The 106,635-nt window shown below is 31.1% G+C and overlaps 1 protein-coding gene across 1 annotated transcript; it reads right to left on the bottom strand.

Moving 5' to 3' along the window:
• Positions 1-30,306: 30,306 nt before the first annotated feature.
• Positions 30,307-87,401, bottom strand: LOC119610337 (galactokinase-like). The gene is made up of 8 exons (XM_037965500.1): positions 87,175-87,401; positions 83,490-83,833; positions 83,116-83,264; positions 74,888-75,106; positions 74,502-74,627; positions 63,988-64,175; positions 45,148-45,266; positions 30,307-30,838 (listed from the first exon to the last, which is right to left on the bottom strand). The coding sequence occupies exons 2-8, from the start codon at positions 83,661-83,663 to the stop codon at positions 30,542-30,544; spliced, it is 1,272 nt and encodes a 423-aa protein (XP_037821428.1). The 5' UTR covers positions 83,664-83,833; positions 87,175-87,401; the 3' UTR covers positions 30,307-30,541.
• Positions 87,402-106,635: the final 19,234 nt, after the last annotated feature.

Raw genomic sequence — 106,635 nt, 5'->3', positions numbered from 1 at the left:
AATAGAATATTTTATGCTTTAACTTCCATAACCGAAATATATTGTTAGAAATCTAACACTTTAACTAATTCATCTTACAACACAAGTTAAAGTACATAAAAAGTCATACATATAATTTACTTGCAAAATAAAAATAAAAAATACAATATGACAAAGTTAATAATGATGATGATATCATTTTGCTTATAATCTTCATCATTAGCAAGTAGTAGCAGAAGCAATGGCAACAACTAAACAGTATCATCATTATCATCGCCATCATACTCCGGCTACATCAAAGCGAAATAAAATGATTTTATTACAGAATACATAAAACAACAACAACATCGTCACCGACGACACAAATAAATGTTTAGATATGCGTCGAGATATATTTAGATGCAAGATAAATATGTAAATATGTTAATAAGTAAAGTAAGTAATAGATGAATAATTTATTTATTATTTAAGGATATTAAAACAGATTTTTATCTAACGTATGTATATTAACCATACAATATTTATTTGTTTTATACATTATTTTATTCATTAGTTAATCCAATACAGTTTGTTTATGTAATATATATATTTAAACAAAAACAAGATATAATCATATTAAGTTGTAAAATAGAAAATGTCTTTTTGTGATGTGATTTAAATGATTTTGATAAAATTAATTGAATGATTTATTACAATCACTTGCGGGATTATGCATTTAACTGCTTGATATTTTAAAATGCTGAACTATAGTCAAGACTATATGACACTCTATAGTATAGATAAAAGTCAGTCTATAACCAATCCTAATGTATATTCTATAGTCCGTACTATAGTATAATCTATAGTGCAGACTATGGTTTAACTCTAAAGCCCAAAATTTTACTCCAAAATTTGGCCTGTTATATGGTCCAGACTATAGAATATTTTTGGTTCATGCTATTCTATAGGCTATTCTTTGGTTCAGACTATTCTATAGTCTATTCAATAGTCCAGACTGTAGTCCAGACTATAGTTCAGACTACAATCTTGGCTATAGTTCAAACTATAATCCAGACTATAGTTCAGACTATAATCCAGCCTATAGTCCAGACTATAGTCCAGACTATAGTCCAGACTATAGTCCAGACTACAGTCCAGACTATAGTCCAGACTACAGTCCAGACTATAGTCCAGACTACAGTCCAGACTATAGTACAGACTATAGTCCAGACTCTAGTCCAGACTACAGTCCAGACTTTAGTCCAGACTACAGTCCTGGCTATAGTCCAGACTATAGTCCAGACTACAGTTCAGACTATAGTCCAGACTACAGTCCTGGCTATAGTCCAGACTATAGTCCAGACTACAGTTCAGACTATAGTCAAGTCTTTAGTCTGTTCTATACTCCAGTCTATCTTCTATAGTCCAGATATTCTATTCTTAAGTTTATTCTATAGATCAGACTACAGTCCATTCTGTTGTCTAGACTGTAGTTTTTTCAATAGTCCAGACTATAGTCTGTTCTATAGTCTAGACTGTAGTCTACAGTCCAGACTATAGTCCAAACTACAGTCCAGACTACAGTCCAGACTATAGTCAAACCTATAGTCTGTTCTATACTCAAGTCTATTGTCTATTCTATAGTCCAGACTTAAGTCTATTCTATAGATCAGACTACAGTCCATTCTGTTGTCTAGACTGTAGTTTATTCTATAGTCCAGACTATAGTTTGTTCTATAGTCCAGACTATAGTCTGTTCTATAGTCCAGATTATAGTATGTTCTATAGTTCAGACTATAGTCTGTTCTATAGTCCAGACTATAGTATGTTCTATAGTCCAGACCATATTCTGTTCTATAGCTCAGACTACAGTCTGTTGTATAGCCCAGACTATAGAGTGTTCTAAGGTCCATACTATAATCTATTCTATTGTCCAAACTATAGTCCGGGCAATGGTATTTTCTATAGCCCAGGCTATACTTTATTCTATAGTCGATTTTACAGGCCAGACTATAGTATATTCTAAAGTTCAGAATATAGTCTATTCAATGTTCATAGACTATAATTCTAAACTTTTCTTTAGACTACTGTCTATTCTATAGTCCGGATTATGATCTATTCTATATTCCAAACTATAGTCCAAACTATAGTCTATACAATAGTTTGTACTATAGTCCATATAATTGTCTATACAATAGTCCATACTATAGTCTATTCTATTCTCCAGTCTATAGACTATTCTTTGGTCCGGATTATGGTATATTCTATAGTCCAATCTATACTTTATTCTATAGTCCAGATGTTAGTTTATCCTTTAGTCTAGATAATAGACAATTCCTAAGTCCATTCTATGGTCCGTGGACTATAGTCTGTACTATAGAATTCTATAGACCAGACTATAATCTATTCAATTAATAATCCAAACTGTAATCATTCTATAGTCCAGACTATATTATATTCTATAGTGCAGACTGTAGTCCATTCTGTAGGCCAGTATGGAGTAGACACTAGACTTTGGACTGCAATGTCTAGTGTCTACTCCATATTCTATTCCATACAGTCTACAGTTTATTCTTTGGTATACCCTGTAGTCTAGACTATCTATGTACAAACTATGTATATAAATAGTATATTCTGTAGTTTTGGGTATATCCTGTTTTTGACAGTCTTTGGACCTACAGTGTTGCAAGAAAATGAACAATTATTTGTTTATAAACAAACTGCAAGAAAAAAATATTCAAAATTCATTTTGTTTTACTGTAGTACTATGAATAATTTTGTCTGGCTCCTTGTGCTTTTCGCAGGCAGGAGACATTTTATGTTGCATACACACATACTTACTGCTTTACACTGTTGCAAGCACTGATAGCTGGCATTTGTTTCTCTTTGTATTATTTATTTATTTAACCGTTAAAGGTACTTGAAGTAATTTGCCAACAAAATGTTTACATACTTATATAACACATTTTCTTCCTCAAATAAGCTTTTTCTCTTTTATGCGTTTCTTGTCCTTTTGTAAACTCAAACTGGCTGCTTTTTAGTAAAATCTAAAGAGTAAAAAGGATAGATTTGTTTGTTATTGTCCTGTTTACTGTGCATTTCCTAGATTTAATATAAAATAAAGTAAACAGGAATAAATTCTTTTGTTATAAGTTGTATGTAGTAAGTTGAAGCTATTTAGCTGAGAGTGTAGATACATAGTTGCATCGTATGATTTGCCATTAGAAACATAATCTAGGACAGACAAAATGACTTTTTTTGACTATTAACATTTTTGCAAAAAAAATAACACCTTAATGTTTTTCACGGCATATAAACTTTAAGTGTATGTTTGTGTATATTGGCGCTTCCTTTATTATTCTTTACATTTGCATGAAATACTATTATGACACAAATTTTTCGTAGTTTTCATTTTCTAATTTTATGTTCTATTCTGTGTTTTCTTTCTTCATTTCATAGTCTGAAGGAATTTATGGCTTATCATTATTATTATTATTTTGGATTAAAGCCAACGTTAAAGCAAAATAGGAAGTAGAAAATCCATTTGGCGTTTATTTTTTAAGACTGCCATAGAAAAAACTTGCCCAAATGGGAATTTGCTATATTAAACTGTAAACTTATACAAACACTCACACACACACACTCAAACATACATGCAACTTTTCTGATATCCTAGAAAAATTAAAAATGAAATAGATTTAAAATGTTAAAACTTTGCACAAACTTGCCATTAAAAATTATTTTTTATTGCAACAAAATAGAGTTTTTATTTTTATTACATATATATTTTTCTTTTTTTCGCTAGAATTTATAATAGAAAATGAAATTAAAAATTATGCAATACCACCACACTATCACTAACACTACTACTGCCATTGCTACTGCAAGCGAATGAATTAAATATTTATACAAAGTGAAAAAGTTATGCCAGAGGCGCTAAACAAAATTATATAAAAAAATGTATTAAATAAAAGAACAATTTTGTTCGTACAATAAAGTAGTTGATCTTATTTTTAGCCTTTAAGTTAAGATAATTAGATGTTAAATGTTTTAGTAACTTCCTTCTTTTGCATAAAATTAAGGTATTATTGAGAAAAGTGTTAGAGTAGTGAAGAAATATATTAAAATTATTAGTAAGAGTATATTCTGCAATATTGTATGATCTAGATTATAGTCTAGACTATATACCAAACTAGTATAGATTATAAAATGAGCTATATTTTAGACCATGGAATAGATCATAGATCTGTGCATTGAACTAGACTGTCGTCTGGAATATAAAAGAGACTATAGTCTGGATTACAGAAGAGACTATATATAGTCTGAATTATAGAATATTCTATAGTCTGGACCTTAGAAAATACTATAAATAGTCCGAAATATAGAATAGACTATGTAGAACAGAATGTAGTTTCAGTCCATAGCACGAACTACAGAGCTGAATATAATTTGGACTATACAATAGATAATAGTCTGGACTTTAGAATAGACTTTAGTCTGAACTAAAGAATAGACTATAGGCTAGAGTCTGGACAATAGAAAAGAATAAAGTCTGGACTATAGAATATACTATAGTCAAAACTATAGAATATACTATAGTCAAAACTATAGAATATACTATGGTCTAACTATAGAATAGACTATAGTCTGGACTTATAATATACTATAATCTGGACTATAACTATAATTTGCACTATAAAATAGACAATAAAATGGACTATAGAATAGCCTTTAGTCTGAACTACGGCATAGTTTATCGTCTGAATTATAAACTAGACTGGAGTCCGAACAATAGAATAAAATAGAGTCTGGAAAATAGAATAGACCACAGTCTGGACTATAGAATATACTATAGTCTAGACTATAGAATAGACTATAGTCTGGTCTATAGAATAGACTATAGTCTGGTCTATAGAATAGACTATAGCCTGGTCTATAGTATAGACTATAGTCTGGTCTATAGAATAGGCTATAGTCTGGTCTATAGAATAGACTATAGTCTGGTCTATAGAATAGGCTATAGTCTGGACTGTAGCATAGACTATAGTATGGACTATAGAATATACTATAGTCTGTAAACCAGAATAGACTAAAGTCTAGACTATAGAATAGACTATGGTCTGACCTATAGAATAGGCTATAGTCTGGACTATAGAATTGACTATAGTCTGGACTATAGAATAGACTGTAGTCTGTACTATAGAAAGATTATAGTCTGGACTACAGCATAGACTATAGTCTGGACTATAGAATCGATTATAGTCTGGACTACAGAATAGACTACAGTTTGGACTATAGAATAGATTGTATTCTGGCCTATAAAATAGCCTGTAGTCTGAACTATAGAACAGACTGTAGTCTTGACTATAGTTTGGACTATAGAATAGACTGTAGTCTGGCCTATAGAATAGACTATAGTCTGGACTATAGAATAGACTATAGTCTGTACTATAGAATAGACTTTAGTCTGGACTATAGAATAGATTATAGTCTAGATTACAGAATAGACTATAGTTTGGACTATAGAATATAATGTATTATTGCCTATAGAATAGACTATAGTCTGGACTATAGAAAAGACTATAGTCTGGACTATAGAAAAGACTATAGTCTGGACTACAGAATAGACTATAGTCTGGACTACAGAATAGACTATAGTTTAGCCTATAGGATAGATTATATGCAGTTTGGGCTATATAACAGAGAGATAGTATTGACTATAACATATACTAGAGGCTGGACTGTAGAATAGTCTATAGTCTGCACTATAGAATAGACTATAGTCTAGATTATAGACTATAGATTAGACTATAGTCTGGACTATAGACTATAGAATAGATTATAGAATAGACTATTGTCTGGACTATATAATAGACTATGGTCTGGACAATAGACTATAGAATATCTATAGTATAGTCTAGGACATCTAATAGACTAGAGTTTAGACTATAGAGTAGACTATATTCTATATTGTGTAAGAGACTATAGTCTATAAGATATACTATAGGTTAGACTGTAGTGTGGACTATAGAATATACCATATTCTGGACTATAGAATAGGCTATTATAGTCTGGACTATTGAATATACTATAGTCTACAGTATAGAATGGAATATAGTCTGGACTATAGACTATAGAATAGACTATGGTCTGGACTATAGACTATAGAATAGACTAGGGTTTAGACTATAGAATAGACTGTGTTCTGGACTATGGACTATAGTCTTGACTAAACTCCATAGTAGACTGGGGCTATTCTACGTTCTAAAGACTGGAGTCTCAATAGATTAGAGTTTAGGTTATATTCTGGACTATAATTCAGACATTAGAATTGAGCATAGCCCGGACTATAGGATAAACCTTAGTTCGGGCCTTTATATAGACTTTAGTATGATCTGCATAATAGAATATAGTCTGAACTATTCCAGAGTCTAGGACGTAGACAATGATCTTAATTTTAGAATAGAGTATAACCTTAACTATAGAATAGACAAAATTATTGATATAGAATAGACTATGGTCTTAAGCCAGAACTATAGAATAGACTATATGCTGCATTATATAATATACTAGAGTCTGGACTACAGAATAGACTATAGAAAAGACTTTTCTATTGTTTTCAAAAGTACAGGAATATATTGACGATTTCGTGCTATAGTATGTATATGTTTACAATCTATATAATCTATGTAACCTAAAGTAAATAAAAATATGCAGACTTTAAACAAAATCTGCTCTCCAAATATGAACAAATATTTTTCTTTAATGAATTTGTAAAACACAAAATTCTTAGTAGTCATTCTCAAGCTTATGATGCTATGAGTAAAATGAAATAATGCACATTTATTTTTATGACTTTTAACTTTGATTTCATTAAACAAAACATCTCTACACACACACTACAGCAGCAATCAGTCCTTTGGCCTTGGTGCTAGTAGTAGTCATCAGCCCTCACAGCATCATCTTTATTGTCGTCAGCGTTATTTGGAGTAAACTCTTAATTGTTTTGATATGTAGATGATGTTGGATACTATTTAAATTTTTTCCTCTTTCTGTCTTCCCTCCTTCATTTTATGTCATTTTTTAATTTCGAAATAATATTTTTTTTTATGTTTTTGCATTTTAAGTATCAAAAATACCACAACCCGATTTTAGGGAAAACTTAAAATGCTAGAAAAAAAATATGTTTATAAACAGAAAAAAAATTAAGTACAACAAACAAAACTTTGTTATAGTTTTAATTAAAGAATTCTGTTGTGTCGTTTTTTATATTGTTTTACTCTAGAAGGGAATTTAACTGACCAACAAGGAATAGTTTTCTAGCCAGTGCTGTGCAATCTTCAAGGTTAAGTCTGATAATTTTGATTGAAATAACCAACAGCTGTAGTTAGATAGATAAAGTAATAAATCAGTTTGGACTTGTTTTCCAAACCCAGCAGCTGTTGTTAATATCATAAACTCTTTGTCATCAGGTGTTTGATGTAACTATGTCTTTTAAAGTAATATCTTAATCTTTTAGGGCCTTTTCTATACCCTCACAGAGTTTTTAAAGTCCACAAAAGAGATGACATGAAAAATAGAAAAAAACATGCCTCTTAATAAGTTTTACTTGTTTTCAATAAAACTTGTGGTCGTATGTGCTGAAAACAACAAATTGTTGACAACCATTTACAAAAAAAAAAAAAAACAAGTAAGAAATTATAGTCGGGCGAGGCCGACCCTACACCTTTGACAAAAATATAATGTGATTTATTTGCCATAATAAAGCATTTAATTTGAATTGTACCTTGCCTCAGATATACACACTTAAGCCGTTTATTGTTGAATAAAATTGTGGACATTTAAGTGAAATTTTGATGGGGGCTTTTCATAGGGGCTAGGGTCATATGAGGACCTATTATTATGGAATTCGTGAGGGTCATCAAATCTTGTATAGAACTTGGTTTTTGCAGCTTTTTTCGAGATATGAGTATATTAAACATAATTATGAACTTAAAAGCCCTATTCGGCGGGTTCAGTTGTATGGGGGCTAGGTGAAATAATGGACCGATGTAAACCATTTTCAACAGGCTTCGTTTACGGTACTATAAACGATCATGTGCCAAATTTCATTGAATTATCTCCAAAATTGCGACCTGTAGTTTGATTACAAGGAATACAAGCCCTATTGGGGGGTTCAGTTGTATGGGGGCTAGGTGAAATAATGGACCGATCTTAACCATTTTCAATAGGCTTCGTCCCTGGGACAATAGAAGACCATGTACCAAATTTCATTGAATTATCTTCAAAATTACGACCTGTAGTTTGATTACAAGGTTTACATGGACGGACGGACACACGGACGGACGGACATAGCTAAATCGACTCGAAAATGATTCTGAGCCGTTTGGTATACTTTAAGGTGGGTATAGGACCAATATTATTGTGCGTTACAAACATCAGCACAAACCCAATATACCCTCCCCACTGAAGTGGTGTAGGGTATAAAAATTAAAAAATCTGAAAATTTTAAGGTCCTTTTTCATTTGTTTTCTACTAAAGTACTTGTTTTATTCAGTGTCTTTTATGTATTTTTCTTCTCTTGAACTTTCAATTAGAATTGTGTTTTATTCAGCTGTTGTCCTTTACAGTTTTCCTACTTTCAAACATAAATATAATAAGGACCACAACCACAGACGACAATGAGTTTATAAAGCAAAAAGTTGTGTTCTCACTGGTAAGGACAATGTCAAAAGGAAAAGAAAAAGGCTGTCGATAGTGAACCAAATTGTAAACTCGGGAAATCCTCTCGGTTGCTTGATAAAAAGTCAAACATGTCTTAACCACAACGCTTGTCGTCAGCAGTTTGAATTGTAGCCAATCTCCAGTTAAAGCACAAAACCTTCTAAACTAAAAAAACAAAAAACAAACCATAAAATTTATTTACAACAACAACAATATGTTGTTACAGTAAAATATTTCTTTTAAAATTTCTTTTATTTTTCTTTAACATTTTCCTTTCTTTTTTGCAAAGTGGTGAGACATATAGACCACAAAAATATAAAAAAAAGAATTAAAACAGCCGCAACAATACAAACCACATATCAAGAATTGGTTAAGATTTGATGTTGTTGATTTCGTAAACAGTAGCCAACAACCGACAACTACCACAACAACAGTAACAACAAAAGAAAACATACATACATCAACAACAGAAGAAACTAAACACTGGTAGTCAATGTAACAATAACTTTTTCTCCACTCCCACTTTTTCAGCAACAAGATGACTTGTTTGCAACAGAAAAGGACAACAAACATTGGAGTTTTTTCTTGTCCTTTTATACACAAGATGATGTTATTTTAAATTATTGCTGTTGTGTTGGACAGTTGCTGGTATGTTGCAATTGTTTACACACCAACATATGTATGTACATTTCTGCTGTTGTAGTTAAATGTGTATAGTGTTTATAGTTTTGTCAACAGTTAATTTTTACTAACTGGACATTAAACATGAAAAAGGATGACATTCGGTTTTTTATTACTATTGTGGTTTTCCGAAAACGATGTTGTGAAGAAAAATCTTGGAATTAGAGAGAGTTCAAGATGTATTGATATTTGAAGTACTTAATAGGAAAGGTAACTAGGAATTTAGCACAAGGGTTTTTCACGAATACTAAAATCGAGACTATGGACAAGTCCATAATATGTACTAACCAATAGACTATAGTTTGAATTATAATCTAATTTATTGTCTGGATTATAGGCTACTCTACGATTTAGTCTGAGATATAGTTGAGTCAATAGTCTGAAAAATACTCTAGTCTATAGTTTAGACTATAATCAAGTTGACAACAGACTATTCTATGGACAACAGATTAGTCTATGGTATGGACTATAGTCTAGTATATAGACCGAAATATAGTCTATCTAGCCAGGGCTACAGTCTAGTATATTGCCTGGACTACAATGAACTCTATAGACTAGATTACAGTCTAGTCTATAGTGTGAATTATTGTATATAATCTAGACTATAGTCTAGTATAAAGTCTGAAGTCTAGTCTGTATTATAGTCTATAGTCTGTACTATAGTTAGTCTATTATCTGCAATATAATCAAGTCTATAGACTAAACTAAAGTCTGGTCTATAGTCTGAACTAAAGTCTTTTCAATAGCCTCGACTAAATTTTAGTCCACATTCCGGATTACAGTCGGGTATACGAACTAAACTACTAAAATCTCTCTTATCTGCAATATAATCAAGTCTATAGACTAGACTAAAGTCTGGTCTATAGTCTAAACTAAAGTCTTTTCAATAGCCTGGACTAAATTTTAGTCCACATTCCGGATTACAGTCGGATCTACGAACTAAACTACTAAAATCTCTTGGACTACAGACTAGACTATAGTCAGGAGGATATTCTAGTCTATAGTCCGATAGTCCTGGATTATAATTTATTATATAGTCTGGACGGTAGTCTATAGTATGGACTATAGTCTAGTATACATATATTCCAGACTGCAGACTAGTCTATGGTCTGAACTATAGTCTTGACTATAGTGTAGTCTAAAGTCAGCACTAAAATCTGTTTTATAGTCAGGACTAAATTCTATTCCGGAACATAGTCGGGTCGACGATATAATCTGAACTAAAGACGAGTGCATAGTATAGTCAAAAGTCAGAGCTATAATCTTAACTATAGTCTAGTCTATAGTCGTAACTATAGTCTAAAGTTTTAACTGTAGTATATAGTCCTGTCTATAGTTTACAGTCTTGACTGTAGCCTATAGTCTTAACAATAGTGTTTAGTCTTGACTATAGTCTATAGTCTTGACTATAGTATATAATCTTGAATATAGGCTTCGCTCTAGTCTATAGTCTAGAGTCTGCACTATATTCTAGTCTATAATCCGAACTATAGTTTAGTCTATGAGTCTGGATTATAGTCTAATCCACCGACTACCACAATATACTAGTTCATAGTCTAGACTTTATTCTGGTTTGTCTTTAGTCTTGACAGTAGTCTATAGTCTTGTCTATAGTTAATAGTCTTGACTATAGTCTTTAGTCTTGACTGTAGTATATAGTCTTGACTATTATGTATAGTCTTGACTCTAGTTTATAGTCTTGACTATAGTCTAGAGTCTGGACTATAGTCTAGTCTATAATCAGAACTATAGTTTAGTCTATTAGTCTGGACTATAGTCCAATCCACCGACTACCCTAAAGTCTACAGTGTGGACCACAATATACTAGTTCATAGTCTAGACTTTAGTCTGGTTTGTCTGCAGAATAATAAACATTTCTATAGATTAGTCTAGACTAGACCTATAGTTTAGACAATACTGCACTCTATAGATTATAGTCTATATTGGGGGCCACAGTCTAAGCTATAGTCAATTATATAGTTGGCACTCTATAGTCTAGACTATAATCAAGCCCATAGTCTAGGCTATCAATTGGATTATAGTCCAGTCTATAGTTTAGATTATAGTCTATTGTCTAGGCTATAATCTGGACAATTGTCTTTTCTTTAGTCTGGTCTATATGCTAACTATAGTGTAGAATAAGATCTTTCAAATTTATGAGCATTAAATATTTACGAGTTTTTTTCTTATTTCATATCCTAAATTATCTTCACCCATCTCCCTTTTATCAATTTTTTCTGCCTCTTACAGATATGAAGAACATTACTTATTAACCATATCTCATTTCTTGACTTTTTCCTATTTATTTGAACATCTATTCAAACAATAGTAAGTAGTTATGTTGGAAAATGTCCATCATTAATATAAATTTAATAAATTAATGTTTATTCTTTTGTTCGCAGTCACCAGGCTGTCAATCATTTTGATGTTGTCCATATGTTTAAATAGAGTTTCATATATAATTTTTTTTTCTTTTTTCAATCCCTGTTCTATCTCTCTCTTACTTGACAATTTATTTATGTTTTACAGTGTATGATTGTCATTTTTCTTGCTGTTTTTTTTTTTTTTTTTTTTTGTTGTTGTTGTGATGAAAACTACTCATACTCCTCAGGGAGATGTGTAAGTACACTGGAAAAAAAAAATAGTTTTGTAGGATTATAGAAAACATATCTTTATTAAGAAAATTTTCTAATCCTTATATTTATAAAATTTATCTAAAATTTTGGGTGGTATTTACTTGATTTTATTTATAAAGATGTCATGCTTTATATGGATGTAATATAATGGATTTTTTTTGAGTGTATAAAATAAACTAAACATGAATTTGTTTGTGTATATCCAACATTAAAAGTGAAGATAGTTTGTAGTAGTGGAGAAACATTACTTACATTCATATATCAAAAAATATTTTTTTAGACCCTGTATTCATAAAGATATTAATCGTTTATTTTAGGTTTATTGCACACATTTTCCATACAAAATTCCTGCAATAAATCATCAACAACTTTATTAAGTACTTATGAATATGAACATATATCTTTAAAGAGGGTTTAGTTTGTATTAACAAAAAATAATTAAATTTATAAATCACTTTCTCAATCGACATAAAGATGTCCGTCCGTCTATATAAATATTCTTCCGAAATGTTGAAACATTCCTCAAAATATCCTCTTCTGAAAATGGCATTTGCATTCTACATCGAAATCGTTAAAAACTTAAAAAGTGGAAATTCCTTAAAAGATCATATTGCAATCCGAAAGTTTCTTCATTTCTTTAGATTCAAAACAATTTGTTTTTTGCATTGCTCATCTCTAATCTAAGTATAAAGTTGATCAGAATTGCTTATCATTTTCTACAGCAGGATATTGTTATAGTACGAAGTAGTAGAACAAGTTTTGTCTGACAAAACTAATCAATATGTCAGATTGTACAATAGGAAGAACAAAAAGTACAAATTACTAACATTCGTTATATTTAAAAGTATCTAGATAAAACATTGAAAAAACAATAATAACTAGGAGGAGAGAAGAATGAAAATTTTTGCGAAAACCAACATGTATGTGTATAAGGAAAGTTCTGCTTTCATTTTAACTTCTTTTACGATCACTCGATTGTAATTGATCAAATGAAAATCTACTTCCAAATTAAATCGACTCAGAAAGCTATTCAGCTCCCTAAATATAACAATGTCTAATATAAGTGTGATCAACTAAGCAATCTCTTTACAATTAGTTTCTTTGGACGTACTTGAATGCAAATGGAAACTGCTGTTAGATTAAAGTTCGTTGAAGAACCGCAACTTAAGCCAACGAAAAGGGATTGCAGCTTAAGATTAGGGACATTTTCTAACGTAACAGCCTTTCAGTGTGGGACACACTACAGCCTAACTCTCTTTGTGAAGTTGTAGAAGCTAAAGGCACTGTCAAACTATCCATGTTGAGTCCCCAACAATTTTGGTCATCATATTGATAAGAAATTCCAAAAAAATAAGTAGAATTATCGCGATACCAAAACCAGAACTGTAAACAGTGCAGAGAGACTTTTACGGGACGATAGACATTCTATTACCAGTTACGAAAACTTTTAATGCTATTTTTCTTCCCAACAGTTATCGCCTTTTTCATTCAGATTTTATAGGTCTTGAAACCATCAAAAAGAATTCTTGTGAAGTAATGATACATAGTGATCAAGCTTTAATGATTTTCTGATTTATGCATATGATTTAAGTGCCACGCCCACCAATTTTTTACCCAAATGTTTACGTGTATATCAAAATAGTTCATGCAAAATATGAGGATTTTAGCTCCAATAGTATGCAGATATACAAAGTTTTGTATTTAATTCATATGGGAGGTACTATGCCCCCCCCCTCTATTACTAGTCCAGTAATTTTTTCGCAAATTTTTCATATAGATCTCAATGCTAATCGTGCATAATTTGAGGATTCTAGCTTTAAAGATTTCCCAGATATACGAATTTTTATGTTTAATTCATATGGGAGGTACCATGCCCACCTCTACGACTGGTCCAGTAACTTTTCCACAAATTGTTCATATAGATTTTAATGCTAACCGTGCGAAATTTTAAGATTATAGCTCTAATGATTTCTCTGATATACGAATTTTTGTAATTAATTAATATTGAAGGTGAAACGCCCCCTATGGCCAGTCCGACCATTTTTGTCTCAAATATACATATTGATACTTTAATGGCTCCGACAACATTTTAGAGTTCTAACTGTTATATTTTCTCAGCTATACAAATTTAGTATTTTCTTTATATCGAAGGTACCATGCCCACAAATATGTTCATATGGATGTCCAAGTTGTTCCTACAAAATGAGAAGATTCTGACCGTTACAGTTTCTGAAATATGTGGCTTTTAATACTTATATTTTCTTGGGCGTGGCACTTCTCTTACTTGAAATTTGGAAATTAAAAGTTGATAACCTATATGTTTTGATATTGGTCTACTAACTTCAATAGCTCAAAATAATTTTTGAATGTTTTTGATTGAATTCTGAGTTTGACAACAGTCTTGATGAGGTAAGTTGTTGGTGTTCAAACTCTATATCTAGTCTTGGCGATCACTGGCCATCAGTCTATTCTTAACGATCACTACTTCTGAACCGCACAAACAATATTTCACACGTTGAATGCAATGGAATGCATTCACCATAAGCTTCGTTGAGCATTCCAAAGCAAAAAGAACCAGTTAAAGAACCAAAAAGTACCAAAAAGTCCCCTATGTTGTCACTTTCTATGGGCTCCTGCATGTTTAATTTCACTTTTCTAGGGCTCCTACATACTTAATTTCACTTTTCCAGATTCCAATATTAAAGACAATTTAAAAAGTACCTCTGGAAGAACGAAAAAGTAGCAAAAAGTTCCCTATGTTGTCACTTACTCCGGGCTGTACATACTTAATTTCACTTTTCTACGTTCCAATATTATAGAAAATTCAAAAAGTATCTTTTGAAGAAAGAAAAAGTACCTAAAGGTCCACTTTTTATAGGTTCTCACTTACTCCAGACTCTACATGCCTAATTTCATGTTAATGGGTTCAATATTATAGAAATTTCAAAGAAGTACCTTTTGAATGAAACCATAAAGTCCCCTTTTATAGGTTCTCACTTACTCCTGATTTTATATGATCAATTACTCCGGACTCTACATTCTTAATTTCACTTTTCTAGGTTCAATATTATAGACATTTCAAAAGTACCTTTTTAAGAACGAAAAAGTACCAGAAAGTCCTCTCTTATAGGCATTACATGCTTAAGTTGATGTTTCTAGGTTCGATGGTACAAAAACTAAAAAAGTACCTTTTGAAGAACGAAAAAGTACCCTTTAATATGTTCTCACTTACTCCGAGCTCTACATGCTTCATGTTTCCAGACAATAAGAACACACAGCTTCATTCGTAATTGCTGGTTCATGCTGTGTTTTGTTTTATAAAGAAACAAACAAACTAAGTTGTGTTGTTGTTAAGTATTTTGTCTAGGCATGTACCAAAAGACTGACATTTTGATAAAATTTTCAGAGGTTGTCTCGGATTTTTATGAATCGACTTTGCTGATTCTTTTCGAAAGTATTTCTGACAAAATTGCGGAAGATATCTGGAGTCTTCAGAAAATTTATTTCAACAATCATAAAGACAGACAGACGGACAGCTTAATAGACTCCGCTATCTACAAGGACTCGGAATTTACCTACTTATATACTTTTTAGGGTCGGACAAACAGAATGACAAACTTATATGTTAATACCCTTCTCACGTAGGTGAAGTTCAAGTAGGAGTTTAATATTCGGCTGTACCGAATCTTGTAAACCCTTCACCATAGTGTGAAAAATCTATTTCAACTAACATACACACGGTCAGACAGATAGACGGACATGGATAAATCGACTCCGCTATCTATAAAAACTCGGAAAATATGTGCATATAAATTTACTTTATAAAGTTTGAAAATAATTTTGTAAAAGTTACCAACGGAATGACAAGCATGCATAATCCTTCTCACAAAGGTGAAGGGTACAAAAATACTCATGTTATCCGTTCTTCTTCTTCTCTTTGTTATCACTGCCAATTTAATTATCAATTTAGTTTTCTTTTCGCAATTATAAAAGTCGGTCGCACAATTGAAACGCTCGTCTTAATAAATAAATTTAATGAAATAAAAGTGTGTTAACCCATATAAATTTAATAAAATAATAATCCTTATAGTGCAATTTCATGAAAAATCAAAAAAAGTTAAAAAGAAATACCAGCAATAAATTCAAAAATTAAAAAAATAAATGTGCATTAAATAAAGCAAATTGTTTGTGGAATTTCTAAAGTTGTTATTGTTTTTAACGGTGTCTAGTTATTTTTATTTACATATGAAGATCACTTGCTTGTTGTTGTTATTTTGTTAAAATTTCTTAGTAAACAAATATGTAATAAAGGAATGAAAAAAAATTATTTCTCAGTGATAAAAGGAGAGTAATAATATGAGAGAGAGAAATGTTTTTTTGTTGTTTTTATTTATGTAAATGTTTTCAACATATATTTTGTTTATTTATTAATAAGTGTTGTCAATATGTAAATCAGTTTTATTTTAAACGGGTAATCGGTACGGTATTAAAATAAACTAATAAAATTTAAATATACATGATACGTCTTAAAGGTGAGTTTTCTTTTTAATTTGTATCCTTATATCAAAATGACTTAAATATAAAATTTACCAAAAAATATAGTAATTTTTTTTTTTTGTATATTAAAAAATAAATAAAGTTCAAATTATGGGACAAAAATATTAAATTCAATATTCTAGTAAAAAACTACTTAAAACGTATTTATTTAATCATCAAATCGCAAATGATCACTATAGACTAGACCATAGACTAGACTATAGACTAGACTATAGACTAGACTATAGACTAGACTATAGACTAGACTACAGACTAGACTATAGACTAGACTATAGACTAGACTATAGACTAGACTATAGACTAGACTATAGACTAGACTATAGACTAGACTATAGACTAGACTATAGACTAGACTATAGACTAGACTATAGACTAGACTATAGACTAGACTATATACTAGACTATAGACTAAACTATAGAATAAACAATAGACTAGACTAGAGACTAGACTATAGACTAGACTAGAGACTAGACTATAGACTAGACTATAGACTAGACTAGATAGACTAGACTATAGACTAGACTATAGACTAGACTATAGACTAGACTATAGACTAGACTATAGACTAGACTATAGACTAGACTATAGACTAGACTATAGACTAGACTATAGACTAGACTATAGACTAGACTATAGACTAGACTATAGACTAGACTATAGACTAGACTATAGACTAGACTATAGACTAGACTATAGACTAGACTATAGACTAGACTATAGACTAGACTATAGACTAGACTATAGACTAGACTATAGACTAGACTATAGACTACTATAGACTAGACTATAGACTAGACTATAGACTAGACTATAGACTAGACTATAGACTAGACTATAGACTTGACTATAGACTAGACTATAGACTAGACTACAGACTAGACTATAGACTAGACTATAGACTAGACTATAGACTAGACTATAGACTAGACTATAGACTAGACTATAGACTAGACTATAGACTAGACTATAGACTAGACTATAGACTAGACTATAGACTAGACTATAGACTTGATAGACTAGACTATAGACTAGACTATAGACTAGACTATAGACTAGACTATAGACTAGACTATATACTAGACTATAGACTAGACTATAGACTAGACTATAGACTAGACTATAGACTAGACTATAGACTAGACTATAGACTAGACTATAGACTAGACTATAGACTAGACTATAGACTAACTATAGACTAGACTATACTAACTATAGACTAACTATAGACTAGACTATAGACTAGACTATAGACTAGACTATAGACTAGACTATAGACTAGACTATAGACTAGACTATAGACTAGACTATAGACTAGACTATAGACTAGACTATAGACTAGACTATAGACTAGACTATAGACTAGATATAGCTAACTATAGACTAGACCTATAGACTAGACTATAGACTAGACTATAGACTAGACTATAGACTAGACTATAGACTAGACTATAGACTAGACTATAGACTATACTAATAGACTAGACTATAGACTGACTATAGACTAGACTATAGACTAGACTATAGACTAGACTATAGAACTAGACTATGACTAACTATAGACTAGACTATAATACCTGACAAGACTAGACTATAGACTGACTATAGACTAGACTATAGACTAGACTATAGACTAGACTTACAGACATAGACTAGACTATAGATAGACTATAGACTAGACTACAGACAGACTATAGACTAGACTAAGACTAGCTATAGACTAGACTATAGACAGACTATAGACTAAGACTATAGACTAGACTATAGACTACTAGACTAGACTAGACTAGACTATAGACTAGACTATAGACTAGACTATAGACTAGACTATAGACTAGACTATAGACTAGACTATAGACTAGACTATAGACTAGACTATAGACTAGACTATAGACTAGACTATAGACTAGACTATAGACTAGACTATAGACTAGACTATAGACTAGACTATAGACTAGACTATAGACTAGACTATAGACTAGACTATAGACTAGACTATAGACTAGACTATAGACTAGACTATAGACTAGACTATAGACTAGACTATAGACTAGACTATAGACTAGACTAGAGACTATAGACCTAGACTATAGACTAGACTATAGACTAGACTATAGACTAGACTATAGAACTAGACTATAGACTAGACTATAGACTAGACTATAGACTAGACATAGACTAGACTATAGACTAGACTATAGACTAGACTATAGACTAGACTATAGACCTAGACTATAGACTAGACTATAGACTAGACTAGACTAGACTAGACTATAGACTAGACTATAGACTAGACTATAGACTAGACTATAGACTAGACTATAGACTAGACTAGACTAGACTATAGACTAGACTATAGACTAGACTATAGACTAGACTATAGACTAGACTATAGACTAGACTATAGACTAGACTATAGACTAGACTATAGACTAGACTATAGACTAGACTATAGACTAGACTATAGACTAGACTATAGACTAGACTATAGACTAGACTATAGACTAGACTATAGACTAGACTATAGACTATAGACTAGACTATAGACTAGACTATAGACTAGACTATAGACTAGACTATAGACTAGGACTAGACTAGACTAGACTATAGACTAGACTATAAACTAGACTATAGACTAGACTATAGACTAGACTATAGACTAGACTATAGACTAGACTATAGACTAGACTATAGACTAGACTATAGACTAGACTATAGACTATACTATAGACGAGACTATAGACTAGACTATAGACTAGACTATAGACTAGACTATAGACTAGACTATAGACTAGACTATAGACTAGACTATAGACTAGACTATAGACTATACTAGACTAGACTATAGACTTGACTATAGACTAGACTATAGACTAGACTACAGACTAGACTATAGACTAGACTATAGACTAGACTATAGACTAGACTATAGACTAGACTATAGACTAGACTATAGACTAGACTATAGACTAGACTATAGACTAGACTATAGACTAGACTATAGACTAGACTATAGACTAGACTATAGACTAGACTATAGACTAGACTATAGACTAGACTATAGACTAGACTATAGACTAGACTATAGACTAGACTATAGACTAGACTATAGACTAGACTATAGACTAGACTATAGACTAGACTATAGACTAGACTATAGACTTGACTATAGACTAGACTATAGACTAGACTATAGACTAGACTATAGACTAGACTATAGACTAGACTATAGACTAGACTATAGACTAGACTATAGACTAGACTATAGACTAGACTATAGACTAGACTATAGACTAGACTATAGACTAGACTATAGACTAGACTAGACTATAGACAGACTATTAGACTAGACTAGACTAGACTATAGAACTAGACTATAGACTAGACTATAGACTAGACTATAGACTAGACTATAGACTAGACTATAGACTAGACTATAGACTAGACTATTAGACTAGACTATAGACTTAGACTATAGACTAGACTATAGACTAGACTAAGACTAGATATAGACTAGACTATAGACTAGACTATAGACTAGACTATAGACTAGACTATAGACTAGACTATAGACTAGACTATAGACTAGACTATAGCACTAGACTATAGACTGACTATAGACTAGATAAGACTAGATTTGACTAGACTATAGACTAGACTAAGACTAGACTATAGACTAGACTATAGACTAGACTATAGACTAGACTAGACTAGACTATAGATAGACTATAGACTAGGACTATAGACTAGACTATAGACTAGACTATAGACTTTCGGACTACTAGACTAGACTATAGACTAGACTATAGACTAGACTATAGACTAGACTATAGACTAGACTATAGACTAGACTATAGACTAGACTATAGACTAGACTATAGACTAGACTATAGAATAGCTAGACTATAGACTACTAGACTATAGACTAGACTATAGACTAGACTATAGACTAGACTATAGACTAGACTATAGACTAGACTATAGACTAGACTATAGACTAGACTATAGACTAGACCATAGACTAGACCATAGACTAGACTATAGACTAGACTATAGACTAGACTACAGACTAGACTATAGACTAGACTATAGACTAGACTATAGACTAGACTATAGACTAGACTATAGACTAGACTATAGACTAGACTATAGACTAGACTAGACTAGACTATAGACTAGACTATAGACTAGACTATAGACTAGACTATAGACTAGACTATAGACTAGACTATAGACTAGACTATAGACTAGACTATAGACTAGACTATAGACTAGACTAGACTAGACTATAGACTAGACTATAGACTAGACTATAGACTAGACTACTATAGACTAGACTATAGACTAGACTATAGACTAGACTATAGACTAGACTATAGACTAGACTATAGACTAGACTATAGACTAGACTATAGACTAGACTATAGACTAGACTATAGACTAGACTATAGACTAGACTATAGACTAGACTATAAGACTAGACTATAGACTAGACTATAGACTAGACTATAGACTAGACTATAGACTAGACTATAGACTAGACTATAGACTAGACTATAGACTAGACTATAGACTAGACTATAGACTAGACTATAGACTAGACTATAGACTAGACTATAGACTAGACTATAGACTAGACTATAGACTAGACTATAGACTAGACTATAGACTAGACTATAGACTAGACTATAGACTAGACTATAGACTAGACTATAGACTAGACTATAGACTAGACTATAGACTAGACTATAGACTAGACTATAGACTAGACTATAGACTAGACTATAGACTAGACTATAGACTAGACTATAGACTAGACTATAGACTAGACTATAGACTAGACTATAGACTAGACTATAGACTAGACTATAGACTAGACTATAGACTAGACTATAGACTAGACTATAGACTAGACTATAGACTAGACTATAGACTAGACTATAGACTAGAAGACTAGATAGACTAGACTATAGGACTAGACTATAGACTAGGACTATAGACTAGACTATAGACTAGACTATAGACTAGACTATAGACTAGACTATAGACTACTATATATATATATAGACCAGACTAAAGGAGCTCAGATAGCTATTTCTTCATTCTTACCAAAAATTTTTTTTTTTAATTTTTTAAAATTTGTTTTTAAAATTCTTTTAATTTTGTTTCAAAATGGGACCTTTTTTGCTAAAAAAAAAGCTTATATAATTTCCTTGAGGGGCTTTATAGTCCCATAATGGGATGCGAGTGGGATATCTATAAAAAAAAAAATTTAACTCAAGAAGTAATTGCAAAGCTCTTAATAGAAATGGTCTAAGCTTTCTTTTGAGTCAAAAAATACAACAAAAAAGTAAATTTTGAAAAAATATGGGAAAATTAAGGGTCAAATATTGAAAAAAAAATTGATTCTTAAGTTACAAAATATTTTTTTTGACAGATATGCCAGTCGCATCCCATTATGGGACTATAAATTCCTTCAAGGAAATTGTGTAAGCTTTTTTTCTAAACAAAAAAGGGCCCATTTGAAAAAAATAAAAAAAATATTTAAAATAAAATATTAAAAAATAAAAAAAAATTGGAAAGAATGACAAAATAGCTATCTGAATTCCTTTAGACAATTTTTACTAGGACCAATAGGTGAAAAGTTACGCGCATTTGAATAATACCCTGTATGACCAAAATGTTTAACTTTGACCCCACCCCCTCTAAGTCCAGCAGTTCTTGACCGATAGAGCTAAAAATTTGTGACTGACCTACTATCCCATTGTGCTAACTAACCTTGGTGCAAATTTCATCCCAATCGGAAGACATCGATTTTTAAAGTTGGGTCACTTGATACGAAATTCCACATATGTGTGTATCTTAATCAGTTAAAAAATCGTTAGTTAAAAAAGCGCAAAATTTCAATTCACACATTCATGTTCTTGATATGGCAAATAAATGCGAAAATAGGCATTTTTGGTACTTCGTCATTTTTTTATTTTAATTAAAATGTAGAGCCTGGAGTGAGTGAGAAACTATGAAAGTGGACGTTTTGGTATGTTTTCGTTTTTTAAACTGTACTTTTTTAATATTATTTTAATATTTAATATTTTTTATAATATTGAACCTAGAAACAGAATTTTTATGGACCAATTTTGCTGATAGCGTTTTTCTCGAAAGTATATCTGATAGAATTTTAAAAGATGCGGATCTCAATGATTTCTGGGGTCTTTTGAAAGTTGATTTCATAGTACACAGTGGTAGGCAGACAGACTGACAGACATGGCTAAATCGGGTCGGAAAATGATATTCATGAATGACAAACTTACATACATGTATGTATGCATATATGCATGTACCCTTCAAACAAAGGTGAAGGGTATAAAAATGGAAATTCCCATATTTGGTTTTGCAGTGTGTTTTAATTCAAATAAACATACATATGTGCACTAGAATAGCCCCAAAATAGAAGTGGCTGATGCTCCGCCAAAAATGAAAATTTAGTTTATTTTGAGATACAGTTTCTTAAAAACGTTTTCCTGACGTCTAATTATATGTTTCAGTTGCATCATTTTCAGTTGCAACATCAGCAACTTAGTTTTTCTTCATACAAACTTGTCCATCCTAATGTACATTAGAGTGTCCCGTGGACCAAAAAAGGCAGTTTCTCCGTACACTCTAATAAACACATACATGACAACACAGTCATATGTTTATATTTCTAAAACGGTAGTTACATTTGAACTTTTTGTTGTTGTTATTTTTACTGCTATTGTTGTCTTTTTATTTTACAGATTTGTATTGTAGTTGTTTTTTGCCAGAGTAGTGTAGTATTTGTACATACTGCTACAACTACTTTTTGGTTGAGTTAATAACTCATCATAATCACAAAATTTATCATCAAAATAGAAGAGAATCTTATGTTTTACAGCTAAATACACAAATACATACATATGTACATGGAAACACAGCATTACAATTGTCCCTTCAAACATTTAGAAGACAAAACTATTGCGCATCACCTCCGACGCCACGTCAGAAACACTTCTGGACGATTGTCAGACGAGGACGCACATTTTACAAAAACAAAATACATTGATTTCGAATTTTCGTCTTCTAGAAATATACTTTTAAGTTACTTCCGGATTATAGTTAGAAGAGTGCATCCATTTTGCTTAAACAAAAACCATGACTGTTGAATTTATTTCATCTGGAAGTATACGTTTTAGTGACTTCTGAATGAGAGTTGGGTGAGAACACACATTTTACAATAACAAAATACATTGTTTCCTAATTTGTATCTTCTTGATTTGTATGTTTATGTCACTTCTGGAAGACAGTTTGAAGAGTGTTCACATTAATGTTGTATTTTATTCATCTGGAAATGTGGATTGTAGTCACTTCTGTACGATTGTCAGACGAGAGCACACATTTTACAAAAACAAAATACATTGATTTCTAGTTTTCCGTCTGGAAGTATACTTTTAGGTTACTTCCGGATGATAGTAAGAAGAGTACAAAAACAAAAAATTATAAATACTCCATTTTTTAGCGTGAACGCGAAAAAATAAAAATAAATAATGCAGAAATTTTGCTAAGTTCAGTGATGTTTTGTGTTTTGTCCAGTCATGTTCAGTTTTAATTATTCATTGTAAAACTTAAATGAGTTATTGAATAATATTGATAATATTTATAGAAAAATAGTGTAATTAATATATTGTGAATCTTAAGTAATAAAAAAAACCTATTTGACAGTGTTATGTTAAAACATTTAAGAAGGTTTTGTTAATTGGTGAAGTTTATTAAATATATTCCAAAAAGTAATTATCTTCAAGGATTATATAAATAAAATTAAAAAGTAAGTTGTCATATTTTACATTAAAATACTATTTTAGGAATAAGTTAACAACTCTAAACGGCTTCCATTTTCATTATTTTTAAACGAAGTCTAATATGTTTAATTAAAAATGATTTTATATTAAATTTCGTCTCTCTATTAATTGGTTTAGGAGTTATAAGCATTTAAAGACTTTTTCAAGTTGTACGTTTCGGCTTTCATTTGATGAATATTGCATTTTTAACCTATTTAGATTTATTTGAGTTAAAACTTAACTTCCAATATTTTTTAAACTATTTGCGCGTTTAGGTCCTGTTTCTAGATTACGTATGATCACTATGAGCTAAAATTTTATTTGTATTTCATTATCGTAACAAAAAAAATGCATTAAAATTTTACTTAAGTATTTAAACGCTAGCTGGAATCATTATATTCAAATTAATACTACTGTTTTATACATAAATTATTTTTCGACTTCACTTGACACGAAATTGCCCATATAAGATATTTAATATTAAAATCAAATATTTTTAAAACCACCTTTTTTAAATACAATTTTATTAATTTTCATATAGCTTTGGATTTAATTATTCTAATTATAGGCCTTTACTAATATTTTTAAGTTTTTGAAAGTGTATAACTCCTTAATTAGAAGAGAGCAAACAAAAAATAGTATTGCAGTATTAGTGTCAAAAGCAATATCCCGTTTAGGGTCGTTAAGGTGTTTCTATCGTTAATGACTGTAAATAGTTTTAAAAATAATCCATGACTTAGTAATTTCAGATCTTTATAGACGGTTTAATTCCAAGTTATTTAAAAAATGTTCATGAAAGGTAATGTTTTTATTGATTCAAAACAATAAATAAATTTTTAATTATTTTATTTTTTTTTTTTAGAAAGCAGTAGCTAATATTGTACCCCCTATTAAAATACTTCTAACCGAATTAAAATATAAAAAAGGGATCTGGTAAGTCTGGTATGTCTTATTTCGGTTCCATTAAAAATGTCGATTATTTGCAGAAAATGTAAAAAATGGATCTGAACGTTTAAATTTCGGTGGGAAATGATCAATAGATCATAAGAGAATCGCATTTTTATTGCTTCCTAAAGTATAACAGGTAATTTCAATAAATACAAAAGTATGTACATATATTCAATATTAATTATAACATTATTTTTGTTTATTTCGTTGAAGGATTAATGCGTTCCAAAATATAACTCTTACAATTTGATGGATTGATCATAAAATTTATGAAGAACTACAAAAATATTTTAGAGTCCAACGTTTTACAATTTTTGGAAGTATACCAGTCAACAGTTGGAATATTAATACAGATTTCCTGAAAATTATCTTATTATAAGGTAATAATTCCAAATTTTTGATACATATGTACATTAGTACTCACTCTGTATGGAAAGCAAAAACGTGTTTTTGTTACCCCTCTCAAAATTTACCTTGCTTTGTTTTATGATAATTCCCAAAATATTTTAAGTCTAGCGATGACCGTTCGTGAGCTGGACCAAATTAAAAAAAAAGGTATTTTGGAATTATTTTTTTTTTTAATTTTTGTTTGTTTTTTTTTTAATTTTGTTTCGGTCTAATGTACATATATTACTTTTTGCGATTAGTTGTTAAATCTGTTATTTTTTCTACTATTTTTATTTCAATTATTTCAATAAAAACTATAAAATTTCATTTTATTTAGATTTATTTTTATAGATTTTATTTTGGTGAGTATACAAATAGAAGAAGAGAAAACTCATCTTCTAGAAGACGGGAATACTCATCTTCTAGAAGAAGAGAATACTCATCTTCTAGATGATGAGAAAACTCATCTTCTAGAAGATAAGATATGAACACTTCTAGATGATACTAAGTAGTCACTTCAAAAAGTGACTTCCTAGTTACATCTAGAAGAGTCTTTGGCAATACCTTACTTCCAAGAGTCATCTAGAAGTTTCTTCTGCGGGTCTTCCAGAAGAATATTCCACGTTACTCTTAGACGTTCCCCAGCTCGGCATCAGTTCTTCCCGACTGGTGACAAGAATTCTTATACTTCCGCAACATCGCTGGCGAGCTTTTAGCACGTTTGGAAGTTTCATACGGGTAACTTCCGCAATAGAAAATGTTTGTAGGGGTATAACAACAAAAACCAACTTAGATGATGAAAAAGAAAGCAGGAGCGTAACATTGACTCTAACAAAAAGGATTTCTGTGTTAATTTCTATATTCGAGTTTAGCTTGAAGTTTCTAGTTATGAAGTTATGTTTGTGATCTCTCTTGTTTTCACAATTCCATCACATGTCTCTGTATTCATAAAACTCTGTTTTTGATTATTTTTGCTGTTATTATTGTTAGCTTTCTGTGATGTACATCTATATATAAAAGAGTAGCGTTACTGACTGACTGATTCATCATCTTACACAATATTAGTAATACAAGAAAAATTTTAAATGCACCTGTATCTACTCTTAAAATAAGCAGATGGGTTTCTGGTACTTTTCTGAAACTCGTACTTTTAAGGGGTAAAAATGTGTAAAAAAGGTGATTTTGGTACCTTTTTTGGCCACTTATAACTTTTGGACTAATTAACATAATAAAATTTTTATAAATATTTTGGATACATCTCCCAAAATTATGAGACACCTGTTTCATACTTTTTTAAAATTCAGTCGTTTTTGGGTGTAAAAGGGAGAAATGGTACTTTTTTTAGCACATTAAGACAACTTTTTCGTTTTATTGAATTATTCCTATTAAATTACGGACTAACTCTGTAATATTTATTGTAATAAAATTTTTGCTATTTCACTGGGAAAAAAAGTACCAAAAAGGGGAAAAACGGGAAATTTAATTTTATTCAAACTCATTGAGCCAATTTCTATAAAATTTGAAAAAGTAGTTCATTTACTCACACAAAATAAGCTGTTGGTATATTATTTTGTAATTCGAGTACTAAGTTCTATATAGGAGTCGAGTAAATTGTTTGGTACTTTTTGAAAGCACTATTTTTCTGGAACAAATGAATGCAGATTTGAATCGTTTGAGTTTTATCTGTGATATATTGATTTAAATACGAAACATTTATTAAACTTAATTCTCGAAAAAGTATATTTCTAAGCGAAAAGGGGAAAAAATTGTATTCTTTATTAGTACTTTCCACTTAGGTAAATTTTATTCCACTTTTGGTACTTATTCTTTCTTCAAATGATACTCTTTTTATGTTCTTAATATGAATTCAAAACACATGATTATTAAACATACACGGTCCTCATTGAATAGGATTCTTTAAGAGAGAACTTTTTAGTACTTTTTATCTCATAAATGGTACTTTTTAATTTTCTAAAATATTCAACCTAGGAACATTAATTTTAACATACATGGTCTTGACTGAATAATATTCTGTAAGTGGGAACTATTTGGTACTTTTCTATTCTTGAAATGGTACCTTTTATATTTTTATAATGGTTAACCGGAACACACGGTAGTTATTAAATGAGAATTTATTGAGAGAGATTTATTTACTTTTTCGTTTTTCCGATGGTACTTTTTTGTTTTTTTTACGATATTGAACATAGATATTGAAAATAAAATTTAAAATGTAGTCACCTTGGTGAATGAGAATCTACTGAAAGGGACTTTTGGTACTTTTTCATTCATTAAAATTATATTTTTTGAATTGTATATATTATTGAACAAGGAAACATACAATTTTTGATTAAATGATAATCTATTAGAGGTATTTTACAGTACTTTTTTTCAAATAGTACTTTCGAAATTTTCTATAATGTGGAAGCTAAATGAATGAGACTAAAAATACAAGCTTCTTACTGAATGCGAATTTAATGACGTGATATTGAACGCATAAAACTGAAACATTAAAAAAATGTTTAATCAATTTTAATTTTTTATAAAAGTAAACAAAATTTTGTATGTATTTAATTTAAATTAGGGTAGCGAAGCACCCAGGATATGCTAGTTCATACATATGTATGTGTGTGTGAATTTATATGTATGAAAGTGTTATAATTTTCCTATGGCTGTTGTTGTTATTGTATTCATTTCTGTTTCCTGTTGATATTAAACACTTTCTCATTTTATTTTTTTGCTATGTTTCTGTTGTAGTTGTTATTATTGCTGCTGCTGTCATTACTCGCTGATGTTGTTTTATTGTTTACATGAAATGTACAATATTTCATAGTTTCTGTCTAAATATTTTTTATTTCTCTCTATTTTTTTTTTCTGTCTCCCACTCTCTATATTTGTGATAAACTGAAGTTTTCAGACTGGAGACAGTTGATTGTGGTGATATATATATTTTTTTTGTGATATTTTTGTTGTTGTTTTTAGAATAACAAATATCCTGGCTCATATGTAGTATTGTTTTGTTTTGTTTATACACAGCTGCAGCTACATACATTTGATTGTTGCTGTCAATTTTATGTTTTGTTAGAATTTTTACTTATTTTTTTTTTTTTTTGGTATTTTATGTGAATTAGTTTCTTTTTCACTTTTTATTTAGCTTTTTTCATGATATTGTCCAGTTTTAATCCTTAATGTAATCAAAGATGATTTTTTAGTTATATTTTTTTTTATTTGTACCATGTATTGTTCATAAATCAGTATATATTTTGGACATTTTATTTTTTAGCTGTATAGTTTTAGTATAACATATATTTTAATCTGCTTAATAAAATATTTGTGTATGTAGGAAAATAATGTTACTTATTGTTTGTGTATTTTATTTACAGCTTATATTAAATCTAACAATAATTTATAGAATTATATGAACATCAATAAACTGGTAAATATGTACCGGATTAAACTGTAAAAATAGCAATCTACTTTTATGGATAGATGTACGTTTTGAAGCTATAATACTGTCTCTAACAAAAAAATTATAAAAAAATATTGCATATGTTTAGGCTTAACAGCAAATATTTATATTACAGAGTTGCTGGACTGAAGATTTTTATATGAAATTGAAGTAATTGATAAAAGTAACTTAAAAATTTATGTTTGGGGACAGTTTGATAGTTTAGTCTCCCTTACAGGGATAATTTTGGAGAAAATTCTCACATAACAACAGGAATTACCGTTCAATGTTCCAAAGCTCAGTTAACTAAACGAAGTTCGTAGAAATTTCTTTAGTTCAAAAAATTTTCCACAAAACTTTGTTGGTAATTTTCTGAAGGATCAACATCTGATTTTTAGACATTTATACATATGTACAAAGTTAATGTTTCTTAGACAAATACAAAACAAATGTTTTAAGAGTGAACAAATATCTTAACAAATTTATAAACATTTTTTCTTTCAAAACAAGTAGGAAAGTATAGTCGGACATGGCCGACTATATGATACCCTACACCATGGGTATATCTTGAAAATGATTTATTTAAGCAATTTATTCATAAAAAACTAAATTTTTTAAAAGAGGCTTAATATGAGAGTTAGGGTCAAATATAGGCCGATCGTATGGTCCAAATTTTATCAAAATATCTTGAAAATTGTGGCCTGTAGCTTGCGCACAAAGTTTAAATGGACAGCCAGCAAACCGGACAGACGGACAGACGGACAGACGGACGGACGGACGTACATGTCTTAATCGACTCAGAAAGTCATTCTGAGTCGATCGGTTTACTTTAAGGTGGGTATAGGACCAATATTTGTATGTGTTACAAACATCAGCACAAATGTATAATACCCTCCCCAATATAGTCGTGTAGGGTATAAAAAGGATCAATCTCCCGTCATGTCAATATTTGCGTATGTGCAATAATTAATTCATACATTAATAAAACAATCATACGCCACTATGTTTTCATATACATAAAACAATTTTTCTTTTATGCGTATGAGGAATTTCCAATTTAATAAAAATATTAATCATACTCACAACACACTACCAACAACAAAGAAAAATAAAAAAAAATACATTTTTTAAATGTTTTATTTTTTTACTTTTCAAATGACAATTTTAAACTAATACACAAATAATTACATTTAGACCATTTACATACTAACTTAAATGCATAGAAATAAATTTACTCTTCAAAAAAAAAAAAAAACATTTTACTTAAACCATTCAATTTTATATATTAATTTTTTCAACCACTTTTAACTGCGTGTGCTGGTTGGTGGTGGCCCATCACAGTTGCTACTTTTATTTACAATTGTATTTTTCTAGCTCCTTGACTTGGTGTGCAAATATAAAATTCAATACCATCAGCAGCAGTTTTATTGAATTTCTTAATGAAATTCTCACGCATTGTGGCAACAACATTATCAACAGCATTGCGTTGCAATAGTGTTACAGTACAGCCACCAAAGCCACCGCCAGTCATACGTGATCCCAAAACACCAGAACAATTAATGGCCGCATCGACAAGAACATCCAGTTCTATGCATGATACTTGAAAATCATCACGTAGTGACACATGTGACTTTGTCATTAGTTCACCCATCTGTGAAGAGAAGAAGAAAAAAAAAAAACATAAAAAGGAATATAAAAAAAAGCAAACCAAACTATTAAATTGCGAATAAGGGAATATGTGCAGTAATATGAAAATAGAGAAATTTTTTTAAAGGTTATTTTTTGCAAATGAACATAAAGACTAGTGACTCCAAGTATTGGTCAAACAATAGAATTGTGGGAGTGAATACAAACAATAACAGGAAGATGATGAAAAATATTTGAGGAAAATAGACAAAAGGCGAAGCGCTTTCGTACTACATTATAGAATAGACTACAGTACCATCTATGGCCCAGACTATAAAAAAGTCTATATTCTAGATTATAAAATAGTCTATAGTCCAGACTATAGAATAGTCTATAGTCCAGACTATAGAATAGTCTATAGTCTAAACCATAGAATCGTATATAGTCTAGACCATTGAATCGTCTATAGTCCAGACTATAGAATAGTTTATAGTCCAGACTATAGAATAGTCTATAGTTTAGACTATAGAATAGTCTATAGTCCGGACTATCGAATAGTCTATAGTCAGAAAATAAAATAGTCTCAAGTCCAGACTGTAGAATAGTATACAGTTCAGACTATAGAACAGTTTATAGTTTAGACTAAAGAATAGTATCTTGTCCAGACTATAGAATAGTCTATAGTCCAGACTATAGAATAGTCTATAGTCCAGACTATAGAATAGTCTATAGTCCAGACTATAGAATAGTCTATAGTCCAGACTATATAGAATAGTCTATAGTCCAGACTATAGAATAGTCTATAGTCCAGACTATATAGAATAGTCTATAGTCCAGACTATAGAATAGTCTATAGTCCAGACTATAGAATAGTCTATAGTCCAGAAGTCCAGACTATAGAATAGTCTATAGTCCAGACTATAGAATAGTTTATAGTACAGACTATCGAATAGTCTATAGTCCGGACTATAGAATAGTCTATAGTCCAGACTATAGAATAGTCTATAGTCCAGACTATAGAATAGTCTATAGTCCAGACTATAGAATAGTCTATAGTCCAGACTATAGAATAGTCTATAGTCCAGACTATAGAATAATCTATAGTCCAGACTATAGAATAATCTATAGTCCAGACTATAGAATAGTCTATAGTTCAGACTATAGAATAGTCTATAGTCCAGACTATAGAATATACTATAATCCAGACCTTAGAATAGTACATACTAGAAAATAGTCTATAGTCCAGTCTATTGTTCAGAATATAGAATAGTCCAGACCTTACAATAGACCATACTCCAGACTATAGTATAGTGTATAGTACAGACTCTAGAATAGTCTATAGTTCAGACTCTAGAATAGTCTATAGTTCAGACTATGGAATTTTCTACTGTCCAGTCTATGGAATTGTTTATAGTCCAGACTATAGAATAGTCTATAGTCCAGACTATAGAATTGTATATAGTGCAGACTATAGAATGGTCTATAATCCACACTATAGAAAAGTCTATAGTCCACACTATAGAATAGTCTATAGTCCAGACTATAGAATAGTCTATAGTCCAGACTATAGAATAGTCTATAGTCCTGACTATAGAAGAGTCTATAATCTATTCTTATGACTGTGAAATAGTCTAAAGTCCATACATTAGAATAGTCTATAGTCCAGGCTATAGAATTTTTAGTCTATAGTCCTGACATTTTTCTGTTTAGAGATAGATCGGATGTCTTTTAAAAATTTTTCTGTTGAGAGACAGAGTAAACTTCTCTTAGATAATCTGTATCTAGAGACAAAACAAACCTCTCCCAAATTTTAGTTTTTTAAAGTCACATCTTAACTAATTGACTTAAATATCCTGAAAAACTTCTTCTTTCAAATTGACAAAACCAACTTTAACTTACAATGAACATGAAAACTTGAGTAAGCACGTCTTGTGCCGTTATTAGCTCACAAAAAACAGTATAAAGAAAAGAATGAAAAGTATGAAAGAAAAATATTCCAACATATTGCTTGATTTAGATCCTAAGAGAGTTCAAATACAATTTCCTGTTAAATTAAATACTTTTTATTTAAAGTACAAAAACAGCAACCAGTGCAAACAGTAATTTTTTTGAATTTTTTCAGTTGTTGGCATCATTTTAATGTTGTACATTTAATAGTTGGAAAAAATTAAAAAAAAAAACAGAAATTTATTAAATTATAAACATTGTGGTTTGCCATTTAAAACGTTTTTTTTTTTTTCTATTTTTTCTAAACTCGGCATGTGGCTTTAATATTAGAAAACATATAAATCTTAACTAGTGCAACACAGTGTGTTAACACACAGTTAATTCTTTAGTATTGGTAACAGAGGAGGGGAAAAATGCGCACACACAAAGGCCAAATATTCCCTAGACTATAGAAAGCCAGTAGCTAACCACAACTAACAAATTATATTATAAAAATACAGAACAAACAATCTGGGAAGTGAGTGCGAGTATATGTATGTATTATAACTTCTATTACTATGCAATAGTTTTTTCTATATTTATTTTTCTTACGTTGGTGTGCGTGCATGTATTTGTTTATTTTTAATTTACTGCATGTAATAATTTTATGGTCTAAATAACATATAAGCTGTAGGAATTGAATGTGTATGTTAGTATGTGTGAATAAAATATTTTTCTTTATAAAAACTGTGATCCAAAGTCTACAACTTTCAATCAGTTAAACTATATTTGCGCTTAATGCCTCAATTATAAAAACAAATCCTTTGATATCTTTTGGCCAAAAATACTATTTTCATTAAAAACCAAAATGTTCTATCTGTTGAAATTTTTTCTCTCTTCAATACACATCCATAAGTATATGTATATAAATAATTCTTCACAAATAACCTTCACATTTGGTATGTTTTTTTTCAAAATAAACTTTTTAATCAATGCAAGTCAATTAAGCACTGAAGAGCATGAGTTTTTCAAACATTATTTTTTCACAACTATGATTTGCTGTAGAAACAACGTTGAAAGCCTCTTTACCTTTGTGCAAAGAGAAAGGGAGAGAGAAAGTTCGGTAGAGTGGTAGGCAGGGATGGAAAATGAGATTTTGTTTCAGTATCAAAAAATATTTCAGAGGGTACTTTTTTGGATCTTAGAGTACTAAAATATTTTTTTTTTGCTGAAAGTTGTTAATTTTTTAAATACACCTTCACATATTTAGACATTTTTAAATAATTAACAACAGAAGTAGAAAAGGTATTATATATACCGTAGGGTGATCGATTATTCGACATTTTCCAAAAACCGGTTTTCGAGTAGTTCGAATAGTTGACATTTGAAAAAAAACCGGTTGATATTTTTCAAATTCAGAGAAAATGGATTTTTATTATACATAAAAACATCTAGTTTAATTTGAAAAAAAATTATGACCCGAACTGATTTTTTAAAATAAACATTATTTCTTTAATGTAAAAAATTGGGAAGAATCCTAGTTTATTCTAAAGTCCCTGTTTAGTTAATTTTCATAGGCATTCCAACACTGCTATAATATTTCAGCGCCAAATTAATTATTGTAATTGGAATATAATCTTAAGATTGATAAAATTTTATCCAACAGTTATTCCAATCAATTTTACAAATAAATTAATTAGGAATTAATTAGGAATATCAAAAAAGTTTAACCAAAGGTGCTTTAGAAAAATATACTCTAGTTTCTTGACTCGAATATTTTAAAATTTAGACAGGTATTATTATTTATTTCAAAATTTAATTGAAGTAATCTTTGAATACAAAGCAAATAAAAGTATTCGAAACCGGCTTTTAAAAAGTTAAAAACCGGGTTATTTGATATTCGAAAAAATCAACATTTAGAAAAAACCGACATTGGTAAATAGTTAAACTGAAAAATTTGATTGATAATAGAATAATAGAATAAAGTGTTATATACTATTGTAAAGCTAATGAAATTACGCGTATGCGTATGATGTACATATTAAGTATGTTAGATAAATATAGCTAACAGAATACCTGGGACAAAATAGAGTTTAAAATATTAAGATAAAATACAAAATATAAAGAATTTCGAAAAACAGAAAAAAACCATTTCGGCAAATTTAGGTGAGGTTTATAATATAATAATTTCAATTAATTACATTATATATTTCTATGTAAAAATATGAAAAACTTAAAATTTTCCCGAAAAATTACGACATTTGTAATCATTTTGGTGTTGTATACAAATTTGTGTATGTCATTGAAATCGTCTCCCAAGGACCTTTCATATGATACTAAATTTGCATATGGTTTATTTGTCAAAAATGTGAAAAAAATAACATAAAAACCCTAAAAAGGACCTTTTTATTCTTTGATCCAGCTCACCAAATATTGACGTCAGGACAAAAATTTTGAGAAATGGTATCTTAGAATGAACTAAATTTTCATTTTCGGTGGGAACATCAGCAATTCCCATTTTGGGGCCACCCTAATATACATATGTGTTATTAAATTAAAATTCGATGTACATAGGTGTTCATTTGTTAAAAAATCAATAGTCATATCAAATTCTACACATGAGACCATACATAAGACCATCCATGACATGAAACAGTAATTTGCTTTAAAGTCCAAATAATTTTCACCAAAAATTTCTCTTATTATCTATGGTTGAATTCTTAATTTAAAAACATATCGTTTTATATTAGATAGAAATTGAGTCCTTCGAGCTTCTATCATTTGGAAATAATTAGTTTTAAAGTCAAATATTTTTTCAAAATTGAAATTTTTTGGTAATTTTTTCATATAATATTAACAATGGAGTTTAATTAGATTAATATTCATATAATGTCAATCAAGATAAAAATTCGAAATGAGCTGCATTGTTATTTGCAAAACATACTTCTAAAAAGTGGCTTTTAAAACTAGATTTCAAAACATTCTTAGAATTTCAAATTTGAACTTTTAAAGATACTTGGACCCCCATTTTCTCATTGTCTGATTATGTTTTATCATAACGATAAATTTACATTTTACATACAAAAATAATTTTAACCGGCAGTATATCCACCTGTTAAACGATAACCGGAGGTTGAGATATTGGCCTGAGAGTATCAAATAAGACTCGGGAGTATCACGGTACTTTTGAACATCAAATAGTATCAAAAAAAGTACCATCGTACCAATTTGCCATCCCTGGTGGTAGGTAAAGAAGTTACTTAGAAATATTTTGAATACGAATTCGTTACAAAGAAATTGCAATGCATTTTTTGTTTTTAACAAATATATTCTAAATTGTATGCATATTTTCATGCACATGAATTTCAGGGGTGTTCAAAAATTAAGGCGGCTGCCGACGTAAAGACCTGTAAGAAAATATTTATAATGTGGGTGGAATACATGCAGCGAATAAACGGACGAACGAACGAACGAACGAACGAAGAACTAACGAACGAACGAACGAACTAACGAAACGAACGAAGAAAACGAACGAACTAACGAACGAACGAACTAACGAACTAACGAACTAACGAACTAACGAACTAACGAACGAACGAAACTAACAACTAAAACGAACGAACGAAACGAACTAACTAACTAACGAACTAACTAACGAACGAACGAACTACGACGAACGAAAAACTAAAACGAACTAACAAACGAACGAACGAACGAACGAACGAACGAACGAACTAATAACTAACGAACGAAACTAACTAACGAACGAACTAACAACGAACGAACTAACGAACGAACTAACTAACGAACGAAGAACTAACGAACGAACTAACGAACGACTAAACGAACGAACGAACGAACGAACGAACGAACGAATAACTAACAAACGAACGAACGAACTAACGAACGAACGAAAACGAACGAACGAACGAACTAACGAACTAACGAACTAACTAACGAACAACAACTAACTAACTAACACTAACGAACGAACGAACTAACGAAACGAACAAACTAACAACGAACTACCGAACAACTAACTAACGAACGAACTAACGAACGAAAAAAAACGAACGAACGAACGAACAACTACGAACGAACAACGAACAACGAAAGAACGAACTAACAACGAACTACGAACTAACTAACTAAAACTAACTAACTAACTAAGACTAACGAACTAGACTAACAACGAACGAACTAACTAACTAAACTAACGAACAACTAACGAACTAACTAACGAACTAACGAAGAACGAAAAAACGAATAACGAAACTAACTAACTAACGAACTAAACGAAACGAACTAACTACTAACTAAATAACTAACTAAACGAACTAAACTAACTAACGAAACTAACTAACTAAAACTAACGAACTCGACTAACTAACTAACTAACTAACGAACTAACTAACTAACGTAACTAACTAAAAACTAACTAACTAACTAACGAACTAACTAACTAATAACTAACTAACTAACTAACTAACTAACTACTAACTAACTAACTAACTACTAACTAACTAACTAACTAACTAACTAACTAACTACTAGGGAGAATCCCATAAGGCCACTTGTATAATAAAATTCTGGTTAGAATTAAAATTCTTAATTAGTTAGCCCAAAAGATATCAGGACGAGAAACCTCCTGAGATGAGCAAGTCTGAGCTTAGTATGTTTGTACCTGAGAATTCAGACAACATAGAGTCTATATAGAGGGCAATGCAAACTCTCTAGCACTGTCTTTTACCACTATCAGTCTTTCGCCGAAATTAGATCCAGATATCTTGGGAATGATATTATTTCCGATATAAAATCCCTCACAAAACTGACTTTCTGAACATGTCTGAGGATTCAGACAAATGTAGAGCCTATAGGGAGGGCAATGAAACTCTAGAGCACTTTCTTTTACACTATCAGTCTTTCGCCCGAAATTAGATCCAAATATCTTGGAAGTGATATTATTCCCGATATAAAATCCCTCACAAAACTGACTTTCTGAACATCGGACGATAATTCATTTGGAGATCACTGTATAAGGTTTTTATTTTACCAATAAACATTTTCCCAAAAAAAAAGTACGGTACACACAACCTGATAAATATGTTATAGAAATGTTTCTGTCTAGAGAGAAGATGCTATCCAAAGACAGGAAAGTGTGTTTTGGACTTCTTCCTCTAGTGACAAAACAATTGTTTTTTACGAAACAGCATTTCGTTCCTAAACTACTTAAAAAACTTCTAATACATTTCTGCATTTCCTTTTCACACCTTGAACACCCCTACTACATTAACAGCTTCATATTGTTGCATCCAAGCACTAAAGCTTCAACAACTAGCAACAACAACCAGAAGAAAAGAACACATATGCAATCATTAGCTTAATTTTTCGGTACTTTGAATCAATGGCTTTCAATATGACTGAATGAATGAATAAATGTTTGAATGAATGAATAACAAATGAAAAAGAAACGAGCCATCTGGAATTTAACTCACAAATTCAACAGAAGGCAAACAAAACAACAACAGCAGCAACAGCATAAAAATCAAAAGCAAAATCTGGAAATAAAAAGCCTTCTATAAAGATAGTTTTTATTTTAAAAGGCCGACTGCCAACAAAAGAATTGCGAACAACGACAGCGAATTGTATGACTTGGAGCCATCATCCTTTTCACTATATATGAAGCTATAGTATATTCCTAAAAGTGTTTGAGAATACATATTTGGTTGGTTGGTGGCACAAAATAAATACCTTTACACAAATTATTCTCACATCATATGTATGCATGAGTGTGTTGGTTGGGGAGGAGATGTTAAGATATATATATGTGTGTGTGTGTATTCAACGTATTTTACACAAAAAGGTATGAGTATTGTAGATAGAGTTTACATATGGAACCTTAAATGCATAAATCAAATTTGCTGATTGCAGTTGAATTTAATGCTGCTGTTGCTCTGCCGCTGCTCTATTGCAAATGAAAAATCTATATATTGCAACCAAAACTAACGACATTTTCCTTCTTTTTTTTGCTCTTATTGTGCGCCCTCTTTCATATGCTATATATTCTGCTGAAATCTATACCCGGGGTATAACCAACTTCCCCACTCGGTATTTTGTTATTTCAGTTTATGGAGCGCACAGTGCTTTCGATTCTAGTTGAAGTGTTGAAAAATTTATGTAATTCTCTACAGCAGTATCTTAACAGTTCAGATTTGTCGAGTTCATTGTAGTCTTTATATCTATTTGGTTTAATATGGCAAATGTTTAAGTGTAAATTTTGCTAATTGTCCCACTGTAACAGATAGTTTTTTATTATATTTACTCAGCATAAATATGATATGTATGCCCTGTTAAATGTCTCCTTTTTTTGTTATTAAATAATCTATGTATATACAGCATACAAATCAAGAAAAAAAAAAACCTGAACAAAGACTTACTCTACAAATATTATCATCACACCACCAACAACGTCACCATCATCATCACCTCTGTCATCATCAACACATGGTAATGGGAATCCAAACACAGTGTGTTCCTACACTATGAACCAAAAAGTTGATTTTCTTTTATGAAAAATATAGAGCTATATGGTAAACTAAATGTTGCATGATCCTTACAGCAACGAGGCAAGCTTTTGTTAGTTGGTTGTGAGCAAGAACATAAAAATATAAAAATTCTGCATAAATTAGTTGAATATACATACATACGTATATTTTGTTTTCTTTTCGACACTTTTTTCCGAGATATTTTGCCCTCGACTGCTTTTACTACAACATTTTTTAAGCTGTTAAACAAATTCAATGATTTGCCTGTAATTTTCGGATTTTTTGCTTTGCATTGGAATATTATACAATTTTTCCTGGGAATGACATTAGGGCACTGTGGGAAGGTATGGTATATTTAGTACCCATACTGTGCCTTTCTATAGAACTGAAACTGAACTGAACTTAAACTGAACTGAACTTAAACTGAACTAGAACTGAACTAGAACTGAACTAGAACTGAACTAGAACTGAACTAGAACTGAACTAGAACTGAACTAGAACTGAACTAGAACTGAACTAGAACTGAACTAGAACTGAACTAGAACTGAACTAGAACTGAACTAGAACTGAACTAGAACTGAACTAGAACTGAACTAGAACTGAACTAGAACTGAACTAGAACTGAACTAGAACTGAACTAGAACTGAACTAGAACTGAACTAGAACTGAACTAGAACTGAACTAGAACTGAACTAGAACTGAACTAGAACTGAACTAGAACTGAACTAGAACTGAACTAGAACTGAACTAGAACTGAACTAGAACTGAACTAGAACTGAACTTGAACTGAACTAGAACTGAACTAGAACTGAACTAGAACTGAACTAGAACTGAACTAGAACTGAACTAGAACTAGAACTGAACTAGAACTGAACAGAACTGAACTAGAACTGAACTAGAACTGAACTAGAACTGAACTAGAACTGAACTAGAACTGAACTAGAACTGAACTAGAACTGAACTAGAACTGAACTAGAACTGAACTAGAACTGAACTAGAACTGAACTAGAACTGAACTAGAACTGAACTAGAACTGAACTAGAACTGAACTAGAACTGAACTAGAACTGAACTAGAACTGAACTAGAACTGAACTAGAACTGAACTAGAACTGAACTAGAACTGAACTAGAACTGAACTAGAACTGAACTAGAACTGAACTAAAACTGAACTAGAACTGAACTAGAACTAAACTAGAACTGAACTAGAACTGAACTAGAACTGAACTTGAACCGAACTAGAACTGAACTAGAACTGAACTAGAAGTGAACTAGAACTGAACAAGAACTGAACTAGAACTGAACTAGAACTAGAACTGAACTAGAACTGAACTAGAACTGAACTAGAACTGAACTAGAACTGAACTAGAACTGAACTAGAACTGAACTAGAACTGAACTGAACTAGAACTGAACTAGAACTGAACTAGAACTGAACTAGAACTGAACTAGAACTGAACTAGAACTGAACTAGAACTGAACTAGAACTGAACTAGAACTGAACTAGAAACTGAACTAGAACTGAACTAGAACTGAACTAGAACTGAACTAGAACTGAACTAGAACTGAACTAGAATGAACTAGAACTGACTAGAACTGATACTAGAACTGACCTAGAATCTGATTACTAGAAACTGAACTAGAACTGAACTAGAACTGAACTAGAACTGAACTAGAACTGAACTAGAACTGAACTAGAACTGAACTAGAACTGACTAGAACTGAACTAGAACTGAACTAGAACTGAACTAGAACTGAACTAGAACTGAACTAGAACTGAACTAGAAACTGAACTAGAACTGAACTAGAACTGAACTAGAACTGAACTAGACTGAACTAGAACTGAACTAGAATGAACTAGAACTGAACTAGAACTGAACTAGAACTGAACTAGAACTGAACTAGAACTGAACTAGAACTGAACTAGATACTGAACTAGAACTGAACTAGAACTGAACTAGAACTAACTAGAACTGAACTAGAACTGAACTAGAACTGAACTAGAACTGAACTAGAACTGAACTAGAACTGAACTAGAACTGAACTAGAACGAACTAGCACTGAAGCAATGAACTAGAACTGAACTAGAATTCCACAGAACAGTAGCTTGCTCTTACCCATAGTGCACTAAATGCCAATAAAACGAACGGAATGTGTATGTGCTGCATATTACCCCCGAATTACCCAAATTATGTTAACTGAAACGCATAGTGCTCATGGTATTATAGAAATATAGCGATCCAACAGCAGAAAAATCGCGAATACAAGAAAATAAAAAATTTACGCTAATGATGGCTGTTCTGTTCTTGATAATAGTTCACTTGATTCGTATTGTTATTGCTGTAAATGTTGCTACTATGTACTTTTCCTATTGTCGTATTGCAGCATATGATAATATTGATGTTCTTGTTATGGCAGCACAGCTACTACGGTCGTTGCATTCTACTAAAAAGTACTGAAAACAAATTTTAACTGAGTGTGTTGCAGTGCTGCATTCCATGTTGGTATAGAAAATAATAACTATCAGCCATAATAATGAAAATAGGATAGAGACACTCAAATATTAACAAACATACATTTATACAATACATACATATATACATAGTAACATTCATACAATATAAATGGACGTAAAATATCATGCCATCATATTTTGGTAACAAATACATACGAATATAGCAGCAGATATTGCTAGTCAGTAGTTGTGTCTACTGATTATAGTAATCTGCCAGCAATTGCATTAATATTTTTTATTGCATTTCTTTTTTTTGGGATTAACATATAAGTATAACGATGATAATGATGCTGATGATGAGGACGTTTTGATGTTGATGATGCCCTCATTATATCTAGAGCGTATAATATAATTACAGGCTAATGATATTTTTTCCATATACACTTTCATACATTTATTTATCTTTTTGCTGAATATATCAAGTGCTGGTACTGGTACTTGCTTATTTGTTGTCGATAAGCATAATGTTAAGCTATAGCGCTTTAGGCGTTTATTTTTTTACATAAATGCAGATGAGTGCATTTAAAATCAAAGAGTAATTGTAAAATGATGGGTTTTTATTAAACATAATGCCTATTAATCTAATTTATAGCTACTTGTACTTATTTCTGAATGATTATGTAAAAGTGTAGGTATTTTTTGGAAAAATGCTTAAAAAAATGAACCAAATGATTTTAAATCAATGAAAATTAACAAGTTAAGATTGGGCTATGTCGAATCTTAAATACTCTCCACCTGGAAGCTACTTTTTAAAAAACGCTAGCTAAATGTTTTTAGATACTCAATACATTATGGAAGCTAAAATTTCGTCAATTATTCATCGATCCGGAAAACATATATAGAATCATATTTACTTCGAATTCTATTCCGACATCTTTATTTCTTAATTAGTATGTGGCCTCCAGGTTAGTGTTGTAGACCCTTCCGATGCACTGGTAAAGAAACGCACAAGAGGGGAAACGGAGGGCGAAGGACGAACGAACGAAACGAACGAAACGAACGAACGAACGAACGAACGAACGAACGAAACGAAACGAACGAACGAACGAACGAACGAACGAAACGAACGAACGAACGAAAACGAACGAAGACGAACGAACGAAAACGAACGAACGAACGAACGAACGAACGAACGAAACGAAAACGAACGAACGAACGAACGAACGAACGAACGAACGAACGAACGAACGAACGAACGAACGAACGAACGAACGAACGAACGAACGAACGAAACGAACGAACGAACGAACGAACGAACGAACGAACGAAACGAACGAACGAACGAACGAACGAAACGAACGAACGAACGAACGAACGAACGAACGAAACGAACGAACGAACGAACGAACGAACGAACGAACGAACGAACGAACGAACGAACGAACGAACGAACGAACGAACGAACGAACGAACGAACGAAAACGAACGAAACGAACGAACGAACGAAACGAACGAACGAACGAACGAACGAACGAACGAACGAACGAACGAACGAAGAACGACGAACGAACGAACGAACGAACGAACGAACGAACGAACGAACGAACGAACGAACGAACGAACGAACGAACGAACGAACGAACGAACGAAACGAACGAACGAACGAACGAACGAACGAACGAAAGAACGAAAACGAACGAACGAACGAACGAACGAACGAACGAACGAACGAACGAACGAACGAACGAACGAACGAACGAACGAACGAAACGAACGAACGAACGAACGAACGAACGAAAACGAACAACGAACGAAACGAACGAAACGAACGAACGAACGAACGAAACGAACGAACGAAACGAACGAACGAACGAACGAACGAACGAACGAACGAACGAAACGAACGAACGAACGAACGAACGAACGAACGAAACGAACGAACGAACGAACGAACGAACGAACGAACGAAGAACGAACGAACGAACGAACGAACGAACGAACGAACGAACGAAAACGAACGAAGAACGAACGAACGAACGAACGAACGAACGAACGAACGAACGAACGAACGAACGAACAACGAACGAACGAACGAACGAACGAACGAACGAAAAGAACGAACGAACGAACGAAGAAACGAACGAACGAACGAACGAACGAACGAACGAAACGAACGAACGAACGAAACGAACGAACGAACGAACGAACGAACGAACGAACGAACGAACGAAACGAACGAAAACGAACGAACGAAACGAACGAACAAAACGAACGAAACGAACGAACGAACGAAACGAACGAAGAACGAACGAACGAACGAACGAACGAAACGAACGAACGAACGAACGAACTAACGAACGAACGAACGAACGAACGAACGAAACGAACGAACGAACGAACGAACGAACGAAGAACGAACGAACGAACAACGAACGAAACAACGAACGAACGAACGAACGAACGTACGAACGAACTAACGAACTAAACTGAACGAACGAACGAACGAACGAACGAACCGAACTAACTAAATAACTAAATATAATAATCTAACGACACTAAAAGAAATAAATAAAAAAAACTAAATAACAAAAACAAACAAACAAAACAAACCAAAAAATAACACAAACATAAATAATAAATAACTAACTACTAACTAAACTACTTACTAACTAACTAAATAACTAACTAACTAACTAAACTAAACTACCTAAAACTAAACTAACTAAACTATACTAACTAACTAACTTAACTAACTAACTAACTAACTAACTAATTAACTAACTAACTAACTAACTAACTAATTAGCTAACTAACTAACTAACTAACTAACTAATTAACTAACTAACTAAATAACTAAGTAATTAGCTAACTAACTAACTAATGCGCATTTCCATGTACCTTTTTAGTAGGGCTTTACTGCAAATATTGCGGACCGAGTTACCTTTTTGCACAGACACTTTCTTTCAAAAATTAGATAATTGATATATTATAAAACCTTTTTGTTTAACAAATACTGAAACATCTTCATAGTTTAAAATCTACTTACTTAAGTATAAAATATCTTACATAATTATGTAACCTAATTTACTAAAATATAAATTAATGCTCAGAACACCCCACCACCATATTACTTTCTTATAAAAACGAATTTTAATTACCATTAAAAGAACCCTAGTAATAGTTATTTGCTTTTAATTAAATGTTGTGTCGAATTCAACCACTGAGGTTATGTTATTTCTTCATCTATTTGAAATAAATCCTCCAAAATAAACCCTCATTTAGAAAAATGAAAATTATAAAAAAAATCCTTATATTTTTATCGCGTTCCAAATTTGTAATGTCATGCACACTTAGTCACTTTGCAAATTAAATATTTACTTATCGTTACTTTTTTCGTTTCATATTTTTTACCTTTTTAAAATCATGGTTTTTCAATGCATCAGCAGCCTCTAGTGTTCGCTTAATTTCCGTAATAACATGACGTGCCCGTTTTACCAAAACCTCCTCACATTTGACATTACGTTGTAAGGCTGTAATTTAATTAAAATAAAATATATAAAAAAATATTAGAAATGCAGAGAAACTGAAACAACAAGTAAATTTAAGTAAATATACATATTTTAGTGTTGGCTGGTTTTTCTTTAATGTCTTTCGAATAAAAAATATACAGCCAGACTTATGAATAAACATATGTATACATATGTATGTACATGACAGTATTGGGCAAAAATAATACTTTCAAAATTAAGAATCCAAAAACCTATATCCTAGACTATATTAGAGACAAGAGGTCAATCACTAGAACAGAACTAGAACAGAACTGGAACAGAACTGGAACAGAACTAGAACAGAACTAGAACAGAACTAGAACAGAACTAGAACAGAACTAGAACAGAACTAGAACAGAACTAGAACAGAACTAGAACAGAACTAGAACAGAACTAGAACAGAACTAGAACAGAACTAGAACAGAACAAGAACAAACTAGAACAGAACTAGAACAGAACTAGAACAGAACTAGAACAGAACTAGAACAGAACTAGAACAGAACTAGAACAGAACTAGAACAGAACTAGAACAGAACTAGAACAGAACTAGAACAGAACTAGAACAGAACTAGAACAGAACTAGAACAGAACTAGAACAGAACTAGAACAGAACTAGAACAGAACTAGAACAGAACTAGAACAGAACTAGAACAGAACTAGAACAGAACTAGAACAGAACTAGAACAGAACTAGAACAGAACTAGAACAGAACTAGAACAGAACTAGAACAGAACTAGAACAGAACTAGAACAGAACTAGAACAGAACTAGAACAGAACTAGAACAGAACTAGAACAGAACAAGAACAAAACTAGAACAGAACTAGAACAGAACAAGAACAGAAACTAGAACAGAACTAGAACAGAACTAGAACAGAACTAGAACAGAACTAGAACAGAACTAGAACAGAACTAGAACAGAACTAGAACAGAACTAGAACAGAACTAGAACAGAACTAGAACAGAACTAGAACAGAACTAGAACAGAACTAGAACAGAACTAGAACAGAACTAGAACAGAACTAGAACAGAACTAGAACAGAACTAGAACAGAACTAGAACAGAACTAGAACAGAACTAGAACAGAACTAGAACAGAACTAGAACAGAACTAGAACAGAACTAGAACAGAACTAGAACAGAACTAGAACAGAACTAGAACAGAACTAGAACAGAACTAGAACAGAACTAGAACAGAACTAGAACAGAACTAGAACAGAACTAGAACAGAACTAGAACAGAACTAGAACAGAACTAGAACAGAACTAGAACAGAACTAGAACAGAACTAGAACAGAACTAGAACAGAATTAGAACAGAACTAGAACAGAACTAGAACAGAACTAGAACAAAACTAGAACAGAACTAGAACAAAACTAGAACAGAACTAGAACAGAACTAGAACAAAACTCGAAAAGAACTAGATCTGAACTAAAACTGGAATGCCCACAACTGATATATGCATATTATTTTCATACTGCATAGTTGTTGTTGTTAGCTAACAGTATGAAGGTTTAGGGGTGATCATGTGTGTATGTGTGTCTGTATTTTTGCGATTCCTTTTTGAAATTTTATTTTTTAATGAGCACCTGTGTGGCAAAAATTTCCTGCTGCCGCCTGCCAAACTAGTGATATGAAATAATTACAGTAGAACTTTTTTTTTCGCTTCTTTTTCTTTAGTAGAAACTGAAATAATAAAGACCTTTTTTCACCTATACATTTTCTACACAGTAGTTACTTATTTGGGTTTTATAGCTTCGAGTTACGCATTAATTATAATTTAGAATAAAAGTGAATAAAATGGCAAAGAAATTGCAAGTTCTAAATGCTAATATTTATGTGAAGGTTTCAATTGATGCACTCGTTAAGAAAATGTTAGTTTGGTGTGTTCTGAAAGCTAAAGCCTAGAATTGTATAGTATTAGTTAATTTAACTGATTTGTTCAGTTGAGTGTAAGTAAGGAGATCGTTAAGAGATTGAGTTTGCACTTATACATAGTAATTTTATTAAAGGATATGATTATTCTAATACCGGAAATATAAACACCCATCATCTATTATGGACTATAAAATAGTAGACTGTTTTCAAACATTTTTGTAATGTTAAAACAACCCTCGTTTGTTAACTAAATTACTAACTAACACGAATGTCTAGTAGTTTTTAATGTATGTAGATATAAATTGTTGCAATGTTAGTTAGTTTATTTTTTGTTATTATTGTTGTAGTGAAGGTGCAAGTATATGAATTAAGTAAACTGAACTCTGTACCCTTTTTTAAACATATTTCTCATATATATGTAGTCGTATGTGTAATTCACACTTAATGATTTCCGTTGAAAACCGTGATGTAAATAATGTGTTGTGAAGAAAAAAATTATTTTAAATTAAACACTTAAAAATGCATAAGAGTATTAAAAACAAATTAAAGTTCTTTTTAAAGCCTACAATTTTGGGTTGTGTAGTAACTTGAATAATAATTTTCATAAATAGAATGAAAGTTTTCATTATTATTTTTTCTAATTTACTTTCACATACACACACACAATCCTTTTAAACTTGTTTCACCTTCAGACCTCCCTTTTTGAAATTATGCTTTTTTTGACTATGTTCTGTATTTCTATACGTTTTCCGGCTGTCACAAACATAAAAACACAACATTTCCGAAAATTGTAAGAATTACCGGAAATTCAAAATATTTTACTCAATAGCTTTTTATATATAGTAGGTCTCTTCCTTCTTTCCTTTACAAGTGCATTAGTATATTCTCTATTTAGATACCAATAACTAACCATTTAGTCAAATAGAAATTCAGTTTTATACCATGGTATTTAGTATTTAAAATCTACAATAATTGTTTTGGCATTAGGCCAATTTGTTATAGAGATAATAAATTAAATATATTTCTGCCTTCGAAACAGGTCTCCAGCAATAGCAATAACAACAGCAACACCAACGCCAATGTCATTTCAATTATAAAGACATTTTCCAAATAAATAAATTGTAAAGAAACGTAAAAAGATTTATAAATAGAAACATTTTCATTGTGAGTTCTGTTTGCTAAACTATAAGCCAGTTAATAAAGCACTTTATCTTTAGAATCTTGGTTGGTCTTTTTTTTTGGATACATAGTACATATAAATAAAAAATATTGCCTTGTATGGGAGGTAGTTGGTTTGAAAGGAGTACTAGTACATGGCTTTCAATTTACTGTCATGTACAAGTGAATATTCTACAATATTCAAGTATTTTTTGCTTCCTTCATACAACTGCTCATGAGTATATTTGTTCAGATCACATCCCTTTATTACATTTTTAAATATATTTTTCATTTTTCTGTTTGTTTTTTGTGTGTTACTGAAAAAATAACTATTTTTCTATAATAATGCAAGGGTACATGAAGAAAATTTCTGACAGGGCCTAAGGTGTAGTCATATAAAAAGGACGTAAATATTAAAGCCCAATATACTATGACTAGACTATGACTAGACTATGACTAGACTATGACTAGACTATGACTAGACTATGACTAGACTATGACTAGACTATGACTAGACTATGACTAGACTATGACTAGACTATGACTAGACTATGACTAGACTATGAACTAGACTATGACTAGACTATGACTAGACTATGACTAGACTATGACTAGACTATGACTAGACTATGACTAGACTATGACTAGACTATGACTAGACTATGACTAGACTATGACTAGACTATGACTAGACTATGACTAGACCATGACTAGACTATGACTAGACTATGACTAGACTATGACTAGACTAGGACTAGACTATGACTAGACTATGAACTTAGACTATGACTTAGACTATGACTTTAGACTAGACTTTAGACTATGACTTTAGACTATGACTTTAGACTATGACTTAGACTATGACTTTAGACTATGACTTTAGACTATGACTTTAGACTATGACTTTAGACTATGACTTTAGACTATGACTTTAGACTATGACTTTAGACTATGACTTTAGACTATGACTTTAGACTATGACTTTAGACTATGACTTTAGACTATGACTTTAGACTATGACTTTAGACTATGACTTTAGACTATGACTTTAGACTATGACTTTAGACTATGACTTTAGACTATGACTTTAGACTATGACTTTAGACTATGACTTTAGACTATGACTTTAGACTATGACTTTAGACTATGACTTTAGACTATGACTTTAGACTATGACTTTAGACTATGACTTTAGACTATGACTTTAGACTATGACTTTAGACTATGACTTTAGACTATGACTTTAGACTATGACTTTAGACTATGACTTTAGACTATGACTTTAGACTATGACTTTAGACTACTGACTTTTAGACTATGACTTTAGACTATGACTTTAGACTATGACTTTAGACTAGACTTTAGACTATGACTTTAGACTACGACTTTAGACTATGACTTTAGACTACGACTTTAGACTATGACTTTAGACTATGACTTTAGACTATGACTTTAGACTATGACTTTAGACTATGACTTTAGACTATGACTTTAGACTATGACCTTAGACTATGACTTTAGACTATGACTTTAGACTATGACTTTAGACTATGTCGTACGTATACATACATACTTTTACAACGGAAGTTATTGAAAAATTATAAACTTTTGGTGTCAATTTGGCACCTACACTATGACTTAAAACTAAAACATTAGACTATGACTTTAATCTAGACTTTAGACTAGACTTTCGACTAGACTTTTGTCTAGAGTTTTGGCTAGACTTTTATCTAGACTTTAAACTGTACTTTAGAATAGCCTTAAGGCTAGAATCAAGACTATCACTTAGACTTAACTAGTTTTGGGGCTGATGGGATACTAACATATTAAAAAGGATGTTTCTTGATCTCAAATTAAATAGTACATTTTAAATTTAACAGCAAAGGGGCCTTAACCCCTCACTGTCTTAACAGCACCATATTTATTCTCCCCTACTAACAGGAATTCCATACAATGTTATTTTTGGCTATATTATTTTTGGCTTTAAATGCATTTCATAGCAAACAAGTGAAAAAAATAGCTAAACGAAAAGAGATCAAGATTTTATTTCTGATAGACTTTTTCATTTAATTTTCTATATTATTTTTATATTTTGTTTTATTTTTATCCAACTTGCAACATATACTCTTGGGGTAACTAACTCCCAAGTATTTTTTTCACTTTTTTCTGCTTCATCTCAGAATAAAAAAATAAAAAAACTTAAAAATATAAAAGAAATTCGATGGCTTTTATTGTGTGTCAACAGACTCTTTAGTGTTTATTGTTACAGTAACTATAGACGCTAGAAAAATTTAGAAATGATTTTCCGTTATGGAGTTTTTTTCATAGTTTTTTTCGATTGCAAGTTTCTATACTTGTTTAAAAATTGTATTTAGTAAAAAATCTTGGTGTGAGTGTGAGTATGTTATTTGGCTTTCTATTAACTTTTTATATTTTATATAAGGAGTACAGAAAAGGTTATAAATAGAGACATAATCCAGAAAGCATTAGTTAAGATTATGGGGTTAACAATAGACTAGACTAGTCGTAACTATAGACAAGACTAGAGACTATAGTTGAGACTATAGGACCCACTATAGTAGAGACTACAGACTATAGTCTACACAAAATACTGAACTATAGTTGTACTATAAATTAGAAATTAGTTCTGACAATAGAATATAGTTTAGAGAATGTACAAGGTTATAGTGCAAACTATAGACTAGACTATAGTCCAGACTATAAACCAGACTATAGTCCAGACTATAGACTAGACTATAGTCCAGACTATAGACTAGCCTATAGTCCAGACTATAGACTAGACTATAGTTCAGACTATAGCTAGACTATAGTCTAGATTATAAACTAGCCTATAGTCCAGACTATAGACTAGACTATAGTCCACACTATAAACTAGACTATAGTCCAGCCTATAGACTAGACTATAGTCCAGACTATAGACTAGACTATAGTCCAGACTATAGACTAGACTATAGACCAGACTATAGACTAGACTATAGTCCAGACTATAGGCTAGACTATAGTCCAGACTATAGACTAGAATATAGTCCAGACTATAGTCTAGACTATAGCCCAGACTATAGACTAGAATATAGTCCAGACTATAGACTAGAATATAGTCCAGACTATAGACTAGACTATAGTCTAGACTATAGACTAGACTATAGTCCAGACTATAAACCAGACTATAGTCCAGACTATAGACTAGACTATAGTCCAGACTATAGACTAGCCTATAGTCCAGACTATAGACTAGACTATAGTTCAGACTATAGCTAGACTATAGTCTAGATTATAAACTAGACTATAGTCCAGCCTATAGACTAGACTATAGTCCAGACTATAGACTAGACTATAGTCCAGACTATAGACTAGACTATAGTCCAGACTATAGACTAGACTATAGTCCAGACTATAGACTAGACTATAGACCAGACTATAGACTAGACTATAGTCCAGACTATAGGCTAGACTATAGTCCAGACTATAGACTAGAATATAGTCCAGACTATAGTCTAGGCTATAGCCCAGACTATAGACTAGAATATAGTCCAGACTATAGACTAGAATATAGTCCAGACTATAGACTAGACTATAGTCTAGACTATAGACTAGACTATAGTCCAGACTATTGACTAGACTATAGTCTAGACTATGGACTAGACTATAGTCCAGACTATTGACTAGACTATAGTCTAGACTATGGACTAGGCTATAGTCCAGCCTATAGACTACACTATAGTCCAGACTATAGACTAGACTATAGTCTAGACTATAGATTAGTCTATAGTCCAGACTATAGACTAGACTATAGTCCAGACTATAGACTAGACTATAGACCAGACTATAGACTAGACTATAGACTAGACTATAGTCCAGACTATAGACTAGACTATAGTCCAGACTATAGAATAGACTATAGTCCAGACTATAGACTAGACTATAGTCCAGACTATAGACTAAACTATAATCCAGACTATAGACTATACTATAGACTAGGCTATAGACTAGACTATAGTCTACTTACACTATAAAATGGACTATAGTACAGACTATAAACTATAGTCTTAGAGTATAGGCTGGACTGTAACTCAGTCTATATCCTATACTATAGTTCCGGCAATAAACTAGGCAATAGCCCACGCTCTGGACTATAGTTCAGACAGTGTGATAGACTGGACTATAGTTTAGACTATAAACTAGATAATAATTCTGACTATAGTCTATAGAGTAGACTACAGGCAAGACTATAATCCAGATTATAGGCTGTAGTGCAGATTATAGACTTAGTCCACACTTTAGACTAGACTATAGTTGAGTCTATGGACTAGACTATAGTTCAGACTATAGACAGCACTATAGTTCAGTCTATAAAATAGAATTATAGACTTATCTACAGTCTTATAGACCATAGTCCAGACAATAGACTATACTATAATTGAGACTATAGCCTGGACTATAGTTCAGACTATGGACTAGACTATAGTTCAAACAATAAACTAGACTATAGTTCATAATATAGACAGCACTATAGTTTAGACTATAAATTAGACTATAGACACAACTAAGGCCCAGACTATTTTAAAAGATTATAGACTATAATCTAAACTATAGTCCAGATTATAGACTTTTCTATAGATCTCCTATAATTTTAGCCTTCACTGTTTGTTTAGATATGAGTTTTTTTCCATTTCCTTCACGATTATTTCTTCTATTCTTCTTGGAACTTTTGTGGCCAGATAATCACTTGATAATGGATTTCATTTTATTTCTTTGCTTCACTGGAATTCCTTACCGTTTTTGCTTACTTATGATATTTTCTAGAGATTTTACAATAGTTTTGTTGGATTTTTTATTTAGTTTGATTAAAAAAAGTTAAGATTTTTTCTTAACTTAGAATTTTCGTAGTAAATCGAAATAAAAAATAGTTGATTTTATGTAATTTATAAAAATTAAAAAAAAAGAAAACGCTAAATAAAAAAAACTGATGTGGAAGAAAAAACTTAAATATTTCAAATTGTTTGCATTCTTAATAATTTAAAAATTTACATGTACAACTTTAGTTTACACTACTTTACACTTCTTTACACGTTCAAGTGTAAATGACAATGATTTTGAGCTCTTATCTAGTAGCCGTTGTTTGGGCAACTTTAGAGTTTAGTTTTTGTTTCGTTCGTTTTCTTATTTTACAACCTCGTCTTGCCACAATATCCGCAGGTGATGAATCTACCGGATACAGTTGCTTTATAGGCAACTTTGAAAACTACTTGCTGCTGGTAGCAGCAACACTTTGTTAGCAGTTGGCTAGAGTCAAAGACTGATTATGCTGCTGGCATTGGCTAAGTAACAGCAGCAAACTATTTTGAATAAAAAGAAAACCTAGGGAAAAACTTACAAAGCAAACAGAGGAAATTTTAGAAGTACATTGAGGAATATTTTCTTCAAAGGTATCTAGTTACATACTTATTTAAGGCGCAAAAAAATAGTTCCATTACTCCTTTTAAGTTTTGCTAAAGTGACAATCAACTAATGACAAAAAAATTGTGAAAGAAGTAAAAAGGAAGTTCAAATTGTTAAAAGTGATTTGAATATAAACTTTGTATGGACACATGGAAGGATGGACCATCATTATTAAGGCAGAGAGAGTTCTTAAATTTACCTACAGTATTATACCAACTTTTTCCAAAAAAAAAATCTATTCTAAGTGTAATGAACTATGAAAAAAATTACTAAAAATACTAAATACTATTACTTTACTTTTACAGACTTCCTACATAATCGACATCATCATTTTCAAAGTTGTCATCATTAAAATCAAGCTTTGTATTTCCCTCAATGAAATTCAAATTATATTTATTTCAAAAAAAAAATAAGCAAAATATATTTTTATAACAAAAAACCAAACAAGAAAAAAATATCTACTTTGTTGGTCTTTGATGCCCCGGATCTATTTTAATGAATGCGATTGCATAGCAAAACAAATTTGTATGAATGAAATGTTTTGTATAAAATATAAATTCTATATTTTTGCAGTATTTTTTTTTTTTCGTTATTTGTATTTGTTTACAAATTCAATTTATTTAAAATAAAATGTAAAAAATAATACGGAAATATAACACAAAACGCACAGTATCAATTTTATTTATATTATAAAAAAAAAAAGTTAAAACAAGTGCTCAGTTGGCGTCAAATGTCCTATAGTCCTGTATATTTTTAGAATTATATATTATTTAAATAGAGTTTTACTCACAAAAAATTTCATTTAATGATGGTGGAAAAAGTTGAAAATTATAATGATAATAATAGAAAAAGTATCTTAATATAAGAGAGTTTTTCTTAGAAAAAGTGTAGAATAAGGATCTTAATATAAGCGAGACTTTTTCTAGAGAAAATATAAGAAAATTTTTCTATAGAAAAAGTAATCTTATATAAGAAAGTTTTTCTATAGAAAAAGTGTCTTAATATAAGAGACTTTTTCTGCACAAAAAGTGTTTTAATATAAGAGACTTTTTCTGCAGAAAACGTGTCTTAATATAAGAGACTTTTTCTATAGGAATAGCGTCTTAATATAAGAGACTTTTTCTTTAGGAAAAGTGTCTTAATATAAGAGACTTTTACTATGGGAAGACTTTTTCTATAGAAAAAGTGTCTTAATATAAGAGACTTTTTCTATTGGAAAAGTGTCTCAATATAAGAGACGTTTTCTATAGAAAAAGTGTCTCAATATAAGAGACGTTTTCTACAGAAAAAGTGTCTTAATATAAGAGAATTTTTCTATGGTAAAAGTGTCTTAATATAAGAGACTTTTTCTATGGTAAAAGTGTCGTAATATAAGAGACTTCTATAGGAAAAGTGTCTTAATAAGATGAACATTTTCTATAGGAGTGCCTTAATAAGAGAGAATTTTTCTATAGGAAAAGTGTCTTAATAAGGAGACTTTCCTATAGGAAAAGTATCTTAAAAAGAGAGATTTTTCTATATGAAAAGTGTCTTAATAAGAGACAATTTTTCTATAGGAAATGTGTCTTAATAAGAAGAAATTTTTCTATAGGAAAAATGTCTTAATAAGAGTGTCTTAATATAACAGTTTTTTCTACAGATAAAGTGTCTTAATATAAGAGACTTTTTCTATTGAAAAAGTGTCTAATATAATAGAAATTTTTCTATATAAAAAGTGCCATAATATAAGAGACTTTTTCTATAGAAAAAGTGTCTTAATATAAGAGATTTTTTATAGAAAAACTAACTGTCTTAATATAAGAGACTTTTTTATAGAAAAAGTGTCTTAATATAAGAGAAGTTTTCTATAGAAAAAGTGTCATAATATAAGAGACTTTTTCTGTAGAAAAAGTGTCTTTATATAAGAGACTTTTTCTGTAGAAAAAGTGTCTTTATATAAGAGACTTTTTCTGTAGAAAAAGTGTCTTTATATAAGAGACTTTTTCTATAGAAAAAGTGTCTTAATATAAGAGACTTTTCTATGGAAAAAGTGTCTTAATATAAGAGACTTTTTCTATAGAAAGAGTGTCTTAATATAAGAGACTTTTTCTATAGAAAAAGTGTCTTAATATAAGAGACTTTTTCTATAGAAAAAGTGTCTTAATATAAGAGTCTTTTTCTATAGAAAAAGTGTCTTAATATAAGAGTCTTTTTCTATAGAAAAAGTGTCTTAATATAAGAGACTTTTTCTATAGAAAAAGTGTCTTAATATAAGAGACTTTTTCTATAGAAAAAGTGTCTTAATATAAGAGACTTTTTCTATAGAAAAAGTGTCTTAATATAAGAGACTTTTTCTATAGAAAAAGTGTTTTAATATAAGAGACTTTTTCTATAGAAAAAGTGTCTTAATATAAGAGACTTTTTCTATAGAAAAAGTGTCTTAATATAAGAGACTTTTTCTATAGAAAAAGTGTCTTAATATAAGAGACTTTTTCTATAGAAAAAGTGTCTTAATATAAGAGACTTTTTCTATAGAAAAAGTGTCTTAATATAAGAGACTTTTTCTATAGAAAAAGTGTCTTAATATAAGAGACTTTTTCTATAGAAAAAGTGTCTTAATATAAGAGACTTTTTCTGTAGAAAAAGTGTCTTAATATAAGAGACTTTTTCTGTAGAAAAAGTGTCTTAATATAAGAGACTTTTTCTGTAGAAAAAGTGTCTTAATATAAGAGACTTTTTCTATAGAAAAAGTGTCTTAATATAAGAGACTTTTTCTATAGAAAAAGTGTCTTAATATAAGAGACTTTTTCTATAGAAAGTGTCTTAATATAAGAGACTTTTTCTATAGTAAAAGTGTCTTAATACAAGAGACTTTTTCTATAGAAAGAGTGTCTTAATATAGGAGACTTTTTCTATAGAAAAAGTGTCTTAATATAAGAGATTTTTTCTATAGAAAAGTGTATAAATATAGGACAGTTTTCTATAGAAAAAGTGTCTTTATTCAATGGGCTTTTTCTATAGGAAAATATATTTAATATAACAGACTTTTTCTATAGAAAAACTGTCTTGTATTAAGACACTTTTTCTATAGAAAAAGTCTCTTATACTAAGACACTTTTTCTATAAAAGACTTTTTCTATAAAAAAAACCGTCTTAATGTAAGAGTCTTTTCTTATGTCTTTATATAGGAATCTTTTTCTATAGAAAATCTGTTTTAATATAAGAGACATTTGCTACAGAAAAGCTGTCTTAATATAAGAGACTTTTGCTATGGAAAAAGGGTGTTAATATAAGATACTTTTTCCATAGAAAAAATTCTTAGTATAAGAGACTTTTTCATAGAAAATTTTTTTCAATATAAGAGACTTTTTTAGTATAAGAGATTTTTTGTATTTATATAAAAAGGAGACAGTTTCTATAGAAAATAATGTAACGATATCTTGATATAAGAGAGTTTTGTATAGATTTTATATTTAAAAAGTGTCTTGTTCAGTACAAAGAGTATGTTTATATAAGAATTTTTTATAGAAAATTTGTTATTGTATGAGAGACTTTTTCTATGGAAAAAACGTTTTTATATAAAAGACTTCTTCTTAAGAAAAGAGTTTATATACAATATGCTTCCTGTATAGAAAATTGTTTTTGTATAAGAGAATTGTTTTAAAGGAAAAGTGTCATTGTTTAAGGATTTTTCTATTTCTAAATTCTTTACAAAATCTGTTTTGTTGTTGGAGAAACTTTCTCTTCGAAAATCCCTTTTTATTATAGACCTTTTCCATAGAACGACTATTTTTGGTTACTAAAGAGATAGTTTTCACTAAATCTTTGAAGTTTCACTAAAAATTTAAATTTAAACTTACAATTCTTCATAAAATGTAAATTTTCAACAAAAATTCACTAACATTACGATATGAAAAAACTTTTTTTAGTTTTTCGAATAGAAAACCATTTGGAAAATTAAATTTTTAATTTATAGTTGAAGTGTTAAAGCTTAGGCTGAGGCGACAGAAAAATATATATATTTTTTTATTATTTAACGAAAACATAAATGTATTTGAAACTCTATAGTAAATCTGTCCATAAAACCATTTCCACTGACTTTAACACGCTTAAAATCATAAATACAACAAAAATATGTTGTCATTAATAATTTTTTGTCATACTATTTGACAATAAAAAATTGTTAAATAAAATTAATAAAAAATGTAAATTTTCTTTTTAAAAGCATTATCATCTTCTTCCTTCTATAGCTACTATTTACATAGACTGTTACTTATACGCCTCAATGACGATAATAAATAATTTCTTTATAAACAGAAAATGTTCATTCATAAACTTCAGACTTGTTATAATCGTTTTGTATTTATTTTTCTGTACTTTTCCTTAACGTGTCATGAAGACTCTTAAAGCAGTAGTTGCTGCGCTGTACTTTATGATGGAAAACATAAATATTTTTCATCGTTTTTATTTTATTTTGAATTTTCACGCTTATATCATTTTAATTTTTAATGATACCTTGAGAATGTTGACTGTTAAACGTCAGATGTTTATGATTCTTTACTTTTTGTGTAACAAGAAAAACAACATCAACAAAAATCGCGTAAACAGCTAAGTCTCTGAAATCTGACTGTCACCCCCAAAATACCTTTAGTCAGTTTTCCAACATCCCTATAAATAAAAACCGTTTTTTAAGAGTTTTTGTATTTTCCTGAAAATGTCCTTAGGCTTGTAAGCTGATTTGTTGTTGATTTACATCCGCAGCATATTAATAATATTACAAAAAAATATTGTACAGTTATAAGAACAAAAATTTTATAATTTTAACTTATTTCCACATAAAAAGTTGTCATACCTTTTTTTTGAATTATTCGTTCATGTTCGTCTTTTCCGCTTTAACGCCTTATTTCAGCCGGAAATTAAATATTGAAGTGTAAAAATGAAGTTGAAGTAAAAAATCATGTTGAGTTTTTTTTTTCTAAAATTATATAAATGACCATTACCGTGTTGTTGCAGCCCCCAAAGGACAAGATTCTTTTGATAAGAGTGAAAGGCAAACCTTTTTACTTTCTTATCAGATCATTTTAACAAGTTTTATAATAACTGCAGGGAAATCTAATTTTTGTGTTTTAATTTAAAAAAATGTCGTCATTGTGTCTCTTATAGTTAAGTAAAATTCAAAAATCTAATTAGTACCTGAATAATTTCTGTTGTGATTAAGAGCAAAATATAGAAAACACAAAATTGAAAAACACTAGACTAGACTATAGACTAGACTATAGACTAGGCTATAGACTAGACTATAGACTAGACTATAGACTAGACTATAGACTAGACTATAGACTAGACTATAGACTAGACTATAGACTAGACTATAGACTAGACTATAGACTAGACTATAGACTACTAGACTATAGACTAGACTATAGACTAGACTATAGACTAGACTATAGACTAGACTATAGACTAGACTATAGACTAGACTATAGACTAGACTATAGACTAGACTATAGACTAGACTATAGACTAGACTATATACTAGACTATAGACTAGACTATAGACTAGACTATAGACCAGACTAGACTATAGACTAGACTATAGACTAGACTATAGACTAGACTATAGACTAGACTATAGACTAGACTATAGACTAGACTATAGACTAGACTATAGACTAGACTATAGACTAGACTATAGACTAGAATATAGACTAGACTATATACTAGACTATAGACTAGACTATAGACTAGACTAGACTATAGACTAGACTAGACTATAGACTAGACTAGACTATAGACTAGACTATAGACTAGACTATAGACTAGACTATATAATAGACTATAGACTAGACTATATACTAGACTATAGAATAGACTATAGAATAGACTATAGACTAGACTATAGACTAGACTATAGACTAGACTATAGAATAGATTATAGACTAGACTATAGACTAGACTATAGAATAGATTATAGACTAGACTATAGAATAGATTATAGACTAGACTATAGACTAGACTATAGACTAGACTATAGACTAGACTATAGACTAGACTATAGACTAGACTATAGACTAGACTATAGACTAGACTATAGACTAGACTATAGACTAGACTATAGACTAGACTATGGACTGGACTATAGAATAGGTTATAGACTAGACTATAGACTAGACTATAGACTAGACTATACACTAGACTATAGACTAGACTATGGACTAGACTATAGAATAGATTATAGAATAGACTATAGACTAGACTATAGACTAGACTATAGACTAGACTATACACTAGACTATAGACTAGACTATAGACTAGACTATGGACTAGACTATAGAATAGATTATAGACTAGACTATAGACTAGACTATAGACTAGACTATAGACTAGACTATAGACTAAACTATAGACTAGACTATAGACTAAACTATAGACTATAGACAAGACTATAGACTAGACTATAAACTAGACTATAGACTAGACTATAGACTAGACTATAGACTAGACTATAGAATAGACTATAGACTAGACTATAGACTAGACTATAGAATAGATTATAAACTAGACTATAGACTAGACTATATACTAGACTATACACTAAACTATAGACTAGACTATAGACTAGACTATAGACTAGACTATAGACTAGACTATAGACTAGACTATAGACTAGACTATGGACTAGACTATAGACTAGACTATAGACTAGACTATACACTAGACTATAGACTAGACTATATACTACACAATAGACTAGACTATACACTAGACTATAGACTAGACTATAGACTAGACTATAGACTAGACTATGGACTAGACTATAGAATAGATTATAGACTAGACTATAGACTAGACTATAGACTAGACTATAGACTAGACTATAGACTAGACTATAGACTAGACTATAGACTAGACTATACACTAGACTATAGACTAGACTATAGAATAGATAATAGACTAGACTATAGACTAGACTATAGACTAGACTATACACTAGACTATAGACTAGACTATAGACTAGACTATAGACTAGACTATAGACTAGACTATAGACTAGACTATAGACTAGACTATAGACTAGACTATAGACTAGACTATATACTAGACTATAGACTAGACTATAGACTAGACTATAGACTAGACTATAGACTAGACTATAGACTAGACTATAGACTAGACTATAGACTAGACTATAGACTAGACTATAGACTAGACTATAAACTAGACTATAGACTAGACTATAAACTAGACTATAGACTAGACTATAGACTAGACTATAGACTAGACTATAGACTAGACTATAGACTAGACTATAGACTAGACTATAGACTAGACTATAGACTAGACTATAGACTAGACTATAGACTAGACTATAGACTAGACTATAGACTAGACTATAGACTAGACTATAGACTAGACTATAGACTAGACTATAGACTAGACTATAGACTAGACTATAGACTAGACTATAGACTAGACTATAGACTAGACTATAGACTAGACTATAGACTAGACTATAGACTAGACTATAGACTAGACTATAGACTAGACTATAGACTAGACTATAGACTAGACTATAGACTAGACTATAGACTAGACTATAGACTAGACTATAGACTAGACTATAGACTAGACTATAGACTAGACTATAGACTAGACTATAGACTAGACTATAGACTAGACTATAGACTAGACTATAGACTAGACTATAGACTAGACTATAGACTAGACTAGACTATAGACTAGACTATAGACTAGACTATAGACTAGACTATAGACTAGACTATAGACTAGACTATAGACTAGACTATAGACTAGACTATAGACTAGACTATAGACTAGACTATAGACTAGACTATAGACTAGACTATAGACTAGACAATAGACTAGACAATAGACTAGACTATAGACTAGACTATAGACTAGACTATAGACTAGACTATAGATAGACTATAGACTAGACTATAGACTAGACTATAGACTAGACTATAGACTAGACTATAGACTAGACTATAGACTAGACTATAGGCTAGACTATAGACTAGACTATAGACTAGACAATAGACTAGACAATAGACTAGACTATAGACTAGACTATAGACTAGACTATAGACTAGACTATAGACTAGACTATAGACTAGACTATAGACTAGACTATAGACTAGACTATAGACTAGACTATAGAATAGACTATGGACTAGACTATAGACTAGACTATAGACTAGACTATAGACTAGACTATAGACTAGACTATAGACTAGACTATAGACTAGACAATAGACTAGACTATAAACTAGACTATAGACTAGACTATAGACTAGACTAGACTATAGACTAGACTAGACTATAGACTAGACTAGACTATAGACTAGACTATAGACTAGACTATAGACTAGACTATAGACTAGACTATAGACTAGACTATAGACTAGACTATAGACTAGACTATAGACTAGACTATAGACTAGACTATAGACTAGACTATAGACTAGACTATAGACTAGACTATAGACTAGACTATAGACTAGACTATAGACTAGACTATAGACTAGACTATAGACTAGACTATAGACTAGACTATAGACTAGACTATAGACTAGACTATAGACTAGACTATAGACTAGACTATAGACTAGACTATAGACTAGACTGTAGACTAGACTATAGACTAGACTATAGACTAGACTATAGACTAGACTATAGTCTAGACTATAGACTAGACTAGACTATAGACTAGACTAGACTAGACTATAGACTAGACTATAGACTAGACTATAGACTAGACTATAGACTAGACTATAGACTAGACTATAGACTAGACTATAGACTAGACTATAGACTAGACTATAGACTAGACTATAGACTAGACTATAGACTAGACTATAGACTAGACTATAGACTAGACTATAGACTAGACTATAGACTAGACTATAGACTAGACTATAGACTAGACTATAGACTAGACTATAGACTAGACTATAGACTAGACTATAGACTAGACTATAGACTAGACTATAGGACTAGACTATAGACTAGACTATAGACTAGACTATAGACTAGACTATAGACTAGACTATAGACTAGACTATAGACTAGACTACAATAGACTGAGACTATAGACTAGACTATAGACTAGACTATAGACTAGACTATAGACTAGGACTATAGACTAGACTATAGACTAGACTATAGACTAGACTATAGACTAGACTATAGACTAGACTATAGACTAGACTATAGACTAGACTATAGACTAGACTATAGACTAGACTATAGACTAGACTATAGACTAGACTATAGACTAGACTATAGACTAGACTATAGACTAGACTATAGACTAGACTATAGACTAGACTATAGACTAGACTATAGACTAGACTATAGACTAGACTATAGACTAGACTATGGACTAGACTATAGACTAGACTATAGACTAGACTATAGACTAGACTATAGACTAGACTATAGACTAGACTATAGACTAGACTATATACTAGATTATAGACTAGAATAAAGACTATACTACAGACAAGACTAGATGCTGGTTTCTAAAACTAATGCATTCTCTCATATACTGATCAAAATTCAATGAAAACTGTTTGACCGTAATGATTAGAATAAAAGTAAACATATGCTCCATTTCTTCTGCGGAAATTTGCAATATAAAATAATGGACAATAGACGAGCTAGAAATATTGCAGTAACAAGTTAAATTGCGATAAAAATCATAGAAATGCAATGTATAGAACATAGTAGTTGCATGTTGAAAACAAAACATGTCAGTTGTAAGGATAATAGAAGTTTTAATGTATACAACATAAGCAACAATGCTAAATTCAGGTTACAGCCAACATTTAGCAACATTTAAGTCAGAGATATAAATAGTCATCATTGTTATCGCAAGATGTTACAGCGAATTCATCCTGCACAAATTAAGGTATGCCCAAGAGATAAAATGAATCCACTTTGGAGTTTGGGATACAAAATATGTTAAGCCTACGTCTGAATGACCCTATTGTATGTTAGACAATGTTTTGTTGCTGCAGTTTCTATTGCTGCCACAGATGTTGTTACGATTATCGACAATGATGTTCTAAAGACAAACAATCACAAAAGACTAGAAATAGAAATCATTTACATGATACGTAGATAGGTAGGTAGAGATACCTACGACCATTCCTCCATAGGTATGCATATTTACACCCGGGCATAATAATAACATAAGCATTAATTACCTGACAAGTTGCCTTCTGTTGCATCTCTATAGCTCTTCAGTCCCATTAACTTGAGTGCCTCCAAGCATTGTTTTCGCCTTGTTGGATATTCACTGTCGGATAACTCATGCCGCACATCTGAATTGCAAATTAAAACCACGAGATCCTTTTCACCGGCAACAAATGGAATTTGGAATGTTTCCAAAGAGCTACAATGACAAAAACAACAGAAAATAAATTTACATACACATTTTTAACTAGAGAGACAAATAATAGACACATACACACATCTTTTCATAAAGATATACATTGCGACACACACACACACAATTTCAGAGTGTACAATTTACACGTATTCATAAACAATAGAATAAAAAGGACAAAGTTTGAAATAAAGGATTCAAAAACAATATTAAAATAGAAAATATTTTTGATACGAATTTGTACGGGTGCTTTTTGGGCAATAACTTCAATACCGTGGTCAAATTCCAGATATAGGGAAATTTTCCACAAATAATTATAAGTAAAAGATCTAGTTCAGTTCTAGTTCAGTTCTAGTTCAGTTCTAGTTCAATTTTAGTTCAATTCTAGTTCAATTCTAGTTCAATTCTAGTTCAATTCTAGTTCAATTCTAGTTCAATTCTAGTTCAATTCTAGTTCAATTATAGTTCAATTCAAGTTCAGTTCTCGTTCAATTCTAGTTCTAGTTCAGTTCTAGTTCAGTTCTAGTTCAGTTCTAGTTCAGTTCTAGTTCAGTTCTAGTTCAGTTCTAGTTCAATTCTAGTTCAATTATAGTTCAATTCTAGTTCAATTCAAGTTCAGTTCTAGTTCAATTCTAGTTCTAGTTCAGTTCTAGTTCAGTTCTAGTTCAGTTCTAGTAGTTCTAGTTCAGCTCTAGTTCAGTTCTAGTTCAGTTCTAGTTCAGTTCTAGTTCAGTTCTAGTTCAGTTCTAGTTCAGTTCTAGTTCAGTTCTAGTTCAGTTCTAGTTCAGTTCTAGTTCAGTTCTAGTTCAGTTCTAGTTCAGTTCTAGTTCAGTTCTAGTTCAGTTCTAGTTCAGTTCTAGTTCAGTTCTAGTTCAGTTCTAGTTCAGTTCTAGTTCAGTTCTAGTTCAGTTCTAGTTCAGTTCTAGTTCAATTATAGTTCAATTCTAGTTCAATTCAAGTTCAGTTCTAGTTCAATTCTAGTTCTAGTTCAGTTCTAGTTCAGTTCTAGTTCAGTTCTAGTTCAGTTCTAGTTCAGTTCTAGTTCAGTTCTAGTTCAGTTCTAGTTCAGTTCTAGTTCAGTTCTAGTTCAGTTCTAGTTCAGTTCTAGTTCAGTTCTAGTTCAGTTCTAGTTCAGTTCTAGTTCAGTTCTAGTTCAGTTCTAGTTCAGTTCTAGTTCAGTTCTAGTTCAGTTCTAGTTCAGTTCTAGTTCAGTTCTAGTTCAGTTCTAGTTCAGTTCTAGTTCAGTTCTAGTTCAGTTCTAGTTCAGTTCTAGTTCAGTTCTAGTTCAGTTCTAGTTCAGTTCTAGTTCAGTTCTAGTTCAGTTCTAGTTCAGTTCTAGTTCAGTTCTAGTTCAGTTCTAGTTCAGTTCTAGTTCAGTTCTAGTTCAGTTCTAGTTCAGTTCTAGTTCAGTTCTAGTTCAGTTCTAGTTCAATTATAGTTCAATTCTAGTTCAATTCAAGTTCAGTTCTAGTTCAATTCTAGTTCTAGTTCAGTTCTAGTTCAGTTCTAGTTCAGTTATAGTTCAGCTCTAGTTCAGTTCTAGTTCAATTCTAGTTCAATTATAGTTCAATTCTAGTTCAATTCAAGTTCAGTTCTAGTTCAATTCTAGTTCTAGTTCAGTTCTAGTTCAGTTCTAGTTCAGCTCTAGTTCAGTTCTAGTTCAGTTCTAGTTCAGTTCTAGTTCAGTTCTAGTTCAGTTCTAGTTCAGTTCTAGTTCAGTTCTAGTTCAGTTCTAGTTCAGTTCTAGTTCAGTTCTAGTTCAGTTCTAGTTCAGTTCTAGTTCAGTTCTAGTTCAGTTCTAGTTCAGTTCTAGTTCAGTTCTAGTTCAGTTCTAGTTCAGTTCTAGTTCAGTTCTAGTTCAGTTCTAGTTCAGTTCTAGTTCAGTTCTAGTTCAGTTCTAGTTCAGTTCTAGTTCAGTTCTAGTTCAGTTCTAGTTCAGTTCTAGTTCAGTTCTAGTTCAGTTCTAGTTCAGTTCTAGTTCAGTTCTAGTTCAGTTCTAGTTCAGTTCTAGTTCAGTTCTAGTTCAGTTCTAGTTCAGTTCTAGTTCAGTTCTAGTTCAGTTCTAGTTCAGTTCTAGTTCAGTTCTAGTTCAGTTCTAGTTCAGTTCTAGTTCAGTTCTAGTTCAGTTCTAGTTCAGTTTTAGTTCAGTTCTAGTTTTTAGAAAATCTCTCAAAAAATATATCCCACTGTCAAATTATACAAGTTTGTATAGACGTTATATTTAAAGGCAAATATGTAAATTGAATATAATGACTAACTAACACAAACATGCACATGCAGGCACACGTGTAGCAATTGTATTTTAAAATTCCTGCAGGGCACAAACATAGTCATTTCATGTAAAAAGGCCAATATGTAATAAATTTTGAAAAATATTCAAACGTATGTATGGCAGACATATTTTCTAAAAATATATTTGTCTTTTTTACTTGCTGCTGCTGTTCCTACTTTCGTATTTACATAGTTTTCTATTAGCCATAGGATATAGCTCGTTTAAACCGGAAATAGAAATTGTAATGCAATTTATAACATGAATAACAACGAGTAGAGAAGAAAAGAAAAAACATACAAATATTCTATACTTTTTACACAATCATTGTACATTAGTTTAAAATATGTTCCATTTTCCAAAAGGGACTACAAATCTACTTTTATAAAACAATAGAATTTTAGTTGTATTGTCTTTTTTGGTAGATTTTAGAGTTTATTCTTTTAGTTTAAACAAAAAAGTATAAATATAAAGCAAGATATGATATTGTATAGCGTTCAAATGCTTGTACTTGGGTTTATACTACTGTACACAGCAAATGTATTTGCTCAAGTTAATATTCTCCAAATACCATAATTTGTTAATACGTATGTTTTAGTTTATTCTTTTGTCTATTTTTTGTATTCTTGTATTCAAAAAGACTTAAACTTCTTTCTATTGTTTAATTTTATTTCACCTGTGATCATCGTTAAAATAATTTGTTCTAGGTTTTTTATTTCTCTTTCAAACTTTGTTAGTTCATCTGCCTATTATTTAATTCTATTTATTTAACAAAATGTTAAGAGAATTGTAAAATGTTTTTATTTTAGCTCTATCGTCGTTCACATTTAACAACTTATGGATTAAATTTCGTGGGTTCCCATAATTGTGCAGTTATATCGTTGACAATTTTAAAATGGTCAATGATAATAATAAGGTAGTTCAGTTCTAGTTCAGTATTGGAATATGAAAGTAGAAAGCAGTAGAATAGAATTTTATAGTTATAATTTATTATTTCGTTAAAAAATTTCAAATTCTGAAGAACAATTATTAAAATACAAATACAAAATCTTTAACCACAATCTTAATTTGCTAAATTATCAAAATTATGTGTACTTTTCAACAACTCACTAGAAAAAAATATAAAACAAATCAAGAAAATCTTTAAATAAATTTATAATTGTCATAACAAATTTAGTTTTTGTAATATTTAGATAAGAAAAAAGCCAAATCATACATTCGAATGAAAACAGAATAATTTAATTTGTAAAATAAATAACAACCCATCTACCGTAAACCTCAGAATAAAAATAATTTTTAAGATAAACACACCTGCATATAAAAAGGAATAAAACTTTAAGACAAATAAAATTTTGTATATTTTTTACACTTGCACTTCATACATAAGTCATATGCATATGAGTATCTTTTTATATTTTTAGTAGATGTCTTTTTCCGTACTTTACCACAGAATGCAATCTACCATAAAATCCATTTTGAATATAATATTACAATCTAATTTGAATTTATGGAAATTCAAACAAAAGAACGTCTATTTTTTTGAATTTTCCTTATTTGAACCTCTTATGTATATTTTCTGGTTACTTTTTTTCTTAAGATATAAAGAAAGATAGGATGCAAGTAACTTACTTCTTTTTTGGTAATAAAGGAGGTGGTGTAAACTTATTTTTTAGGGACATAAAGTATAAAGGTGTAACAGTGGCATAGTGCTATAATGAAAATGTTTCTTAGGAATCTACGATTTTGACTTCTTCGTTTTAAGACTTATTCAAAACTCATAATTTCCTCAGGAATTACGTCCTTTGGGACTGCACTAAACTGAACTAGAACTGAACTAGAAATGAACTAGAACTACTAGAACTGAACTAGAACTGACAGAACTGAACTAGAACTGAACTAGAACTGAACTAGAACTGAACTAGAACTGAACTAGAACTGAACTAGAACTGAACTAGAACTGAACTAGAACTGAACTAGAACTGAACTAGAACTGAACTAGAACTGAACTAGAACTGAACTAGAACTGAACTAGAACTGAACTAGAACTGAACTAGAACTGAACCAGAACTGAACTAGAACTGAACTAGAACTGAACTAGAACTGAACTAAACTGAACTAGAACTGAACTAGAACTGAACTAGAACTGAACTAGAACTGAACTAGAACTGAACTAGAACTGAACTAGAACTGAACTAGAACTGAACTAGAACTGAACTAGAACTGAACTAGAACTGAACTAGAACTGAACTAGAACTGAACTAGAACTGAACTAGAACTGAACTAGAACTGAACTAGAACTGAACTAGAACTGAACTAGAACTGAACTAGAACTGAACTAGAACTGAACTAGAACTGAACTAGAACTGAACTAGAACTGAACTAGAACTGAACTAGAACTGAACTAGAACTGAACTAGAACTGAACTAGAACTGAACTAGAACTGAACTAGAACTGAACTAGAACTGAACTAGAACTGAACTAGAACTGAACTAGAACTGAACTAGAACTGAACTAGAACTGAACTAGAACTGAACTAGAACTGAACTAGAACTGAACTAGAACTGAACTAGAACTGAACTAGAACTGAACTAGAACTGAACTAGAACTGAACTAAAACTGAACTAGAACTGAACTAGAACTGAACTAGAACTGAACTAGAACTGAACTAGAACTGAACTAGAACTGAACTAGAACTGAACTAGAACTGAACTAGAACTGAACTAGAACTGAACTAGAACTGAACTAGAACTGAACTAGAACTGAACTAGAACTGAACTAGAACTGAACTAGAACTGAACTAGAACTGAACTAGAACTGAACTAGAACTGAACTAGAACTGAACTAGAACTGAACTAGAACTGAACTAGAACTGAACTAGAACTGAACTAGAACTGAACTAGAACTGAACTAGAACTGAACTAGAACTGAACTAGAACTGAACTAGAACTGAACTAGAACTGAACTAGAACTGAACTAGAACTGAACTAGAACTGAACTAGAACTGAACTAGAACTGAACTAGAACTGAACTAGAACTGAACTAGAACTGAACTAGAACTGAATAGAAACTAATAGAACTGAACTAGAACTGAACTAGAACTGAACTAGAACTGAACTAGAACTGAACTAGAACTGAACTAGAACTGAACTAGAACTGACTAGAACTGAACTAGAACTGAACTAGAACTGAACTAGAACTGAACTAGAACTGAAACTAGAACTGAACTAGAACTGAACTAGAACTGAACTAGAAACTGAACTAGAACTGAACTAGAACTGAACTAGAACTGAACTAGAACTGAACTAGAACTGAACTAGAACTGAACTAGAACTGAACTAGAACTGAACTAGAACTGAACTAGAACTGAACTAGAACTGAACTAGAACTGAACTAGAACTGAACTAGGACTGAACTAGAACTGAACTAGAACTGAACTAGAACTGAACTAGAACTGAACTAGAATCTGAACTAGAACTGAACTAGAACTGAACTAGAACTGAACTAGAACTGAACTAGAACTGAACTAGAACTGAACTAGAACTGAACTAGAACTGAACTAGAACTGAACTAGAACTGAACTAGAACTGAACTAGAACTGAACTAGAACTGAACTAGAACTGAACTAGAACTGAACTAGAACTGAACTAGAACTGAACTAGAACTGAACTAGAACTGAACTAGAACTGAACTAGAACTGAACTAGAACTGAACTAGAACTGACTAGAACTGAACTAGAACTGAACTAGAACTGAACTAGAACTGAACTAGAACTGAACTAGAACTGAACTAGAACTGAACTAGAACTGAACTAGAACTGAACTAGAACTGAACTAGAACTGAACTAGAACTGAACTAGAACTGAACTAGAACTGAACTAGAACTGAACTAGAACTGAACTAGAACTGAACTAGAACTGAACTAGAACTGAACTAGAACTGAACTAGAACTGACTAGAACTGAACTAGAACTGAACTAGAACTGAACTAGAACTGAACTAGAACTGAACTAGAACTGAACTAGAACTGAACTAGAACTGAACTAGAACTGAACTAGAACTGATGAACTAGAAACTGAACTAGAACTGAACTAGAACTGAACTAGAATAGAACTGAACTAGAACTGAACTAGAACTAGAACTGGACTAGAACTGAACTAGAACTGAACTAGCGGTCAAAACGGAGTCTCTTGATTCTACTTGACAGTTCGCGTGTAGTGAACTACCACGTAAACCAACCAGAACTCAACTAGAACTCAACTAGAACTGAACTAGAACTAAAGTAGTTGTTCCTAGTCTTCACTGTCTCACAGTATTTATTATTATGATACTTTTAAGCTTATGTTATGATATGAGCAACATAAAGTAGTAATAGTCCCAGTCACAGCAAGAAGTTATAAAGATGAAATGTATGATTTTCTTTTCCAAAAAATAAGAAAAAGAACAACAAAGAAATATAAGAACGACAGCAACAGTAACATAACACCAACAGCAGCTTAACTGAGGCATACAGAAAAATGTCAACAATGAAAAAACCCAACAGAATGAAATAAAATATTTTACATATTTTATACACAAATTTGTTGCAGAAAATATAGTCGTAAAAAAACTTTTTTTCAAAATAAAATATCTGCAAAATAATATGCAAAAATATTTATATTTTTTCCAAGAGGGAGTTGGCACATACTTGGAGCACTAAAACAAAAACTTCTTTTTTGGAAAATTTTCTAACGTTGCTATTCTTGCTATCGTGGCGATAGCGTTGTTTGCATTTAATGCAATGAGCAAATGCATTGTTGCTGCTACATTCATTCCACTGTCAACAACAATACATTTATAGTAGTATGCTCGTTCTGTTGTTTGTTTTCTATTGTTTAGCAACTGTCGCGCTAAGAACATTACGATGAGTATTTGTTTTATAAAAAATTTATTTAACAAAAAAAAAAACTGCTAACAAAGGCACATTTTGGTTTTATTCTTTAACAATTTTTACCAAACAACATTTATTGTTATTTGTTTTTGTGTTGACAGTTTGAAGATCTTTGTTTGTATTTTTTTAGCAGTTTTTCTGTTGCTATTTTTATGTGGCAGCAACAGCTTAGTAATAATTTAAAGTTCTTGTTAGCGAATTTTAGACAGAAGAAAACTTTCTTTCGTGGCAGTAATGATAGAGTGTTAAAATATGCAATTGGCTAAAAACTAGATTTACATTTTGTCATGTGTCAAATGTCATTTAGAATAAGTTTTGTCATTATGGCAGATAGATAGAGTTTTGAAGAGGTATAATGTTTATTTTATCAGAATATTTTTAGCTTAATGAAGGTTTTTTACTTAAATAAGAAACTAAAAAATATAATATTCGAAACTTTATTTTTTTAGGAATTTTTTCAAACTCTTCCTTTTAATAGTTTTTTCTAAAAATTTTCAAATTTTTTTTTTTCTATAGAAAATTTTTTAAATTTCAGAAATTTTTCTCTTTTTGTAGAAAATTTTCAGACTATTGATCAGTCTACTGTCGATACTATAGATCAGTCTATAGTCTCGCTTATAGACTGATCTACAGTCTCTACTATAGATTGATCTGTAGTCCCTAATATAGACAGATCTGTAGTCTCTAATATAGACTGATCTTTAGTCTAGACTTTAGACTGATCTATAGTCCCGACTATAGACTAATCTATAGTCTCTACTATATGTATAGTATCGACAATAAACTAATCAAAAGTCTCGACTTTAGACTGATCTATAGTCGCGACTATAGACTGATCCATAGTCGCGACTATAGACTGATCTATAGTCGCGACTATAGACTGATCTATAGTCTCGACTATAGACTGATCTATAATCTCGACTATAGACTAATCTATAGTCTCGACTATAGAGTGATCTATAGTCTCGACTATAGACTGATCTATAGTCTCGACTATAGACTGATCTATAGTCTCGACTATAGACTGATCTATAGTCTCGACTATAGACTGATCTATAGTCTCGACTATAGACTGATCTATAGTCTCGACTATAGACTGATCTATAGTCTCGACTATAGACTGATCTATAGTCTCGATTATAGACTGATCTATAGTCTCGACTATAGACTGATCTATAGTCCCGACTATAGGCTGATCTATAGTCTCGACTATAGACTGGTCTATAGTCTCGACTATAGACTGATCTATAGTCTCGACTATAGACTGATCTATAGTCTCGACTATAGACTGATCTATAGTCTCGACTATAGACTGATCTATAGTCTCGGCTATAGACTGATCTATAGTCTCGACTTTAGACTGATCTATAGGCTCGATTATAACTGATCTATAGGCTCGACTATAACTGATCTATAGTCTCGACTATAGACTGATCTATAGTCTCGACTATAGACTGATCTAAAGTATCGACTATAGACTGATCTATAGTCTCGACTATAGACTGATCTATAGTCTCGACTATAGACTGATCTATAGTCTCGACTATAGACTAATTTATAGTCTCGACTATAGACTAATCTATTGTCTCGACTATAGACTAATCTATAGTCTCGACTATATACTGATCTGTAATCCCTACTATAGACTGATCTATAGTCAAAACTACATTTTTTTTAAAGAAAAATATCGAAACTTTTCTCATTTTTATAGAAAATTATCGAAATTTATATTTTTTCTTATAAAATTTTTGGAAAATTTGTCTCTTCGATAGAAAATTATTGAAAATTTATCTTTTTATAGAAAATTTTCGGAAAATTCGCTTTCTATAAAACAATTTTCGGAAAATTTCTCTTTCTATAAAAAATTTTTCGGAAAATTTCTCTTTCTAAAAAAAATTTTTCGGAAAATTTCTCTTTCTATAGAAAATTTTCCGAAAATTTCTTTTTCCTTTAGAAAATTTTCGGAAATTTTTTTTCCTTTATACCCCATTTACACATACACGAAATCTAGTACTTATGAGATTTCGAGCCAAATCTACTTGATTTTAACTAGATTTCCCATACAAAACAAAATCTACTTCGTAACTAGATTTCGTTAAAATCTACTCAAAATCTAATAGTTGTTAGTGATGCAACTCTGTTTTTTCCTAAATAATACTAAAAAATACGACACTACACAAGAAAAAAGAGGAAAACAAAACAAACAAAAAAAATTAAAATGTCGACAAAATTTTTATAAATTGAAAAACATGAATGAAAAGTTAATCTAAAATAAAAGGTAATGTTGTATTTAGATATCTATTTTTTTATTTTAAATGGAATTTTGATAAATATCCCATTTTTCCTTCTTATTTTTCATATCACACACTTTTTCAAGAAATATTAGAAAAAATGAAATCTTCTTAAATGTCAAGAATAGTAAGTGTAAACGGACTAGATTTGGAAAAAGATTTTGAATGAAATCTACTAGATTTCGTGCATGTGTAAATGGGGTATAAAGGAAAAAAAATTTCCTAAAATTTTCTAAAGGAAAAAGAAATTTTCGGAAAATTTTCTATAGAAAGAGAAATTTTCCGAAAATTTTTTTAATAGAAAGAGAAATTTTCCGAAAAATTTTTTTTAGAAAGAGAAATTTTCCGAAAAATTTTTTTCCTTTAGAAAATTTTCGGAAAAATTTTTTTTCCTTTTGAAAATTTCTCTTTCTAAAAAAAATTTTCGGATATTTTTTCTTTCTGTAAAAAATTTTCTCTTTCTGTAGAAAATTTTCTTTTTCTGTAGAAATTTTCTCTTTCTATAAATTTTAGGAAATTAAATTTTTCTATTGAATATTTTTTAATTTTTTTCTTTTTATAAAAAATGTTTGAAATTTTCTTTAATTTTTAGAAAATTCGTAAATTAAATTTTATTGAAAATTATAATTTTTTAGAAAACTTTAGCAAATAAGTCTTTTTACATAAAATTTTTGTTAATATTCACTTGTTATAGAAAATGTTAAAAAAATTATTTTTTTATATGTATTATTTATTTCTCTTTTCAGAAAGTTCTTTAAACTCCTTAAATATTCATCAAACTACTTAATTCTCAGCCTTGTAACACCAAGGAAACTGTAAAACATTGGTAAGTTATACATCAACTTACCGACAATCTAACATTAAGGCATGATCCTTTTGTCCAGCCACAGAAATCATTTGATCCATGATGCCGCAGGGCATACCAACAAATTTATGCTCAGCTGCCTGGCAAATCAAGGCACGCTTGGCATCACTAGAATAAAACGTAAAAATTGCAAATAATGAACAAGAAATTAAAAATAATAATAAAAAAACATGGAAAACTGGCCATTTTAATAAAAATTACGAGAAAATACTTGTAAAAATATAAAATAAAAAAAAAAGAATTTTCATTTGTGGCTCTTGCTGCTGCTGCTGGAAAAATAAACATTATACTTATTGTAGTATTGTTAAACAATAAGGAGGACAACAAACGGCAGCAGCAGCAACAAGGAAATAATTTACTATACATACCTTTCCACCTTGTGACCGGTAAAATGTTCTAGAAATGTCAATGTGGCCATTTCAATGGCAGCACTGGACGATAAACCAGCCCCAACTGGCACATTACTCACAATGACCGCATTAAAACCAATGAATATATTACCACCATTACCACTGCCAGCCGTAGTAGTAACGCCAACAACGGTTTCCATGAAACTATGAATTACACCTTTTATATAGTTTGACCATCTGGAAAATTAACAGCAACAACAACAAAAGAACAATTATACAAAATTGTTGTACTAAGAGTTGTAAAATATTTATTTTTTTTTTTTTTTTTAATTTTAAACTTAAAATCTACCATTTTACCAAAGATGAACATTTCCCTGGTAAAATGTTAAATAAACTTTATTAAATGCCCACTTTAAAGTGTAAACTAGCAACAACTATAATAACGAGTATAAAAACAACTTTATGTTTGTTTCCCTATCATCCTTTCAGTCATTTAGTGGTACATTTTTTTCGGGGGTTCCAGTGTTAGTGTTTTTTTGTTCAGTTGGTATACAATTTTTTCTTTTTTTAATAACAAAAGTAAGGGAAAAAAAGAAAAGTTTACAGGTAAACTTTGTTCCTCGACACTTTGTTGGATAAATGTTTGTTTCGTTTGTTGGTTAGTTCCTTATAAAACAAAACTTTTGTTTTGTTTGTATTTTTCGGTTGTGTTTGTAGTCCTACAGTGGGGTACAGAATTGTTCATACAAAAATCTGAAGTTAGATCGTTGAATCATGATTACTAGTAACACCACAAAAGTTATCATTGCTCTAGAGAATACTAAAGACACTAAACTAGTGTTTTTTATATAAGAACAGATTCATAATAGATTTTGTAAAACCTTTATAAAATAAATATTTCTAGGAACTATAGTCTAGTCTATAGTCTAGTCTATAGTCTAGTCTATAGTCTAGTCTTTAGTCTAGTCTATAGTCTAGTCTATAGTCTAGTCTATAGTCTAGTCTATAGTCTAGTCTATAGTCTAGTCTTTAGTCTAGTCTATAGTCGAGTCTATAGTCTAGTCTATAGTCTAGTCTATAGTCTAGTCTATAGTCGAGTCTATAGTCTAGTCTATAGTCTAGTCTATAGTCTAGTCTATAGTCTAGTCTATAGTCTAGTCTATAGTCTAGTCTATAGTCTAGTCTATAGTCTAGTCTATAGTCTAGTCTATAGTCTAGTCTATAGTCTAGTCTATAGTCTAGTCTATAGTCTAGTCTATAGTCTAGTCTATAGTCTAGTCTATAGTCTAGTCTAGTCTAGTCTATAGTCTAGTCTATAGTCTAGTCTATAGTCTAGTCTATAGTCTAGTCTATAGTCTAGTCTATAGTCTAGTCTATAGTCTAGTCTATAGTCTAGTCTATAGTCTAGTCTATAGTCTAGTCTATAGTCTAGTCTATAGTCTAGTCTATAGTCTAGTCTATAGTCTAGTCTATAGTCTAGTCTATAGTCTAGTCTATAGTCTAGTCTATAGTCTAGTCTATAGTCTAGTCTATAGTCTAGTCTATAGTCTAGTCTATAGTCTAGTCTATAGTCTAGTCTATAGTCTAGTCTATAGTCTAGTCTATAGTCTAGTCTAGTCTAGTCTATAGTCTAGTCTATAGTCTAGTCTATAGTCTAGTCTATAGTCTAGTCTATAGTCTAGTCTATAGTCTAGTCTATAGTCTAGTCTATAGTCTAGTCTATAGTCTAGTCTATAGTCTAGTCTATAGTCTAGTCTATAGTCTAGTCTATAGTCTAGTCTATAGTCTAGTCTATAGTCTAGTCTATAGTCTAGTCTATAGTCTAGTCTATAGTCTAGTCTATAGTCTAGTCTATAGTCTAGTCTATAGTCTAGTCTATAGTCTAGTCTATAGTCTAGTCTATAGTCTAGTCTATAGTCTAGTCTATAGTCTAGTCTATAGTCTAGTCTATAGTCTAGTCTATAGTCTAGTCTATAGTCTAGTCTATAGTCTAGTCTATAGTCTAGTCTATAGTCTAGTCTATAGTCTAGTCTATAGTCTAGTCTATAGTCTAGTCTATAGTCTAGTCTATAGTCTAGTCTATAGTCTAGTCTATAGTCTAGTCTATAGTCTAGTCTATAGTCTAGTCTATAGTCTAGTCTATAGTCTAGTCTATAGTCTAGTCTATAGTCTAGTCTATAGTCTAGTCTATAGTCTAGTCTATAGTCTAGTCTATAGTCTAGTCTATAGTCTAGTCTATAGTCTAGTCTATAGTCTAGTCTATAGTCTAGTCTATAGTCTAGTCTATAGTCTAGTCTATAGTCTAGTCTATAGTCTAGTCTATAGTCTAGTCTATAGTCTAGTCTATAGTCTAGTCTATAGTCTAGTCTATAGTCTAGTCTATAGTCTAGTCTAAGTCTAGTCTATAGTCTAGTCTATAGTCTAGTCTGTCTAGTCTATAGTCTAGTCTATAGTCTAGTCTATAGTCTAGTCTATATCTAGTCTATAGTCTAGTCTATAGTCTAGTCTATAGTCTAGTCTATAGTCTAGTCTATAGTCTAGTCTATAGTCTAGTCTATAGTCTAGTCTATAGTCTAGTCTATAGTCTAGTCTATAGTCTAGTCTATAGTCTAGTCTATAGTCTAGTCTATAGTCTAGTCTATAGTCTAGTCTATAGTCTAGTCTATAGTCTAGTCTATAGTCTAGTCTATAGTCTAGTCTATAGTCTAGTCTATAGTCTAGTCTATAGTCTAGTCTATAGTCTAGTCTATAGTCTAGTCTATAGTCTAGTCTATAGTCTAGTCTATAGTCTAGTCTATAGTCTAGTCTATAGTCTAGTCTCTAGTCTAGTCTATAGTCTAGTCTAGTCTAGTCTATAGTCTAGTCTTTAGTCTAGACTATAGTCTAGTCTATAGTCTAGTCTATAGTCTAGTCTATAGTCTAGTCTATAGTCTAGTCTATAGTCTAGTCTATAGTCTAGTCTATGGTCTAGTCTATAGTCTAGTCTATAGTCTAGTCTATAGTCTAGTCTATGGTCTAGTCTATAGTCTAGTCTATAGTCTAGTCTATAGTCTAGTCTATAGTCTAGTCTATAGTCTAGTCTATAGTCTAGTCTATAGTCTATTCTATAGTCTATTCTATAGTCTATTCTATAGTCTATTCTATAGTCTAGTCTATAGTCTAGTCTATAGTCTAGTCTATAGTCTAGTCTATAATCTAGTCTATAGTCTAGTCTATAGTCTAGTCTATAGTCTAGTCTATAGTCTAGTCTATAGTCTAGTCTATAGTCTATTCTATAGTCTAGTCTATAGTCTAGTCTATAGTCTAGTCTATAGTCTAGTCTATAGTCTAGTCTATAGTCTAGTCTATAGTCTAGTCTATAGTCTAGTCTATAGTCTAGTCTATAGTCTAGTCTATAGTCTAGTCTATAGTCTAGTCTATATCTAGTTATGACTGCTTATGTAAAAATAAGGCAACTTGATCCAATAACTTGGACTTGTTATCGATCCCAATAAGTCGTGCATGTCAGTTACCCTCAAATTTTCCCCCAAGACCTCGGATTGATTATTCACATACAAAATCCAGTTACGTTCGCAGTTGACAGAAAACCCTTTACTTCATTATTGCATCTGCGTTTGAGTCCTTACCGAAGCTGCAATCAGATATCAAATTTGAATATTTTGTGTCATCAGTTACCCATTTTATTCGAAGAACTCTTCTTGATTTAACTTTTTTTGAACCCTAGAAAATATCTTGTAGTTATTCAATCAGAAGATTAGTTCAATAAACTCCGTTAGCCCTCTATATCTCCTTCAGCAAAATCTGTACCCAAAATGTTTCTTCACTCTGTATGTTTAAATAAATATTTATAGTACATTTTTGGTTTGGAGCATGTCGGAGAGTTTTAGTTAACTGTCTTTTTATCTGATTATACATATTTGTGGACCTTTGGGGGTCAGTTGTTTGTGTTTCTTTGGTTTGGTTTGTTACAAACCAAACAATAGTTACCTGATAAATCATAGTTCTTTATACATTTGTTTACAGAACTATGAATGATGATAAATACACTTAACAAAAATTTATGAAATTTATTGTGTGTTCGAAAGAATAAAGGTAAATAAATGCAAAAGTTATGGAGATAAGAGAGGTAAAAGGCTTTGGAAAAGTCAATTTGTAAGATGATACTGACCGATGTCAAAAGTGGTGTAAAAACAAATAAAATATTGTTTTAACTTAAAGACAATAAACTAAAGGATTTTAAATATTAACAAAATATGTTTGTTGTGAACATAGAAAGACAAACATCACAATGTTTCAGTAATGGTTCCCATTCGTAGTTGTTCCGAGACATTTTTCTCGCTGTATGGTCGATTGTTTTTCTTTATTTTTTTACTCGCTAGACAACTTCAGTCTATATTGAAAAAGTGTGTTATTTTTTATTTCTTTTCAAAAAACAATCACTTGTCCAAACAATTCAACCAAGAAAATATAAGGAAGTCAACATTTAGGAACCTGGCAAAGAACTCAGAACAACGCTGACTGAGTATCTAGCTTAACATGTGTAGGAAAGTGTGTGTGTGTGTGTGCATTGGGGTATTTGTCTGAATGTTTGCATAAAATGCAAATGTCAGTTTTTAAGGAACCAAAAAATCCAAAAACTACAAAAAAAAACACTAACCAAAAAGAGCAAGTTGTCCGTCTATTTACTAAGAAAAGCCAAAAATGTTAAGTAAGTTGAAATACAACATAGACGCAATGGCTGACAGCAGGGCAGACGTTACCCTGAGACGTACGGTAGCATGACAACTGGACGCATTACAAAAACATGTAGTTTTATTCTGTTCGTTTCGTTTAAAAACACAATTGCATAACGTTACTGTGCTACAAGTTTTGGGGCAAAACGAAAAACTATTGTATATTTTGCTGGTCTTTCTTTCTTTTTTGGATTTAAACAGTTTGGTTTCTTCCGTTTTGCTCGTTATTTTGCAATAAGAAAAACATAGTAAGACAGGTGATGAACGCTTAGAGCAATTCCTAAGTAATGTAAAACTGTAAAACTTTTAAATAGTCCACACTTTCGAAAAAAACCGAAGACGAGAAATGCATAAAGTAGATAAGGGAATAAATAGAAAATGCGCGTAGTATTTTCTTTTTGCATCTTTACTTTTACAAGTTTGTCTTTTTCTCTCTAGTCAATGATTAAGTTTGTTCTATGCATGCATAATTTATCCAGTTAAAAATAAAAAATTTTGAAACGTAAATTGGAGGACATTTTTGTGGGGACATCATTTAGGTAAATTAAGCTGAATTTTTTCTTTTCGCTGGCTATGTTTGCGTTTGTGCTTAAGTGAGTAGTAACAGCTTATCTTTGATTAAAGCAAAACCAAGTAAACATTTTAAATATAGTAGAATTAATTTGATAACGCGGAGTTTATATATTGTCGGAACCATTTGCAGAGTTTTAAGCAGAAAAAAGTTGATCTCGATCATCGTTATCATTAGTCTTAAACTCACAAACCTATATTCTTAAACATTCTTTAAATAATTGCTGTAGACTGAGAAAGGTGTCCTTTTTTCTCGAGAATTTCTCCTAACAGATCATTCCGATATCGAGTGGGATACTTTCATAAAATATAGCAACATTTTTTCCTGGCTTTTCTATATAATTTCTCTGAAGATCGCTCCGATATTGTCTTTGGCCTAAGAATGTTCCTATTTACCTTGCTACTCAGTACCAAGAAGAGAGAGAGAGTATACCACTGATGAGATCTTTTATAATGCAAACACATATTTACATACATATAAAGTCAGATTTATCTTCGAGATACACCTCACGATCCATAAAAATAATTTATTTATATTATAAATAAATGGTGCCCAAAATCACTATTCCCTATCACGCGAGATAGGGCAAGAATATTCTGCTGACGTTGCGTTGACTCACCTACACTATAAGCTTACTTGTGTATTTTCTTATTTGAGCATGTGATAGTTGATTATCTCTCAACTTGCAAAACAAAATCAACTCAGTTGCTGATCAGCATTTGTCGAAGTAAGATCTGTACGCAACTTTTTTAAAATCCACACAGAAATACAACAACAAAATTTTGAGAAAGCCGAATTTATGTAGGTGAATGAGAGAGCACAGCTGATAGTTTTTTATATATGAACTTTAATGTACGCTGTCTGTCAAAATCCATAATATCAATTTGACAGTTAGAATATACTTTTTAGTATGCAGTCATTTTATTAGTGTAGTTTTATTTTGGGTTACATTTTGTTCTCTGCTGCTTTACCAATACAAATGAATGTGTAACAGTGTGTGTATGGGCAACACTGATTTATAATAATAATTTATATTTATCATATCTTAAACGCTGTGAATTATTCTTCTCCTGGCTTTTCTATATAATTTCTCTGAAGATCGTTCCGATATTGTCTTTGGCCTAAGAAAGTTCCTATTTACCTTGCTACTCAGTACCAAGAAGAGAGAGAGAGAGAATATATCATTGACGAGATCTCCTACAGTGCAAACACATATAAAGTCAGATTTATCTTCATGATACACCTCACGATCAATAAAAATAATTTGTTATTTGACATACATATCTTAAACGTTGTAAATTGATCTTGATTCTTATACATTTCTCCTCATATTAATAGATATTGTGTTCTAGCAAACTTGAGGTGACATGGCGATACTTATTTGCATATAGTAATTCCGCATTTGAAGTACAGAAGATTTGAATGATTATCGTCATGATATTGACTATTATATCTATTATTGCATAGAACAGATCGAGCCGATATTGTCTCTTAGCTTCTTTGGTGTAAGATGGCGACTCTTGCTAGATATCCTGAAGATCTTAACTATGTGAAAATGAAGGATAGAAGAGAAACATAATTTAGCAGAAAAATAGCTTAATGTCCATCAGTAAACTGTCTAAACATACAAATCCATAAAAAGATGAATACTGGAGGAATAGAAAAAGTTGTTGCGGCAAAGGCAAAAACATCTTTAAAATTCGACTTCAAGGAAGGTTCATTCTAAGCAAGAATAATTTGATGACATGAATCTGGAAGGTCTATGGAATCAGTATTATCTTTTTTGAGCAATAACTGCTATTGAAGACATTCAGCTGATCTTTTCGTAAAAACGTTTCGCAGTAAATACATATCTGTCGGATACTTTGGATGCTTTACGAAGAAGTCGATCATATTCACCGACTTCTATGTCAGGTAAAGGTCTCAAATCCGGAAGTTGTAGTTATGTGTAAATAAGGATAATGAGTCGTCATCTTATACCTTAGAAGCTAAGAGACAATATCTGCGCTATCTGTTCTATGCAGTAATAGTTATAGTTGGTTATGAAGAAGACGATCATATTCTCCGACTCCTATGTCTGCTAAAGGTCTCAAATTCGGAAGTGATAGTTAGATGTAAATAAAGATAATTAGCTAGAGAACCACCCCTAGCTTCCACTTTCGTACAGTCGAGGACTCTTTATTTTAGTTTCTTTCCTTAGCGAGAGATTCGATAGATTTTGTCGACTTCTCTGCAAATAGAACAAACTTTCTGATATGGTTTCGATTTCGATTTTAGGCAAACGGGAAGCTCTATTTCTAAATTTCTTCTTAAATGTAGTTTTTCTTCTCTCTTTAATTTTCACTTAGTTCTGATCCTCAGGAGATTGCATTATCTTTCCATCATCAGGTGATTCAGTTTTTTGATATAAGACCTTGTTCCCTTTTATATTAAACTTGGTATTCTACTAATTTACTTTTCTCTCTCTTCCTTTTCTGTCGGAAGATTTGCTACATTTGGAGCTTTCCTTGGTAGAATATTGTAACCGTATTATAACCGGGAGCAATATTTTTATGAGTTCAGTTTGGTCTTATTCATTGAGATGGGTTCATCAGGGTTTGCAGTTCCATATCAGCTACAGTTGAGTTGAATAACGAATGCAATTGGTCCTTAGGTACATCAAAGGCTGTATGTGTTTGACGATAATGTTTTTTGAGGACCTTGGAGTCCCCACTACAGTTTAAAGGTTTGGTTGAGCTAGCCTTCTCATAGCTCTACATCTTTTCGCACAATCTGCTTGAAAATCAAAGACAGAGCTCTACCAACCGGTTTGAATTCATAGTGAAATTTATAAAATGATACAACCCGGTTTGTATTGAGATAAACTTTAGTCAAAATGCTTTAACTCCTTCATATTTAATAACCCACTAAACTAAAATTTACCAAAAAAATCAAAAACTCACTTTGGTTTTTCACCAGCTTGTAAATTAACTAAAGAAAATTTTCTACGCCTGGGTTCATCGGCTCCAGGACAGCAGGTAATTATGTCGACTTCATTACCAGTTGCACCGCCAACTTTACCTCCCACAATCACCGTTACCATTGGCAAAGCCTTTTCGAAATATAAACACAAAAGAAATAAAATAAAATTAATGGTAAAAGAAATTAGTCATTTCATTTATATTATTATTTTTTTCTATTTTCCATTTCTTTGGCTTCTATTTGATATTTAAATCTTTATATTAATACTATTTTTCTCTAATTAGTTTGTGCATATCAAATCTTAATACAGAAAAGGAAAAACTTTTAAAAACGAAGCAAACGAAAACATACTAACCATTGGCAAAACATAACCATCATTGTAATCAACATGTTCACCAATCAAATTAACACGTCCCGGTGCACAACAGGCCAATTCTGGCTCATGGCCAAAATTTTGACGAAATGTCGTTTTCGCCGTTTCCAGAATTTCTTCGAACGTTGGTAATGTAGTGGTTGACGTGGAAGGCATCTTTTAATACTTTATATTTTTTTATATAATTTTTACTCTTCTTCGTTTGTATATAAATTCTGTTTTATTTTTATTTAGTCACTTGTCACTAATGATGATAATGATGTTGTTGCTGATAGTTTTTGGCTTCTTTTGGGGCTTAATTTATTTTTGAGAGGAAAATTTTTGTTCTGTAATTATAAAATGGAACATTTAGTTTGTTGTGAAAGTTAAAAGATTTATTACAAATAATAACACTTAGTTTTAATTGTAAATTTAAAATTGCACTTGTTTCAAGCACAAGTATTTGAAAATTTTCAAATCTGCTTATTCAGGTCATTTGGGGTTTAAGAGTTAATGGTCTAAACAATTGGTAATTATATATAATTAACAAAAAACATTTTCGAAAAACAAGAGCCATTTTATTAAGATATTTAAAGTTGTAGGGTAGAAGGGGGATCATTCGCCATAGGGGCACATCTGCCAAAGCGAATAACTTGAAAACCGAGTAATCGATTTTATCGCATTATCAAATTTTATTTTCGTTTATCGATTATCTATCCTCCCTGAAAGTTTGAAAGATTAACTTAACATATGATGGGAGGCAGACGTGATTAATTGTTTTTCAAAGGGCTGTGAAAATATTTCACAGTGTGAATTTTTTGTGTTAACTTTTTTAGTTTTTGTGATAGAAAAAATATATTGGTCAGCGATAGAAAGTCAATAATAGTGAATAATAAGACATAATAATATTTTCGGTAATATAAGTTGAAACCCGAAAAAAATTTAAACTAAACCCCAGAACTGCCCGTGGGGCACATGCGCCAAATATATGTAATGCTTGTGATGTAGAACAAAATTTTGTTAAAATATAGAAAAAATCATTAATAATTTGTTTTAATTTTTTTTGTTTAGTTATGTGAAATAAACAAAAAATATCTAGTTTATTATACTTTGTTTAGTGAATTAAAATATAAAACAGCAAAATAAGTTTTTACTTTTTAATTTTTTTGGCTTATTTTACTAATGACAAATCTGCTCCATCTCCTTGGCGTATTTACCCCATGGATGGGGCGGTATCGCCGTTTTTGGTCGGTGCGGAAAAGTTAAAAAAAATATGTGTATGAGGATGACTTAGGAAAGATTGAAAGGGATAAAACTAAAGCCAACATATCTAAATATCCGAACCAAGAAAAAAATAGGAATATGTATTGTGGTTTTAATTTGAGGCCGCCTCAAAAAAAAAGTGGCATATGGTCCCCCTTCTATCCTACCTGAGATAGAACTGAACTAAAACTGAACTAGAACTCAACTAGAACTGAACTAAAACTGAACTAGAACTGAACTATAGCACAAGTATTTTAAAATCTGCTTATTCAGGTCATTTGGGTTTAAGAGTTAATGGTTTAAACAATTGGTAATTATATATAATTAACAAAAAACATTTTCGAAAAATAAGTGCCATTTTATTAAGATATTTAAAGTTATACCTGAGATAAAATTGAACTAAAACTGAACTAGAACTGAACTGGAACTGAACTAGAACTGAACTGGAACTGAACTAGAACTGAACTAGAACTGAACTAGAACTGAACTAGAACTGAACTAGAACTGAACTAGAACTGAACTAGAACTGAACTAGAACTGAACTAGAACTGAACTAGAACTGAACTAGAACTGAACTAGAACTGAACTAGAACTGACTAGAACTGAACTAGAACTGAACTAGAACTGAACTAGAACTGAACTAGAACTGAACTAGAACTGAACTAGAACTGAACTAGAACTGAACTAGAACTGAACTAGAACTGAACTAGAACTGAACTAGAACTGAACTAGAACTGAACTAGAACTGAACTAGAACTAGAACTGAACTAGAACTGAACTAGAACTGAACTAGACTGAACTAGAACTGAACTAGAACTGAACTAGAACTGAACTAGAACTGAACTAGAACTGAACTAGAACTGAACTAGAACTGAACTAGAACTGAACTAGAACTGAACTAGAACTGAACTAGAACTGAACTAGAACTGAACTAGAACTGAACTAGAACTGAACTAGAACTGAACTAGAACTGAACTAGAACTGAACTAGAACTGAACTAGAACTGAACTAGAAACTGAACTAGAACTGAACTAGAACTGAACTAGAACTGAACTAGAACTGAACTAGAACTGAACTAGAACTGAACTAGAACTGAACTAGAACTGAACTAGAACTGAACTAGAACTGAACTAGAACTGAACTAGAACTGAACTAGAACTGAACTAGAACTGAACTAGAACTGAACTATACTGAACTAGAACTGAACTAGAACTGAACTAGAACTGAACTAGAACTGAACTAGAACTGAACTAGAACTGAACTAGAACTGAACTAGAACTGAACTAGAACTGAACTAGAACTGAACTAGAACTGAACTAGAACTGAACTAGAACTGAACTAGAATTGAACTAGAACTGAACTAGAACTGAACTAGAACTGAACTAGAACTGAACTGAACTAGAACTGAACTAGAACTGAACTAGAACTGAACTAGAACTGAACTAGAACTGAACTAGAACTGAACTAGAACTGAACTAGAACTGAACTAAAACTGAACTAGAACTGAACTAGAACTGAACTAGAACTGAACTAGAACTGAACTAGAACTGAACTAGAACTGAACCAGAACTGAACTAGAACTTAACTGAACTAGAACTAGAACTGAACTAGAACTAGAACTAGAACTAGAACTAGAACTGAACTAGAACTAGAACTAGAACTGAACTAGAACTGAACTAGAACTGAACTAGAACTGAACTAGAACTGAACTAGAACTGAACTAGAACTGAACTGAACTAGAACTGAACTAGAACTGAACTAGAACTGAACTAGAACTGAACTAGAACTGAACTAGAACTGAACTAGAACTGAACTAGAACTGAACTAGAACTGAATTAGAACTGAACTAGAACTGAATTAGAACTTAACTAGAACCAAAAACTTTAAATATGCACTTTTTTCTTATTTCTCGAACCAGTAATATAATTTAATTGCTATTTTAAAAAATTTTCGCTATTATATGTTTTATTTGATTATTCTATCATTGATATCAATGTAAATTTGGAGTGCCTATGCACATTTATTTCTAGATAAATTTATAACAAGTAATAAAAGCATACAAAACGCTGATGAAAAAAAGTATAGAATATTTCCCACTATAGCTTTAACTTTATAAATTTCTCTTTAAAACCCAACATCTCTTTTTTTACCAGCAAAGATAAATAAACTACAAACATAAAGAGTATTATAAAGAATACAAAACAAACAAAATATGAATTGCAAAGAGTAAAATATAAAAAATCGTACAAAAAAGAATCACTCAGGAAAAAAACTCTCATTCGTACACTTGTCATAACAAAAAAATTCTTATTTGGACAAAAACAGCAGACAACAAAAACGGCAGAAATATAGACAACACCACACAGTCAATGAACTACAAAACTGGCCGGTATTTATATTTTTTCTCCAATGTTTTCATTTTTACCTGGTTTAATTTGTATTTGAATTGAAACCTTTCTGGTGAAATTCCAATCAAGAGTTATTTTTTGCTTTTGAATTATAAATGTGGCAATTTTTTTTTCGTTATTAATTACTTTATTTTTTGGTTTTATATATATTTTTTTTAATAAACACTTTTAGCAGTAGAATTTATTTATTTAATTTGAGGTTTTATTATATTTCGGTGCTAACGCGTAAAGAGCAAAACAAAAACTGATTGTATTCTGAGCATGTTAGAGGCAGATTATTAAAAAAATATATATCAAGAAAGTAGAAAAACAAAACAAATAATAATACAATTGTTTATTATCGCTTTTAGGGTAAAGTGATGCATTTTATTGTTGTTGTTTATTATTTGTTTGTTTATTGTTGTTTTTTAGATTAAATATTTTGATATTTTTTACTGGGCACTTGTTAGGAACACTTAGAAATGAGAACTTTATAGAAAGGGGATGCCAGATTGTTATTAAGAAGTTTCGGGGAAAGTTTTAGGAACTACTAGCACTACTTTAAGTTATAACAATCGGCAAAAAATTACTACAAGCAATGTCCGTCCATACTCAGCAAAAACGTTACTTTTAAAAGTTTTTTGTATTACTGGGTCTGTAAAGCCACGTAAATACTAAAGACTAGACTATAGACTATAAAGTAGACTACAGACTAAAATACTGACTAGACTATAGATTATACTATATAATAGACTACAGACTAGACTATAGACTAGACTATAGATTATATTATAGAATAGACTAGAGACTAGACTATTAACAAGACTATAGATTATACTATAGACAAAACTATAGAGTAAACAATAGACCATATTATAGACTAGACTATAGACTAGACTATAGACTAGACTATAGACTAGACTATAGACTAGACTATAGACTAGACTATAGACTAGACTATAGACTAGACTATAGACTAGACTATAGACTAGACTAAGGCTAGACTATAGACTAGACTATAGACTAGACTATAGACTAGACTATAGACTAGACTATAGACTAGACTATAGACTAGATTATAGACTAGACTATAGGCTAGACTATAGACTAGACTATAGACTAGACTATAGACTAGACTATAGACTAGACTATAGACTAGACTATAGATTAGACTATAGACTAGAGTATAGACTAGACTATAGACTAGACTATAGACTAGACTATAGACTAGACTATAGACTAGACTATAGACTAGACTATAGACTAGACTATAGACTAGACTATAGACTAGACTATAGACTAGACCTATAGACTAGACTATAGACTAGACTATAGACTAGACTATAGACTAGACTATAGACTAGACTATAGACTAGACTATAGACTAGACTATAGACTAGATATAGACTAGACTATAGACTAGACTATAGACTAGACTATAGACTAGACTATAGACTAGACTATAGACTAGACTATAGACTAGACTATAGACTAGACTATAGACTAGACTATAGACTAGACTATAGACTAGACTATAGACTAGACTATAGACTAGACTATAGACTAGACTATAGACTAGACTATAGACTAGACTATAGACTAGACTATAGACTAGACTATAGACTAGACTATAGACTAGACTATAGACTAGACTATAGACTAGACTATAGACTAGACTATAGACTAGACTATAGACTAGACTATAGACTAGACTATAGACTAGACTATAGACTAGACTATAGACTAGACTATAGACTAGACTATAGACTAGACTATAGACTAGACTATAGACTAGACTATAGACTAGACTATAGACTAGACTATAGACTAGACTATAGACTAGACTATAGACTAGACTATAGACTAGACTATAGACTAGACTATAGACTATAGACTAGACTATAGACTAGACTATAGACTAGACTATAGACTAGACTATAGACTAGACTATAGACTAGACTATAGACTAGATTATAGACTAGACTATAGTCTAGACTATAGACTAGACTATAGACTAGACTATAGACTAGACTATAGTCTAGACTATAGACTAGACTATAGACTAGACTATAGACTAGACTATAGACTAGACTATAGTCTAGACTATAGACTAGACTATAGACTAGACTATAGACTAGAATATAGACTAGACTATAGACTAGACTATAGACTAGACTATAGACTAGACTATAGACTAGACTAGACTAGACTATAGACTAGACTATAGACTAGACTATAGACTAGACTATAGACTAGACTATAGACTAGACTATAGACTAGACTATAGACTAGACTATAGACTAGACTATAGACTAGACTATAGACTAGACTATAGACTAGACTATAGACTAGACTATAGACTAGACTATAGACTAGACTATAGACTAGACTATAGACTAGACTATAGACTAGACTATAGACTAGACTATAGACTAGACTATAGACTAGACTATAGACTAGACTATAGACTAGACTATAGACTAGACTATAGACTAGACTATAGACTAGACTATAGACTAGACTATAGACTGGACTATAGACTAGACCTATAGACTAGACTATAGACTAGACTATAGACTAGACTATAGACTAGACTATAGACTAGACTATAGACTAGACTAGACTCTAGACTAGAATCTGGACTTGACTATAGACTAGACTATAGACTAGACTATAGACTAGACTATAGACTAGACTATAGACTAGACTATAGACTAGACTATAGACTAGACTATAGATTAGACTATAGACTAGACTATAGATTAGACTATAGACTATAGATTAGACTGTAGATTGGGCTATAGACTAGACTATAGACAAAACTAGACTATAGACTAAACTAGACTATAGACTAGACTATAGACTGTACTATAGACAAGACTATAGACTAGGCTATAAACTAGACTATAGACTAGACTATAGACTAGAATATAGACTAGACTATAGTCTAGACTAAACTAGACTATAGACTAAACTATACTATAGACTAAACTAGACTATAGACTATAGTATAGTCTATAGTATAGCAAAAGTAATTTCCTAATTTACAGAAATTTTGTAGCCATAATTAGGTTTTTAATTTATATCTCTGGCAACATTGCCCTTAATTAAGTTAAACCATCGCAATTGTCAATCGTGCCTTTTGTACACTTTCTCTATTATGACCACTGCATGTTCTCTCGCAAATTAAGAGCGTGTTTTAATACTTAAGAATCGAGAAAAAAAAACAAAATATAAAACAAATAAACATTTAAATCAGGGATGGAAAACGGTTTTTTCCAGATCATCTAGATAGTAAAGAAATAAATGCGTTTAATCACGAATTTAAATTTTTAATTATTTTTTTTTTGTATTAACAAAATGTATTTATTTCAATATGCTCGTTCATAACTCTCTCCTCATATGAACCTAAATCCGCTCAAATTTTAAAAGAATGCAGAATTTTAAAACAAATTAATAGTCCCCCCGTGGAATATGTATGCACTAACTCTGCAGTACTTTATAAAAACATGCTATAACAAAAGTACCTTAAAACATATAAATATATCCATGCCTGATGTGTGCACACTAAATTATGAGTACAAATCAAAGTCATTTAACAAGTATTTAATGCTATCGTTATCAACTCTTATCAGTTAAAAAATACATGCTCTCAGCAATTGACTAGTGAAGAGTGAAGGCAAATCCATGTTTGTACATTTTGTAAAATGTACCCACTTGTTGTTTGTAAACATTTCGTAATAAATTTTAGCAAAATAAATAAGAGATTGCAAAAAAGAATAAGTGGGAAATTAGGTACCATCATTAGATACCCTACAACGGGGACTAATATGGAGTTAACTAATTTTATAATAAAATTTTAATACAACTTCGATATTTTTACCAGACTTATGAGACTTATGGATCTAAGAAATCTTTAGCGGTGATTGAAAATCTGATCTTCAAAAACATGATTACATTAAAATTGTTTATGAGAATTCTATCATTATATGTTAATTTTAGATGTTAAATTATACTCTGAATGTGTGAAGACCAAGTGAAATCATATGTCGGATGTCATCATTGCCAATATGATATATACTGGGACAATTGAAATCTTACATATGAGAATGATTTCATGGAACTAACACCTATAATTTGATTACAAAATTACGACCGAATACACATATCAAGATTTCTAGGTTATTGTACGTCCAAGATTTATAGACGTTACAACTATTACCACAAACCCACAATAGGCTTCTTATAATAGTGATGTAAGTAATCAACAAGAAATCAAGTACCAAAAATACAAATAAAGAATTTTATTAATAATATTTCCCATGCATTGGACACTTTAAATTATATTGAGTGATCACGATTTAATGGATTCTTACTTTATAAATATTACATTAGAAATATTTTGTAACAAAACAATTTTGTTTTTGTATTGATTTTAAAATCCATGTGAGTATTGACTATACAAAAAAAAACCCCTCTAACTCGGGCAGTTCCTGACCGATCTGGCCTACTATCAAATCCTTCTAACCTTGGTGCAAATTTGATCCAAATTCTTTCAAACTTTTGCTTAAAAATTCCTTAACTACTAATGTCAAGAAATTAAACAAATTCTACAGAATATGTATGTATTAAAAAAAATGTCACAATATTTATGTTTCTGTACTTTTCAATTTACTTCAATGACCCAATCAATTTTGACATTTAACCTTTTTGGTCAAAAAGTTTTTCAAAAAAGCACTTCATCTTACTACCAACACCCAGTGCATGTAACAGGATAAAAACTACAACAATTACATTTTTAACGTACAACAAACGACTGCAACACCATCTGAAACAGAATTGAAAAAAAAAAAACAAAAATAAAAATCAATTTAAACTGTAATAACATATTCAGCGTATTTTTAATGTCTCCATATTCAGAACAGAGAAATATTAAAACAGTGGGATAGAAGAAATTTTTTATGATGAAAATGAATTAGACCTTCGTCGTCTTGAATATCCCAATATGTTCATACATGATAACTTTATTTCTAGTTTAGTTCTAGTTCTAGTTCAGTTCTAGTTTAGTTCTAGTTCAGTTCTAGTTCAGTTCTAGTTCAGTTCTAGTTCAGTTCTAGTCCAGTTCTAGTTCAGTTCTAGTTCAGTTCTAGTTCAGTTCTAGTTCAGTTCTAGTTCAGTTCTAGTTCAGTTCTAGTTCAGTTCTAGTTCAGTTCTAGTTCAGTTCTAGTTCAGTTAGTTCAGTTCTAGTTCAGTTCTAGTTCAGTTCTAGTTCAGTTCTAGTTCAGTTCTAGTTCAGTTCTAGTTCAGTTCTAGTTCAGTTCTAGTTCAGTTCTAGTTTCAGTTCTAGTTCAGTTCTAGTTCAGTTCTAGTTCAGTTCTAGTTCAGTTCTAGTTCAGTTCTAGTTCAGTTCTAGTCAGTTCTAGTTCAGTTCTAGTTCAGTTCTAGTTCAGTTCTAGTTCAGTTCTAGTTCAGTTCTAGTTCAGTTCTAGTTCAGTTCTAGTTTTCTAGTTCAGTTCTAGTTCAGTTCTAGTTCAGTTCTAGTTCAGTTCTAGTTCAGTTCTAGTTCAGTTCTAGTTCAGTTCTAGTTCAGTTCTAGTTCAGTTCTAGTTCAGTTCTAGTTCAGTTCTAGTTCAGTTCTAGTTCAGTTCTAGTTCTAGTTCAGTTCTAGTTCAGTTCTAGTTCTAGTTCAGTTCTAGTTCAGTTCTAGTTCAGTTCTAGTTCAGTTCTAGTTCAGTTCTAGTTCAGTTCTAGTTCAGTTCTAGTTCAGTTCTAGTTCAGTTCTAGTTCAGTTCTAGTTCAGTTCTAGTTCAGTTCTAGTTCAGTTCTAGTTCAGTTCTAGTTCAGTTCTAGTTCAGTTCTAGTTCAGTTCTAGTTCAGTTCTAGTTCAGTTCTAGTTCAGTTCTAGTTCAGTTCTAGTTCAGTTCTAGTTCAGTTCTAGTTCAGTTCTAGTTCAGTTCTAGTTCAGTTCTAGTTCAGTTCTAGTTCAGTTCTAGTTCAGTTCTAGTTCAGTTCTAGTTCAGTTCTAGTTCAGTTCTAGTTCAGTTCTAGTTCAGTTCTAGTTCAGTTCTAGTTCAGTTCTAGTTCAGTTCTAGTTCAGTTCTAGTTCAGTTCTAGTTCAGTTTCTAGTTCAGTTCTAGTTCAGTTCTAGTTCAGTTCTAGTTCAGTTCTAGTTCAGTTCTAGTTCAGTTCTAGTTCAGTTCTAGTTCAGTTCTAGTTCAGTTCTAGTTCAGTTCTAGTTCAGTTCTAGTTCAGTTCTAGTTTCAGTTCTAGTTCAGTTCTAGTTCAGTTCTAGTTCAGTTCTAGTTCAGTTCTAGTTCAGTTCTAGTTCAGTTCTAGTTCAGTTCTAGTTCAGTTCTAGTTCAGTTCTAGTTCAGTTCTAGTTCAGTTCTAGTTCAGTTCTAGTTCAGTTCTAGTTCAGTTCTAGTTCAGTTCTAGTTCAGTTCTAGTTCAGTTCTAGTTCAGTTCTAGTTCAGTTTCTAGTTCAGTTCTAGTTCAGTTCTAGTTCAGTTCTAGTTCAGTTCTAGTTCAGTTCTAGTTCAGTTCTAGTTCAGTTCTAGTTCAGTTCTAGTTCAGTTCTAGTTCAGTTCTAGTTCAGTTCTAGTTCAGTTCTAGTTCAGTTCTAGTTCAGTTCTAGTTCAGTTCTAGTTCAGTTCTAGTTCAGTTCTAGTTCAGTTCTAGTTCAGTTCTAGTTCAGTTCTAGTTCAGTTCTAGTTCAGTTCTAGTTCAGTTCTAGTTCAGTTCAGTTCTAGTTCAGTTCTAGTTCAATTCTAGTTCAGTTCTAGTTCAGTTCTAGTTCAGTTCTAGTTCAGTTCTAGTTCAGTTCTAGTTCAGTTCTAGTTCAGTTCTAGTTCAGTTCTAGTTCAGTTCTAGTTCAGTTCTAGTTCAGTTCTAGTTCAGTTCTAGTTCAGTTCTAGTTCAGTTCTAGTTCAGTTCTAGTTCAGTTCTAGTTCAGTTCTAGTTCAGTTCTAGTTCAGTTCTAGTTCAGTTGTAGTTCAGTTCTAGTTCTGTTCTAGTTCAGTTTATATCGATTCTGATTTCAAAATTCCTTGTGTTCGATTGATCTGTGAATCGGTTTGCCTTAAAGAAACTTCTAAATATAATATCTGTTCGCAAATCCGCATACATCTTTAGCTCCACTGCTTCCACACTCCAAAATACATATGTAAACTTGATAGCAGCTCTTGTCAAACTGCAAGAATCGCACCACTACTACATCGTTCATTGCCATCGCTATTTTAATTTTTATAGAAAGCAAATAAATAAAAAGACCGAAAAGAAAATGAAAACATTTATACAAATAAATTAAAAGTACCATATTTTATCAACATCCTACCCAGTCATCCAGTCATCATCGGCAGCATCAAGCCTTTGAAAATATACATATGTGTGAGTGCATTCGACCGCAAGATGTCGTTATCTACATTCTCTACATTTACCTTCTGGGCTTTAGCCATTCCATTTATTCCCTCACTGACTCACACAGTCCTTTATTCATCCATTCGTTGGTTGGTTTCATTTGTTCATTCGAACTTTATGACCAAAACCAGTACCAATACAACCGCCATTCAATATTGTTCCTCTTGGAAATGTACACATTTACAATGTTATTTGGTTTTTTAAATGTTCTTGTGTTCAGTTTTTCATATAAAGTATTTTTTTATCTTTTTTATTTTTGATGTATTTTAGTCCTGGTTTATACAATGTATTTTAAATTGCGTTTGTATGGGTCCAGCAGTGTTTGGAATTTGATATGGTATGATAATTATAAACCATAGTTCAGTTCTAGTTTAGTTCTAGTCTAGCTCTAGTTGAGTTGTAGTTCAGTTCTAGTTTATTTATAGTTCAGTTCGAGTTGACTTCCAGTACAGTTCTGTTGTAGCTTAGTTCTAGTTCAGTTCTAGTTCAGTTCTAGTTCAGTTCTAGTTCAGTTCTAGTTCAGTTCTAGTTCAGTTCTAGTTCTAGTTCAGTTCTAGTTCAGTTCTAGTTCAGTTCTAGTTCAGTTCTAGTTCAGTTCTAGTTCAGTTCTAGTTCAGTTCTAGTTCAGTTCTAGTTCAGTTCTAGTTCAGTTCTAGTTCAGTTCTAGTTCAGTTCTAGTTCAGTTCTAGTTCAGTTCTAGTTCAGTTCTAGTTCAGTTCTAGTTCAGTTCTAGTTCAGTTCTAGTTCAGTTCTAGTTCAGTTCTAGTTCTAGTTCAGTTCTAGTTCAGTTCTAGTTCAGTTCTAGTTCAGTTCTAGTTCTGTTCTAGTTCAGTTCTAGTTCAGTTCTAGTTCAGTTCTAGTTCAGTTCTAGTTCAGTTCTAGTTCAGTTCTAGTTCAGTTCTAGTTCAGTTCTAGTTCAGTTCTAGTTCAGTTCTAGTTCAGTTCTAGTTCAGTTCTAGTTCAGTTCTAGTCAGTTCTAGTTCAGTTCTAGTTCTAGTTAGTTCTAGTTTAGTTCTAGTTTAGTTCTAGTTAGTTCTAGTTTAGTTCTAGTTTAGTTCTAGTTCAGTTCGAGTTTAGTTCTAGTTCAGTTCAGACTTTAACCTTTAATATCAGCGGGATGTCAAATTGCCCTCGAACTGTTGGTCATATTCGTACATACATATAAATATGTTTGCGACCAATATCAGTGTAAATGTGTATTTTGTGTGTGAGTGTGCGGTTGATAAAAGATGTCCACTCGCTCGCTCGTACGCTCGACCTCACTCTGTAAAAAATGTAATTGTTAATTGTCCATTTGTATGCCATTTCTTTTATTTTATTCATTTTATTTCATTCGAAAGAGAAAAATACGATGTACATAATTTTTGTTGCATTCAATGAAGTGAAATTAATAAATTAAATAAATGACCAACCATTGGTTTAACAATACTCGTAGTTAGTCAGTGGATATGAATCCACCGTCTTCTGACTTCTCGTTTTGTCACTCAAATGCCTTTGCTTTTCGCACATTATTATAGAGTGCGAGAAAAATGTTTTATTTTTATCACGATGGCAATGTTTAAAATGAAACACTATACCACAGTGGATAGGATGTTTGTAGCGGACTAACCTTTTATCCGATTTATGATTCATCGATCGACTCAGTCTAACCTTTTGAATCAAATAAACAGTGGACTTCAGTCAGTATGTTTATGTTAGCAGTGTTAAAAATAGTGGAATAAAATTTAAAATGTACTTGTCATTATTGGAACAAGAGTTCTTCAAAAATGTTACTAGCTGGTGTAGAGCGTTATATTGCCGGATATGATTTTTTTATTTGTTTTCTTTATCGTAAGCCTAAATATAAGTAAAGAAACGTATATTTCTTATATTGAATTATATAGAGTGAAACTTTTTTGAAGAGCAATAACTTTGTTTAATGAGTCATCAAAACTAGACATTTAAGTTGTAAAAAAAGTACAACTTGATTCGCGAAGCATATTTATAGACTGCAATAAGAAATATTAATATTCATTCCCATATGCCTTCAAATAATTCGATTAAACGTGTAATGCTTTCAGCAATGTGATCAAAAACTGCTGCAACATACATACAAATATTCTACTTAAGACGACTTGCTAACTTGATGATCTATTAACACGTAATCATTTTAACGCTATGCGGTTAATGTAAACACACTACCTACAGTAAGATGTTAATGTTTTACATTAACCACAAAATTATAATGTTAAGGCGTTAAGCCTTTAAGTTTTGTTGCAAGTTGCAATTTCATGCTGGTATCACTTCCATAAGGAAAGTGAGCCCAGTAAGTTGACACCAATAATGGCATCCAAAACAAGTGGAAAAGATAGGAAGAAATAGCTATATATACCTATTGGCAGAACATTAATAGGAGCTATACGATGTGCCTATATTACTATATACATATTTCGGTATTCGATAGGTTCAAGGAGTGTAGATTTATAGTTCTTCTTTGTGGTTCTCAAGTACTCGTTATCTTAGAGGAAAAGGTATAGGGCTTTAAGGGAAATTGGCGTAGTTGGAATTAGTTCTAAGTAGGGTTCTATAGTTGAAACGAAAAGTCGACTTTTTGTATTTAGTTAAAAGATGACTTTTCGACTTTTTGCATTTTATGAAATGTCGATTTTTTTTAATTAAAAGTCGACTTTTAGTATTTTATAAATAAACGACTTTTTAGACTTTTTGACTATTTTTGCCTTCTATCGACTTTTTTCGACTATTTTTTGATTTTTTTTCGAGTTTTTCCGACTATATAAGAGTTTTTGACTTCTTTTCCACTTTTTTAAAAATTTTCGACTATTTTTGACTTTTTTCTACTACTCTCAAGTTTTCGACTTTTTCCGAGCTTTCGCCTCTTTACGACTTTTCGACTTTTATTTACAATGTCGACTTTTCGACTTTTTTCATAGACGATAGTCGAGTTATCGACTTTTTTGGAACAAAATAGTCGACTTTTTTCGATTTTTCGACTTTTTTTGACTTTCCGACTTTTCGACTTTTATTTATCGTTATCGACTTTTTGGAACAAAATAGTCGACTTCGACTTTTTTCGACTTTCTGACTTTTCGACTTTTATTTATCGTTATCGACTTTTTTCGACAAAAAGTCGATTGTTCGATTATTCGAAAGTCGATTTATAAAACCGTAGTACTAAGTACAAGTTGGAATTGTTACCAAGATATGTATATAGTATAATGCGACTTTTTTCATAGACGATAGTCGAGTTATCGACTTTTTTGGAACAAAATAGTCGACTTCGACTTTTTTCGATTTTTCGACTTTTTTTGACTTTCCGACTTTTCGACTTTTATTTATCGTTATCGACTTTTTGGAACAAAATAGTCGACTTCGACTTTTTTCGACTTTCTGACTTTTCGACTTTTATTTATCGTTATCGACTTTTTTCGACAAAAAGTCGATTGTTCGATTATTCGAAAGTCGATTTATAAAACCGTAGTACTTTGAGACAGAAGAATGACTGGTCTTTTTGGCTTTGAACAACGTAGAATCAACGATTGTGACTGTTGAGGATCTCACATTATGGTTGACAGTCTTGAGGCAATGCCGTTGAGGTCATCTGCTAGCAGTTTCTGGTTAACTTGAACTCTGAAAATAGGTTAGGTACTAAATGGGGAGAACTAATAATCGGTCCATGAATAGGTTAGGTTGATGTATCTACGTGAAATCCAAAAATTCCTTTTCATGGAAAATTTTTGTTGGTAAAAAAAAACCTTATATAGTATTCACTCAATGTATTCTGGTATTCAGAAACTAAGTTTCCTGGACGTAATTCCTAAGAATTTTCAAATCAGTATTCGTGGGGGATGTAATAATCGAAATAATATCACTACAAAGATATTTCGATCTAATTTCGGCAAAAGCCTGACAATGGCAAAGACAGTCCTCCATAGTTTCAATGTCCTCTCTACATGTTCTACATTCGTTTGAATCCGTACGTCCAATTTTGTATGTATATCCGATCAGAATACGTAGCGTCATACATCTTGTTCTCGTTAGGGTACCTGATTTAAACGCTTTATAAATGTTAATGTGACTTCATTCTGCAGAATTGGGGAAGGAACTCAACCTAGTATGTTATATTGGCTCTTGATCTTTGACAGTATTTGCCATATACTAGACCAATGAGTCCAACTACAAGTTTTGTTGCACCACCCTACTAGACCACAAATACATGCAAATACAAATAACATTTTGGTGCCCCCTAGAATGTATCTAAAACAATGCCTTAAAAATAAATACAACAAAACCACAGATACCAATATTTAGTAACAAAATACAACAACCACAATTAGAAACAAAACCTCATGATCCAAAACGACAAGCGGACCGCAAATAAATTTTACCAAAAATAACAAAAATTTTCTATAGAAAAAAAAATTTTTCGAAAATTTTCTATAGAAAAGAAAATTTCTCGAAAATTTTCTATAGAAAAGAAAAATTCTCGAAAATTTTCTATAGAAAAGAAAAATTCTCGAAAATTTTCTATAGAAAAGAAAAATTCTCGAAAATTTTCTATAGAAAAGAAAATTTTTCGAAAATTTTCTATAGAAAAGAAAAATTCTCGAAAATTTTCTATAGAAAAGAAAATTTCTCGAAAATTTTCTATAGAAAAGAAAATTTCTCGAAAATTTTCTATAGAAAAGAAAAATTCTCGAAAATTTTCTATAGAAAAGAAAAATTCTCGAAAATTTTCTATAGAAAAGAAAAATTCTCGAAAATTTTCTATAGAAAAGAAAATTTTTCGAAAATTTTCTATAGAAAAAAAAAATTCTCGAAAATTTTCTATAGAAAAGAAAATTTCTCGAAAATTTTCTATAGAAAAGAAAATTTCTCGAAAATTTTCTATAGAAAAGAAAAATTCTCGAAAATTTTCTATAGAAAAGAAAAATTCTCGAAAATTTTCTATAGAAAAGAAAAATTCTCGAAAATTTTCTATAGAAAAGAAAAATTCTCGAAAATTTTCTATAGAAAAGAAAATTTCTCGAAAATTTTCTATCGAAAAGAAAAATTCTCGAAAATTTTCTATAGAAAAGAAAAATTCTCGAAAATTTTCTATAGAAAAGAAAAATTCTCGAAAATTTTCTATAGAAAAGAAAAATTCTCGAAAATTTTCTATCGAAAAGAAAAATTCTCGAAAATTTTCTATCGAAAAGAAAAATTCTCGAAAATTTTCTATAAAAAGAAAATTTCTCGAAAATTTTCTATAGAAAAGAAAATTTCTCGAAAATTTTCTATAGAAAAGAAAATTTCTCGAAAATTTTCTATAGAAAAGAAAATTTCTCGAAAATTTTCTATAGAAAAGAAAATTTCGCAAAAGTTTTCTATAAAAAGAAAATTTCTCAAAAATTTTCTATAGAAAGAAAATTTCTCAAAAATTTTCTATAAAAAGAAAATTTCTCAACAATTTTCTATAAAACGAAAATTTCTAAAAAATTTTCTATAAAAATTTTTCAAATAAAAGAAATTTGTAAAAGTGTAATTTAGAATACCAACCTCAACCCTATAACTAAATATAGATTTGTTTTAGCATTGTACACAAAACTCAATACTTAATTTATAATTATTTAAGCTTCATTTACCACCCAGACAACACAAAATAAACATTATGGGTTTCTGGTTTGGGTTGGGGCAAACGGTTGGCCAAATTCAACTGAAAACGCTGACGACGATCAACAATCATATTGCGTGGCATTTAATAATTAAACAAAAGGTCGTAAAACATACAAATACCATTGAGAATTATTTACACACACACACACTATCAAATAAACATTTAATGAAAAAAGGACTAAATAAATGATAAAAAAAGAAATTCGAAAAAAGGAAAATAAAAAGGAAAAACTACAACAATTAGTTGCCAATTAATACAAATTAACACAATGACTTGGTTTCACATCATTGCGTTTTGTTTTACTGTTGTTGTCGTCATCATCATCATCATTATTCTCGTTGTCAGCATTAGCGTCAGCAACAGCCTCATCATCTTCATCAACTATAACATCGCCTTCATTAAGTGCCAACAAAAATCTAACAATAGCAATGTCACTATTGACCCAACGATATTTTCTTTTTTTATTATTGTTTTAAACAAAGAATGGAAAAAGTTCATAGAAACCTTGAGTTTAGAGAAATGTCTCTTGCAGTCGAAATAAATAAAATAAATTGATAAATATGCTTCATGGTGACTAGATGATGTTTGTTTTACTACAATTCAATTTGTATCATTACACTGTAGACAATAATGGGAATTATATCGATTAAAGTTATTTTTTTATTATTTACTACGTTCTTATATTGATAGAAATTGTTTTAATATATAGTAAACCCTATAGTCTACATTCTAGAAAATAGCTTAGATATTAATATAGATATAATATTAATATATAGATATATACTAATATGCACCATAGTCTTGTCAATAGTCTGGACTATGGTCTGGACTTTAGTCTTGTCTATACTCTGGACTATTGTATTGTCTATACTCTGGTCTATAATCTTGTCTATAGTTTAGACTATAGTCCTGTCTATAGTCTTGTCTATAGTCTAGACCAAAGTCTTGTTTATAGTCTAGACTAAAGTCTTGTCTATAGTCTAGATTAAAGTCTTGACTTTAGTATTGTCTCTATTCTAGAATATAGTCTTGTCTTTAGTCTGGACTATAGTCATGTCTACATTCTAGAATATAGTCTAGGCTATAGTCTTGTCTATAGTTTAGACTACAGTCCTGTCTATAGTCTAGACTATAGTCTAGACTAAAGTCTTGTCTATAGGCTAGATTAAAGTCTATAGAAGTCTAGACTAAAGTCTTGACTATAATCTTGTCTTTATTCTAGAATATAGACTTGTCCTTAGTCTGGACTATATTCTAGAATATAGTCTTGTATATAGTCTAGACTATAGTCTTGCCTATAGTCTAGACTATAGTGTTGTCTATATTCTAGAATATAGTTTTGTCTATAGTCTTCTCTATAGTTTAGACTATAGTCTTGTCTATAGTCTAGACTATAGTCTTGTCTATAGTCTAGACTATAGTCTTGTCTATAGTCTAGACTATAGTCTTGTCTATAGTCTAGACTATAGTCTTGTCTATAGTCTAGACTATTGTCTTGTCTATAGTCTAGACTATAGTCTTGTCTATAGTCTAGAATATAGTCTTGTCTATAGTATAGTCTTGTCTATAGTCTAGATTATAGTCTTCTCTATAGTCTAGACTATAGTCTTGTCTATAGTCTAGACTATACTCTTGTCTATAGTCTAGACTATAGTCTTGTCTATAGTCTAGACTAAAGTCTTGTCTATAGTCTAGACTAAAGTCTTGTCTATAGTCTAGACTATAGCCTTGTCTATAGTCTAGACTATAGTCTTGTCTATAGTCTAGACTATAGTCTTGTCTATAGTCTAGACTAAAGTCTTGTCTATAGTCTAGACTATAGTCTTGTCTATAGTCTAGACTATAGTCTTGTCTATAGTCTAGACTATAGTCTTGTCTATAGTCTAGACTATAGTCTTGTCTATAGTCTAGACTATAGTCTTGTCTATAGTCTAGACTATAGTCTTGTCTAGACTAAAGTCTTGACTATAGTATTGTCTCTATTCTAGAATATAGTCTTGTCTTTAGTCTGGACTATATTCTTGGCTATAGTCTGGACTATAGTCTTGTCTATGTTCTGGATTTTAGTCTTGTCTATACTCTGGTCTATAGTCTAGACTATAGTCTGGACTATAGTCTTGGCTGGAGTTTTCTATAAACTCATAAATTTTGTAGCAAATTTTCATAAAAATGTTAAAATAACTTCTTTATAGATCTTCCTACAACTGTCACCTTCACCAATATGATAAAAATTATAGTTGATTTTTAAAATTTAATTTTTCCTATTCACATCTTATACACTTATTAGTGTTATGTCACGTAGTTTTCTTTTAAATTATTATACAAGTAGTTTTTTTTTTTCATTTCTGCTGAAACATTCATCTCTCGGAAGAACTCTGTTGTACAATTCATATTTATTTGTATTTATTATTTCATCGTTAGTTTGTCTAAATGTCTTTTGTGTATTATAAACATTTATTATATTTCTTCTGTAATTTTTCTTAATTATTTTACTTCATTTGGAAAAATTGTACCACAAACACCCACACACATATACCAAAGCACGCAAACCCACACAATTACACGTGCCTCACTTATTTTAAAGAAAGATATGGCAAAAAAAATATTTATTTAATGAAAATAAATGATAAATTCCTGACAAACAATTAATTAAAACTGAGATGAGTAAGTGTTTTATATTTCTTTGTATTTTTTTTTTTTTATTTTTTGTTGGGAAAATTTGATATTAAAAGATTTGAATAAAATGAATTTGAAATGTGTTGTAATAAGAATGAAGATCAGTAAAAAGTTGAAGTATATAGTTGCATATAGCCTAGTATAGTATAATCTATAGTCTGGTTTAAAGTCCAGTATATAATCTTTGGTGTAGCCCATCATCTATTCAATAGTATAGCCTATAGTCTAGTTTATAGTCAGGTCTATAGGGTACTGCCTAGTATAGTCCATAGTCCAGTTAATTGTATAGTAAAGTCTATAGTCTACTCAAGTCTATAGTCAAGTTATAGTCTTGACAATACTCTAGTGACTAGAGGAGCGCAAGATTGCCATTACATAGCACGCGTGATAGGGTAAGAAAATTCTGCTGACGCTAAGTTGATACACATACACTATAGGTTTAATTCTTCTTCTTTTTATAATGAGCAATATCAGTTGGTTTGCTCTCAACTTAAAAAACTAAATCAAATCAGTTGCTGATCAGCACTTGTCGAAGTAATTTCTGTACGCGACGTTTTTAAAACACACACAGAAATACAACAACAAAATTTTGAGAAAGCCGAATTAATGTAGGAGAACATGAGAGAACAGTTGATAGTTTTTTATATATAGACTTTGATATACGCTGGCTGTCAAAATCCATAATAAATATTTGACAGTTAGCATATGCTTTATAGTTTATAGTCATTTTATTAGTATACTTTTATTTTGAATTGAATTCTGTTCTCTGCTGCTTACCAACACAAATAAAACTATGGTAGTCTATGGTAGTATGTGTTTGAGCAACACTGCTCTAGTCCATACTCTAGTCCATAGCCTAGTCTAGAGTCTAGTAAAAAGCCTAGTACTCTAGTCTATAGTCTAGTCTATAGTCTAGTCTATAGTCTAGTCTATAGTCTAGTCTATAGTCTAGCCTATAGTCTAGTCTATAGTCTAGTCTATAGTCTAGTCTATAGTCTAGTCTATAGTCTAGTCTATAGTCTAGTCTAGTCTAGTCTAGTCTAGTCTAGTCTAGTCTAGTCTATAGTCTAGTCTATAGTCTATAGTCTATAGTCTAGTAGTCTAGTCTATAGTCTAGTCTATAGTCTAGTCTATAGTCTAGCCTATAGTCTAGTCTATAGTCTAGTCTATAGTCTAGTCTATAGTCTAGTCTAAAGTCTAGTCTATAGTCTAGTCTATAGTCTAGTCTATAGTCTAGTCTATAGTCTAGTCTATAGTCTAGTCTATAGTCTAGTCTATAGTCTAGTCTATAGTCTAGTCTAAAGTCTAGCCTAAAGTCTAGTCTAAAGTCTAGTCTATAGTCTAGTCTATAGTCTAATCTATAGTCTAGTCTATAGTCTAGTCTATAGTCTAGTCTATAGTCTAGTCTGTAGTCTAGTCTATAGTCTAGTCTCTAGTAGTCTAGTCTATAGTCTAGTCTCTAGTAGTCTAGTCTATAGTCTAGTCTCTAGTAGTCTAGTCTATAGTCTAGTCTATAGTCTAGTCTATTGTCTAGTCTATAGTCTAGTCTATAGTCTAGTCTACAATCTAGTGACTAGAGTCTAGTCTATAATATAGTCTATAGTTTAGTCTATAGTCTAGTCTATAGTCTAGTCTATAGTCTGGTCTATAGTCTAGTCTATAGTCTAGTCTATAGTCTAGTCTATTGTCTAGTCTATAGTCTAGTCTATAGTCAAGTCTTGTCAATAGTCTAGTCTTGTCAATAGTCTAGTCCATAACATAGGGTATAGTCTAGTCCATAACATAGGGTATAGTCTAGTCGATATTCTAGTATATAGTCTTGTCTATATTCTAGTCTATGGTCTAGTCTAGGCTACAATCTAGTCCATAGTCTATAATCAATTCCACAGTGTGGTCTATAGTGTAGTCTATAGTCTAGTACGAAGTCTAGCGTATAGTCTAGACTTGTACATTGTCTAGTTTATATGCTAGTCTATGGTCTAACCTACGCTACAGTCTATAGTCTAGTCTATAGTCTAGTCTATAGTCTAGCCTATAGTCTAGTCTATAGTCTAGTCTATAGTCTAGTCTAGTCTAGTCTAGTCTAGTCTAGTCTAGTCTAGTCTAGTCTAGTCTAGTCTAGTCTAGTCTAGTCTAGTCTAGTCTAGTCTAGTCTAGTCTATAGTCTAGTCTAGTCTATAGTCTATAGTCTAGTCTAGTCTATAGTCTAGTCTATAGTCTAGTCTATAGTCTAGCCTATAGTCTAGTCTATAGTCTAGTCTATAGTCTAGTCTATAGTCTAGTCTAAAGTCTAGTCTATAGTCTAGTCTATAGTCTAGTCTATAGTCTAGTCTATAGTCTAGTCTATAGTCTAGTCTATAGTCTAGTCTATAGTCTAGTCTATAGTCTAGTCTATAGTCTAGTCTAAAGTCTAGCCTAAAGTCTAGTCTAAAGTCTAGTCTATAGTCTAGTCTATAGTCTAATCTATAGTCTAGTCTATAGTCTAGTCTATAGTCTAGTCTATAGTCTAGTCTGTAGTCTAGTCTATAGTCTAGTCTCTAGTAGTCTAGTCTATAGTCTAGTCTCTAGTACTAGTCTAGTCTTAGTAGTCTAGTCTATAGTCTAGTCTATAGTCTTGTCTAGTCTATAGTCTAGTCTATAGTCTAGTCTACAATCTAGTGACTAGAGTCTAGTCTATAATATAGTCTATAGTTTAGTCTATAGTCTAGTCTATAGTCTAGTCTATAGTCTGGTCTATAGTCTAGTCTATAGTCAAGTCTTGTCAATAGTCTAGTCTTGTCAATAGTCTAGTCCATAACATAGGGTATAGTCTAGTCCATAACATAGGGTATAGTCTAGTCGATATTCTAGTATATAGTCTTGTCTATATTCTAGTCTATGGTCTAGTCTAGGCTACAATCTAGTCCATAGTCTATAATCAATTCCACAGTGTGGTCTATAGTGTAGTCTATAGTCTAGTATGAAGTCTAGCGTATAGTCTAGACTTGTACATTGTCTAGTTTATATGCTAGTCTATGGTCTAACCTACGCTACAGTCTAGTCCATAGTCTATAATCTATTCCACAGTGTGGTCTATAGTGTGGTTTATTGTGTAGTCTATAGTCTAGTATATAGTCTAGTCTATAGTCTAGCCTATAGTCTAGTCTATAGTCTCGTCTAAAGTCTAGTCTAGTTTATAGTACATATAGACTATAGTATAATCTATTGTCCAGTTTATAGTCTAAAATATAGTCTAGTATATAATCTCGCATATAGCAAGTCTATAGTATAATCTACAGTCTAGTTGATAGAACAGTATATAGTGTAGTCTATGGTCTATAGTGTATATATAGTCTAGTCCATTGTCTAGTTCATAGTCTAGTCTATTGTCTAGTTTATAGTGTAATCTATAGTGTTGTGTATAGTCTAGTTTAGTCTTGTCCATACCCTAGTCTATAGTATAATCTATAGTCTAGTTTATAGACCAGTATCGTTTATAGTCTAATCAACAGTCTAGGTCTAGTCTATAGTCCAGTCTATAGTCTAGTGTATAGCCTAGTATATAGTCTAATATACAGTTTAGTATATAGTCTAATATACAGTCTAGTCAATAGTCTAGTCTATAGTTTATAGTCTAGTCCAGTCTATAGGGTAGTCCATGGTCTAGTCTATGGTGAATCGTATAGGGTAGTTTTAGTATATTCTATAGTCTTGTTTATAGTCTAATCTATATTTTATTTAGTCTTTAGTCTAGTCCATAGTGAAGTCTATAGTA

Source organism: Lucilia sericata, unplaced genomic scaffold, assembly GCF_015586225.1.
Source record: "Lucilia sericata isolate MDLA Ls3-8-SP2 unplaced genomic scaffold, ASM1558622v1 Contig001160F_arrow, whole genome shotgun sequence".
In the NCBI taxonomy this organism is placed as follows: Eukaryota; Metazoa; Arthropoda; class Insecta; order Diptera; family Calliphoridae; genus Lucilia; species Lucilia sericata.
This window is presented reverse-complemented; position numbering and strand designations above follow the sequence as displayed.

Excerpts from the sequence above, each read along its gene's own strand:
- LOC119610337 (XM_037965500.1), bottom strand. The coding sequence starts at position 83,663 with ATGCCTTCCACGTCAACCACTACATTACCAACGTTCGAAGAAATTCTG. Across the intron at positions 83,265-83,489 it reads ATGGTTATGTTTTGCCAATG|GCTTTGCCAATGGTAACGGT; the intron begins GTTAGTATGTTT and ends TATTTCGAAAAG. Across the intron at positions 45,267-63,987 it reads AACAGAAGGCAACTTGTCAG|CCTTACAACGTAATGTCAAA; the intron begins GTAATTAATGCT and ends ATTAAATTACAG.